The sequence below is a fragment of the Ipomoea nil genome, unplaced genomic scaffold (genome assembly GCF_001879475.1).
Source record: "Ipomoea nil cultivar Tokyo-kokei standard unplaced genomic scaffold, Asagao_1.1 scaffold3087, whole genome shotgun sequence".
Lineage (NCBI taxonomy): Eukaryota > Viridiplantae > Streptophyta > Magnoliopsida > Solanales > Convolvulaceae > Ipomoea > Ipomoea nil.
The window spans coordinates 1,248,985-1,391,413 of NW_017619515.1; the positions used below are offsets into that span (position 1 = coordinate 1,248,985).

The window sequence follows — 142,429 nt, forward strand, 5'->3', positions numbered from 1 at the left end:
CATGTAGAGTTTAACTCTTACTCAAAATAAAAAATTTTTAAAAAAAGTTTGATTTAAAATTCTTTAACATAAGTGTTGATATGGTTAATTCTATAGTGTACAGTCAGTGAAATATCCATCCAATCTAGTTGTTCTACGGCCGGTTCTTTGGGCTTGGGAAGATAAAGATTGGCCGGTAATAGATGTGGCTAGGTCGGGAGTGTCTAGAGTAGTTGAAAGTGCTAAAAGTCCCTACCCTTGAACAATAAATGTGCCTTATATGGGCGGGTTTAGAGACACATAACGGGGTTCTGACAGGTTTTACACATGCAAAGTGTGGGTTCGTCGGTCAAGGAAGCTATGCCAAGTGTCTTGAGAAGACTAAAAAGATTATGGGACGTGATTTTACTACTTTAATCCGGGGGTATGCCCAGGAGGTTTGTGGGGTGAAATCCTCATTACGCCGATCGTAAGTACTGCTTTCTCGTCACACTTGACCGGGAGACCGGGAAGCGGTTCAGATGGCTCGGCGTTGTTCGTTTCTGATTGGTTTGTCTCGCATATGTCACCTATAATCCCTATCATCAAGTGTGAACCCCAAACTTAAAGGTCTTTCATTACTCTTATCCTAGAGACAAGTGGATGAGTTAAATTATGGGGTGCATCCAGTTGTTATACAATGAACCATGGTCATCAAATGAAATTGTACTTGAATTAAAATGATACTTTAGTGTTATTACAATGAAACTAGTGTGTGTGGAAAATGAAACTAAAAAACAAAGTTCATTCAATAACGTATATTGTTAAATGAAACTGTAGTATAATTAAAATAATACTTTAATGTTGTTATAATGAATTATTGTGTGTGAAAAATGAAACTAAAATTCAGTGCTCATACAATAACATATATTGTCAAATGACCCTGAAGTGTAATTAAAATAATACTTTAGAATTATCCAATATCTTTTCCCATTTACTTAATGCATAATTCGTAGTTTTATTTTCAAATAATAATAATAAGGAATAAGGTTCAAATTGGCCACTGAACGTAACCTGAAAATGCAATTAGGCCACTGAACGAAAAAAAAGTGCAATTAGGCCATTGAATACTCCAAAAACGTGCAATTAGGCCACTGAACTCTCCAAACGTATGCAATTTTACCGAATAGCAGGTTACCATCAATTTTAGCAGGTTACCTGCTTACGTGGCAGCTTAGTTGGCATTTTTAATAATTTTTAAATAATTTTTAATAATTAATTTTAACAATAAATTTTATAAAAAATTGGAAAAAATTAAATAAAAAATAAAATAAAGTCGTTTTTATTTTTTAAAAAAATTTTTTAATTAAAATTTATTATTAAAATTTATTAAAAATTAATTAAAATTTATTAAAAATGCCAACTCAGCTGCCACGTAAGCAGATAACCTGCTAAAATTGAGGGTAACCTGCTATCAGGTGAAATTGCACATTTTTGGAGTGTTCAGTGGCCTAATTGCACTTTTTTTTCGTCCAGTGGCCTAATTGCATTTTCAGGTTACGTTCAGTGGCCAATTTGAACCTTATTCCTAATAATAATAATAATAATAATAATAATAATAATAATAATAATAATAATAATAATAATAATAATAATATAATTAAACTAGTGTGTGGAAAATGAAACTAAAAAATAGAGTTCGCTTATGCAATAATGTATATATCGCCAAATGAAACTTTAGTAAAATTCAAATGATATTTTGGTATTGCTATAATGAAACTAGTATGCTTGCAGTGTGTAAAAAATGAAACTAAAAAACAGAGCAATATTGTGAAATGAAACTTAAATGTAATTAGACTGATACTTACTTCATGGTCCATTGTAAAATTTGTCAGATGTATCTCAATGAGCTTATATGTTTCAAATGTTTATACGCTTAGTACCCACAACAAGAATCGATCATCTGAACTTACAGTTACATTAACAGTCTACTTACAAATATATAATAGAAGTAACATATATTACTAGTTACTCTAAACGGATTGCAAAAACTCAACAGTTTTTTGTTAGGTTTTTTTTTTTTTTTCTTTGATAACCTAGGTATCCCAACTTTATTTGACTAATTTTTGAACCCCATGAACCTGTCCATGAGTAGATAAATTCAACATGTTCAACTTCAAAATTCAATATTAAATTATACACTTCTGCACACAAAGAACCTAAATTCTAGATTGTATGTGATATGGACGTCTCGTTAGTTTAGATTTTTTTTTTGGGGGGGGGGGGGTATTAAAGAGGGGACAATCCAACCCCTGCAAAAAAAAAAAAAAAAAAAAAAAAAACTCCTAAACTGAGAGAGGCCCAACAAATCCCTATCTAAAATAAACTAAACAGTGACAAAACACTCCCTCATAAGTTAATTAATTAATACCAATAAAATCCATGTTAACATTACCTTTAATGGTAAGATATGGATATATATAAATGGAGGATAGACATGGTCAAACCAAACATTAAATTGTGCTAACCACAACATGCGTGGTCTGGATACTGTACGTACGTTATGAGGGTAGCCACGCACGTGGACACACAGACACAGGTATAATCTTTTTACCATCCCCATTGCTGTGGCTGCTCAGATCAGTCTATACATACACAGACACACAGGATTCCATGACAGAAAAACATGAAAAATAATTTTAATTTTTTACAAAAAAAAACATTAAAAAAATAAAATAAAGAGGAAAGTCCAAGAGCAATTGATTCCTCTATGTTAGTAAAGCTGTGTCTCTTCCCCAGTGAGTGAAAGAAAATCTCAAACAAAATCAAACACTGTCCTAAGTTGTCCTTCCCCACACTACCCTTCATTGCTTACCCACCATTTTCTTGTCATTACTATTTAAGAGTGTATATTGACTAAATTATATTTTTATATATAAATCGCACTGAAAAAATCTTTTATAACGAGCTCGACTGAGAATACGCTGACAAAAATTAAACTATGCTCCTAACTTCTCAGCATTAGAATCATACACCACACAATCATGCTTTCGAGGGCCCACAATTTTTTTTTTCAAACTTGCCGTCACTATTTGATGACATACATTGACTAAAATATAAATCTCGTTAGAAAAACCTGGAACGATAGTAAGAATCATGACTTTCAAATACGATAATCATGCTCCATACACTTGATTACTCTTAGGGCCCTATTATTTTTTCGAATCTTTAACTACTATTCGAAAATGTACATTGACAAAATCTCGATTCTGTGTATAAATTGCACCAAAAAATTGTATACGACAAGCTCGATCGAAAAAATATTAAAAAAAATTAAACTTATGAATTTCAAATATCAGAATCATACTCTATACGTTTGATCAAGCTTTTGAGGGCCCACCATTTTTTCCCTTTTCCCTAACGCTGCTGTGCACAGTTTACTTAACATCTTGCACCACCTCTGTATTATTGTTGTGTTGTACAAATTTTTTATTTCTTGCCATTGTGGAAATTCCAGTACTGCCCCCTAGCTTCTTGGCTTTTACCTCTCACAGTGTCTCAGTGGCTTCTGATAGGCTACAACTTTGGTACAAAAACTACTGTTGTGGTCAGAAATGATAACAGATGGGGTGGGATAGATAGATACAGATAGATACAGATAGATATATAGATATATAGGGTATAGGGTTAGTAGTAGCTACATACATAGGTCTTCCTTGGTTCTGTTCATTATCAATCTTTGCTAATATTTAGGCATGTTTGATAATTGCACCTTTATCCTTTGAGTTCTAATTCATTGCTACTTTGGTATATATAGAGGGCATCTTTGGAAATTTTATTTACATTCTATTTCTTCATCCACCTGGGGTCAAATATGTCATTTTTTTTAATGTAAACTTTGAATTTTAAGAACTTTGTAAATTATGTTTAAATATTTCATGGAATTCTTGTCTCATTTTATTAAATTGTCATGCATACTATTTATTAGTCAAATTTACGTTTTATTCTTTGTTTATTTTCTTATATTTTTTGTGTTTAATAGTATTTTTAATATAGTTTTTAATATATAAATTTTATATACTGATATAAAATTTAATATTATAAAAAATTAAATTGTAAATAACTTCAAGCAAATTTTGTTAACCGAACTAGGAACAAAATTTTGGATGGATGGAGTATTATATTTGATTTTACCATATCTTTTCTCCTACGTGAAAACCTATGATGCATAGAAACTCTTAAGGGGGTATTTTTTTTTTTTTAATTCAAATGTGTTTCCCTTTAGGAAATTCACGACAACTCTTCCAAAACATTTTAGGGTTGTTTATATAATTAAAAGCATGTGAAAATATTTAAAGAATATATATATATATGTGTGTGTGTGTGTGTGTGTATTTTCTCTAAATTTATAAAATTAGAGGGGTAACTTTTCTTATCAAAACAACTAGGGTACAAGTTTTACTTTCACAAACTCATGGGGTAAAAGGAGGAAAATCATCCCAAGCTATATGTCCTTCATGCATTACACAAACAACCACCCCTACCCCCCTCCCCAACACCAAGTTAAAACCCAGGCTAAGCTGCAATGAGTTGTTAACATCCAGCAAATCATGAAAAGTAGTGGAAAACCAACTTTTACTTTCTATTTGTGGCATTAAAAATGATGGAAAAATGTGATGTGTGGTTTGGCTATGGCTGGGTGGGTGTCTTTAAAGAAAAATGAATGGATGGGAAGCACACCACTTATTGTTTCTGTTGGTTTTACTGACTTGAAAAAAGATGGGCATGGCATGGATGGCTACAGTTTTTAACTTCATACTGTACTATCTATATGTGGCATTGTTTAGCTGTGGATCCAACCCCTTTCTTTGGATAGTTCTCAAGTTTGTGTACAATCCCAATGCCCAATGCCCTTTCCTCCTTTAATTCCCACCTACTTTTTCTTTGTTGGGAATGTTTCGTATGTTACTCAAAGATGATATGTGGAGAGCAGTGTAACGAACTGACTAAGCGAAACAGAATGGAATGGTAGCCCTTGTCTCCGTTGTTTAAACCTGACCCATGTTCGCTGAGTGGGACGGGGAGTGAAGTGAAATGGTAATAGTAACACCTGTCTCCATGGTTTGACTCGGGTTCGCCAAGTGGGGCGGGGTTGAAGTGAAATGGAAATGGCAATACCTGTCTGCGTGGTTTGAATCTAAATTGGGTTCATTGAATGGGTCAGGGGTGCAGAGGCAACGCCCTAAGATACAGTATATGGGTGTAATTGTGTAAATATACAGTTGAGATTGTCGATAAATATGATGTTTGTAACGTTGGATACTTTATCATCACGATCTCCTTTGTCCCGTGGACGTAGGCTCTTGGACTCTCAGTGGAACTAAGTAAACTATTTTTTATTTTTGTTTATTGTTCTTGATCTCTTGATCATATTTTTCTTAACATGTTTTAAAAAATAAAATAAAATAAAATTTGTTACACCTAAATCCTGCACAATTCTCAGAAGAAAATTTAGCTCCTTTTATTACATGTACTCTGATCTGTGATATTGTATGTATCTTTTGTTTTGCTTTACCAGTTTGTCACTTCACTGTTCAGTGTTGTTTCCTCCTTTTCTTCCCTGCATTATTATTTCTCTTTTCTGTGATGGTGGGTGTACTTGCAATACAATGCTTGCTTTTTAAACCATATGGTTTTTTAACTATATCTTCATATAAAAAAAAATAGAATATTGCACCTTTTGTCCTTGGATGGTATAGGATAATATATAAAGGTTATTGGCCCTTATCGGTAACACAATTAGCTTATCAGCCAAATTATGATTTATTTGACCAGTATTAGTTGTTTGACTTGGCTAAATAATCAATATTGCTCTAAAATGTTAAAATTCAAAAAGCTACTCAAAGTTGCTTTTTAAGATCAGTTCTTTGAAAAAGTCATTTTGCATGTAATCAGCTATTAGCTAACGGCTAATTTATCAAACATTTTTCTACAATCAGATAATGTCATCAACTAGTCAAACTCATTAACTCAATCAGTTAACAACTATATATTTACCAAACACTCACATTATATGCGTTATATTTTTTTATTTATTTATGTTATCAGCTATTAACAGATACTGTAATTCTTTAAAAATCTTAGTTGAATAGAAATTGATTTACTACTTTTTTTTTCCCCTTCAAATTGTGAAAAAAAAAAAAAAAAGAAAAAAAGAGAGAGATAAAAATACCATAGCCAACGAAATCCAAGTTGGAAGATTTCCTACTTATCTTTTTTTTTTTTTCCCTTCAAATTGTTCAAATTGTGAAAAGAGTTATCTAATTTTTTTTTAAATTTTTTATGGAAAGATAAAAATACCATAGCCAACGAAATCCAAGTTGGAAGATATTGGTATGCCATGTTAAAAAAAAAAAAAAAAAAAAAATTGAACAAGTTTTTTCCATTCAAATTCTATGGGCATAATATGAGTTGAATTCATATTGGTGTCATAGTGGCAAAAATATTAGATATGTCATATGTAAAAGAAATCAAACATATTATTATAATTATTTTTATTTGTTGTAACAAAAAGATGTGAACACTTTAAAGGGTCGTTTGGTTCACGGAATGTCAGATTACCTTAGGGAATGTTAGATTACTAAGAATATTAGATTACTGGGAATGATAGATTCCTGTGTTTGGTTAAAATTGGAGTATGTAATATAATCATTTTTGGTTTAGAGTTATCTTTTATACACACTATAATATCCTTAACATATTTTCATATATTTTAATAAATTTAAAAATTAAAATAAATAAATAAGATAATGGTATCATATATAATTACATAATTTTAAAATATTAACTAAAATCTTGAACTTGAGAAACAAAATTATTCTATATGCTAACATAACATAATAAAAATAAAAAATATATATATATATAATTACACAAATAATAATAATAATAATAATAATAATAATAATAATAAAACTAACATAACCAAGGTTATCTTACATTACCTAAGATTTTGAAGGGAATCATATTCCCTTCAAAATCCTATGTGGAGGGAATGTGACACTCCTTGAAAATGTTAGATTCCCTAAGATAATATGAACCAAACACCGAAATGTGAGTTTTGAAATGTCACATTCCCTTCGTTATGTTATATAACCTGAACCAAACGCCCCCTGAAGAGACTGAAACTCTATCTCGTTTCAAAGGGATAAGATTCAACCAAGATACTCCTTGGAGGCTCCTCACAAACGAGGATCTCCCACATCAGTATGAGGCAAATGAACATCTTTTCATATGTTCCTCGGATACAAGTCCAACTTATCAACTAATTCAAAATAAATTCATATTTTTACTTGGAAAGTACTACATGTGATGTACTCGATCCCATTTTCTACTCCCAAATTTTATTCCCACATATAAAACTTTGATGTAGACACTTGTATTTAAACTCACATGAAAAAGAGTAGCTTATCAGTGCCCAGTGCCCACCATACCAGATAATAAAATTTAGGGAGTATGATATGAGAGTTTATGTAGTAAAACTAAAAAATGGAAGTATAAATTTATCTTTGTTACATTTAGGATCCTGTAAACTTGAGACATATTTCGTTATTTACCTTCTCTGAACAAGCTAACTTAGGGGGGTGTATTCAATTACGACTTTCATAGAGTTTTAAAGACTTTTATGAACTTTAAAAGTTTGGAGGTATTCAATTCAAACTTTTAGAGAGTATTTAAAAGTCAGGCGGTATTCAATCATGATTTTTAAAGAGTCTTTAAAAGTCTTGTGGTATTCGATTAAGACTTTTAAAGAGTCTTTAAAAGTCATGTGGTATTAAAAAAGTTATGAACTTTTGTAGACTTTTTAATTTTAAGACTTTTGTAGACTTTTCCTTCTCAAATATAAATAGTTGAAATCCAACCATCAACCCCAAGATTTCAAATTTTCTTTCTAACAACTTTGAATGTTTTCTCGATCTATTTAAACTCTATTTTTTCTCCCTATTTAAACTCTATAGACCTATCTAAATTCAATAAAAATATTTTTTTCTTCATTATCCTATATTTTCCTCATACCTAAACTCTACCAATTTTACTCTCTCCTAAACTTTTCTATAAATTTTTTATCCCTAACTTCCTCTAATTCTCCCTAAATACATGAACAAAGCAAAATTTTCATCGTCAAAATTGAATATATATATTTCATAATATTTATATAAATACTTATATATTTTAATTTTTATTCTTTTTATGTTTATATTCATAATATATATTATTCTTTTTTTTTTTTAACAACAGGTTACTACGATTAACAAATTACTGTTCGCAACAACAATTTGGGGTTGCAAATAGTAGCACGTTATTGTTTTTTGCAGTCTCAAATTGCTATTACAAATAATATATATTATTAATATTAGATTTTTATTTTTATTTTATTTGATGCAACTTGTAATTATATTTTTAAATATTTCATTTGAGAAAGTCTTTTATTATAAATTTTATTGTTCATCAATATTGTTATGAATTTCTAATGAAATAGTTTCTTTTTTTGTTGATGTTTATTAATAATATATATGATTAATTAGCATATAAGTCTCAGCATACTATGGATAAAAATAATAATGTTGAGAATGATGATGTGGATGAAAAACTACGTAATAAGACGAATTTTATGATGTATTATAAACGTTTTGTAACAAAATTGTAAATGTTAAGAATCAAAATCATTGAAAGTTTGTAAGGATGTATTCAATTTAGAATTTCAATGACTTTTGTAGACTTTTTAAAATAAAAAGTTGATAAAAGTCTATGAATGTTTTTTATATAGACTTTCATGGAGTCTTATAATGTTTTAAAAAGTTTTGAACGACTCTATGAAAGTCAATCAAAGTTTATTAAAATTTATCATTTTAAAAGTCTTTAAAACTCTACAAAAATCATGATTGAATACACCCCCTTAGTAAGTAGCTGATAAGTTAGTAAAATTTGCGAGAAGGCCCGAAAATCAAGATATAATTTACTCCTGAACAAAAAAATTTGTAAAATTTACAACTTGGATACAAGTTTTATTTTCACAAACTCATGGGGTACAAGTTTTAGAACTGGTAAAAATGAAGATATAATAACAACCAAACTCCTGAATAAGTTGTTTTACAAAAAATATATAAATATATTATTCTGACATGATTGACCCAAACATTAGAATAACACTAATTGTCAGGGCAGGCAAATATTTTCAATTCAAATGACATGCCAACTCCATTAAAAGACCTAAGTGGAAATTGTTAGCATAGTATAAAAGTAGCAAAAGTCAAAATAATAGCCTGGCAAGCAGTGATGGATGGCAGATTCAAAGTTTAAAAAACTGTTGATGAAGAGTACAAATTTTTATGGCAAAAAAAAAAAAAAAAATGGGGAAGAAGACCATTATACCTATGGTAGATTAGGTAGCTTAGGGGTGATGATGAGGGAGGAGGAGGTGAGGGCGGTGGAGGTGGTGGTGGTGGAGATGGTGGTTTTCACAGCCAGAGAGAGGCATAGTCTTGTCATGGTTGAAGATGATTGATGAGACATGTCTTTAAGATAGCCAAAATCTATATGCCCTTTGCTATTTGCAACTGCTAAATTTCATGATTTCGTCACTTCACTACTATTTCTATGCAGCTCGAATTTTGGAATCACCAAACCAAAATAAGTAAATAAAATAATCAAAGTTTTAAAATATATGTTTAGATGAGATGTTACGTTGCTTAGGAAAAGGAATTTCTATGGTGGAAATAGGCACTAATATTAAGTACTTCACTCCAAAGAGTCAATACTGCACCAGCAGAATTCAATTCTGTGACCTTTTTTTGAAGGGAGTCACAGAAGTGTCATCTAAGTATAAAGTGTTTGGCTATTGGTAATAATTTGTAATAATATTTGGTATGATAAATGATTGGACCATATACTATATATTAGTACTCGTGTTAATATATAGTAGTTACCATAAAAGTTCTCGTGAATGAAATATCAAATGCTAGAATAGTTATACCTATTTAAAAATGTCCAGCCCTGAATTTGTTAAAATTTAATGATGTTCAGTCCTGATTAAATTAAATTTAATGTAATTATTGAAGATTAAATGTCAAGTATCTTGTGCTCAGATATCATGTAGTGACATCTCCAATGTGAGAGGTCATGAGATCGAACTTCAGTGGAGGCGTTGTTGACTCTGTGTGCTTTATTAGGGTATGAACTCATGTGTCTTGCCAACTGCCCAATTCATCACATATGATTTTCTTAGTGCATGCAATTTACCTCTCCTATATTGAAATCAATAATAAGAGACTAAAATCGAAATTAACTTTGAAAAACTCCCTCAACTTTGCAAGAAAGTAAAAAGTGTGGATTTGAAAACTCAAGATGACTTGAAGTGAGTATAGTCCTCATAATAATGTGAGGGTGTAGGCAAGGTGTAGTAGGCAATTGAGTGACCTCAAAATAAAAGAGGGCAAACATATAAATATATATAAGAGAAATGAATAATGGTAGGGCAGCAAGCTAAGGATTGTACCACTCCCTACTATTATACTTTATGATTTCTGCTTCTTCCTAACGGGTTTTGTCAGGTCACTGTTTGACTAGCAAACACTATTTACAGCTTATGTTTCTTCTATTGATGTTAGGGCTATTGCCATCATGATTATTTGAGACTACTTTTGGCTAGAGGTGTACAATTTGGTAATTACCCTCTCTCTCTCTCTCTCTTTTGGGGTAATAGAAGAAGTTAACCTGTTTAATTTAGTGGGTAATAAATTTAAACCATTTTAGGAAGTTTGGTTTGAATTGGTCATTAACTTGAAAGTGTATGTGGATCTACATGGTTGTTAGCTCAAGTGGATTTAGCATGCATGGTTTTTGTAATCTAGCCTAGCTAGTTCAAGTTTGGCTATATATATATATATATATATATATATATATATATATATATATATATATATATATATATATACTTTTTGCTGCCCTTTATCAGGAAGATAAAATAGAAATAATCAATATTCTTTGTTTTTTTTTTTTTTAATTAGTAGGACAAGAAATATTAGGCGGCTCCTTGGGAGGTCGAGTCCATGTCAGCATCGTGCATTCGTGCCTTAGAAATATAACGTTGACTGTTATGCAAGTATTAGGAAATTAAGTTACGTCTTTGTTAATAGTTAGTATAGTAGTGTCAAAGTGGACTGAAGCCCCCCACGGTGGGGTGGTTTAGGACTTTATGGTCATAGAAAAGTAGGCCCGCAAAAATGCGAACCTAACGGGCCTGGCCTGCAACTCGCGCGGGCAACTGGTCTGCCCGTGGGTTAGGAAATTAAAAAAATATATAATATATATACAATTATATAAATAATTAAATAGCATGGACTTATGGTCCCCAGCCCTAATCTCTTAACGTAATTTCGCACTTTGCATTTGCAGGATTCGCATCTGCCACAAAGTAGGTCCATGAAAATGCGAGCCTAACGGGCTTAGCCCGCATTGACCCGCAACTCACGCTGGCGACGGGTCATCCCACGGGTCAAGAAATTAAAAAATATATATAATATATATACAATTATATAAATAATTAAATACTATGGACTTACGGTCCCCAACCCTAATCCCTCAACGTAATTTCGCATTTTGCATTCGCAGGATTCACATCCGCCACAAAAATAGAATGTTAACTATCGCCCACGACAAGAAATTTTTTTTTTTTCCTTTTTAAAGGTCTAAAATATATATAGTTGAATTAATTTTCTTGGACATGGTTGGGGACAGGGCAATTGAAAGGATAGGGTTATAAATCCCAACCCACAACATGTTGTTGGTCCAGTGGCAAACAGACAAGGTTAACTGACTCTCCCACACTTGATCATCATCATCACACTTAGCACCAAACCAGACACTAAACCAAATGAAGAGAAGTGTAGCAGTAATCCATGTTTCCTAGTCTGAGGTTTCCCTCACTCCCCCTTTGCCCTGTGACCTTGCAATCCCATGTTAGTGGTTGGACTTCTTGTCTTTGCTCCTTGTTCTTAATTGAATACAATGAGAGCAGCCTCTATAATTTCATGTTTTTTGCCCACCTCCTGTCTATGTAGTTCCAAGGTAACTGTCCCACCACAATCTCTTCAACCAGTCCTACTATTATTTTGTGCCCCCACTCATATCAATTGCTTTTCATTCAACATTTATTTCGGGGTGACGGTCGACATCGAGAATAATGTATATTTTCACTCTGTGCGCGTTACGATAAACGCTATACGTCGGGTCTTGTATTTTGCTTTGATTTACATGAAAGTTCGTAGTTACTACTCGAAAGGTTGTTCTGAGTGAAGTTTACACTGTAACCCTAACAGACAAAGGACCACAAAGAAGTAAATCAGCCTAGGTAGTTGTAGTTGGCCGACTCAAACCAAGAAGTCTAATAGATTACTCACACGGAGAGTTGCACTTGAAACCTTGTGATTATCAAGTCAACTATCTGACCAACTTCGTTGCAGTTTTCAGCCACTAATGACTAATGAGTGTTTCTCTCATCTTTTGATAAAAAAAAATATGTATATCGAATAACCTATAATTTTTTTGAGTACTATTGACTTTGTTACAATGTAGTATTTGTTCAAGGTCCCTGACATCGAGTAACCTATAATTAATTTGAATAAAATTTAGAAAGCTTCAATTCTATTCTATAACTAACATGTTTTGATTGGTCCAAAAATCATTAAATTTGTTTATTTGTCACCTATATTTGGGACAAACTTTCCTTGGACAATTATGTTATTCAATTATATGTTAATTATCGCAATATGGCTTGTAATTAAATGCTTGTCAGAGTATTCAAAAGTTCAACTAAACCACTTTTAGGATTAGTTTAGCCCAATATAACAACAAAAAACATGTCACTTCAATTCCATGGCAATTCTTTGACCCACATAGTCACATGTACCATCTCAAATTATTTTAATGTATTTATGACCACATTAAAACTGTCTTATTAATTACTAAGTCATTATCTAGTATATATATATATATATATATATATATATATATATATATATATATTATTACCATTTACTTTGTCCAAAAACAAAAATAATTAATGAGTTGTACAAGTCTCTTTAATACGATTTACATCTCGCGTGTAGTTTACAGGTTATTTTACCGGAGTAGAGTTTGCATAGTATACACCATCAAATAATGGTGGTTGGTTTCTCTCGTCATCCAAAAATTACAATAATTATAATTAACCTAACAATTCTAAATACATTGTTTTTAGAATATATAGAACAAAATGTTGTAAGATATTAAACAGAAAAATTATATTTTTTGTTGCATGATTGGTTATTTTGGTATCTGGTTATTCACTTTCTATAAATATAAATACTCGATCAGTTGTGTTGTGATGTTACATTTTTACTCACCAACGTTACGTTATTAGTCATTCACCTAATTAACATTTCTCATATGTCCACTAATCATTACTTAAACAGTATAATAAGTTGATTACGATTTTAAAAAAATATTGACCCTAGCGACAGACATGCGATGTCAGGAAAATGTTGACGGAGGCAAATGAAGATGTTATTAGAGCTAAACCATAATAATAGTGTGATATGACTTAATATGATATTTTTAAAAGTATTGAACAAAACAATATATCACGAAGGAATTAAATGATTAGTTGTACACAATTTAATGATAAAAAAATATAATTATTCAATTTACTCACACTCACTTCCATGTATATGATGTGAGTTTGATTTGTGGCAAGTGGTTCAACTAATCATGACTTGAAAAAAAAAAAAAAGAGAGAGAATTAAATCACACCAATTATTACTTCTCAAAAAAAAAAAAAAAAAAATTCACACCAATTATAGCTAGTGCATTATTTAATTGACTATATTATATTGTTCCTTTTATGTTTTTTTTAGTATTATATTATATTGTTCCTTTTATGTTTTTAATTTTTATTTTTATAATTAAATGACATGTTTCATCTACCAAGGCATCTGCAGGACAAAACGTTATCTAACACATAGTAACAAAATTTTAGGTAAAATAACAAACTTTGGTTGTTTGTTACATTCATAACAAAGATGCCACCTTTGATCATGGACTTATTCCTTCTTAGGCTTCCTACATTTTTAACTAACCTTGTCATTTATTAGTTGTCTAATTAACTTATTGCATTAATCCCTTTTGGTGTTTGGATGCATGTGATAAGATAATTAAACATTCATCGCCTACGATTCTATATCATCCAAAAGAAATAAAATCGATGACACAATAAACTTAAAATAGTTAATTAGTAAGCAAACTAGTAACGCAATGATAATGTCAAAGATTCAACTTGAGAGTTAAATTCTACTGTAAAAGAACTAAAATTGATGATAACTCGGCCGCTTGGGACAATTTGTAAGGGCATTACTAATGCAATTGTAAGATTAAGGTTTCGACTCAAGAGTTAAACTCTATAGGTGCGATCCGGTTGAGTCAAATTTGAATTAATCTTAGATACAAACATAACTATTTAGTACTTCCTCTGTCCCATTTTATGTGTCTAGTTCGGTTAACAAGGCTTCACTGAAGTTATTTTTAATTCAAATTTTCATACACTAACTTTACTTTGGCCAATCAATGGTATCAAAAGTCAAAACCTCTTTATGTGCAAAAGTGTACAAGTGACAAAGAAACTGGAATTGATTTACCTCCTTCATAGCTGTGTGATGGGTTCATGAATCCAGGATATAGTCTAACGAAACAAGAACCTGAGTTATTAAAAAAAAAAAATATATATATATATATATATATCCAACTTTCTAGGCCCGACCCTATCATGTCAAATCCGGATTAGTCTTGAATATATGCTTTTTAAAAATATTTATCCAACTTTAATAGTTGTGAAAACATTTTGTATGTAGAAGTGTACAAGCGATAAGGGAACCAGTAATTAATTTGCCTCATTCATAGTTAGTGTATGTTCATAGGTTCAGGGTATAGTTTGGGGAAGTGGGAAACCATGTTATATAAATAAATAAATAAATAAATAAATAAAAAGTTTATCCAACTTGGCTTTAAGGTAAACTCTATCCAACAAACTTAAATCCGAATGCAGGGAGTTGGTACAAATGCAGATTGCAGTAGAAAAAATATAATAATAAAATAAAAGTGCATGCAGAAGTAGGGGTGAAAGAAGGAACAAGAAAGCACGGTTTGTGATTAAGAAGGGACGAGATCTGGGGTGATGAGAGCAAAGATTTAGAATACATATTGTATATATACATACAAATATATATTCTCTGGGCAGTGTCACAGCCTGGCTGTCTGTCTATGATGACTGCAAACTTTCTTTTCTTTTTAAACCTCACAATCAAGAAAGCAAGCAAGAGATTTAATACTTCTGTTTCGTCTAGTATCGGGTAAATATAGTCTTATAACTTTAGTCCACAAAAAATCATTAGAGCATCTCCATCAGTGATTTTTGGTTGGGTTTTTGAGAAAACATAGCTTTGGTGGATGAGAGAGGATGAAGAGCCAGAGAAAAAAAAAAAAAAAAACTTAATGCAACAATTTGATTTTTGGCAGACTTGTGGGACCCCACTAGATGCTCTGATTTTTGCGCCTTGGTCGCGTGAAGTGTAACCCAACGCCCATCCAAACACGTGTAGCTTGATTTTTTGCAGACTTGTGGGACTCACTAGATGCTCTTATTTTTTGCGCATTGGTCGTGTGAAGCGCAACCGAGTGTCCAGCCGGGCGCATGCACTACACGCGCCTATTCCACAGTTTTTTTTGTTTTTGTTTTTCTTTTTTCTCTTCCCTCCTATCTTCTCTTTCGTCATCATATATACCTGCAAAAACTCCTCAAAAATCGCAACTGTTGGAGATGGTCTTAGACCAGTTTAATATAGGTTACCCATAGTTGATTGGCTAAAATCAAGAAGACCAATAAATCACTCTTAACAATGAGTCAGAAATTATATTATAACATTGTGATTACCAAATCAACAATATGATCTACCTCATTGTCCAAGTTCCATTCTTTTATTAGGTAGGTATATAGTTTGTGGTTCTATGAACACTCACACACAAGTATTTAAGAAAACTTGTAAGTCGGTGAGACATATCTGGAGATTTACCTCTTCCGATCCGAGATTTCATGGTAAAAACAAGCTAACAGATGAAAACATTTTGTGATTTTTTTTTCTAATGAAAAGAAATGCAGGCACCCACACGTTTCAAGTAGTCCTTCCTGGTCTTAAAAGCTGGAGACCAGATAGATGATTGTCCTTTCTCTGAAAATCACAACCAAATAACAAACAATATACACACTCCCACACGTATGACCCCTCTCTTTTGTGTGTGTTCCTAGCTACCCTTTGTCTTCACTTATAACTAATCCATCTCATCATTATTTCTCTCTCTCTCTTGCTTTTTTATCTGTTCCAATCTTTTATTACTCTTTATTTTTTTCTCCTCCAAAGTTTGTGAAAATGTAGATTCATTTACCATCTAGTGATTAAAGAATTTATGAATGATTTTAAGTTGATTACACATAAGATGTTGTGTTCATGATGTAGACTTTTAACATGATTTTTCTTGTCCCGATGATGCGTATTAGGTGTTTCGATCTTATGTAATAGTCTATAAACTACATATATATGAGTGGTAAAATCTGTGCGACTGGGTGCTTTGATCTTATGTAGCAGTTCTTAAATTACATATGAGAGGTAAAATATGTGCAATGAGTTATGATTTAGTGACACGGGAATCATTCTTCACCCACCTAGCTACCCTTTGGGGCAATATTTATTTTGATCCTATTTGGTAACATAATTAGTTATCAGCCCTTTTGGCTTATTTGATCACTATTAGTTGTGTGACTTGGTTAAACAAATAATATAAGTGTTTGATTAATTAATTTTTTTGTAACATGTTATTGCTCTAAAATGTTAACATTCAAAAAGTTGCTCAAAGTAATTTTTTCGATCAGCTTTTTGAGAAAGTTATTTTGCATGTAATCAGCTATCAATTAACAATTAATTTATCAATAGTCGATTTTAAGTAAACATGTATTGTGAATTTTTGCTTTACTTATACTTACAAAAACATTATGTTCTCTTTTTGGTAGTAGCTAAGTTAAAGACTTTATAGTCGATTTTAAGTAAATGGTGATTAATTTATGTATGTTGTAAAAGTAAAAAAAGTGAAAAAGAAAAAGTAAAGTTTGATATTTTTAGTGTATGGGAAATAATTTAAACATTGTAAAGGATTTTTTTTTTTTTTTTTTTTTTGAATTTGAGTATGTGGAAGAAATAAATTCATGTATTTTAAAAGTTTATAAATATTGTGCACTTTCCTAATTTGGATAAAATAAATAAATCATAGGGTGTGTCACACAAATCGGTAAATTTTTCAAAATATTTATACAAAAATTAATTTAATATTTATCGTTAGTAAAAATCAAATCGGAGCACACAAGAAATAACATGGAGGAATTACAAGAGAAGGGAGTGGTAAAAAGTGAAAAGAAGTGGAGTTTGCAGGTTCCCAATGTGATCCTTTCATGATCATGATGACATCAAGGAGGGTGGGGGAGCAGCTTGAGTGTTGTAAAATGATGTATGTCAGTGATGGCATATATATATATATATATATATATGTGTGTGTGTGTGTGTGTGTGTATGTATGCATTCATACATGCATGCACCCACCATTGATGAATGATTGAAGAAAGAAAGAAAGAAAAGAAAAAGAAAAACACAAAATAGGAAGCATAGAGGGGGAAGGAGATGGTGACACAAGAAACATGTCTTCCCTCAATCATTATATCATAGACCATGGTCGGTCCATATTACAAGATGAATCAGTGATATACAAGTTCATTTTTAATATATTAAATATTTACTTATTGTATATTACGAAATACTAAATTTTCATTACATTAAAAATAAATATTTATTTATAACTAACTTTTCTATATAGACAATAATAATTTCCCCATCTTGCCTTGGTTGGGGACCCAAGTAATATTCTCAGATAGGCTATTAAAGTTGGAAATAACTGAAAATGGGTCAATCCTTATAGTGTGAAATTTTCCTTTTTTTTTTTTTTTTTTTTTATTCCCATTATTTTTCCCTTTCAAATAAGATTTTGTATTAATTTTTATTGGTCCGCCCCACCCCACCCACCCACCCACCCTATAAAGAAGAGAGCTAGCTAGGGTTTTCAAAGTTTTTGACCATGTCTCAGTTCACTGAAAATGTAGTACATTCCTGTTACACTGCTGCACCATTTAATGAAATGAAAACGTCTGCCATTGGGTTTGGTTAAAAGTACAATGGGTAAAAATTACATTAAGATAAAAATGTAGGAGTAACAAACATCATAAAGCCACTGTAATTTTTTTTGAGGCATAATATACATAATAAGTTGTCTTATAATAAATTGGTTATTTTGGTTGATGATCACAATTAAATACTCCGTATTAAACTAGCATATATCTGACTCATTGATGTAACTCTAATACCAATTGATGTAAGTGATGTTTGATAAATAACTGTTAGTTGATAGATGTTAGCTGATTGAGTTGGTGAGTTAACTAATAGTTGATTACATATAAAATGACTTTCTCAAAAAGTTATTTTGAAAAGTTTTTTGATGTTTAGCATTTTGGAGCAATAAGCTGTTACATTATTTAATCAAGTCAAATAGTTAATAGTGGTCGAATAAGTCAAAATTGACTGATAATCTAACTATGTTACCAAACAGGGCTATAAACTTAGGTCCTAACTACACCACAAAAGCTAGCTCATGAACGTAAGTTTGACCCAAACTCTTTACATTAGCCTAGATTCTGATCTCATCATCAGTAATCAACATGGGACGCATCATTTAGGTAAACAATAATTTCAAGATTGATAAGTAAGTCGTCTTGGTCAAATATTCTTGGGCGACAGTTAATAACAGACAAACCGCCCCGCTCGAAAACATACACGACACAGTGACAAAATGTGAGTTTGTGCTGGATAGCAGCGACCCAATGGGATCACGAACGAGGGTTAATTTCTGACTTGGTGTTGCACATCCCGGGTCACATTGTGACCTACACCAACACTAGGTCACCAACACTATCACCATCATCAGGTAAACAATAATTTCAAGATAAGCATATGTGTATATATAAATAAAAGGTGTGTTGGTGGTTGTAAAATGTGGTTGTTATAATGGTGTGATAGAGATGGGGGGAAGCTAGCAAGCTTTAGTTTGGAAATAAATGAGAGTAAGAGTTGTATTAACAGAGAAGTGCAGTGGGGGGTAGAGTAAGCTTCATTTTCATATTGTTTTGATGAGAAAGGTTTTGTCTTAGGGCCAGCCTGCACAAGCCTAAGATAGCAGACCATCACATTTGGGGTCTTTCTTGTCAATCCTGAGAGGGACAGCCTAAAAGCCTTCAAACCCTCCCACTCATACAACACACAAACATCTCATGAACTCACACGTGCGAACCCTTTTTTCCATTTTTTCTTTTCTTGAAAATTAAAAATCATTTCTTTTTGCTGTATATAAATGTGGGGTACCAGTGAGGTCACAGACTGAGAGAGTTGAGTCTTCCCTTCTTCACTCTTCTTAATAAGACTTGAAAAAAAACTTGCCCAGAGACTACTTTCAAGAATTCTTTCATTTTTTCTTCTTTATATCTCCCCAAGAATTGTTCTTTGTATTCAAGATTTCTTCTTTTTTTTGTTTATTGAATGTGGGCATGGCTAGTAGTAACAGGTGCATATATACACCACCACCAAATTACTCTCCTCCATCTTCTTCTTCTTCCTCATCTCCTTTTGGTGCTTCAATGGGGATGGTTTTTGCAGACATGGGTTCCCTCTCCATTGACCCCAAGAATGGTGGCACACAGATGATACAGGAAGCCTCTCTTCCCAGTGGGGGGGAGGGGAGGGGGTGTTGGGGTTTTCCATCTTTCTTGAAGGAAGGATTAATGGAAGATCATCATCATCATCATCATCATAATCATCAGAACCAGAACAACAACAGTGATGTGGAGGAAGGGGGGAAAGGCTCTGATTGCAGTGATGGGTTTGGGGAAAACAGTGAGCCCATCATTGATCTTAATGCTGCTGTTTTGAGTGGGGAAGATCATCATCATCATCATCATCAGGCTATCATGCATGTGGGGGGGAATGGTGGTAGTAGTAATGGGAAAGAAGCAGAGAGCACTGGGCAGTCAAAGCTGTGTGCTAGAGGCCATTGGAGGCCTGCAGAAGATGCCAAGCTCAAGGAGCTTGTAGCCATCTATGGCCCCCAAAACTGGAACCTCATTGCAGAGAAGCTTGAAGGAAGATCTGGTAAGAACAACAATCCTCTCATCTTTATCAATTTACTAAATCTTACGAGAAAAATCTGCGGTCACTATCTGAGAGTATCGGTGCACTGTTTAAACCCGACTTATAATTTTAGTGTATAAATGATCACAAGTACTGTCTTGTGACGTTTAGCTGATCGACTGAAACCAAAAAGACTAATAAGCTGTTTCAGCAGAATAGCTGATCAGACAAATTAAGAAGGCTTAGTTGAAAAAATTGACTAATTTGATGATTGTGGGGGTGAAGGGAAGAGTTGCAGGTTGAGGTGGTTTAACCAGTTGGATCCAAGGATAAACAGGAGGGCATTCAGTGAGGAAGAAGAAGAGAGGCTAATGGCAGCACACAGGCTGTATGGGAACAAGTGGGCAATGATTGCAAGGCTGTTCCCAGGGAGAACAGACAATGCAGTGAAGAACCATTGGCATGTAATAATGGCAAGGAAGTATAGGGAGCAGTCCAGTGCTTACAGGAGGAGGAAGATGGGGCAGCTGGTTTACAGGAGAATGAACGAAGAAGACGAAGACCAGCTTACCAGCACCAACACTGACGGCGCCGCCAGAGATCATGGTGGTAATAGTGGTGGCGGTGGTGGTGGCATGAGAACAACAGCCATTGGAGCAATCAGCAGTACTAGTCAATCTGGGTGCCCATTTGGAGGTGTGGGTAGTAATAATAATGGTGGTTGGATGGTTTATGGTGGAGCTAATGGTTCACCCCACATGGCTGCCTCTGGTGAAGCAATCCCAACTAACAATGGCCACCACCACCACCACCCTCCTCCACCTCCATTCTCTGCTCTCTGTGCTCCTCAACAACCACCCTTTGATCCTTTTCCAGGTTCAATTTCTCTCTCCCCATTTTTCACTTTTTTCTAATTTTAGTTAAACTAATCATAACTCAAGGGAATAACCGTTTGATCTAGTGGCCCGAAATGACTTAGCTGGTTTGTATGGATTCTTTGTGCTTTATGAACAGATACTGCATTGTAACAGAGTCAGTAGTACTAAAAAATATCATTAGTATCACAAAAGGATTGGAATTTGTGACTTTATAGTTACAACAAGTTTGTATATTTTAAGGATTTTAGTGGGGGTTATCGACTTTGTGGTTATAAATTTGAATCTTTAACCATCTTGACTGAGGTTACGGTGAATTGGTTTTGGTTTTGTGAAGGGCAATGCAACAACCAGATGGTGGGCATGTTGAATCAAGGAAGATGTTGGGGGAAGCCCCACCACCAATTTCTCGGCCGCCACCCTCCGCCGCCGCCGCCATTAATGATGACACCAATAATGCAGCAGCAACAGCAGTACTACAACTTGCCATACTCCATCTCCCCGGAGTTCTCATCACGGCCGCCGCCGCCGCCATCAGAGCCCCATCCTCCACCGCCGGCGGCCGCCGAGGACGACAGAAAAGGCGGCGGCGGCGGCAGCAACAACAACAGTACTACCCCGTGCGACGCAATCTCTCCCACATTCATAGACTTCCTCGGAGTCGGAGCCACCTAATTAATAAACCCCAGACAGACACACACAACTGTCGCCGCCGCCGCCGCCTCCATGAAAGCAGCCATTTTTCCCGGCCATGAAAACTCAGTTTACCCAACACTGAAAACAACAAAAAGATAACGCCTTTCCCCATCCCCACTCCCCAAAATCAGCAAAAACCCCACCCCACCCCCCAAGAACTGTTAAAACACAATAAAAGCTTCTGCAATTCTGTCACCACTTGTCTCTTTACTCAATAATTCCCCCCTTCCCTTCCCCTCTCTCTCTCTCTCTTATTTGGATTTTGTTTTGTGTATGAACAGTGATGTGTTAATGGGGGTTAGAGTGAGTGTGTGCTAAAAGAGAACAAAACCAGACACTGAAAATCGAAAAACATCCTTTGGTGATGGGCCTGCAGAAACCAGGCAGGAATTCTGGTCCCCAAACGAACGCCAAAAACAAGAATTCATTAAAAAAAAAAAAGGGTTGCGAGAGAGATAGAGAGAGAGAGAGCATTGAATTATGTAACTGTTTAAACATACATTCTGGGCAGAATGTGTCTGATGAAGTTGTGTTCATGCCTCCTACGTGGGAATAATGCTCGCAAGTCGCAACTGTCCCCAACAACAGTTGTGTTCCCAGTTTCGCGTATGCTTGCAGAATGTGAGTCCATATTATGGGAGGGAGGAATTATTATTATTCCCCATTCTTGTTTTCTTATTATTAAAATAAAGTTTAATTTGTGTGGGGATACCATCATAGATTTGTTGAGTACTTTTTTTTTTTTTGATAATTCTTTTTTGAGAAAATGGTCAAATAGACTCTCGAATTTTAATTGAAAAGTCGGTTAGCCTTCTAAACTTTTAAAGGGACAATTACATTCATCGACAATACATTTTGATGACCTGTTATTACAGGTAATTCGGGTTCCGACCATCCTCTGGTGAAATTTCAAACAACCAGTCACGGAGAAGGCGACCTTGGTCTCCTTCTACTTGAAGGGCGACTGTTCCCCGGTGGACGATAACTTTTTTGTCTGAAATTGTTAGAGGGTGGCCGGATCCCTAATCACCTGTGATAACAAGTCATTTATAAGTTTTTACCATTTTTTCTTCTTTTTAATGTTTTTCTTGAGTCAAGTTTGATAAATGATAGATTTGTTTTACGAGCTGTCACAAACAGGACGAGTTAAAAATATTTTATGATTTTGTGCGCCGTTTAATGACATGTGTTGACAGTTGGTGTTACCAATCACTAATATATATTGGTAATCATAATACGAATATATAATTTTTTTAGATCCTCATCAAAATAATAAAACATTTGATTAGAGACTCAATTTTTTAAACCCTAAACTTTTAATTATTTTTGTGGTAAAAATTCTAAAAAAGTTTTTTGATAGTGTATTATAGGTAAGATCATAAACCCTTTCAAATATAGTGTAAAAAGAAAAAGTCAGTTTAGAAGTTCAAAATTCACAATTCTCAACATTTTCATTTTGAGTTTGAGTTCACGAGGGGAAGGAACATGAACGACGCATCATTCAAGATGATCTCATATACTACAAGAAAAATAATTTTTTATTGACAAAAAAATTAATGAAGGATTTAGAAACCTTTAGCTTCCCATTCTCTACAAATTAAGAATGTCAATAGACTACTTTAATTGAAAGTCAAACTTAAAGTAATATGATTATCAAACTAATAATCCAACAAACTTGACTGAGATTGATACCACCAATAAAAAAAATTACAAAAACTTCTATGGTGTCAATTTGTAGGGTTATATTGAGGACTTTTAGCATTGGTTTCTACAATACTGGTTCAAATGAGGACATGACTTTCCATGTAGATTGCACCATAGGCATGTATAAGTGCACCACACAATGTTCGAAAATGCACCAAAATGAAATGCACAAATGCACCCCATAATGGTGCATTTATGCATACCTAATGATGTATGACTGCATTGAAAGCACTGTGCTGACCCTGGTTCCACAATACCTAATAATGTAACTAAATATACCATAGAGGCGATTGTACCGATACAAAAGACATCAGTACAAATCGTAAGTAGTTCTACCAAATACAAATGGAAAAGGGAAGATCATAGGTGATTGTACTCGGTACAAAAGACGTCATAAACACAAATCGTTAACTGATTGCACCAAATACAAAAGACACTAATACGGATTTACATCCTAAAAATTCTTAAAATTAATATATACAAAGCCTAAAAGCCCTAGATGGAGATTTGGGCCATAAGTTTAGCAAACTCACCAAGATCAATCACCCCATCACCATTCTCATCAAAAGCCCAAATCATCCTCTTGCAATCCTCCAACCCACACCCCTCCTCCTCTAAGCCCAAACAAACAAGAACTCTCTGCAACTCACATGCTTCTATGAACCCATCCCCATTCTCATCAAACACATCGAAACATCGTTTGACCTCCGCCATGCTAGCCTCCTCCTCACCTCCACCAACAACAACCCTTTCACTCTCTTCTTCTTCCTCCTCCTCGTCTTCTTCCCACTCCATGCCGAGTCTACCCATCACCACCTTCACATCCGCCATGCAAACACTGCATGCATCCTCCTCCACCTTGCCTCCGCCGCCGGGATTAATGGAGATTTGAGGGGGTTTGAGGAGGAAGGCCTCGCGGATAGCGGAGTAGAGGAATTTGAAGAACGTGACGAGAATAGACGATGATGCTGCAGTAGTAGTAGTGTTTCTTGCTGTCAACTCCATTGTTGCAGATACTACTAGTTCTTGCTATGAAGAAGAGAGAAAAGGTTTTTTTGGAGTTGTCGTCAACGAATCAAAGAATATACAATGGTGAATGCAAATGCTGTGAAGTTTCGCAGTAGTTTCGAGCCCAAACACTTATTTTTTTTTTTCTTTTTCTATTTATGAGTAAATCCCAACTGCTATTGAGATAGATGCAAAACTTGCCTTGTGACCATTGTAAGATTTCCCTAATAATATATATTGGGATAAGAGATGCAAGTTGACTAGGCTTATTAAGTAGTTTTAGTTTGGTTAGACTTGAATAACTAAAAGTTCAACCAGACTCTGTAGGTGCCTAATATATACCTGAATTTGATGGGATACAAGATATATTATCATATAGCATATTCAGATACGAGACTCATACACTATCTAGGATTCTGAGTGAAGTATGAGACAAATATGACTCGCGGTCTATTGTTCAGAGGCAATGAATAGGGTTATTGCTTCCGCTTCTATGATGTTAGATTATTATTCAATATCGTTAGATTATTTATATCTAACAACTATAACCTATAAAAGTATTTATATATTTTTTTTGGGTTTAGATTTGGAACTGTCGATTCGGGTTCTCAATTTTAATAAATTGGAACGGAAATCTTTTGAGTTAAAAAAAAGAAAAATTATAAACAACTTGAATTTGAAACTTTATAATTACTAATTAAATTGTATCATTTGAATTGCTTCTCAAGGAACCTAAACACCATTGACTATCTTGGGAGGGACTCTATTGAGTAGTAGATGGATGGAGCCGTACAAACGTGTAGAAGAAAATTTTAATTGATTAAATATAATATTTTTGTTATAGAGTAGATGTATGTAGGTATATATGTAGAGGTCAAGACTCAAGATTGAATAATTTTTTTTTGAATGCTACTAGCTCTATTACATTGTAGTATCTGTTCATATACAACTTTCTCAAACTACTGAAACACAAAGAGCTAATAACGCGCCTCAACTGAGGCTCAAACTTACAACCTTCCAAATGGAAGTCCAACCCGGGTACCATTGGACCACATAGTCCTGGTCAAGATTGAATAATTTAATGTAACTATAAGTAATTTATTGCAGGGTTTTTTTGGGTAATATATCGTTCAGTTAAATATTTAAATTATTAAAAACATAATATGTGCCAATATAAGTTATGTCCTTGATTTTTGTCCATTTTTTATATGCTAATAAATATATATACATTTTGCTTTAATTGTTGTACATTTTATTTGTATTAGACAAAATCACTCTTACACCGTTATAATACAGTTAGTATTTAATATATCCACCAATCTTACCATACACCTACATCTATCATATATTTTTCCTATTTTTAATTATCATTTTATTAAAATTATCATATAACAATTAATTTAATTATACATTATATTTTAATTAAATATTTATATGAATGTTAAACTTTATATATATATATATATATATATATATATATATAATGTTTTGATCACTATATTATTCAAATATATGATAATTCAAAACTAAATCAAAAGTATTATAACTTTAAAAAATTGCGAAACATAATTTTAATTAATTTTTAAAATTTTATTACTTAACAATATTTTAAGATTGGGCATAAATTTTCGCGCATTACGCGTACAAAATGTTACTATTAATAAAAAAGCTAACAGAGATATAGATTGAATGATTTCTGATTTCGGTGCTTCTCAGCTTAATTTGCAGGTCTTTGATAAACACAAACCTTTGAGAGAATCGGCTGTGCGGGTCACATACATATGGTGTCAAAATTGTTCAATTTGAATTCATGTAGTTTCGTTCTTGTTTTCTTTGTTCATTATATAGGACTTAGTTCTGGTGCGATAACTTTTTCAGGTGTGACCGTACAGAGATTTGTATCATTGAATGAACTTAGATGAATGTTTAAAATCAATAATAAGTGGAAAAATACGATGACATTTTTATAATTTTCAATAATGACTAGTGCCTTTAAATATATGCTTGATGGTGTATTTACAAATCAGTACTATGTGCACCACAAACCAATTAACATCGAAAATATATTTAGTGCAAAAAATTACTAAAATACATACCACTATATTTTTTTCTCTTTTCAATAATTTTCAACTGTTGATCTGAGTTCATCCAATAGCCAGATCTGTTTACATGGTCACACCTAAGGAGACTATATGTGTGTGTGTGTACTAGTAATTGTCACGTGCGATGCACGAACTATTATTAATTTAACAAATTTACCAATTAAATTTATGACATTCTCTGAATTAGCAAAGAAAGTAATGGTTGTGGAAATAGAAAAACGTACTTGAGTTCTTGAGCTCAGAATTAGTTTGATTAAAAATGTAAGCATAACTATACAATGTTAAATTTAATATTTTAAAAAGTTTAATTATGCTATTATTTTGTTGATTTTAAAGTTTATTGTTACTAGGGATTTTAAAGTTTATTCTTACCCGCATTCCCGATCCATTCCCCGCACCCGCACGGGTAATGCAATTCCTACCCTATACCCGCCCCCCGCACCCGCACGGGTAATGCAATTCCTACCCTATACCCGCCCCCCGCACCCGCACCCGCACGGGTAATGCAATTCCTACCCTATACCCGCCCCCGCGGGATTTTGCAGGTGCGGGTAATACCCAACCCGTAACAATTATTAATATTACACTTAAATCAAATAAAAATTTTATACTACAATTGTAATTATCACATAGATTTTTTTTTTTTTTTTTTATATTTTTGAATGTTACTGGCCCTATTACATTGTAGTATCTGTTCATATACTTTCTCAACCTACTGAAACACAAAGAACCAATAACGCCTCCACCGAGGCTTGAACTCATAACCTTCCAAATAGAAGTCCAACCCGGGTACCATTAAACCACATAGTCCTGGTAGATTTTTTTTTTATATAAGTTTGAACATAACTCTAAAATTTAATAAGAGCCAATGAAGTTAATCCTTAATTGGAACGAAAATTATGTTGGTAGTATCAGTGTTGCAAAAATCGCGCCTAGGCGCCCTAGGTCGTCCCCAGGCGCCTAGCGATTTTTTCAACCTTGGGTAGTATAAATTGTATTAAGTGTTTACTCATTATGTTATTTGTGTTGTTCATATTCAACTTTCATTAACAAAAAACTAAGAAATTTAATTCATTATGCATTTTTAATTAATAAAATGTACATAAACTTATATAATAAATGAATACAAATAACAATATATATAAGTGCGGGGCGGGGATACCTCCCCCCACACCCGCCCCCATACCCACGCGGGTTTACGAAATTCCCCCCATACCCGCCCATTACCCATATTGTGCTGGTATTTTAAAACCCGTAGGGGCGGGGATGCGGGGAACCCATTGTGTGCGAGTAGAATTGTCATCCCTAATCTTTACTTGTATTATTATTATTATTATTTGAATTTTTTTTTGAAAGAAATTTGAATTTGAAATAACTATTTTAATTATATAACTAACGTATTTAAATAAAACTTGTAAATAAAATAGCAGGCGATATTTGTCGAAAATCTCCACCAAAAACTTATCCATTTGAAAAAGATTATTTAGGTAAGAACTATATTTATTTTATATCTAATTTCTCCTCTTTATATATGTGGAGTCAAATTAATAATAAAATATAATTTATAAAATAAAATATGTAGAGCTATAATAATAAAATATAATTTATAAAATATAAATACACATAATAACTTCATAAAAATATATATAAATACATCTACCCACACAATTAATGCATTCATACTTGCTAATCTTGTTTCTATCAAAATGCATTCACACTTTAAAAGAAAATTTTTCTGGCTAGATTATGCTTTATTATATATATATATATATATGTGTGTGTGTGTGTGTGTGTGTGTGTGTGTGTGTGTGTGTGTGTGTGTGTGTGTGAATTGCCCGCCTAAGAGAGAACTGAGAACCATTCAGCGCGCGTTATGTGTCTAGATCTAAGTGCACCTGACATTATAACTAGGTGCACCTACAAATGAATGTTTGTGAGTGGTTTTCACGGGTACTAACTATCCGCTGAACTCCTCCGCAAGAACAAAAATAGATCAGATCAATGAATGTTAACAAGGCAAAATTAAATGCAATTGTAGGTGAAAGTATGTACACTTGCAAGTGATTTTACCTGCACTTTCTACTTGCAAATGTGCACCAACTACTTGCACATATAACACATTTACATGCACCAAAGGATAAGTGCCGCGCGCTGAATGGTTCTCAGTTCTCTCTTGGACGATCGTTCGCATGAGAGTGCGCCTAATATATATATATGGCTCTATGAGAACTATGCCTTAGGTGAGAATGTGAGAACTAATTTGAGCCATTAAAAATAAATGATGCACGACTGTGATTAATCCAACAAATCTACTTAGATTAAGGAAAATAATTATGAAAATAAAATAGTAAAGAATATTTTACCAATGACAAATTAGTCTTATAATCGTCAATCGCGTCAAAGAAGGAAAACATTCCTTTCACACTATGATTTCAAAACATGTTTCTTGTGTAATACGGAGTAATATTTATGGAAACAAATAATTATTTTTAATTACTAATATTAACACTCATGCCCAAAAGTCAAAAAACAAAACTCCACGACAAAAAAAAAAAAAAAAAAAAAAAAGAAAGAAACTAACAAGAGTATAATAAATCACAATTAACACAATAATGCACTACAACTACAGCAGTGATGCACTAGATCTGTAACACCAATGCACAACTCGCAGTCTTACGATGCACCATACCTAGCGCCCCAATGCACTGCATGATGCACCCCTCCTAAAATCACAGATTTATCAATGCAATATAATTACTATATATTTTGAGCGAATGAATTTTACAAACATGCATTACTAAAATCTAGTAATTTTGATGGGTTGCCTCGTGACACAGATAAACTAATTATTTAATTTAGATAAGTTGATAACTCAATTCTTTCAGGGGTCGTTTGGTTCACGGAATGTCAGATTACCTTAGGGAATGTTAGATTGCTGGGAATGTTAGATTACTGGGAATGTTAGATTCCTGTGTTTGGTTAAAATTGGGGTATGTAATATAATCATGTTTGGTTTAGGGTTATCTTTTATTCACACACTATAATATCCTTAACATATTTTCATATATTTTAATAAATTTAAAAATTAAAATAAATAAATAAGATAAAGGTATCATATATAATTACATGATTTTAAAATATTAACTAAATATTGAACTTGAGAAACAAAATTATTTTATATGCTAACCTAGCATAATAAAAATAAAAAATATATATATAATTACAAAAATAATTATATATGTGTGTGTGTGTGATAAACTAACATAACCAAGGTTATCTTACATAACCTTAGAAATTGAAGGGAATCACATTCCCTTCAAAATCCTATGTGGAGGGAATGTGACATTCCTGGGGAATGCTAGATTCCCTGAGATAATGTGAACCAAATATAGGAATGTGAGTTTTGGAATGTCACATTCCCTTGGTTATGTTATATAACCTGAACCAAACACCCCCTCAGATACTGCTAACTTAATTAGCGAGTTAAGCTTATACAAAGTAGTTGATAACTTAATTTTATTAACAGTTAGGAGGATGTATGGTTTGATGGTTTTTTTTCAAGGATCTGAAAAGCAAGGCATGAGCCCCTAGTCTTGGACAATGTCACCAAGCCCGAGGTCTATGGGAATAGTTACGTTGTGTTTATGGGAAAGGAAATTATTATGTATAGTCCCTAGTTTGATTTCTAAATTTTTGATGTATATATAAAAGTAAGAGTAGAATTTAGGATTTCATGTAGTAGAATTTTTTTATGAGAATTGGGTACTGCTAGCTCAACTTACGCTTGAAAGAGAAATTTTTGGTCTTCATATGAAGGCTTGAAGTTGATTGATTTATTAAACTTATCATCGTTATTTTTAAGATGCAGGATACACCAACCTTTACATCTAAAATTATAACTTGTAATGACGAAGGCTTAATTTTATTTTCGCATACTATCACGTTTTCAAGAGCCATGATACTAGACTTGATTCTCCACCAATCTCCGACCAACAATAATATTGACATCTACTTTAGTTATCTAACTTAAGGTGCAATCAAAATCATTGATATATATAAATAAATAAATAAATAAATAAATAAATAAATATATATATATATATAGGGTCAGGTTCCTGTGAGGTCAGGTCTTCCCGTGCGGTCAGTGCGGCATACACCATTAGGTATGCATAAATGCACCATATAGTGTTCGAAAATACACCAGAATGAAATGCCAAAAAATACACCACAGAAAAAAATACACCACACATAATGGTGTATTTGCGAACACTGTGTGGTGCATTTATGCATACCTAATGGTGTATGCCGCACGGGAAAGACCTGACCTCACAGGAACCTGACCCTATATATATATATATATATATATATATATATATATATATATATATATATATATATATATATCATTTTTTAATAATATTAATAATAACGATTTATTCAATTAACAAATCATTAAAAATATTTGGCATTATTCATCACACCAATAATTTTAGACACAATAAATTATTGCTTGGAATTGCAGTGAGGTTTCATTATGTTTGACAAGTAGCTTAGGCATGGGGCTAGCTAGAGGATGAGACTAGGAAAATTAGTGTTTATTAACAACTTAACTCTTCAAGTGTGTAATGGACATCAATAATAACACAAGTGTCAATTATTTATTATAATAAAATTATTGGTCATAGGTAACAACCTTTTAACCATTCCTTCAACTAATTTCATTAGTTAATTATAAGCTAAGGTTACTATCCCTTTATTATATTAAGTCAAAAAAATATATATAATGCATAACTTTTTAGAGATTGTGATAATTGATTACGACAACTAACTAAGAAGGACCGTTTCACCTCATTTGCAAGGTACCATTATTTCATAAATCATTTGGGTAAATTAAAGTATACTTCGTTTGGACCGATCAGTTATGAATAACCTAGACTAGTTTACCTCTTTCTGATCCTTTATCAGGTAGAGTAACAAGACCGCTTTCACCCCACCTTCGGATAATAGCTACAGATTTTTTCATAAATCAAATTAATTATCTCTATGGTCCCTCATTCAAACCATCTCACATCTCATTTACTCCATTTGTATTATTTACATCAGTGCATCTACTATATATATATAGACTATATCTTTTTCTAGATTCTTACATATGCATTAGTTTTCCTGGAGTTAGAAAGCACAAATGATAGCATTAAGTGGAGCTCAGGTGTCAACCACTAAAAATGAAATTAAAGCTAAGAGATACCTTTGCTTTTCTTCTGTCTTTTTATCTGAAAATAGTTAGCTTTGCTTTCATTGAGGAATATCTGAGGATAAAGAACAGATGCCTCATCAGTTTATTCCTCCCAATAGGAATTCATGCATTCAAAATAAGGTTAACAAAAGCCTTGAAAAGGGTGCCCCGAAAGAGATGGTCGAGTAATTTTTTTTGGGTGATGAGAAAAACTCGATTACAGTTACTATAAGTGGGTGTGTACTAGGTAAACTTTGTCTTGTGACGTTAGTCGACAAATGACAACAAAGAGTTAAACTAATTTAGGTTGTTCATAGTTGACCGGTTCAAATCAAGAAGGTCTAGTGCCCGAAAAGGGTGGTCAAGTGATTTTGTAGAGTAGGGTTCTCGTACCAAAAAGTTACAGGTTCTATTCTTGCCAGCATACTCTTGATCACACCTGTCGGACATTGTCTTTCTAGTGCAATTTACCGGCCTCCTTTTTGTGTGATTTGTCTGTGTTATTACATAGGATTGAGTTTACCAGTGCACACGCTCAAGTAGTGGTTATGGTTTCTCTCATCATAAAAAAACAGAAAGGTTAATAAAAATTATTTTTAAAAAACTTATTTTTAGACATTAGAATCTAGCTTTAATTTGGCTAAATTATTAAGAGAGAATGTATGTTATGATTCAAATGTGATCCACATGGGAAGTGGCCTCAGATCACACCAAACATTTATTGGAATCATGAAATCATATGTAATCATGATATTTCTCACCATCATTTGGAAACTTTGAGGAAAGGAATTGAACTGCTTTATTAGGTCATCCTTTGATCACTCTCCTTGTAGCCAGGATTAAGACATTTGCTTATATGTGTTCCATGATGAAAAGATTCTTTAATGTCACTATATGCATACACTTCCATAAATCAAGTTGAAAGCCTTGTTCCGACCACTTTTGATATCCGGAAAAATCTTTGTTGCTATTTCCGATCACTTTTTGCTTTCGACTTGATTTAAAATCACTTTCAGGTGGTGGGAAATTTCATAATTTCCAGTAGTGAATCTTGTTATTACAAAGCTAACAATTCGACCAATCCGGCTGGGATTGTCGGCATTGGTTGAACCTGATCTTGTTGTGATTGCAAATTTGCAACCCAAGAAATCCCAAGATTGATCTGATTCTAATTGACTTTCACGATTTCTTGTTTGCCATCTTTCCCTTTCTTTTTTCACCTTTTACTTTCTTGTCTTTACCCCAGAAAATATACTGTGTCCAAGAAAAGCCACAATAATCCTCCTTTTTCCTGGCTTCTTTAATTTCTGCTAACTTCAAATGTTTGTGTTGCCTAGGAGCAATCGGTAAGCGGGTTGCTAATGCCACTATAAGATCAGATAATCAATTCTTGTATATATATGTTACGTTAAAGGCTTTAGATTAGACCTTCCCGAGTAAGAGTTAAACAATACATATTACAGTAGTGAAAATACCGGGTGTTACACATAATCTATAACTAGATTCTTTGGGTCCATCATCCTAAGAGAGCAGAAAAGAATCTGCAGATAGATCTCAACAAAGGCAGATGAGATTACAACTATTAGCTAGCATAAAGGAAAGGCAAAAGAGGACTGATTTAATTTGGTTTTTTGCCTTTCAAATTTCAATGTGCAAAGGATATATCCATCAAAGGGTCATCATTATTGTGATTTTCAATCAAAGATTTATATTTTGTAATTTCACCTAAAAAAGTTGCAGTCATCATGCAACAAGGTGGGGCTGAGTGGTAGAGAAAGTGCAGAATGAAACCAAGCCATACACTTTTAACCCTTTTCTCTCCTTTTGAGACCAAGAGTGAATATGTTTTGCTTTCTCCTTTCAAGTCAAAGGATAAAGGCCAAATTGGTCAGGTTGTTAATTCGGTAATCACAAAGTTATAAATTCGACTCCCAGCAAAGAGTAACCTATCAGTCTTTTCGTTTGAACTGGTCAACTATGGACAACTTAGCTAGACTGGTTTATAACCTCCTGATGTGGTCCTTTACCGGTTAAGGTCACAAGACGGGATTTACCTAGTACACACCATAGTAATTGTGGGTTTCTTTCATCACAAAGAAAAAAAGGATAAAAGGAAAGAAAATTACTAATGCTCATGTTACAATAAGTTACATACTTCCCTCCTACTATAAGTAATAGTCCTATGCCACCAAATATGGACTAAAAACTACAAACACTGCCAAAAATACTGGCACTTCTCTTTGGTATCATAGCAAGAATGGCTCCTCAGAGTGTGCAAGGCAATGCGATGAGCTTGGTTTTATCCCGGGAGGCGAAGCCGAGGCTGAAATGGACTGCAGAGTTGCACGAGGCATTCGTCGATGCAGTGCAGCAGTTAGGAGGTGCAGACAGTGAGTTAATTCGGTATGCTTCCTATGTTATCGTAACGCTTTTTTTCATCAGAAACTCTAACAGTAATATACTGCAGAGGCCACACCTAAGTCACTGATGAAGGCGATGAACATTCGCGGTCTGTCTTTGTACCACCTCAAGAGCCATTTGCAGGTTCGGTTAATTCCTTTTATTGTCACACTGTAATGGTATATATATACAAACTTCTTTTGTTATTACACCTTTGTGACAGAAGTTTGCTGCTGCAGAAATACCGACACGGGAAAAGTCATCAATCGCGACACTCTTGTCACACGAGGCAACAAGGTAAGCCACGATCATTCTTACTATCAGCTTAAACTTTTAGTTGAGACAGAACACATTCTTTCTTCTGTTTGGTATCAGAGCATAGTAGCATAATAAGAACAATATGTAAGATATTCGGCCCGCACACATGACAGACAAAATACTCGCTTTTGTGCAGACTACAGCGAGCCCCGGGATCAGAGGAGTGTTGCTATGCAGACACAGAAGAATGAGTAATAACTGCTGCTAGCTAAATCGTATTACTGTTTTTTTTTTTTTTCGGGTGACGAGGAAAACCTGCAGCCATAACCCGAGGCTCTTATTACTGTGCTGTTTCAGGAAACTGCAGATAGATCAGGCTTTGCAGGTGCAAATGGAAGTGCAGAAGAAAATACATGAACAGATTGAGGTAACATCAAGATCCCGTATTCAAATCGATATATACGATGAATATGATGGATGTAAATGCTATGTTTCTGCAGGTTCAGAGGCATCTCCAGCTGAGAATTGAAGCTCAGGGAAAGTATCTTCAATCTGCTCTAAAGAAAGCACAGGAAATCCTTTCGAAAGCCGACCTGATCTCCCTGCTAATCTCCCCAACAATGGTGGATTTGGGGTGCCAAAGCTCTTCGGAAAACAGCGAACTGACAACAATGGAGAGCTGTGAAGAAAGGGAAGAAAGAAGATATGATAAGAGATTCAGAGGCAGAAGATATGATGAAACATTGAAAAGTTCATCAGGGTTCTTGGAGAATCTTGATTTGAATGTAAAGAGTACTGTGAATAAGTTTGATGATACAGACTGTAAAGTAATTGATTTGAACCGCGAATGGGTATGATTTTCTGCTGGAAATTGTATGAGCAGATGCTCTGTAAGGTTATATATATATATGTGTGTGGATATTCCAAAGTGCTTGAATTGGATCCTAGGATGAGGCCATCCATGATGTTCATAGAAACTTTAATTTGCAGGTTTTTTAATGTTTTGTTGATTGGTACATTGAATGTTTATCTAAATATTATTAATTTTAAATGTTAAGTTTTCTCGAGTATAATTAACAACCAAGAAAATGACATGTTACAAAAGGTGAAAATCAAATCCTAGAAGTTCCATGCAAATAACTTTTATTTATACTAAATTTTTTAAGAATTCTAAACTAGGTTGAGACTCGGATAACAATAGTAATTCTAGAGTTAGTGCAACAAATCCCGAGATCTTGGAAGGGATGCATTTTTAAGATAAAAGGTCGACGTGGGCCCTACTCGAGCAGCGACGTCCTGCCAAGCACGTACAACGCCCTTTCATTTAAGACGACACAAGCGCGCACGACCTTGGTCGCAAGATTCATTTGGTATTTAACATAAAAATCATTTTGTCATGTCAAGATAGCTCAAGTCGTCGATCAATCAACGTTTAGTCTTGCTTTCATGGACAGGAGATTGGAACGTTAAATTATTTAGACAGCTCAAATTTTACCTCCTTCACGAATTTTAGGACGGGTTCATGAGATTCATAATATGTATGGCAAAGCCGAAACTTGGGTTATATTAAAAAAAAAAAAAAAAAAAAAAAAAAAAAAAGCACTTTATTGTACTATGTAACCGTTCCCATGCAGGTAGTTACTAACAGTTTATAGAATCCAAAATTTGAATCTTTTATCCACAAACTATATAAACCCTACAGATTCTGCAACTACCAAATCTCCATTTTCTCCATTGATATCTTCTTCATCTCGTTCAATTCTTCACAATAATTTCTTGCAAAAATGGACCCAACAACAGAAGGATTCGGGGTGAAAATCTACGAAATATCCCCACGGCCAAACCTCACCAAGTACCCATCAGCGCCAGCGGCGGCGGCCTCCATCTCCGTCGTCTCCGACCTTCCACCGCCGCCGGGAGGCGGCCGGAGAAAACGGGCAATGGCGAACGGGGTCCAAAAAACGCTCTCAAAAACCTCTCTACTCGCCAACTTCCTCCCCACCGGAACCCTCCTCTCCTTCGAAATGGTCCTCCCGAGCGTCTACGGCAAAGGCGACTGCTCCGCCGTGAGCGCCGCCATGATCGTCGTCCTCCTCACCCTCTGCGCCCTCTCCTGCTTCTTCTTCCACTTCACCGACAGCTTCCGCGGCCCCGACGGGAAGGTGTTCTACGGCTTCGTCACCCCCGGCGGGCTGGCCGTGTTCAAGAGCGACGCCGGCGTGGAGATCCCCAAGGACGAGCGGTACAAGGTTGGGATCACCGACCTCGTCCACGCGGTCATGTCGGTGCTGGTTTTCGTCGCCATCGCGTTTTCCGACCACCGCGTCACTGACTGCCTGTTCCCCGGACACGCGAAGGAGTTGTACGAGGTAATGCAGAGTTTCCCGTTGATGGTCGGGATCATTTGCAGTGGATTGTTCCTCGTCTTCCCCAACACCCGTTATGGCGTTGGCTTCATGTCCCCCTGATACTATCAGTTTCCAAAATATTATTTAGTTCTGTATATTATACTAATTTGAGCAGTATTTATCCCATATATATGTATATATTTTGTGGTTTTATTATCATTGTTTATTAATTTTGTCCGTTGATTCTTACCAACACTTTTCTGGTCAAGTTCATTATATAGGATTTTTTTTATGTGATAGATCAATACAGTTAATTTATCTCCCTTATGTGATTTGTGGATTATTACACTAGAGTAGTGTTTACTATATACATCTTTCGATAATGATTGCCTATATTTTTCTCTTCGAAAGAGAAAGAAAAAGAAAAGATTGATTTGTCATTTACAATATAATTGAATAAAAGTTTTTTAAAAAGTTAAATGTCCGCCTAGTAATAATTCATTCTTGGAAATGTTATTCCAGCTAATATTATTCAATTTGGTGTATAGTATTATACTAAATAGTATGAGTTCAGTCGTCGCCAGTTCCAGTTGTTGATTTTCATAATGAATTTGATATCTGTCATTTAAAACAAGCTTAAGAAAATTGTGCATAATATAATTAAAAGTTATTTAAAACGTTAATGTCTGCCTAGCAATAACTCGTTACTGGGAATGTTATTTCAGAAAATATTATTTAATTTGGGTGTATAGTATTACTAAATAGTATGTGTTCAGTCACCAGTCCTCCTGCCCTTGTTGATTTTCATCAGGGACAGAACCAAAGGGGGCAAGGGGCAGCTGCCCCCTCACCTCATATATAATCTTTATATGTATATATGTATCTATAGTACATGTTTTGGTATTAGTATAAAAAAACTATTATATGTCAATAAGAGATAAGATAGATTAGTTGGCAAAGCATATGTTTGGCATTTGTAAACGTAAGGGTTTGAACCTTTTGGCATCTTATTTTATCAAATTAATTATGTTTCATATTTTGTTAGGAATATTTTTATAAAGTTTGGATGTGTTTTATTTTTCGCACATATCCAACTACATTTCTTAGGTAAATTTTTTTTTTTTTTTAAATTATCTCTTTTATTTTAATGTTTTGTCCTTTATTGAAAAAAAAAATTCTGAATCCGTCCCTACTTATTCGCCCCCTTCAACTGAATTTCTGGCTCCGTCCCTGATTTTCATAATGAATTTGATCCAAGAAGGAGATTATTAGACTAAGTATATGGCTCACAAATTCTTTGTTTTTTTTTTGTTTTTTTTTTTTTTTTTGTTTTTGTTTTTGTTTTTTTGATTGTTTCTGATTTACCATTGTCTGCTTGGTTTTACTAAGTTCAAATCCATATCCCAACAACATTAAAGCAGTCCAAGATCATTAAAACAAGTTTAAGAAAATTGTGCCCAATTAGGTAAAAGTTCTTGAAAACGACTTGGACTAAAATGTCAAGTAGATAAGTTGAATTTGAAAGCATCCATCAGCGGCAAGGGTCATTTAAAGCAGAGTTTGAGTGTATTATGGGCAATTTTTGTACTGAAATAATGGATTTAATTAGTTTTGATGAGTTGAAAACAGATTCTCTTGTTGCAACTCGAAAGATACAAAATCATAAGAGTGTCTAAATCCCTTTCAAAAGTAAATAGATGCAAAACTTAAGTTTTGATAAACTTCATAAAGACTTCGACTTTATACTAAAAGCAGAAGATACCGTGGAAGTAATTCTTGTTTTCTTTAATTTGTCTAATGTATATTTATAATTTAAAAAAAAAAAAAAAGTGTAAAATACCCGGAGTAACAGTTATCCTTTTTGAAACTGTCATCCTTGGATTAATGTAATGTTCTTTTCTGAAGTTCTTGCCGTGCAAGTTGTTATCAAACACTTCGGACAAAACAAAGTACCAAAAACAATTGATATCAAAATTGTTGTTTTGTGCCTTTGTGTGAAAAACCCAAGCTAAGTTAGTAGTATAGTTAGCTTAGTAATCATAAGATTGTTAATTTAATTTGTGCAAGTTATTGATTGACCTTCTTAATTTGAGTCGGTCAGTTATGTTGGTTTTATTGACCACCGGAGTAGTCAAGTAATAGGCCAACACAATCGGAAAATTAAGAGAGTGATTGCCAGAAGAAACAGCTCTCTATTGTTGTGTATGCATGTCAAAAGCTCTCCGCTTTTCAAGGTGTACAATGCCTATTTATACACGTATTAAAGGGACCTAAACTAGGCAAATCTATCTTGCCATAAATAAAGTCGATCTTCCTTTTTAAATACAATTGATCTTCTTTCCTTATAACCTCCGTGTTTTCCACCGCTTTCCGCGAGATCCGCCCCTCAAATCTCTTCTGGATTTGGCTGTATCTTCGCATCCGTCCGAGTCCTCCTCGGAGTCGGCAAATCTTCCCTTCAATCGGCAGACTGAGTAGTTCAGTCGTCCGAACATACCTCCGAGCATGACTCCCATGGTCACTCGGCTACCCCCCTTCAGGTGAACCTACGCTTACTCGGCACTCTGCCCGAGTGCTCGCCCCGGGCCCTATTACTCGGCCACTCCCCAGACTATTAGCACCTCCCATTCGATTCCTGGTTGAGTGTCCCACCTGCCTTGTCGATTGCCCATAAGATTCATCCGACCACTAGGCAGGCTAACCCCATCTCTCATCCTTCCACCTGACTGGCTAACTATGTTACTCATTCATTACCCCCCTCCCCCCGCTAACTCAACTCCGTTACCCATCCGTCTTCCAGACTGGTTATCTTGACCACTCTCCCCCGTCCGATTGCATCCAACATCCTGCAATTAGGTTGGGTGACTTCACCACTCTGTCCCGGTCGACCCCCTGCCTTCGTACTTCTGCTCACACCCTCACCCAGGCTCCTCTGACCGTCTTGCTAGTATTCCAATTGGTATTTCCCCTTCCGCACTCGGCCTATCGGTCGGCTCCACGTCTTCCCAGTTACCTAATTCGACTGGGGATATGCCTGTATCCAATCAAGTTATATGGTCTTTTGTCAGCTAAGGTCACAAGGTGAACACCCCTAGTGCACCTCTAAATAATTGCTACTAGTTTCTCGTAATCAAAGTATTATTATCTTCTTGTATATAATAATGCATGTCTTTTGAATTGTATTGAGTAGTATCAATTTTTATCATCATAATTCGATTTGGGCATAACCTGACATACTATGTTCAATTGTACCCGTGCAAATGACACTGGTTTCTATTCTTGAACTAAAAGGAAATAGGTATTATTAGTCTTTATATTTGTTTTCAATGCAAAGGAGTTTTAAACAAAAATACATTAGTAAAAGATCAAAGAAACATTCAAACATATATGTCCGGTGAGTGGATGAAGACGATGACTAAAACGCAGGGAATTCAACGCTGGAAGCACATTTCCCTTTGGGAAAAACCGGGCACTGGATCAACTCCGAGCCGGAAGAATCAACGCAGATGTAAATCTGGTAAAGCTGGCTGTTCCCATCTGCACCGGCGTTGCATTCCACTCCCGGCGTGTACCCAATCCCATTCTCGACGGCGTTCTTGATGCTGCTCAGGCTGTAGAACCTCCCGTCCGGCTGGATTCCGGCGCCCTCAAGAATCTCCAGGAGGTTGATCTTGCTCTTCAAGTTCAACGCCGCCTTGAAGTATCCGTGTTGGTCGAGAACGGACTCCGAACATGTCCCGTGTTTCTCCCATTCGTGTGCCCAGAACGACGACCCGGTCCCGCTTGGGCACGCCAGGGTCGGCCAGCTCTGTTGCATTCTGCTCATCAAGTCCGAGACCTGAAGATGAAGACAATGACAATATAGTTTAAGAAATCTCGGGCACCGTGGTTTACTAATTTAAGAAATTTTTTGGGCTCTGATCTCTTTTGGATGACGAGGGAATTGAAATCAGCTGTCATTGTGCAAGGGTGTGTACTGAGACAGGAGAAATAAGAAACTGGAGAATTGAAGTAAGCGACCCTGAATTCGGTTTTCGAGGAGAAGTTTAAGGTTAATGGGAGTTTGAATTGGTTACCTTGGATTGAACATAAGGGTTGGTGGAATCACAGTTTGAAGGGTAAGTGCCATCATTGTAATTAGGCCACAATCCATGAATCCCAAAATCTGAGGCTGGCTTTCCTGTTGTGGGGTAGCAACAGCTCTGCTTGGTGTCACAGTATGATCCTGGCCACTGATCAACAACAACATCATCATCATCATCATTCAATTTGATCAGGTTTTCGTTATTACTTTAAACTTTTAGCCAAAAGATCAGAGAACGTAATGGCCCTGTTTGGTAAATGGTGTATAACTAGTACAGTTGATAACATTAGCTGATTGTAGAAAAAGCGTCAAAAGATCAGAGAACGTAATATATATTTCAAAAACTATAATATCAGTCTCTTAGAGGGTTCACATATGCATACCTGTTGAACAAAGTAGAAGAAATCGAAGTCTTGAGAGGCACCGAGAACGAATAAGCATTGTGAGACAAGGAAGAAGTTGATGAAGAAAGAGGATTGAAGAAACCTTGTTGTTGTTGCCATTTATGGTATGTTTGTTTTTGGTTTGGAGTTGGGGATGTCCTTTGGAGTGGTGGGTATGGGTGTATATATAGGGTGAAAATGGAGATGTGAAAGGAAACTCTTTGTATGTGTGAAAGTATGGTTTGTATTATTGGGCTATTGGCGTCTCATCCTTTCTTATCCATGCACCAATATATCCACGCATATCACAAATCATATAATAAATTATAAATTATCATAATAAAATTTGCTTATTATAGTCCCCAAGAATAATTAGGCTTGATTTAGGATTAATTAAAAATTATAGATTTATAGTATGAGAAAAGAGGCGCAAATGATATGAATTCCTAACTCATAAAATCAATCTTCACATTACAAGAGTCTAAAATGATTTGTACAATTAATTTAATTGTGCTAAAAAGTGCTTGTAGTTACAAATTAATCTTCACAATACAATAGTCTAAAATGATCATTTTCGCAGTACAATTAGCTTAATCATGCTAAAAATTGGTCATAGTTATAAATCTAGACGGTTGACTTGATATATGATTAATCGTGCTAAAAAATACTCGTAATTATAAATCTAAATCGTCGACTCGATACATGATAGCTTAATCGTAATGAAAAGTGTCCATAGTTATAGGTCTAGAATGTAGATTCAAATAATACATGTAACATGCACTAATCCAAAGTTGTGGTAGGTTTTGGGCAATAGTTATTGCGTGGATCAAAAACGATGTCGTTTGGCTTTTTTTTTTTTTAACGTGACTTATTGCAATATACATTTGTATAGCTCATAATGTAAATTATTCTAACTTATAAAATACATTATCTTATTTCAGAAGTTTCATTGTTCTAACACATAAAGTACATTATATTATTCTAATTTTTAACACATAAAGTACATTATTCTAACTCATAAAATTCAACAACGTTATTTTGGACCGTGGTGCTCACAATTATGTGGACCATGGTCCACACCAGCAATTTATATCGTGCGCCAGGGCACACATTGCATTGTGCGCCTGGATGCAAAACGACGTTGTTTTGCATTTTTTCTTTTTGAAAATTTCGTTTTTCTGTATTTACTGTTAACTTGTTAAAAAAAATTCTTGTTTTGAAAATGTACATAATTGTATACTAAAATGTACATAATTGTATATGATAATGTACATAATTGTATAACAGAATACACATAGACTTTTAACTGTTAAAAAAATTACGTGTTCAAATGTACATAATTGTATAAAAAATGTACATAATTGTATAACAGAATGTACATAATTGTATAACATAGTGTACATAATTATATAACATAATACATACAATCTGTCACGTCGACTCCCACACAATTTAACAAAATAACGTTGTTTTAAGAGGTGCAAAGCGCACAGTACTATGTGCACCGTGGTGCAGGGTATAACGATTGGTCCACACCATAATTGGCCGGTTTTGGGGGATATTGGAGAGTTCATACTTCATAGCAATATTGTATTGGGCTTCTTAGCCGCTTTTGCTACGATATATGACAAACGTAGTATGGCTAAGGTACGTCCTAAAATCTAACTTGTCCACGAAATCAAGTCGGTAGGGCTTGTTTTTGTCTCATTTAATGTGAAAACTCATTTTTATTTCAAGACAAGCTAAGACACTTTACCTAAAAATGTTTGAAATTGTTGCTAAACAATTAAATGTGTTGTAACCAGTGGCGGAGTCAGGAAGTCGGAATTGGGGGCTAAATTTATAGAGAAAATTTATCATTTTAGTCGATATTAGTACCAAACACATAATATTATTATATATATACCATATATGATTATGCCAATTATTATTGATAATTATTTTTAATTATAGTGTGTGCAATAATATATGAAATATATAATTATATGAGTACAATCGTTAAGATTGTCAAACATTACTTTTGAATTTTTTACATAATACAAAAAATATACAATAGTAAAAAATAGGAAAAATTACACTTTTAATCACTAAATTATAGGGTAATTGAAGAATTCATAATTATTAGTCGTGCTTACTTTTCGTCCCTAAAATATACTCCGTAATTGATGTTGCAAATTTCGTCCCTTTACTAACAAAACATTAGGAACGAAGTATAGTTTGGAAAGGAAGAGTGACCACAACCTGTTATTAAAAGGATGAAATTTGCAACGTCAATTATAGCTTAGGGACGAAAATTGAACATGATCAACAATTATGGATGAATTCTACAATTATCCCATAACTTAGGAACGAAAAATGTAACTTTCGAGTTAATTTAATACTCTGTATATACATAATAGATTATTTAAAAAAAATAGAAGGAGGGCAAAAGTGTAATTTATTCATATTATAATAATATATACCTATATATTTACTAAAAATGGGGGGTGGGGTGGGGTGGGGTGGGGGGGCAGGCCCCCGTTGGGGTAGGGGTGGCTCCGCCCCTGGTTGTAACGCCCTATTAATTTTACTTTCACGGCACATAATTTTGTATCTATTCACCCTTCTCTGCTCTTGTATAATAGTCTGCAAATTATATAAAAGTAAAAAAAAATACCATATGCAATGGGTCATTCGCTCGGGGCAAATTATACTATGAACCAGAAATAAATGTCCATTTTTAATATACTGAAAGTTCATTATTTGGTATACTAGCTATCAAATAATGAACCTTCAGTATACAAATAATGAACATTCAATGTATTAAAAATGAACTTTTATTATCTTGAAAATGTACTTTATGCTAATGGTTTACATTACAATGTGGATCAAGGTCTATTGTATAATGATTGTCCACTCGGCCACCCCTTCCAGGGCCTATGTGTTTTATACTTTTATATTACATTACAAAAATGTTGACCGACCTTCTTAGGTTAGTGTACCTCCTTGCAGTCCTTTGGTGGTTAGGGTCACAAGGTAGGATTTACCATGTACACAGTTTAGGGTAATGACTGCAGGTTTCCTTTGTAACTCAAAAAAATGCGAACAAATTTAGCACATATTAAATAACTATAACTTTAAATAATAGCCGCTCGCATGGGAGAGTCAACCGAGCGCCTATCTAGGTCCTGCGGTCCCAATCGTTGCCGCATTGCTGGTCGGAGTCGCTCAAACGGGCTCGCTCGGTTATCTTCTGGTTCGGGCTCTTCTACCGCCCGGGCATGTGTCTCCTGCCGTGGTTCCTCCATGACCTCGGCCCCCTGCGACCCCAACCTCGAGCGAGCCGAGCGCCTAGTCCGGGGACCGGGCTGAAGCTCGGGCTTGGTCGGCATTGTCGGTTGGTCCGGGGGAGCGGAAGTTGGAGCCGTGTACGCAGGCATGTAAGGCGGATAATTTGCGGGTGGATAATACATCGGAGTCCTTGGCCAACAACCATACTGAGGAGGTGGTACTGGATATGGGTAGTGTCCCGGAAATGGGTACTGCTGGTCGGGTGCTGGATACGTCGGTTGGATATAATTGATCGGGTTGGGAGCCACCGATCGGGGAGGTGAGAGGTTGAGATTCAGGTCGACTGTCTGACCCGGATGCTGTGTATAGTTGTGGTCGGAAGAGCTAGCTTCTTCGTCCTCCGCTGCTTGATACATAAACGGATACATGATGATTGAGGTCAGATACGCGTCTACAATGACTTTTCGTACCGGTCCCCATGGACCGCGCCAAAATGATAGTAGTAATATCCACGTGTTAGCGGTCTAGGTACTGAATGAGAACAAGTAGTAGTAATAAAGGGTCGATTGCCGACTGACTGCGGTCGGGCAACTCTATAAATAGCCTATTGATCGTTCCAAAAGTCCTCCTCACTGTAGCCGCCGTGGATATTTATAGCCTTTGGCCGGAGACAAACCTCAGGCCCACCGGCATGTAATCCACGTAACCTCCACGCGTCTCCACCCGGTGAACCTTCTCTGTCAACGTTTAACATTGCCACGTGCCTCTCTCCAACATCCCTATCTCTTCGGGTGATAACACTGGTCGGGAAGTCTACCGGTCGGGTCCGACCGCCTTGTCACAACAATGCTCGACCCAAGGATCTTTTACAAACTACGAGAAGAGCCACCTTATGTCGGTCGGGATATAAACTACCATCTATAAGGTTCAATATTTTACGAACGAAAATCTGTTGATAAATTAATACCTATAAATTTCAGTAATTTATTGATATATTTTTTATTGATAAATTTAATTTTTCGTGTAGTGTTAGTAATATGACAATTTAGTCATACCACAATCTGTTGATCATGTATTTTTTTTTTTTTAAATACATGAGAAAGGAAAGAGAGATGAAAGAGAAACAAGTGGTTTAAACATACAAGTCTTGTTCAAGCAATGCCAAATTGCCAATGATATGGACAAAGAGCAACATTGTTAGGGAGTGCAGGGGGAGATTACATACACGTTTACAGAGAGCAAAATATGGTAGCTAACAATTTAGAAAAATTGGTGAGGCGTTGAAGAACGACTTGAGAAGTGATTAATACACCACCAACTGACATCACTTGCGGATATTGATAAGGTCACAAAATATCTTGTGAATGCCATGGTTGAACAGACGAATCGACACTTCATTTTAGCTCCATACCATGAAAAGTAAGAAAACTATATTTATATTTTTAATTATTTATTTAACTTAATTGCATTATTTGTGAATAACACTTAACATATTCATTTAAATGCCTTAGAAATCATTGGATGCTTCTAGTTATTTCTGTTCCATTAAGAAAAGTCTATGTATTAGACTCCATTGCATCAAGTGATCGCGAGTTTGAGATTAAGGCCACATTGAATGTGTAAGTACACACACACACACACACACACACACACACACACACACACACACACACACACACACACACACACACACACACACACACACACACACATATATATATATATATATATATATTTATATATATTATATTTTGAGAATTATTAACCATTATTGTTTATAAATTATTTATGATTGTATATTATAGAGCGTTTTGATCGGTTGAAACTTTAGGAGGGAGAAGACCTAAAAACAACGTTGATTGGGTTCACATTGAGGTATATATATCTTTCATATTTCATATTAATATTTTTATTGTTTAACATATTAATATATATACATATTTTCTAGTGTCCTCAACAACCGGGTGGTGTGGAGTGCGGGTATTATGTGATGAGATTCATGTATGAAATATGCACTCAATGTTGGGATTCTGATGATTTGGATATGGTATGTAAAATTTATTAAAAGTAAATAGTATTAAATTACACTTTAGTAATGTTAAAATTAATTATTTGATTTTTTAAATTTTTGTAGGAATTATTCTTTAATAGAAAGCCTTATTCAGAAGCGCAAATTGATGAGGTTCGTGAGATTTGGTCTAAATATTTTACTCAAGAATGTATATAAATTTTTGGAGTTCATACAATTATATAAGTTAGTTGTAATAATGATGTATTGTTGGTACTTATCTAGCTTATTACATATGTGTTGAAGTAGTGTACTTATCTAGCTTATTACATATGTGTTGAAGTAGTGTAGTTTAATTATTTAGTGTTAAAGTGTTGGCGTATTGATGATGTATTGAACTTAGTTGAAGTAGTGTACTTATCTAGCTTATTACACATGTGTTGAAGTAGTGTAGTTTAATTATTTAGTGTTAAAGTGTTGGCGTATTGATGATGTATTGAACTTTAGTTGAAAGCTTTGAAGTGGTAGTGGTTGTGACTGCATGTACAGGATGAAAAATATAATTTTTTGTACAGGAAAAAAACTGGATTTATTAATAAATTAAAATTAAAAAAAAAACAATAATTCACGTCCAAAGTTCTTCAACTTTGGACGCGAATTATCATCTTATTAAAACAAAATGATAAATCGCGTCCAAAGTCGAAGAACTTTGGACGCGATTTACTGACTTTGCGCGTCCAAAGTTGACCAACTTTGGACGCGCAAAGTCAGTAGTCAACAGTCAGATCGGATAAATCGCGTCCAAAGTTCTTCAACTTTGGACGCGATTTATCATTTTTCGCGTCCAAAGTAGCTTTGGACGCGATTTATCATTTTTCGCGTCCAAAGTAGCTTTGGACGCGAATTGTATATACAATTCACGTCCCCGACATCAGCGTCCCAGCTACTATGGACGCGAATGAGGCTTTACTTTGGACGCGAATGACTGTTTCTGTACTAGTGTCGTGTGCTAATGGAGGATAGGGATGGAGTCCTGAGACCTCGTTGGTTAGCTGAGGATCGAAGTTAATATGTGTCATAGGTTGAACTCTCCTACTGATCGAAAAATGATATCAATAAAATTAACAATTTCATGTATTTTACTTTAAAATTGCAAATTAATAAGGAAAAAAATTATGATTTAAATTATCATCCAGTCTATACATGAGTTTGCCTTATTATGAATATGCTTAATCAATAGAATATTGTTCATCTATATTATTTTTTGAACCAAACAATATCTTTACTTCATTTGTTTTTTGTACATTCCATTTTTAGTGGAGTTATTATTATTATTATTATTATTATTATTATTTGGTTGGATAATATTTACTACGAAGAACTTTAAAAGGACAATTAATCAAAAAATATGGTTATCTCAAAAGTAATTCAATAAGAGAGTTAATCAACTCCACATTTGAGTAGAGGAGGCCAATACATGTGAATAAAAATAAGTCATAACTAATTATAAAATAATATTGATTATATCCTTTTTTTTTTTTTTTTTGTGATGAGAAGAACTCGCAGACATTATTAATAATTGAAGGTATACACTAAGTAAATTCCGTTCAGGTGTAATAGTTCAAATATCGCACTAAACATGAAAGAAAGCCAATTATGCATTATTTATATGGTGAATTTGTTAGGATCGAAACGAGTACACAACACCAAATTTACAATAGCAACTTAAACCGGAAATATTAAGAATAAATTCTAGCGTATGATTTAAAATAAATCATACACAGCAAAGAAAAATTGAAGAAGAATTTTTTCTATATTGGCAAAAGGATAAAACAATAGGAATTACAAATATAACTCTCTATTTTCTCTCTACAGAATTTGCTATGCTACTGGAAATTTTCGGATGGGATAATACAAATGAATGAAGGATGCTGCCTATTTATAATACCAAAAAGGTCTAGAGAATTCTTAAGTATTTAATATAATATTAAATGCCTAGAACTTGCCATGCAAGAAAAACTTCTCCTGCAAATTTTCCCAAAGCAAATCTAGCCCCATGCTTTTCCCTTAGGCAACCTCCTCCCAAGTCCCTTAGGAAACCTCCACCCAAGTTCCTTAGGAAACCTCCTCCCAAGTCCCTTAGGCAAACCTCCTCCCAAGTCCCTTAGAAAACCTCTACCCAATTCCTTTGGGAAATCTCCTCCCAAAATCATCCCAGGCTTTTCCCTTAGGCAACCTCCTCCCAAGTCCCATAGGAAACCTCCACCCAATTCCTTTGAAATCTCCTCCCAAAATCATCCCAGGCTTTTCCCTTAGGCAACCTCCTCCCAAATTCCTTAGGAAACCTCCACCCAAGTTCTTTAGGAAACCTCCTCCCAAGTTCCTTAGGCAAACCTCCTCCCAAGTCCCTTAGGAAACCTCCACCCAATTCTTTTGGGAAATCTCCTTCCAAAATCATCCCAGGCAAAACTTCTGCCCATCCACATTTTGACTTTAATATTTACAGAATTGTTAGGACCCAACCAGAATGATGGCAAGTCACAAATTCACAATTTAATAAGGAAAGTTGAATTTAAAATTGGTAAATAATTAAAGAAAATACTACACAAACTTTGCCAAGTATCTTAGACTATCCTCATCCAACAATTGAACCCTTTTAAGATGATGTGGAAGGTAATGTAATTTATTATTATTATTATTATTATTATTATTATTATTATTATTTTGTTTTATTTTGTTAGCTTATGTGACTTGCAAGTCTGACTTTTATAGTTTTATATTCCAATTCACGGTAATCAATGAATATAAAAAATTTATTGCCATGTCAAATAGTGAAAGGTTTTGGTGAAAATTTTAATCCCTATAGCTTTATCTTTATACGAAATATATAGGCCAATATCTCATACGATCTTGTTGAGTTGCTAATTTTAAAATTTAGTGACAAAAATAGGTTACTTTTGATAAAATAGAGTACTAGAAGAGTACAAATCAAAGAATAAAAAGTAATTTGAATTTATCAAATGATAAATAATTTAAACGATATTCTTATTAGATTTATGTGACTCGCAAGCTTGTTATAATTTGTAAAAAATACTTTTAAAAAAAATAAAATTTGTCAGTATAACTTTAACATAGACGTCATAATTTATACCTTAAATAATATTATAATTATGTTGTTAATGTGTAAATATATGAAACTTTTATCTTCTTTTTTTTTCCGGTTATCATAATATTGATCATTTATCGTTAGCTAATAACTAACTTAGTTGGGGTTATACTAACAAGAATTTTTAAGACCCTATATATATACCCCAAATAATTGGAGGAATAGACTTTAAAAAGGAAAAAAAAAAATCAGCGAATTCGCTCACCGGAATCCGGACCCGCCTAGACTGGTCCGGAGAAATCGCACCGTGTTATAAACCTCCGAATCGCCGTCGGCGTGATTAAAAAACACCAAGACAGAAAGAGGACCGGAAAACAGGGACCGTTCTGACAGGGAGAGGGGGAATTTTTTCTGAAAAATAGCCCCCTCGATCTCCGATCACCGTTCCGGTGAACCTAGGAGACGGCAGAGAGGGAAGATCCTCGAATTGGCGCATATGTGTCAAGGATTCTCATTTTTTGATGCGCCGATCGAATGCCCGGACAGCGAGCAATAGCACCGACGAGGTGAGAAAGGACGACTATCGCGAAATGGATGCCGTCAAGCTCCAGTTCCGGCCTCCCCGATCCGCTTTCCGGAACCCTGCCCGGAACAGCCAGAAATCGAAACTCATATTCTATGTTTCGGTTGTGTTACTTCTAGCGTTTTTTTGTTACATTTTCGTTTTCTCTAAAAATATTAGAGCTAGATATGCGGTAAAGACGAATTACGGGATTGTGATCGATGGCGGAAGTACGGGAACGAGGATACACGTGTTTGAGTACGAGGTCAGGAATGGGAAGCCGTTGTTTGATTTTGGGGAAAAAGGTTTACATTCGATGAAGGTGAATCCGGGGCTTTCGGCGTATGCGGAGGAGCCGGAGATGGCGGCACCGGCGATTGCTGAATTGGTGGAGTTTGCGAAGAAGAAGGTGCCGAGGAAATTTTGGGGCAGAACAAAAATTCGGCTCATGGCTACTGCAGGGATGAGGTTATTGGAGTCTGAGGTGCAGGACAGGATTCTGAATGTATGCCGGAAGGTCTTGAGGGATTCTGGTTTTATATTCCGGGATGATTGGGCTTCTGTTATATCAGGTATATGAAAAATGGCTTGCAAAAGTTTGATCATTACATATTTACATCAATTGGCATGGCTTTTATCTGAGTAAACAAATTACCAGAATCTATGATGGCATATCAGCTCCATTGTAAATAACTGCCTAAGTATTTCTATATTTTTGCAAGCTATGCCTTGAAATTAGAAGTTTCCTGCATCAGTGTTTTCATTACAGGTTTAGTCTTTGATTTAAATTACTTAAGTTTAACAATGCATTTCTTGGTTTAGGCTCTGATGAAGGGGCATATGCTTGGGTTGTTGCTAATTATGCCCTTGGAACTCTTGGTGGCAATCCTCAGCAAACAACAGGAATTATTGAACTTGGTGGCGCGTCAGCTCAGGTTTAAATTTCAGCTTTTTAAGTTTTGTTCTTTCAAGTATGAATGTGTTTTTGTGTGATTACAAACATGTACAGAGTGTGCATCTAACCCCTTGTTAGGAGGTTTGGATAGGTTATATGTACAAGAGTTATAATTATGTTACTATGAGAGTGGAACCCAGGACCTCAAGTCACAATTTATCTCCCTCTTGACCATTTTCTGTCAAAGAGACAAATTGTATGATGAAATTCTAGTTAGTTGTGCTTCTCCCTTATTTTTCATATATCTTTATGTCCCTTGTTATCAACATATCAGGGGCAATATTTGCATTCATTTGCCAAATGCTAAAATAAAAGCACGAGGGTATCTAACTTGCACTAGTTATGTTACATGTCAACCAACTCAACTCAAGCATACCCTAATTCCAATCTGTGGTTGACTACATGGATTATATCTCATTCAACCCAAATAAGCACTAAATCCACCATGATCCATTGAGTTTTCTTATCTTTCTTCAAAACTTAAGTTCAAATAATGGTCTACCTCTTCACTCCTATCTGCCGTTACTACCATGCGATCACTCATTGTAATTGTTGCATCCAAAGGCTGTGTATTGAATATGTTCAGACTATCCCAATTGATTTTTTTTATCAAGTATCTTAAATTGCATTGCTTATATCTTCCTTCAAATGAAGTCATTTGTAATATGGGCCTTTCTTGTATTCATACATCCATTTTTTCAATCATAGTCTTTTTGTGTGTGTGTGTGTGGATATTTTACATCATTGCTCCCTAGATATCATCATAAGCATAGCAAGCCCAGTGGCCTTTCAATAAGATTTTCTTATAATTCATACATCCTAATGTTTACATTGAGCATGTTACACTTGAACCATGTATCACCATACTTTACCCCTTCTGTTTGTATGAGACTATGAGAGTGAGTATCATCAATTCTGATATAGTGGATACTAGCATTGGATTACGACTGTTAATTTATTATGATCTACTGTTATGAATTTTCAGGTTACCTTTGTTTCTAGCGAGCCTTTTCCCCCGGAATACTCAACTAAAATTAAGTTTGGGAATCATACTTACAGCCTTTACAGTCACAGCTTACTTCATTTTGGTCAGGTATTGCCCGTGCTGAAATGGTAGTGATTGCTTGTAGCTCATATATTCATTGTCTATTGTACCTGTATGATGTGTCTAGTGCTAGCTCATCTATATTCATTGCTTGGCCTTTCTCTCGGCAAGAACTGTGAAGATAGCTGTCACGTACCTCACTTAGTTGTTGAGGTTGCAGAATTGCCTATTGATTTAAAATATTATATTGTTATGCCTTTTTTTGTTCAATAATTGTTTTCTGGAGGAGGCTAAGCGATTTCGGATTGTCCAGAAAAACATAGAATAGTCAAACGTGAAAAGTATAGATGAGTTCTTTTGAAATTAGTATGTATTTCTTTTATGTTGTTTTCTATTCTGAGTTATTTTACTTCTGATAAATTGTTTAATGAGTGGAGGTGGAAATGTGGAACCTTATGAACACTTTGCATGAGACATATACTAATCTATGGCTTGGGAAGTATTGCAGAATGTTGCATTTGACTCATTGCGGGAGTCCCTAACTGCAAGAGGGAATGATCTAGGTAAGTGAAATGCTTTTTTGTTGGTAATTTTGTGTCTTTGTCAGGGGATAACTTTTGAATATTGCAAGTGACTGTAGGATTTTGTATTTTTATCAGTTGTTTTTCTGTAATAAAGGAAAATAAATAAATATAGAACCAGTTAAGTGTAGTTGTGAAGTGTGTATGCTCTTTCTTTTCCTCAAAAGTGCTAATTTATGCTTTGCTAGAATTTGGAGTTCTGGATACCATTTCTTGTCTGGAACTAAGGAAACAATTGTTTGCTCGCAATGGGCCTCCGTGAAAATCTAAATGATCAAAGGTTTTGGCTTGCTTGTACATGTACAAGCACACATAATAATGTTCAAAATTCATAGTTTTCTTTTAAAAGCTTTTCTATAAGATGATTTTCAATCCACACGGAGTTTCAGTTTCATAGCCTCAATGATGTCAGCTTTTGTATTTCAGGGATAACATTCTTTTCTTGATGCATGATAATTTAGCAGTTGAGGGTGGACTCTCTCTCTCTCTCTCTCACATACATATACACTCTCTCTCTCTTTTTGATGGATTGCAGTATTACACTTAGATGATATAGTCAAATTTCAGGGTTAGCTATTGAGAAAGGTTCCTAGATAACTTTTAATTCATGAATGCTATTTTCTAACCAATTGATTGTCGGCTTGTGGCTTAAGCTTGTAAAGACTCCATAAAAAAAATGATGCATATTCTTAAGGTTTTTACTTTATCTCACCACTAATGCAGCTATTGACTCCCTTCAAAGTGCTAAAGCAATGGATCCTTGCACCCCTAGAGGGTATGCACGTGAAACAGAACCATGGTTATTTTCCCCTAGTTATTCTGCTGAAAAGAGTAGATATCTATCAACACTGAATCCCATTGGTAACTTCACTGAGTGCCGATCTGCTTCGCTGTTGTTGTTGCAGAAAGGCAAAGGTATGCTTCTGTTTTCTTTTATGTAAAAAAGCATTCAATTTCAATTGTTTTATTTGCCTCTCAGAATTGACCATCATGTTGCTTTAATGCAAATGGATGATGCTTTTGTTATTGTGACATGCAGAAAAGTGCCCACATAAAAGTTGCGATGTTGGTTCAGCATTTATACCAAAGCTACAGGGAAGATTTTTGGCTACTGAAAATTTCTTCCATACTTCTAAGGTTGCAATTAATTCTTTCCTGTTTGACTATACTAGTGCACATTGATGAACAGAAGTATTTCATCATGTTTTTCGTGTTTTAAACCTTGCTCCATTCCCTAAGACCGATTTTAATGCCATTTTCTTCTCTATTCTGAACAGTTCTTTGGATTGTCCCCAAAGGCATTTCTTTCTGAAATGATGGTTGCTGGGAAAAGATTTTGTGAAGAAGATTGGTCAAAGTTGAGGACGGAATACCACTCACTAGCAGAGGAGGATATGCTTCATTATTGCTTCTCCTCAGCGTATATCGTGGCCTTACTTCACGACAGTCTTGGAATTGCTTTAGATGATGAAAGGTACTACTACTCGTATAGTCATATAAAAGCAAAAGATCCATTTCCAGTATAATACTCAAAAAGTAATCAAACTGTGATCTAGTTTCCACATATACCATCACATTCTAATTGAAACGCGACATTGAGCAGGATTGGATACGCTAATCAAGCGAACAACATCCCCCTTGACTGGGCACTAGGAGCATTCATCTTGCAGAGTAACTCCGATCTGGATGAAGAGTCCTCCAAGTGGTTTGCATTCATGTTCGGTGATGACTTGTCTATTTCAATACTCGTGCTTGGCATTTCCATTTTGTTGATTTTTGTGACATTGTATGTAAGGAAGTGGAGAAATCCTCAGTTGAAGACTGTGTATGATCTGGAGAAAGGAAAGTATATAGTTAAACGCGTTTCTAGGTACTCATAGCTTATCTCCTCCTTCAATAGGAGAGACTAAACGCGATCCCAAGGAGGACACGATCCAATTGGACTGGACATCACCCATTCACCCCCGCCCTTTTTTGCCTGCCCGATTCAGTCGAAGCCATCCGTGCAAAAGGGCTTATTTTATGGACACAAAACTAAGTTGTTGTAGATAGTATAGACAGCAGAATGTAGGGAGAAGCATGCTGTGACTGTTGAGGATAAATGGATAATTGGCCTGTGTATTCAAATAGTGTTACTGTATAATGTTTACTTCTGTGAATTCATTTCCATATTGAGTGTCATTATATACACTATCAATACGGAATGTTCTTTTTTGATGTGTTGATCGATAATTAGTTAAGGGGTTAACGTTTTTTATTTTTTATTTTGGATTTTCCAGGGGGCGTAAGGTAGAAAAGTATTTGGTGACGTGCTTTTTAGGATTGCTGTGTATACATTTTGTGTATAAGTTTTCGTGTATTAGCTTTCCATGAGAATGTGTGATTGAGAGGGTGAGGATTTCGTGTATAAGTTTTCTGGTGAGAATGAATGATTGAAAGTGATAGTCAAAATGAAATTTGTAATATCGCTAAGGAAAATGATAACTGTTATATTTTGAAGAATGAAATTTCTGGTGCAAAATCACATCTATTTTTAAATTAATCGGAACATGTGTAGCGGGAATTAATCAATTATTATAAAATAGAGTAAGAAGTCACCGTATTTATATAACGATTTTGAAAAACTTAATATAAAATTTGTGTACACGATGAGATAATATTTCAATGACAATTCTGCATCTCAAAGTTACGCAAATTATGCTGTGCAACCGAATGCACCTTGCAAGGTGCATACGGTTGCAAAACGGCGCCGTTTTGGTTAAAAAAACGCGCGTCCCACTTAAAGGAGAAATCAGGTTCGATTCCCGGCAATAGCATTTTTATATATCCAGAAATTCATAACTATATAATCACAATTTCATAACTATATATCCAGAATTTCATAACTATATATCCACAGTGAATGAATGAATTAAAAATCCACAATGAATGAATGAATGAAGTAAAAATCCACAATGAATGAATGAATGAAGTAAAAATCCACAATGAATGAACTAAATATCCACAATATATGATTGAACTAAATATCCACAATGAATGAACTAAATATCCATAAATTCATAACTATATAACCACAATTTCATAACTATATATCCAGAATTTCATAACTATATATCCACAGTAATGAATGAAGTAAAAATCCACAATGAATGAATGAATGAAGTAAAAATCCACAATGAATGAATGAATGAATTAAAAATCCACAATGAATGAACTAAATATCCACAATATATGATTGAACTAAATATCCACAATGAATGAACTAAATATCCATAAATTCATAACTATATAACCATAATTTCATAACTATATATCCACAATTTCATAACTATATATCCACAATAATGCTATTACTGAGAGTCGAACCTGATTTTTTTTTTTAAAGTGGGACGCGCGTTTTTAATCAAAACGACGTCGTTTTGAACCGTATGCACCATGCGCATGGTACATTCGGTTGCACAGCATAACTATTGTCAAAGTTATTGGTCGGCCTATATGAGGTTAGCCCAAGAGCAATTCTACTATCCTTATATCATGAAATCATAAATCAGGAGTTCACAGTGCATTGTGAATTTTGATGCATTTTTATACTCTATCGTATGCACTTTGGTATGCTTCGGACGAATACACACTATTTACCAGTGTGTGCACTTGTGTTGTGTACATATAGACTATTTGCACTTTTGTGCACTCACGTGGTTGTTTTTGTGCATTATATATTGGTTTTTCAATTTTTTGTCACTGAAAATGCACCGAAACTCCACCGAAACCACAAAACAATAGAATGCACACAACACATAACAACCCATACAAATGCACACTAACCATCAGCTCCGAGAACACACATCCCGTCCCACACCACACCAATTGCCCAACACTCCCCTGAACCACGAACGTACCAGTTCACAAAACGACAAAGCATACTTAGCTAAAACACACAAAACAAAACCCACTAGTGCACACAACGACCCTCTACACCCGCCACCCCAGAACACCATACTCAAACGACGTAAAAAAAACACACAAAAAACGTGCCTACACCTACTGACTCCATTGCTTGAAACTTCTGTCGAAAACCACCACAAATAATTGTATAGAAGCTAGAAGATAAAAATGCAATCTTACCATAATTAAAACACTATAACCAAAGAAGATATATGCATAAAATATTAAAAAGATTTTAAAAGCATTCATATTTACAATAAAACTCATGCTAATTAATGATATGAAAAAAAAAAAAAAAAAAAAAAAAGGAAAGTGGAAGAAAAGATCACAATCGTTAAAATGTCAAGAATGGACAATCCAGATGTATTCTTAGTTCTCATCTAAGGAAGAATTCTTATGCCAAAGACCTTATGGTCAAGTGGCATAATTGTGGCTCTCTCAAATAGGAGGTCTCGCGTTCAAATCCTAATAGATGCATGCACTGTAGTGCAATGTTTTAATACATTTTATCGAGTTGAAGCATGCAATCCGAACTAAGGACGGGTTTTTGGGGTTAGCTCGCTCTCCGACCCTTTGTCCCGACCATTGTAGCACGTACATGTGTCGCCCAAGGGGTATGATGACTTATCCTCACCTTCCTCTGGCTCTCCGACCCTTTGTCCCGGCCATTGTAGCACATGTGTTGCCCAAGGGACATGATGACTTATCCTCACCTTCCTCTGGCTCTCCGACCCTTTGTCTCGGTCGCTGTAGCACATGTGTCGCCCAAGCATGATGACTTACTGTAGCACATGTGTCGCCCGAGGGGCAAGATGACTTATCCTCACCTTCCTCTGGGTTATCATCGGCCGTCTGTTCAGGGTTCCAAACTTAATGATAGTAGGAAATGACATAACGGAGTGACTGATGACCAACACTTATTAGCAATTTCGGCTAGCACATGTGTCGCCCAAGGGGCAAGATGACTTATCCTCACCTTCCTCTGGGTTATCATCGGCCGTCTGTTCAGGGTTCCAAACTTAATGATAGTAGGAAATGACATAACGGAGTGACTGATGACCAACACTTATTAGCAATTTCGGCTAGCACATGTGTCGCCCAAGGGGCAAGATGACTTATCCTCACCTTCCTCTAGGTTATCATCGGCCGTCTATTCCGGGTTCCAAACTTAATGATAGTAGGAAATGACAGAACGGAGTGACTGATGACCAACACTTATTAGCAATTTCGGCTTCATGCAGACGAGTTGCAGCATGCAATCCGAACTAATAAGGACGAGTTTTTGAGGTTAGCTCACTCTCCGACCCTTTGTCCTGTCCATTGTAACATGTGTGTCGCCCAAGGGACATGATGACTTATCCTCACCTTCCTCAGGCTTATCACGGACAATTTGTTCAGGGTTCCAAACTTAATGATGGTGGAGAATGATGGGTATTGGACGGAACGGAGTGACGGGAGCGTAGTGAATTGAAGTTCACATAGCGAAGTTTAACGGTTATTCAGGTTACGTTTTACCTAGTTTGTTACGTAATGCAGAGTGGGTCAGGGTGGCCGACGCAGCACCCACGTCGTACGATTGATGGATACAATAATTTTGACATTTTGTAACGTACCATACTTAGGGTTGCATATAAATATGATGCTTGACTTGGATGCTCTACCATCATAATTAATAAAAGAACATTTTATGGACATTGCCGAATTACCTAAATCTTGTTCACTTTCGGCCATTTATTTTTTATTTTTGTTCTGATTTATCTCAACAATGATTATAAACTTTGTGAATAGACCAACAACAACGGGAGAGTTTCTCGTCGATAGGGAGATGGCAAATTAAAGGTATTGAAGGATTATATGGAACATTATATATATCTATGAGCTAGGAATTGAAGGATTATTCTGAGATGGAGACAATGGTGGGGCACTGCAAAGAGAATGTAGCCATAAACACAAGCTTAAAGCTTCTTGAACCATATAAAATTGCAGAAAAAGGTGAAAATTAAAGAAGATCCTGCAACTTAGACTGTCTGATCTAGTCTAACAAATGATCTCCAACAAGTATATATATGTTCATTACCTTTTCCATAGTTTATAATACATCATCAAGTTTTAAGAAATCATGATTACAAAACTAAGAGAAATAGAATGATTCTCTAGCTCGATCGAGAGAATAGTTGAAGAATCTTTCGTAGATAAATGTTAAGTCCAAGAAGCTTATTAGTCACAAAAATGATGAAATCTGAGAATATATCCAATTAACTGTTTAAATTCCAATCAAAGATGTAAAGGAGGTGCATGGCAGCTAACTTTAGTATTACAATGTGTATCTAATAAGTACACCAACATTAAACTTATCTGTACGGTCCAAAAGCAAACTACAAGGTCCCACAAAACTCCAATTAATCTCCTTCATAATCATTTTTGTTTTATATTTTGTTTCCATGTTTTCTGTTTATATGACAATTCTAGTATAAACTATATATTATAGTAGAAGATAAGAACATTGATAAAAACTTGTAAATAAAGTTTGAGAGTAATTGGATGAAGTATGGAATAAGCTTAGCTTGAATCACTTTGAGGGTTTGGGAGTTGTGAGTAGTGTATTAATGTAGTCTTGATGAATTGCAAAAGCCTTTCTAGATGGTCGAGCGGTATGACTGTGGCTTTCTTAAATAGGAGGTTACAAATTTGAATTTCAATAAGAAAATTGACTCGGCTTGAATGATGAAAATGATTCATTTTTCACAGACTAAAAATGACTGAGTTGAGCTACTTGAAGAATTTTAAATGTAGGTGGTAGGAGCTACAAAGGAATTAGCCTAAAAATAAAACCTTAAAAGATGAGGTATGTATACCTTGTACCAATGTAGGATACCCCACCAAATCTCATGAATTGCAATATATATATATATATATATATATATATAATTAAAACATCTATCATAACACTCCACCTTTAGAATGTTCCAATCAACTTGCATGTGGCATACCAATTTTAAAACCATAAACAAAAGGGAGGTGATGATGATAAAGAAAAAGGCATGCAGTCTATATAGTTCAAAACTAAAAAGAAAGAAACAATAAGAGCCAGTTTTCTGCCATGAAGATAAAGAGAGAAAACAAAAGCATAAAGAACACACACACACTTAACACTAGAAATCCAAGACTGCCATTTTTGTTGCATTGAGAACAGAGCTTAGAATTCTAAAGTGAGTTTTCATCAGAGCATGAAGCCAGTGTTTGGTGGGGGGAAGGGGGGGGGGGGGGGGCAGATATGTTCTATTCCCCTTTTGCTCCTTTTTCCCATCACATTTTGCTTTTATCACTACTACTTGCCCTATACTAGTTTTTGAAGCTTGGCTGCTAACCCTAGCTCTCTCACAATAATCCTTAATAACTAAGGAATAATGGTTTATGATAATTTATTAATGCGTAAATACTCGTGAGAAGTAAAAAAGTTCTTGGTTTAGCTAGTAAGTAGTAACATCGAGCAGCTTATAAATGTGAAACTAACATACCCTGTTTAAAATTGCTAGCCGGAGTAAATGTCAGTGTCAAACGCTTATCACTATGCAGTTTAACATTGATAAAGTGAATGACAGCCTCGGATGCTTATTAATTAATAGGCTAAAATTATAATTAGCAGTGAAGACATAACTTTAAAGAATCCACACCATACCAGCAACAAGAAGTTCATATCGTGCTAGGCTTCGAATCCACACAAGCAACATGATATTCTTCGAACTCGACCCTCAATATAAACAATTCTTACTATTTTAGCACCCAATGTACACATAAGCATGGTTTAAATTTAATTTGGTGATGTGGCAACATATGGGTGCCAGTCAAAATGACTGAAATCTGATTTGGTCCTTCCTTAAAAAGGAAATTAAAGGACATCAAATGATAGAGAGATGTAGGGAAACAACAGCCCAAAAAAAAAACAAAAGATGCTTAGCTTCTCAAGGATGTTGTTTCAAGAACCCTTTATTCAATCCCACTCAGATTCTTCTCCAGCAGCTTTAGTTTTCATCAAACATCAGATTTATGTTTGGGGGATCAATCTTAAAGACTTAAACCCCATCCAAGGATATGATTCTGGGCCATCCCTTAGCTTCTTACAACATATATATATAAACCTCAAATCTTGTATATATCTACAGGAAATTAAACAACATCATTTCCACTTCTTTTATGCCTCTTGAATCCCACAGATCAGAAACAAACAATAATGCAGGTTGTCAGTACAAACAAGGCCTTTCTGCTCCTCTTCATCTATATAGGATTGTTATTAGCAGTTCATCATGTTGAGGAAGCTTCTGCAATCAGAGTTGTGAGATCATCAGACTGCAGACAAGAAGATTGTTTGCAGATAATGATGATGTTCAAGAGTTGGCATCATAGGAGTCTGCTAAAGCAGGAAGTTAATCAGGCTCTAACAGGCTTGAAGAACACAGAAAAGCAGCAGAAAGAGCCTGCAGCAAACAGAACATTCGATCCAAACCGGGCAAGCGAATGGAGGGTTCGAAAAGGTTCAGACCCCATCCACAACAAATCCTGACAATCTGACATGAATTGAAGGGCTTCATTGCAGATGGAGAAGCAAAACAGCAGGAGCTATGGCAATATTCAGAGAAAGAAACTGCAGCCTGGCCTGCAAGAAGATAATGGCATGGCTTCTCTATTTTGTTTTTTGTTTTTTTTTTTTTGGGAGTTTTTGACATAGATGTGTGTATATAGTCTAAGCTAAAAGATTCAACAGCATTCAAGAGAGGCCATTGTTGGGGCAACCCAGAAAAGTTGATCAGCTTATTGGCTTGTTGACTTGATAACACGAATTTACCTACAAGTTTGACTCCCGCCTTCTTGATTTGAGCGAGTCAGCTATCGATAACCTAGGCTGATTTATCTTCTTGTAGTTCTTGGCTAGAGTCACAAGGTGAGATTTAATCCATGCACACTCTCGTATAATGGTTGCGGTTTCTCTTAGGCCATTGTTGTTGTCACAGCTTCAAGATGAGACAAAGTAGGATGACACATTTTCTATTTTCTTGAAACCAAAGAAATCCATCGCATTTCATTGAAGCTAAGGTTTGATGGATTAATTTGTTAGTTTAATTTCATCTTCAAGGTGTAATGACATTTGTGTTAATTTTTTTATTTTTTAATTCCTTTTGCTCTAAGACTATCCACAGGCTTAAAAGTGCACCTATTGCAAATCATAAGTGACATTTTTTTTATATGATGTTGTGTTGCAATTTTGACACAGCAAAATTGCAACACTTGCAATACAATTGCAATTCTTGTGTCGCAATTGCAAGCCACGCACTTTTAGAATTTGTTATTAGTATTTTTATTATTATATAATATCTATTACTACGTATTACTTTATTGATAAAAATAATTTTTAATAATATTATATGAAAGTGGGACTATTTTTTTGAAAGAGGAAAGAAATTACATGGATAAAAAATGAATAGTAATTCATTGCAAATTTAATGATATGTCACTTTGAAAGTGAAAAAATTTCATGGATATGGACAATCTAAAATAGTAAAGTGACAAATTCATAGCTGTGTTTTTTCAGTTTCTGAAGATATATGATCAGATAGATATATAAGTTTAGGAAAAGTCGGGTCAAATATGCCCTCCAAATTTATTCATAGCAATTAAACCTTTGAATTTTTGAAATTTACAATTAAGTTCATTGACATGCTATTTTTGTGCATTGAAACCTCAAAGCTAGTTAATGACTTGTAATAACAAGGCACTAGAGTTTTGATGAGACTTTGGCAACTCCGATGACACTCCGGCAATCCATGACGATCACCAATTGCCTTTGAAGAAGGTGACCCAGATTGTCGCCTTCTCTGTTGAGAAGGCTACCAGTCCGGTCGAGCGCGCAGTCAACTTTTTGAAACAGTCAACGGCAGGCGATGACGGTCAATAACGTCCTGCATACCAGTAACTTGTTGATTATCGGTAAATTAGACTTTTTGAAAGCCAACCAAGAATGGTAGATTAATGAATCAAAGCAGAAATAGAGTCAGGAGAGACAGAGTCCCAGTACAAAGAACCAGACTGAGCAAAAGCAGTGGATGAGAGAGTATGAGCGCCTAGATTAGCAGATCGGTAAATTAGACTTATTTGACTAATTTTAACAAGTTAGAATGTCTAATTGCACCTTTCAAAAGTTTAATAGTCTAATTGTCTTATTGTGTAAAACTAGAGAGTCTTTTGACTCTATAAATTTTCAAAAGCTATCATACCAGACCAAACAATGCCCAAATAACCAAAAATAAAACCTTTGCATCCCCACAACTTTACAACTTGTATGGACCATGGTCCACACAATGATGATTGGAATAACTTAAAAAGGAAAATTATGTTGTGCATCTGTATGCACCATGCATGGTGCATATGGATTCAAAAACAACGTCGTTTTGCATCAAAACGCGCGTCCTACTTAAAAAAATCAGTTTCGATTCTCAGCAACAACATTATGTTATTCATTTTTTAGTTCATTAATTCTGGATTTTTAGTTATGAAATTCTGGATGTATAGTTATGCAATTCTGGATGTGTAGTCATGAAGTAATGGATGTGCAGTTATGCAGTTCTGGATTTATAGTTATGAAGTTATGGATGTGTAGTTATGCGATTATGGATGTATAGTTATGAAGTTATGGATGTGTAGTTATGCAATTTTAAATTTATAGTTATAAAATTATGGATGTGTAGTTATGTAATTCTGGATGTATAGTTATGAAATTATGGATGTGTAGTTATGCAATTTTGAATATTTTTTTTTAAGTTAAACGTCAAAACGACGTCGTTTTTGCATCCGGTTGCACCATGCATGGTGCATACGGATGCACAGCATAACGATCCACTTAAAAAGTGTTGTTTCTTTTTCGGGCCCACATTTATGTGGACCCAATAGTTATGCTGTGGGCTCGTGCCCAGCGTGCATCATGGGCACGGTAACGGTGCCGTCAGACACCGTTATCTTCCCTCCTTTTTTTTTTTTAAAAAAAAAAAAAAAATTTAATTTCAGACCGCTTCGTTATAGGAGCATATATTCACAGCTTTGTGTTCATAATTTCATAACTGTACATTCATAATTCCATAACTGTATATTCATAATTCTATAACTGTACATTCATAATTCCGTAACTGTACATTCATAATTCAATAACTGTAAATTCATAATTTTCGAAGCTCTATGTTCATAATTGTAAGTTCATAATGTCAGAGTTCTATGTTCATAATTTCATAACTGTACATTCATAATTCCATAACTGTACATTCATAATTCCATAACTGTACATTCATAATTCCATAACTGTACATTCATAATTCCATACTGTATATTCATAATTCCATACCGAACATTCATAATTTTCGAAGCTCTATGTTCATAATTGTAAGTTCATAATTCCATAACTATACATTCATAATTCTATAACTGTACATTCATAATGTCATAACTGTATATTCATAATTTCATAACGAATATGCCGTTAACGGCGTTTCGAACAATTTTTTTTTTAATTAAAACAGCGTCGTTTTTACGGAAAACGACGCCGTTTTAACGTCGTGCGCATAGCATAATTTGCCAGTCATTATATTATAGACCGCGGTGCATGTGCACCGCGGTCAAAAACGACGCCGTTTCTTTAAGTAAAGAAACGGCCCGCCGTTAGAGTTAACGGAGTCCGTTTGTTTGGTGTATTAAACACCAATTGACACTACAGTATATCCAAACCGACACTGCAGTTATATCAAAATGATACTGTAGTTATAGTGAAATGAAACTGCAGTGTATATAAACTGAAACTGAATAACATTTCACATATTTGAGTGTATATTATACAATGAAGCTGTAATTATATCAAAATGATCATGTAGTTGTGTTTTAATGAAACTATAGTGTATATAAAATAAAATTAAATAACATTTTCACATATTTGAGTCTATAAATATCGAATGAAACTATAGTTATATCGAAATGAAACTGTAGTTGTGTTCAACTGAAACTGCAGTTCATACAAAATGACAGTGAATAACAGAGTTACTTTTTGTAAAAGGGTGCGAAACGGAGGAAATAAACACTGTTAATTTTCATTTAAAAAAAAAAGACGCGCGGTGCATAATCGATTATGCACCGCGGTGCATAATATAATTTGCCATAATTTGCCATGTGGACCTGTCTTCCCTTACTGCTTATTGGATCACATTTTCAATGGTTCGAAGGCCAATTAATTAAATCCAATAAGAAGCGCATTTCGGTTGGCCTTAAAAGCCCAGAAAGGTGCTGCTTTATACTGACCGTTCGATCTAGGGCTTCAGATATCCGATTTAGATCCTTATATCTTTAATCTCCAGTCTCCGCATCCTTCTTTGGGAGAAGAAACAAAGAAACAAACCTAACCCAGAGCTTCAGAGCATAAAAATGGTGCAGCGGCTCACCTATCGCAAGAGGCATAGCTATGCCACCAAATCCAACCAACACCGGGTCGTCAAAACCCCTGGTATTTCACCTCTCTCTTCAATTTTCTGCATTTTCATTGTTTTTTGGGGGGATTTGTGTGAGTGTTTACGTTATTCCATGATATAATCCTGGGATTTTTGTGATAAAAATGTGTTCTTGGTTTGTGGGTGTTGGAAATATGGTGTGAATAGGTGGGAAGCTGGTGTATCAGACCACGAAGAAGAGGGCTAGTGGCCCCAAGTGCCCTGTAACTGGGAAGAGAATCCAAGGGGTATGTGTTTTTCTGTCTATACATATTTGATCAATTTAATTACTTTTTGATTGCATAGTATTTTGGTTTGATTTAGGATTTGCTCTGTTGTTTTTGTGTTAATTTTGTCTTCTGATTGTGTTAAGTGGATACTCTTATTATTAGTTCCCTTGTGTTCTTGTTGAAATTAGTAGTTATCGTGCTCACATTTGCCTATTTTATTGTTACAATTTATTAATAGATTTCATGTATTATAATCCTTGTTTGGTGTAGGAGATTGTGTTCATGGTAGAGAGCTTTTTGTAGTTATTGGAATGTGATGTGAAATTTATGCAAGGAAAATTTTGGTATAAGGGCTAATGAATCAATGGTTTGAAGTGGTTAAGAACATTTCCACTTTGTCGGGCACGATTTTGAGTTTGTGTTATATATTTGTGGAACATTAGTTGATTGATGAATGTAGCATGTTTATGTTTCTGACAGATTGGTTTTGAGCAATTTATGTTTTGTATCGGCCCTGTTTGGTAAAATGGCTGTTGGCGGATAGCTGTTAGCGGATTGTGTTAAAAATAGTTGATAACATTAGCCGATTGTAGAAAAGTGTTTGGTAAATTAGCTGTTAGCTGATAGATGTTTGGTATAATTTCTTTTCTCAAAAAGCTAATTGAAAAAGTTGCTTGGGGTAGCTTTTTGAATTTTAGCCTTTTAGAGTTGCAAAAAGCTAATTAACCAAACATTTATATTGATATTTTAACTAAATCAAACAGTTAATAGTGGTCAAATAAGCCAAAATTGGCCTATAGGCCAATTTTTTACCAAACAGGGCCATCCTCTTCTCGGAGGAAGTGTAGAATTGATTGATTGAGTTTCTTAACCACATTAGTGTGAAATGATCTAAGTCGGCGGTCTATGCTCTTCACGTCTGCAGATTCCTCACTTGAGACCCGCTGAATACAAGAGGTCTAGGTTGCCTAGATGCAGGAGGACTGTGAACCGCCCCTATGGTGGAGTGTTGTCCGGCAGTGCTGTCAGGGAAAGGTAACACTACACTACTTCTTTCCCGACTTACCCCCCACCCTCAACATTACTCCATAGTCGTCCATGTTGATTTCTAAACAAAATTTTTGCCATTGTCTCGGTTTATGCAGGATCATCAGAGCCTTTTTGGTGGAAGAGCAAAAGATTGTGAAGAAAGTTTTGAAGATTCAGAAGGCCAAGGAAAAGCAAGCTTCTAAAGCCTAAGTTGTGTGTTTTGTGTTGTGCAAGACATGACTTGCTGGTTTTAGAGACAAACCTATTTTTGGATACATCTTAGCATTGAGGATTCTTGAATGTGTATTTTCATGTTTTTTGGGATACTCAGATTTGTATTTTTCTTTATGTTTTGTTGAATGTTTATCTCACTTATGCTAAGATTTTGTTTTGCATGTTATTATTTAGGACTTAAGTGCTTTACATCTAAGTTCTCAAGAACAACAAATAATGCTGGATCAAACAAAAACAAGAAATAAAGAGTACACTATCTATGCAAAAATTATTGAGGTTTGTGATAGCTTAGTTGGTAGTGAGTAGGTTTTATTATAGAAGGTGATCAAACCTCGTTAACTACACTATAATTTAGATCATTTTATCTTTTCCTACCATACTTTAAATATTTATTTATATTTTAATATTTATATTTTATCTTCTTATTAAAATTAAAATTGTGATTTGTGAGTTTTAAATTTTAATCATAATAAATCATAATTCTAATTGTGATTGTGATATTTATGTAATTCAATTATGATTTTTTTTTTTAAATTTTGCTTTTAAGAAACTATATAGTCCATGTAATATAATCTAAAAGTTTAAATTGCACCATCGTATTTAAATTAATTTAGAAATACTTAGGATTGATCTATTTAAAATAAAAATATATATATATTTATGAATATCATATTAATAGAGATAAGATGCAATTAATAAAACCATTTCATAGTTTATTATAAATATATTTTATAGTGTTTTAATTTTAATCTTATTTAATTTTTTGCCCCACTAAACAAAGTTTGTGGCTTTGTTCGTGGCTATTGATGATTAATCTTTGGTGGTTAGTGCTGACAATGATCAATGATGGCAGATCGCGACTATGGTTAGAAATTGTTTTTTCGATAAAAAAAAAAAATTGCAGAATATTAGAGCAACCTCATTAGCTCTAATTTTTTTTGGAGTTTTTAATGTGCCAATTAAGAAAGAAAGAGGAGGGCAAGAAAAAAAGGAGAGAAAAAGAAAAAGAAAAAAAAAAAAGGAAAGGGGGGGGGGAGAGAGAGCTAACAACAATTTTGTTTAAAAGAAAATAGAAAAGGTTTAAAAATACGCGCCCACGTGTGCTATGCACGTGTCTACTGGGCGTGATTTTTGCGTTCCACGCGCAACCATCAGTCTTTGTTTTCCCTTTTCTCTCTCTTGAAAGACCCCACAAAAAATCATTCATTTCAAGAGAAAAATCTAACAAAAAATCACACTCCACATTTGATAAAAATCATCCCTCTAATTTTTTACTGTTTCAAAAACCATATACACACACACACACACACACACACACACACACATATATATATATATATATATATATATATATATATATATATATATATATATATATAAACCTATTGGGATGCTCTTAGCAGTTAGCAATAGCATGCATGTCGGTCATATAAGGTTGTTTTTATCCCTTAATTCAAGGTGATGTGGAATTTAAAAAGAAAAAAAAAAAGAAATGTTTTTTGTCCTTTCTGAATTTTCTCTAATCTCTTAATGTGGCTTTCACTCATTGGGTGTCATGAATTAGTTAACTCACCATTAATTTTAAAAATAAAATTAGTAACTAATTAACTGATGATACATAGGAAGAATGAATTTGGGGAAGAAAAATAAGAGGGACATTTAACATTACCCTAAAAAAGTTAGTTTTTCTTTTCTTTATTGTCCATCGTGGGTTGCAAGCTTGCAACATGCTACTTTTGCTACGAAGGAAAATATATTAATTTATTATTGTGATGTGAAAGTGAAACCGCTTTTGAAAGTAAAAGAGTATTGCCAGGATCTAGAAAAAATAGTGAAGGAATTGTAAGTTTAATGATGTTGAGGTAGTACTCACTTTTGAAAGTGAAAAAATTGCAGGGATAAAGATAGCCTAAGGTTGGAGAAAAAACACTATTTAAAAATTTTCCATGTAATAATCCACGTAAACTAGTTTAATGGAGGCATCTAGAAAATTGGCGAATTTACGTGATAATAAGGGTGTGTTTGGAAAGTAGGAAAATGACTTTTGAAAAAATATTTTCTAAAAAATGAATCATTTTCTAGAAAACATTTTCCTTTCCAGTGTTTGGTTACCTTCCAAAAAATTATCTTGGTATGTTTGGTTCATTTTCTGGAAAATGAGCATAATTATTTTAAATTTTAAATATTTAAAATATATAATGGTGGTGGTGGGTGGTCGTGGCGGCAGCAGCGGGTGATTGGCTGCTCTTGCAAACGGAAAATGACTTCCCCCCCCCCCCCCTCCCACCCCACAAAAAAAAAAAAGTCATTTTTTGGAAAATCCCCTCTATTTTTCATTGACCACACTCATATTTTCCATTGACTTCCATTTTTCTCTTTAGCCAAGCACTGGGAACCCGGAAAATGATTTCCAGAAATCATTTTCCGGGTTTTCAAATGCACCGTAAAATGCTTAGTGGTTGAATCACATTTTTGAATTTAATTCGATGAATTATTTAATTCGATCTTTTCCATAACAATACTCAATCTACTAAAAAATATAACTTAACTGGTCAACCAATTCAAAATAAATTGATAGACTTTGCTTTGTTAGTAATCCTAGGTGTAAGTTTCAAATATTACCAAGGACTAAAAAAAGGGAGCTGGGGAGGTCAACCAACCCAAAATAAGTTGAGAGGTTTTGCTTTGCTAGTTAGCATCCCCCCGCAGGGTGTTGGGTTGGTATGGATTTGAACTTGTTATGAGCCTAAAATTTACATGACCAAAAAAGAGAGGTATAAATTTGGCCTTGTTGTGAGCCTGTTCTGCTTTGCTAGCAATCATGCATCAATCATTATTGCATGGACCATGATCCACACAATTGTGTGGACCATAAATAAAAAATACAGTTTTAATATACTAGTGGTACATTATTTATGTACATAAGGTACATTTTTTGAAATTACATTTTTAATATACTAAGGGTATGTTATTTTATATAATGTACTTTTAATATATTAAAAATGTACCTGATATTCATGGTCCACACAATTGCGTGGACCATGATCCACACAATAATTTGGGTGGTAAGGATTTAATATTGTTGTGGGCCCATAATTTGCATGGTGCATACGGATGCAAAAATGACGTCGTTTTATCAAAAACGCGCGTCTCACTTAAAAAAAAATCAGTTTCGATTCCCAGCAACAACATTATATTGTGCATAATTTGAACTAAAATTCCAGAATCTATGAACTAAAATTCCAGAATCTATGAACTAAAATTCCAGAATGAATGAACTAAAATTCCAGAATCGATGAACTAAAATTCCAGAATCGATGAACTAAAATTCCAGAATCGATGAACTAAAAATCCAGAATCAATGAACTAAAATTCAGAATCTATGAACTAAAATTCAGAATCTATGAACTAAAATTCCAGAATCTATGAACTAAAATTCCAGAATGAATGAACTAAAATTCCAGAATCGATGAACTAAAATTCCAGAATCGATGAACAAAAAATCCAGAATCAATGAATTAATTCAGAATCTATGAACTAAAATTCCAGAATCTATGAACTAAAATTTCAGAATGAATGAACAACATAATGTTGTTGAGGGGAATCGAAACTAATTTTTTTTTTTTAAGTGGGATGCGCGTTTTTAATAAAACGACGTCATTTTTGCATCCGTATGCACCATGCATGGTGCATACGGATGCACAGCATAACTATTGGTATATATGGGTTTGGTCTTGTTGTGGGCCCGCATTTCTTTGCTAACAGTCGCTGTGTAGTATGAATTTGGCCCTATTGTGAGCCGTGAGCCCGCGATTTATGATGTATGAATTTGGCCTTGTTATGGGCTCGTGTTGCTTTGCTAGCAACCACAAGGTGGTATGAATTTGTCATTATTTTGATCTCGCAATTCATAAGACACTCAAAAAAATGAAGTATGAATTTGGTCTTGTTATACACCCGCTCGCAATTTACCTACTCCACCCATCCCCGGAAGTAAGGGGCTCTCAAACTTATAACAATACTCAATCTAACATTCTATTGTAACTCATACAAATGTTACAACATTTTTCTCAAGATGGATTAAGTGCATGTCAGATCCAAAAAAAGAGATCAAACCTAAATAATTGACTAATTAATCTTGAAACTACATTACATTAAGAACAAGCTAAGTAACACCAAATTTAGTTAGTTTATGTCAAGTGTAACACTTGGTAGTAGAATAACTAGTACTAGATATCTCACTAGGGCATGGTGAAGACTCCCACACCAAACTAGACAACTTCCATGCATTCTCAGCCCCCATATTCAAAGGAAACCCATTGAACGAAAACCTAATGGATTCATCAATTATGTTTGATGATGATTCCTTATTCCCCACCACCACACCATCTTGCAGTCTGCCCTCCACCGCATTCTCCGGCGGCACCACCGCCGAAAACCCACCGCCGTTGATCAGCCCACCGTAGTCCACCGTGCTCTCATCGGAGCCCTTCCCAATAAACTCCCCAAACACCGAGTTTGACATGTCCAGCAGCAGGGAAGATGCATCATTAATGGTGGGTTGCAGATGATGAGGATGGGTGAATAGGGAAGGGGGAAATGTGTAGCTTGTGGAGGGGTCATTGTAGGGGAGGAGATCTAGTGGGTGGGTGGCGGCGCCCACCGCCGCCACCGCCATGATCTCCGGCGAGTTTTTGAAGTCATGGGTTGGCATGGACACTTGATTAAGGTTGTTGGTGTTTTGGGTTAGGAGTGTTTGTTGTGTGGGGGTTTGGGGTATGGTTGTTGGAGGTGATGAGACTACCCATGAATGGGAAAGTGCCCTTTGTGCATTGGAGTTTGCTTTCTTGAAAATCCTGCATATTGCCCATGCATCCTGAAAAAACCAATGCACATTTTGACCTAGTTAATGTCAAATATTTATACTACATTAAACAAAACAAAAATGGACCAATTTCAAACATATATATATTGCTTTCATATGCACTAATCAAGAAAGGATGAGGCATTTCAAGAATACACGTATAACACCCTTAATTATACCATGTACTTTTTATTCATAATCTATAATTTACGAAAATATTCGTAGTTATTATTTAAATGTGTATTCTGGGCGGCACACATCTTAGCTTGTGACTCTAGCTAACAAATGACTACAAAGAAAGTAAATTAAACGATCTAGGTTGCCCAAAAGCCAATAGGTAGATTTTACAAGTAGTCAAACTTAGAACTTTGTTGTTACCAAACGTTCTTTACGTTATTTTAGTGTGACTGTTTTATTTTGGGATACTTAATATCTATTTGTTCAATATGCACCGTCATATCCAACTTCACATTTCAAAATCTTAGTCTTGTCCGACAAACCTTTGTTGGTAGTCGATGTTCTTAATTTAATCATTTTCGGCGGGTAGAAACAAAATTTTTCTTAAATCATTAAAGGGTTGAAAAATTGATCAAGAAGATAAGGTCATTTCAGACCAAAAACTCTTATTTTTGACGTACTACTTCGAGTGGTTGAAAAATCCATCAGTAAAGTCATTTCTGTCCAGAAACCCTTATTTTCAACCACTTTGAGTGGCTGAAAAATTGATCAAGAAGGTCATTTCGAACCAGAAACCCGGATTTTCGACTACTTTGGGGGGTAAATAAGTAAATAACAGCAAGTTTTGTAGCAATAGGTGAGGGTTGTGTAGTTTATACTTACATTGGGAGGGATATTTTTGTCCAAACATCGTTTGGGGGTGGAGATATCAGAGAGCGACGGCAGCCGGAACTCATGCATCATCCAATCGGTTTTTATCCCTCTGGCGGCTCTACCTTTGTAGAACACAAGGGATTTCTTCAGTCCGATGCACTTGGACGTCTCCGACGAGTAGATCGGCCGGTCAGTTCCGGTGGCCTTCCAAAAACCCGCCCCCGTCACCCGGTTCGGCCGTGCACTGTTCCTGTACTTCCGATCCCTCGGACAGTAAAAATACCATTCTTTTTCCCCCACCGCCGCTATCTCTGCTTGTAACAATAACACCACAAAGAAAAAACAACATATTACAACATTATTTGATATGAATAATAATGTTTTCTTAGCTTAAAACATGTATCTATCAAACACATTTGGGTCACGAGAGAATAACTCGCAGTGACTACTCAAAAGTGTAGTCTGGATGGGTAACCCCGCCTTGTTACCCTAACCAGCAAAGGAAAAACATATTTTGGTGACAAGAACCATTATCTGAGAGTGTGATCTTAGCTGGTAAAGGATCACAAGAAGGTAAACCAGCTTTAGTTGTTCATCTATCGAATGTATTTATCATCACATGACTTGTGAATTGAACCCAAAAAAAAAAAAAAAAAAAAAAAGGAGGGTTTTGTATGGGTTTTGTCATCAAGATCTAGAGAAAGAGGAAGTGCATGCATCCATGAAACTCACACCCCAAACCATCAAAGATCTAGCATAAGTTTTAACCTAAATATTGTCGAAACATGGTAAAAGTGGAGAAGCTAAGGGTGTTGGTTCATATATATATGATGATGACTTACTTGGGAGATCCCATGGATCATATTTATAGATGTCAAGTTGTTTGATGAGCTCAATGGAGAGGGGTTTATGTTGGACCTTCCTCTTCAGATAAAACCCTACCAGTTCTTCATCTGTGGGATGAAACCTAAAACCAGGCAACATAACTTCATCCATTATTTTCTCTGTCTGATCACTACTTCTCCCATCCATAACCACCCAAAACTCTTTCTACCCACAAAACAGCCAAGAAAATGGGCTGGGCTCTCTTAACTTCCCCCCTCAAAGCAAGCAAGACAGACAGGCAGATCAGACCAAAACCTGGTTATATTATGTGCAGACAACCCAGAGAGGTTTAGGTAGCAGAAAATAAGGAAACCCTTTTTAGCTTTTCTCTTGAGGAGAAGTATAGTATATAGAGAGGTAAAAAAGCATGAAAATCCAAAGAGATAAAGATGGAGAAAGAGGTCGAAGATGAGAATGGAGGTGTGTAATATAATTAAGAAGAAGGCAATATATGCTTCCTCGCTAGGGGTCTGCCCCCGAAGGTTCAGCCGCCTTTTCTGCTGACTTTTAGTACAACATACGAAATCTCACCTCTCTCATGTATGCCAATTTTAGCACACGTTAATTTATCGGTCAAAATTTTGTTTTTTTAATACTGATATTATTTACCACTCCACTTTTAGTCCTTTTTATAACCTCATCTTTGGTCCTAATATTATTGTGACATCATCATTTTTTGACTTCTGTCAACAATGTTGTTAAATACAAGGGCATCTCGATCTTCAGTTGTGGATTTTTTCAAAAATATAAACATAAAAAATATAACTAGTCAACTACTTTGTATTAAAAAGATCGAAATGTCCTTGTATTTAACGGCATTTCAACGATTTTGTTGGCAGAAAATAAAAAATGGTCATGTCACAATAATACTAGGATCCAAAAAGAGATGTTCAGATTAAAAAAAAAAAAAAAAAAAAAAAAAAAAAAAAAAAACGTAGACTGTCACCTATAAATCTAGGACCAAAAATGGAATTAACTCAATTTTAAAATCATGATTTGGTGATAAGTTATGCACCTGACCTTAAACAATAAATCTAAGTTTGAATATTTTCACCTTCATTCCCATAAAACCTACCATAACAAAAATAGGGATCTGATTAATTAATCTTAAATATTAAATAGAAACTACTAATAAAAGGTATTGGTTTGAATAGAAAAGACATAAGTTTATTAGATACGGGTTCTAACTAAAAGTAATGAAAATTTAGTATACATATACTATATATTATTGTTTTTTTTCGAAGATCTGTTGTTGTTAATATTATTATTTCATGCTTGTGCCTTAACTTGAAACTATTTTAAACTTTTACCATTATTAAAATTTAGGTTACAAATTTATATATTTTAATCATCAACTAACAAGAAAGAAATGTAAAAGAATATTAAAAAAATGTAAAAGAAAATGAAAATACAGCTACCAAGAAACCCTAGCAAAGTCAAGAAGATTGTCTACACCCCCATAATAAATGACACTTATATCTCACATTAATGCCTTTCATTTACACAACTTAACTGTTTTTTTTTTCTTTTTTCTTTTTGTGACGAGAAAACTCACAACCAGTAGTTGTCAACCATTCATTTGAGAGAGTATACAGAGTAAACTCATTTGAGAGAGTATACAGAGTAAACTGGCCTTACAAATCACACGGGAAAGGAAGGTAAAAAAGAAGACATTGCAATGGGGTCGACTTATCGAGAGGATATTTTTTGTGACGAGAAAACTCACAACCAGTAGTTGTCAACCATTCATTTGAGAGAGTATACAGAGTAAACTCATTTGAGAGAGTATACAGAGTAAACTGGCCTTACAAATCACACGGGAAAGGAAGGTAAAAAAGAAGACATTGCAATGGGGTCGACTTATCGAGAGGATATTTTTAAGAATTCAACTTGTGGTTTTCTAGTACGAGAATCATAATCTACCAACTCGATCACCCCTGTCAAGCCAATAACTTAACTGCTATTTATTTAGTACAATTAATTGAGGAGTCTAAAGATTGGCAAATCAATTGCTATGGGGATTAGGACATTAGTGTTTGATTTTCAAAGTTTAAAACTTATTAAGGTTATAATATATGAAAGTTGGTAATCAATCAATAAATATATATGCATGCAACAAGACAAAGCAACCTAGATTATATTAATTTAGGTTTGAATTGTTATTAGGAAAAATGGGTTCAAGAAACCATGCAAGTCCCAAAGCAGAAGGGCACAAAATTATATATAAATATTAAGATTATGGCAGACCCCTATAGAGGGAGGGCTGTGAAGATATAGCCAGCCTGCAACCTCTGCAGAGTTTTTATTAAATTTTTTCTTTTTGGAGTTTAGAATAGGGTTTGCATAGTTTTCTCAGGATCCAAAAATCCCATTTCTATTCCATTCTTTGCAGCTTCTATTCCACTGACCTGTCAGGCTAAAAATATATATATACATATGTAAGTATTCTGTGGGCACCCATATATATATATATTTGACTGATCATTCATAGAAGATGAGAAGATGCCTTTTGCTAGCTGTAGTGTTGTGTGTATATATGTATGTAGAGGAGGTCAAAAAGTCAAAGGACATATCATGTGTGGGGACCACTTAGATCCTATGTGGCATGTTGTCACAGGCAAAATCTTGACTACTAGTCCTGGATAACAGGGATGGATGGCCTTTTGTAACAGTTGCATGTTGATGAAGTGAAAAAAAGTCAAGCTTTTTGGTGGATCTCATTGGTTTCTTTTTACTGATTTCTTGACATGATATGATGCATGCAATTTTGTGTGCCTTTGTAATGATTGGTGAGGAGTGATATATGCATCACGCCATCACTTATTGTACCTCTTCAGTATTAACAGCTTACCATTACGTCAGAAGTTATAGTTAATAGCAAATGCGTAACTTTATTTTTTTATATTTGTGTAAAAGTTAGTGCCCATGGTAGGATCGTAGATCGTTTCAATGGTAAGGTACTGGACTCGATCGACTCTCCAAGCTGCATGTTGCTCAATAGAAATAATGTATGGACTCCCTTCAGTTCCTTTTACGTATGTCGTCGCGATTTTATTGATAGAAGAAAAAGAGTAATAAAAATAATAGAATGCATTTTTCTTTCTAGATGAATTAGAACACGACACACAAATAAGGAGTAAAAAATGAGGTGTGCATTATTACTCTTTACAAATCTATTTAACATTATAATTGTAAGAGTTTTTGTAATTCTGTCTTGGGAAAACCTAACAGCTTTCAATGGAAAGTTAGAAAAATATTTTGACCTTTTGGTAATAAATGATGACATTTCAATCTTAATCGATTTGAAAAATCTTTCATGAGTTTCATTGTTATTACTGATCAGTCATTAAAAATGGCTGAAAATCTAATTATTTTTTCAATGGTTGAAAAATTTAATTAGTTAAACGTCAACAACCAGTCGACCATGGGGTGATGGTTGGAAACTAAAATTTATATTTTAAAAATATCCATAGTTACTAAAAATTTTTTTAGTAGCCATGGTTATTAGTTATGTTTCTTCTAGACGGCGGTAAACATAACTACGGTTCAGTTTTAGTTCAAAAAAAAAAATGTTAAACTAGAACCGAAACCTTTTAGGAACATTATAATTTTTTCGTTCTGATTTTCTCCTCTTTTTGTTCTTTTTTTTTTTTTTCTCTTCTCCTCTTTTTTCAATATATAGGAATTAGGAACATTATAATTTTTTTAAAATTTTCAAGTTTTGAATTGATCGCAAAAGTTTTATAGGAAAGTGGTTTTTTTCTAAGGTTTTGAAATTTTCTGAACACCGTACAGGGTGATTAAAAAAAAAAAACTAAAAATAAAAATAAAAAGTTAAACATTTTCTTAATTTCTGTCCACTTTTTAGTTGCTAAAATAAATGATTGGTAATAGCGAATTTTATAATCATGCATACAATAATTAAAACTATCAAATATATATAATACTTCTTTTAGCATAAACTCTTTGTAAGACTAAGATAAATTAATTGTGTACACAATTAAAACTCAATATATATATATATAATTGAGAATATAATTATAACCAATTGAAAATCAATTTTGAGTTTAGAGATTGAAAAGATTTTCTTTAAAAAAATATAGGTCAAATTCTTGGGTGAATAGTGTTTTTCGTGTCGCTGAGCGGTCACTCACTAGGTACGCATAAATACACCACAAAGTATTTGAAAATGCACTATTAGGTGTGGTCAGGGACGGAGCCAGAAATTTTGTTGAGGGGGGCGAAATAGGGACAAATTCACAATTTTTTTCAGTAAAGGCGAAACATTAAAATAAAAGAGATATTTAAAAATAAATAAATAAATTACCTAAGAAATATATGTGTAAATATTATTGGATACGGGCGAAAATAAAACAAATCGAAACTTTATAAAAATATTCATAACAAAATATGAAACATAATTAATTTGATAAAATAATTTGAATATATATATATATATATATATATATATATATATATATATATATATATATATATGTATGTATGTATGTATGTGTGTATCAAATATTAAAAAAACTATTAAAACGTGATTGTGTTAAAGTCATAGGGAAGGAGCCAAAAAACTATATGATTCGAACGCCTAACCTTTATTATAACCAAATGCATGCTCTACTAACTAATCTAACTCATTTCTTATGAACAATTAACAGTTTTTATATACTAATACTAAAAAATGTACTATATATACATACAAAAATTATATATGGGGTAGGGGTAGGGGTAGGGGTGGGGTGGGGTGAGGGGGGGCAGCTGATCCCCCTGCCCCCCCCCCCCCCCCCTTGGCTCCGTCTATGGGTGTGGTGCATTTTTTTGGTGCGTGGTGTATTAGTACATTTTTGCATACCTAATGGTAAGGTCAAATTCCTGTGCAGACTATTTTTCGTGTGACCGAGCGGTCACACACTATTAGGTATGCATAAATGTACCACAAAGTGTTCGAAGATACACCATTAGGTGTGGTGCATTTTTTTGTGTGTGGTGTATTAGTGCATTTTTACATACCTAATGATGAATCCGCACCGACCGCATGGGAAGTACTGTCAGCATTTGAACCAATATATATATATATATATATATATATATATATATATATATATATAGTAGGGTTCCGATAAGAACACTTGCTTAGGTGAAAACATGAGAACAAATCGTGTGCATCCATCTAATTGTCTAAATTAGATTAAGTGTGTGCGAACGTGAATTAAATGTGTGCGAACGTGAATTAAATGTGTGCAAACGCACTTAATCGCGTTTGCACACATTTAATCTAATCCAAACCATTAAAAAATATTAGATAGATGCACACGATTTAATTATTCCCACGTTCTCATATATATATATAGTAGGGTTCCGATAAGAACACTTGTTTAGGTGAAAACGTGAGAACAAATCGTGTGCATCCATCTAATTAGGGGTGTCAAAGTGGGCCAAAGCCCGCGGGTTAGCCCGCACCCGCCCCGCAATGGGGCGGGTTAGGGCCGCAAGAAGTTAGGCTCGCGAAAATGCGGGCCTAACGGGCATGGTCCGCGGAGGGCCAGAGCCCGCGCGGGTTGCGGGCCGGCCCGCGGGCCAGGCCATATTTAAAAAATAAATAAATAAATTATATATATAATATCTTTTTTTTAAAAAATCATATATATAATATCTTAATTCTTAGGCAATGTGTAGATCTAACTATCTAAGAGTACGCAGAAGGGGAGAAATCCAATAATTCAATAATCCTTCGCCAATTCTTAATTCAATAATTCCTAGAGTACGTAGTTCTTCGATTCTCCCGTCTCCATCCACCTCCAACTCTATCAAATAATTACTAAAACTAAATCATCAATTCATACATATTTATGAATTACTAAATAGCCTCCAAATCAAGCAAACATACATATTTATATATGTATTATACACAGACGGGAATTGTAGAGGGAAAATCTGAATATATGTATTATACACAGACGGGAAAATCTGAAGCCGAGAGAGAAATCGAGTGTGATAGCTTTGATCACGCTTCTACAGTTCTACTGAACGCGCCGTATCGATCGAGGAGATTTGGGTGAGGTTTATGGATTTTATGGAAGTTTCCGGTGCCATATTTCAAGCGGTTTTAACATGTTTATATACTAGCGCAAACCCGCATGGGGCGGGCTTGGGTTGTATAGTTCCAAGCCCGCAGGCTTCGCAGGCCGGCCCATATTGACACCCCTACATCTAATTGTCTAGATTAGATTAAGTGTATGCGAACGTGAATTAAATGTGTGCAAACGCATTTAATCGCGTTTGCACTTAATTGTTCCCATGTTCTCATATATATAGAAACGACTACATTATTTTTTTTTGTGTAAACCACACATTGTGGTCCAGGTCTTTCTCTATCCGTTTAACGGTCCAAGTCCACCCAGTTTGCTCCGAGAGACACAGAAGCTAGCCCAAAGGGGATTGTCACTTGTGGGAATTGAACCAAGTTATCTTGAAATTCTCCCCCACAAAGAGAGCTCATTTGCCACTTGAGCTACCTTATTGAGTTAGAAATAACTACATTATTGTAAACTGTGAAACGTCATTTTTTAAGGATAAATTAAATTTGAAAGTCCTAACCCAGCTTGAATTTTTTTATTGGTTGTCTAACACTAAATTAATAATCAGTTAACATAATAATCAAATATAAAAAGTTATTTTTCTAAAAAAAAAAAAAAAAAAAAAAAAGTCAATACAATAATGACACGTAATGGATCAGAATGAACATTAAGTAGTGATTTTTGTAATAAAAAAAAATATTTAACATTACTTTATGAAAATATTTTTCAACGATACATTCATCACCATTTAATTCTTGATTGTTTCTATGGTCCAACCCGCTTTGTCTTCAATAATCTTAAAAACAAATTTCTATCAATCAGTCAATTAGGATCCCACATTATCAAGATTATTCATGTATGTGTCGTGTATGTAAGACTTCTGGTTAAATTAGAAAAGACTCACGCACACGTCATCGCATCCTCATCACATGGGTAAAGAGTTGATCAAGTGTTTTTTTAGGTGACGAGGAAAACTCTCAACCACTGCATTACCTTAGAGTGTGCACTTAGCAAACCCTGCTCCAGTGTAATAACCACGTAAACCTTACATGACCACAGAAAGGTAGCTTGCACAAGAAAGACCCTATGCGACGAACTTGACCAATATATCGTATTTGCAAGATCCTAACTCTTGAATAGCAACTTAATTGTATGGAAAAACTGACCATGGATTTCCTCAAATCACCTTGCTTCTTGAAAAGCAATTATGTGAGTGTTCTACTCAAACAATGCAACACTCATAGAAGTTTGAATCCCTCGCAAAAACCCTAAAACCAAAGTTGAATTAAGGTTGTATTTAATTAATTTTTGTGGTACGTACTTATATATAGTTAATTATAAGGTTTGGTATTAAATGTGGAGAGGGTTCATTGAGTCAAATGCCCAACTTGGGGACTTCAAAACTTAGTGAAAATCCAGAAATCTAACCCTCGTTTCAAACCCATCTTGTCCCTTCTTTAATTTGACCTTGGGTTTCCTACCCAAACGTGTACACCAACCTTTTAAATATGACATTGTAATTAGGGAATTTTTATATTATTTAAAAAAAAAAGTCTTTACATTTCAAACTCATGATGTTTATAGCATTATATTCAAAGGCTTTCCTCTTTTCATGTGATGAACGTACTACTACTTGCCTCATCTCTATCAAACCGACCCTTCACCCATTTTCAAAGCAAGAGCGATGAGAAATCTTTAAATTTGGTATTCAAATTTATCAAATGGATCCTTGTTGTCCAAGGTCACTAAGTCTTATATATTAAGGATAACACTTTAATATAATAATTATGAGGGGTTCCAGTTACTCTTACTTTAAAATTATAACTTTAGTCGGGTGGAATAAATCAGAAGATATATTTTAAATGACAAAAACTTATGTGAAATCGTCTTACGGATCCTTACTTGGAAAAATGTAATATTTTTATATTTTGATTTAAAAATATTATATTTTTTCCATGAAAGTATACACTTTCCCTTATAGGTAACAAATATTTTATTCATTATTAGTATTACATTTTTCAGTATAAGCCTATCATTATCCCTGCAAATCTCTCTCACTTTCAAAAATGGGTTACACTTCAACCTCACCCAATTTGTAAATCATTTAATTTACTATTCACACTATATCCGTGTATATCCAATCAATTTTCAAAAATAGGCCCCAATATATTAAAATAACATTATTAATTTATACCAATTACATTTAAATATTTAAAAGTAAAGAATTTTTTTAAAACCAAAAAAAAAAGTACAAAAGATGTCGCAGCACTAGATTGCAGCAAATTTGCAATCCAAATAATCAAAACTACATATATATATATATATATATATATATATATATATATATATATATATATATATATATATATCACACATCATCTTGCCAATAGCAAATTGGTTGGGATAATCATATATATCTCAATCTAAGTATTACATTTTCATATTGACACGACCATCTATCCTCTAGGTGGGCATAAAGAAACCACAAACAAACCTGAGGTTGCTTTGATGACCAAGTAATTTTAGAACTTATTTAATTTGCACTTTTTTACCTATTTAGAGGGTCTAATGAACAAGTAACTTTAGAACTTATTTGTACTTTTTTTTTTTTTTTTACCTATTTAAGGGTCTCAATAGAACTTTTTTGAGTTAGGAGTTGAATTGTATTATTTAGTTCACTTAGGATGCTTATTTGATCCTACTATATTTTATTTGTATGTTTACAAAGTTCTAAAATTACATTTGTATATATCTTAATTCATTTAGGGGGCTTATTTTAGAAACTTATATTATGATTTTGGAAAGAACAACTTTAGTAATTAAAATTACAAATTTACAAATTATAACAAATCATTTAAGCTACTACATAAAGAATCTTATAATAATTCAGTAGTATAAGTATGACTCTATATACAAGATTTCTAGATTAAAATTATCTTTGTATTAAATTATCATTTTAATATATTGAAGATATATTATTTTTGTACTTTAAAATTTATTATTTGGTAGTATACCAAATAATGAACCTTCAGTACTCAAATAATGTACCTTCAAAAAATGAACATTTAGTATATTAAAAATGTATCTTATAAGTTATAACAATAATCTACCGAAATCTCTCGACAAAGCACCACCGTCAATCTAGCCAGATCTAACCACCAGCCCCTATTCCGACGGGAGCAATACCCTGTCAAGTCAACGTGGCATTGTCAAGTCGACGGGGCATTATTCCACAAGACAAAAACGACTGGCTTTGGCGCGGTAATCTTAGATGAGACAAGAACTTTGTGGCAGGCATAAGTGGACCAATCCCATATGTCAATAATCCTCACCATGTGGAAGTTACGTTGTGGCATGCAAGTAAGTTCCATCATGGCTGAAAGCTCTCGTCAAGACAATAACATATGCTTGGAGTCCCATTGTTACAACATCACAATGGTGATCCCAAAAAAGCTTAATAATCACTCTTACACGAGTCCAATTCTAGATCAATATCACACATTATTTACCTCTTTTAAAAACTCAATTTGTCATTTTATTCCACGATCAGCGAACAAACCCTAGTTAGGAGAACTGGCTCTCAATATGTTCGTTGTTCTTGGGAGACCTCTTCGACTCTCCCCCAAACTGCTTATTACATCTCTTTAATTAATACATTATTATTTTACTTTAAAACAAAAAAATTACCAGTAAACCATGGTCCATGATATAATGATTGGTTTAACTCATCATTAGGAAAGATGAGTGGTAAACATACAAGCCCATTTCAAAATAAGCAACTTTTTTGGGATTGGTTTAACTCATCATTAGGGAAGATGAGTGGTAAACATACAAGCCCATTTCAAAATAAGCAACTTTTTTGAGCAACACCCTCTCGATAGAGCTCGTCCCATAAGGTCTTTTTAGTATAATTTTTTTACTATTACATAAGAACAAAATTTACCTACCATCAAGTAGTGGTTGCAAATTTCCCTCAAAAAAAAATAAAATAAAAATAAAAAAGAAGCTAACTTGGTTTGATCCATCTTTTCTTGGCATATCATCCACCGAGCTAACCCATTTTGACATCTCTATTAATACATGGTCGTATCGTGTCAACCCAATTAAGTACTATAACAGACTAACGGTATAACACTATAACATATACATGAGTCAACATGTTTGAATACAGACTAAAAATTAACCAAAAAGAATAAAATAGCACACAAGTAATTACATGAAATACACAACACTGCTGCAATTTCGATTGAACAAATTAATGTGCCAAAAACATGTTTGAATACAAACTAAAATTCTGGCAAGAATACATTACAGCTCAAACTGCTACTACAAATCTACGAAATAAACAGTTATGACTTAAGATGAAGGCTGAATAAGAAAATGCCACAACTCTGCTCACTCCTCAATCTGAATCAAGATGCTTGTATTATTTCCTTGATGTCATATCCTTGAAGCTACACACAAAATAGAGTTCGATGTAACGATTATATCAGAACAGTGCAACGTTATAAACGTTACATTATTGATGACAGTTAATAGGTCATTATGTCATGATTAGTCGCGGTACTAAGAGTCCCACATTGAAAAAGTAAGAAAGAACAATATGAGTTTATAAGGCCATGAGTTAGACTAGCTAATTGATTGGATTCAATCTGCCAATGTGCATTATAGCCCTCCCTATCTAGACCGGCTTTTTACTTGTCTACGACAACAATGACCGTCTTTTATTGCTTCCGTATTTTAAGCTAAGAAATAGCGAGTTCAAGAAAGAGTACGGGGGGCGTGATCAATTTACCTGGAGGAAGGTCAGAAGCAAGATAACCCCCGAGTTCCAACACGCATGAATTGCGATTGGCGTGAGAAGATTTCGTGTTTGAGCATATGAAAGTCCCAAAGCAGTCCCTGAATATATTAGACATCGTGAGTTCGGGATGACTGATTGATAATGGTAGAAAAAGCCACCAAATCGTATTTGCAGATTAGCTTCTTGAGTATAATGTTCGTTTAAAGCTTCTTTAACAATATCAAAATCGTTAAATTGTTAGGAACAGCCAGATGCTAAAACAAATACCGAGCACAAAAAGCTGAGGAAATTCTCCGGGAGTTAGATGTGCACCAGCAAATACAGAGGCGCTGAGAAGGATTGACAGTGGCGTAGGCAGCCTGCAAAGAGGGGCAAACAAAAAGAGCGGTGTGGGTCCCACTTCAGACAAGTCTCGTTAACTGAACCAGACACATAAAATGGGACGGGAGGAGTAATTATTAGAATATAAAGACCGAAGAATACCACTTAGTCAGGGCGACCATAAAGAACCCTCGAAACACAGTCTCCTCAAGAATCGGAGCAAGGACGCCCGTAATGCCCAACAGACTTGCAGTGCTACATTAAAAACAACAATTGTCACTTCATAAAACCGTATTGTCTTACCAAAAACATAGCACATAAAACTCGGGATACCCTTTGAATACCTGATAGTTGAAGAGCCGATCAACGGAAGCAAGCGAACAAGAGCATCAGTCTGAAACAAGTGCCAACAATAAGTCACATATGCCCTTTCCCGGGGCAATAAGTTTCCCTAATTACTTTTTCATTCCATTTAATAGTATAGTGGACCGACTTATAACCTCTCTCTGTGGGGGCTCGCTATTGAGAAAAGACGTTGCAACCCCCGTCAACGCAATAGCAAACAACGCTCCAACGAGACCAATCGTTGCCCACAACAGCCACCCTCTTCGAAAATCGAAAGGCTCCCTCCAATCTGAAACACTAATAGCAAGTACTCAAACTAGTGAAATAATCTCGACCATTGGGAGTAAAACCCCCACACCATAACTATGATTTAGTTAAACGTTTGATAAAGCAATTACCATATCGATATATTTCATTAGGAAGTGGCTGAGACGACTTGGTGAGAGTATAGAGAACTCCAAGCACAACAATAGTTGTAATACTGCATAGATAAATAAGGATCGAGAATTCGAGATAGAACCAAAAACCTTAACTAAATTGACAACAAACGAAAAACATAGACTGAAACAACGGGTCATACGATTGGTCCAGAAACAAAATTTCTGATTTCTCATCCAAGCTTAAGTTGTCAACTTCAATTCCCAAATATGATATGGCTGCTGTTTCTATTAGCCCTGTCAGAACAAAACTGACTGAGAATCAATTAGTCTTTCCCAAAAGTGAATGGCACAACAAATCCCACTAATAAGAGTAAAGAACAACTAAAAGTGGACTTAAAAAGATAAACTTTTTGTTAATTAAGTTAGAATTAAAGATTCAATCAGGGGTTAAATATACACCTTAGTCCACAGGCAAGTGAAGAAAGTGAAATAGTTTGCCAATTCCATGGCACATCCCACCGTCTCAAGATTGGCCACTTAGGTCCACTTCCCTGCAAAGAAACCAATCTTGGGTAGCCAGAAAAATTCGAACTTTTCACAGAATAAAAAAGGTGGAAAAATTATTCTCACCTTGTTATCCGGTTGGTTGCCGGAAGTGTAAAGACAATAAGCTTTGGAGAAGCGGCGGTTCAAGGCTTGGGTGGACCGGCGAAGAGAGACCCAATGCGGCTTTTGAGACAGGCGTTTAGAAAGATAAAGCTTTGGGGAGAATGGGAGAAGGAGAGAGGAGGGCTTAGCAAGATACCCGGATATGAGTATTGCAGCCATTGTTGGAATTTTCCGGTGAACCGTTGAGGTTGAAGAAGATAAGGCAAAAGCCTATCTTGGGGTCAAAAGAGAAGATAAGCAGAAAAATATGGGGGATATGTTAATGTTAGCAATTAATTTGCAATGTCTCTTTTACCCTTCATCAGTCATACTAATTTTTTTCCACACAAATACCGAGTACACGGTGGCCTTGTTTGACAATTAGCAATTAGCGGTTAACAAAGTGTATTAGCGATTAGCAAATAACTGATTTGACTCACATATCGTATCAGTTATTTGTAAAAAGATATATTTGATAAAAGGGAAAATGACATTTTTTCCCCCTAAGTTATATACTTATAGCACTTTTCCCCCCTCAATTATTTTGGTAAGCACATTAGCCCCTTCAATTATTTTAAAAGTGGTGATTTTTTCCCCTAATATATTAAATTGACATTTATACTCTTAAAATAAACATTTTATTTATTTTACTTCTCCAACAAATTATTGCGTATACGTAGGGATGACCACGATTCGGTTCGAACTGAATCGGATACTATAGCAATTGAATTAAAAGTTTCCGGTTATGATTCAGATCTAGAACCCAATATTTGGATTTCAATTTATTAAAAATATGAATCAAAAAAATTGGATCCTGAACCGTGAACCAGCGGTTCCGGACTCGATTCGCGATTTTAAACCGTTTATATTTTAAAATATTATTTTTATTTTAAAATAGTCTAAATTCAACAATAAATGTATTTTATTTTTTCAGTTCGAAACATGAACCGTCCATTCCGCGATTTTAATAAACTCTAAATATCGAGTTTCGATTCTAAATTGTAATTGGAATATTTCGGTTTGGTTCCTATAGTGTTTATTAGGTTTGAACCAAATTATGGTCATAATTTGTTGGAGAAGAAAAATAAATAAAATATTTATTTTAAGGGTAAATATGTTCATTTAACATTTTAGGGGGAAAAACAGCCACTTGAATAATTGAGGGGGGAAGTGCTATAAGTATATAACTCTGGGAAAAAAGTGTCATTTTCCCTTGATAAAATTAATTGTTTAAGTTAACGGTCAATATTAATTGAAGTATCTGTTTCATCTCAACTAAAAGCCTAAACTGATAATTATATTACATATTAATGACTATATGCTCAACAATATTAAACTGATCTAAAGTTATATCATCTCAACTAAAAACCTAAGCTGATAATTATATTACACATTAATGGCTATATGCTCAACAATATTAAACCGATCTAAAGTTATAATAATAATAATAATAATAATAATAATAATAATAATAATAATAATAATGACGATAATAATGCTAAAAATTTTATTATCTAAATCTAATCTAAAATAAAAACATAATAAGTGTGGATGAATGTTATATCATTTATTTATGTCCGTTTTTTCCGTTAAGTTTTATGATACATTATGCTATAAATGTTGTACTATATAATATTTTGGACAAACATACCCCTACCGTTATAACTTCTGTTATCTTTTCCACTATTGCTACCATGCACATGCATCCACCATATATTTTCTTATTTTCAATAATAATAATAATAATAATAATAATAATAATAATAATAATAATAATAATAATGTAAAACATTTATATAAATTTAATATTTATATTTTAAGAAATAACAAACATATAACTCCAATATATAATGTGTATATTATTATTATTATTATTATCATTATTATTATTATTATTATTATTATTATTATTATTAACAATAATTTAAATATCTAAAATTTAAATAAATTTAAATTTTTAATATAAAATATTAATATTGGGCACATATTTTTTGCACATCGCGCATAAGAAATACTAGTAATAATAATAAGAGGAGTCGGGTGCAGCTCCCTTTGTTTTTCAACTTTTTTCACATTGGTGGAAAAAATGGAGATCAATGCTTTGAGGCTCTTATTCTCCATTAGTTTTAGCCTTTAAGGCTCTTCATTAAAGCAACCTTACAATTTCTTTATAAACATAAATAAGGGTGTTTTGGGGAAAGATCGCTCTTTTTTCAAAACGTCAATCCCAAATGTTGTTTAAGGGTTTTGAGATTCCAACAGTTTGGAGCAAATCGTTAGTTTACCAAATGGTTGCTTTGGTGTTTTGACTATGATCAAAAGGTCAAAGTTGATGGATATGTCAAAATTTTGGTGGGTATGTCATTAACCAAACGCGATCAACATCTGGTATCTCAACTCTATGAGACTATTATGGATTCGGTTGAGGAATTTTACATTTATAACTACATCGAGTTTAAATTTAGTTCATAATTAATTGAGTAAATACTCAAAATGGTCCCTCGACTATAGCTAAATTCACAAATTGGTTCTCGACTTTTAATTTCAACCAATTAAGTCCTTAACTTTGTAATTTTAACACAATTTGGTCATTTGTCTATTTGACCGTTTGTTGACTGCGCTTTTTTAGGATATATATATATATATATATATATATATATATATATATATATATAATTTCATGGTCCATCGTCGGTTTTTTAAGGTTCCGGTTGCATTTCTAGACAGCACTGTTACATTTGAATCCACGGCCGGCGCTGCACCCCATGCCGGAGAGATTATAGCTTTTGATAAATAGATCGTCGAAGTCCCTGGAATGACTCTTCGAGAAAGCCGTGACTCCAAGCGATGTAGGCAAGCTGAACCGGCTCGAGATCCCAAAGCAGCAAGCGGAGAAGCACTTCCCCCCTCCGAAACGGCGCTGTCACCTCCAAGAGTGTTCTCTAAGCTGAACTGGCTCGTGATCCCCAAGCAGCAAGCGGAGAAGCACTTCCCCTCCGAAACAACGATGTCACCTCCAAGAGCATTCTCTTGAGCTTTGCACGTGAAACTACATATATATCCTCAAAGATCGCGATCAACAAATGGTCAAATAGATGGAGGACCAAATCTTGTTAAATGCAAAGTTAAGACTTAATTGGTTGAAATTGAAAGTCGAGGATCAATTTGTGAATTTAGCTATAGTCGAGGGACCATTTTAAGTATTTACTCTAATTAATTGAATGTAAAAAATGTTGTGTTTTTTAGGTGATGAGCGAAATCTACCGTTATTATTTGAGGGTGTACGTTGGGTAAATATCATATTGTGATTCTATCCAATACCACAAAAAAATAAATCGACTTAAATTATTCACAATTAATCGATTCAAATCACGAACTTATTGTATTTATGGCATATTATGTACTTTTTGTTTTTTTTGTTTTTTTTTTTTTTTTGAAAGCAAATGTGTTATGTACTTGTGTCCACAAAGGTCAATTAATGTGTAAACCGATTAGGGAGTAGGGACACGTGAAGTTATGGACAACAAGCATTTTTATCGATATGTGTTAGGATGAAATTATAATTTCATTTCTACCAAACTTCATAAAATTATAATTTTATAATTTGGATAATTCCATACAATTATAATTTGTTTTTAATTATAAAATTACAATTCCGAAGGTCTTTCTAGAATTACAATTTTACATTTTGTCAAACTATAATTCAATTATATTATTATTTTTTTCTTCTAAATATCTAATTTTTTAATTTCTTTTTATCAAATAATGTAATTTAAATTCTCACTTTATTCTTTTTATACGATTACAATTCTTTTTTCCTCTTAATTTTCTCTTTCCAACCAACGCATGTTAATATTAGTTGCAAATTTCACAATAGTAACTACTTTTTGTGTAACTTGATTTTTCTTTTCTTTATTATTAAAAAATTCAGAATAATTCCCTTGTCCTAAAAACTTAAAAACTTATCCCATTTTGATACTCCGTACATGAGAGCATACTTCATAAATTATTATATCATTTTAGGTGTAATTTGTTGAAAAGTTTGATTCTTTAGCCGTATATGAATCTGTTAGAACAACCTGATAAGGAGTTCGATAGTGTTAACGTTGTGTAGATGTAAAGACAGTAAAAAAAATAAAAGCGAAAGAGGTAAAAAATCATTATGTCTTTACTCATTCTGTGGGAGCTATATAATAAGGAAAGACGAAAACCCAAAAGAGAAAAATGGATCAAAGATTTTACTTTTCTACGGTTCTTGAATCTTGATCTCTGAGACAGAGTTCTACCGACAGTTTACTACCAAGTCAAGAGTTCCCAGACTGGAAACCTCGTACATCGAACTTAAAGGATCCCAGGTTTCACTTTCTTCGCACGTTTTAGGAAGATAGTATTAGTATATGCTTGAGTCTTGAGACCAATTTTTTCTGCTACTCTCATAGATATAGTGAGATACTGAGATATCAGTGTTAGGGTTTTCAGGTTTTTGGGTTTTAGGGATTACTGTTTCAAGATTCTTCCCCATTTAGCAGAGCTTAAGGTGGTCGGAGTGGTGGTTTCTGATTCAGTGGATGCCATTGATATGAAGCTCTGTCCTCCTCAGCTGATCTGTGATTGAAAGTTTGAGCTTTTTGTTTCTGGGATTAGGAAGTTTATTGTCATTTGTGAAGATATTTGCAATAATCTCTGAATTTTGCTGTCTTTTTTGGGTATTATAAGGTAGGATTCTTGATTTCTTGTATAGTTGTATGATTTGTGTGTTGTTCTTGGTTTAGTAATCTAGGATTTAGGAATTGACTCCTTGTCTGGTTTAATATGGTATGTTGCAGCTTTTGTGTGTTTTATTATGTTAATTGCCAACTAATCTTGTTTGAAAGCTTATTTTATTGATAGGAATCATGAAAAGATGTCTCTTTTTTTTTTTTGGGGTATGTTTCTAAATAAATCCAAGAATTGAGATTGTGGCGGTTTCTTGCTTCCTCTTATCAGCATTTGTTGTTTGTCACTTCGATTGTATGAATGTAATTGTTGTCGAGTTATGCCCAAATTTTCCCGCTTTTTGCAGCGTATATATATATATATATATTGGTTTATGTGTGTAATAGTATTTTCATGTTTATGACTCTATTGTGGACCAAATTATTCTCGGTTTGGGAATTGTGTGGATAGATTATACATTACCGAGATAACGAGTGGACAAGTGGGAATCTTTTCAGGGATTCTATGGCGAACAAAGTAACCTCGGGGGATAGTAGGACTAGGAGCTCGGTGTCGATTTTTATAGTAGCGGGTCTCTGTTGTTTCTTCTATTTACTGGGAGCGTGGCAAAGGAGTGGGTTCGGGAAGGGAGACAGCATAGCATTGGAGGTGACAAAGACGAGTAAAGATTGCAACATCTTGCCGAGTCTAAATTTCGAGACACATCATAGCGGTCGAGCTGGGAGTATTGATGAGTCGGAGTCGAAAGTGAAAGAGATTAAGCCTTGCCATCCTCGCTACACCGACTACACTCCATGCCAAGATCAAAGGCGTGCTATGACCTTTTCGAGGCAAAATATGATCTACCGAGAAAGGCACTGCCCTCCTCGAGAAAAGAAGTTGCATTGCCTTATCCCGGCGCCAAAAGGATATGTAACCCCGTTCCCGTGGCCAAAGAGTCGGGATTATGTTCCTTACGCCAACGCACCTTACAAGAGCTTGACGGTCGAGAAGGCGATTCAGAACTGGGTTCAGTATGAAGGGAATGTTTTTAGGTTCCCGGGAGGGGGAACGCAGTTTCCTCAAGGAGCGGATAAATACATTGATCAGCTTGCTTCGGTGATCCCGATTAAAGACGGGACCGTTCGTACTGCGTTGGATACCGGTTGTGGGGTATGTTTCCTGCACAAAAATCCCTAAATTCGACTCATTTTTCTGGACATTTTTGACCATGCTTGTCATCGTTTATAGGTTGCGAGTTGGGGTGCGTATCTTTGGAAGAGGAATGTTATAGCCATGTCCTTCGCCCCGAGAGATTCACATGAAGCTCAGGTCCAGTTTGCCCTTGAAAGGGGCGTGCCCGCTGTTATTGGTGTACTCGGGACCATCAAATTGCCATATCCATCTCGAGCATTCGATATGGCTCACTGTTCTCGTTGTCTAATCCCGTGGGGTGCTGGAGGTAAAATTTCACGCCCAAATAGATCATGCACACTAAAGAAAAACCCGAACTTTATATGCATTTCATGTTACTTGATACCCTTTCAGATGGAATTCTTATGATGGAAGTCGATCGAGTTCTTAGACCGGGAGGCTACTGGGTGCTTTCCGGCCCGCCTATCCATTGGAAGACTAACTACAAAGCCTGGCAACGTCCAAAGGAAGAACTTCAAGAAGAACAAAGGAAAATCGAAGAGATCGCTAAACTTCTGTGTTGGGAGAAGAAGTCCGAGAAGGGCGAAATTGCGATTTGGCAGAAGAGGATGGATGTTGATTCGTGTCGAGCTTCACAAAAGAAGTCCAAAGCTACTTTTTGTCAATCTGGTGATCCAGACGACGTCTGGTATGGTATTTTTAATTATATCTATTGTGTATGTCTCATATGTACTGTAGGCACATTGCCGAACCACGTAAATCTTGTGTTCTTTACTTTCTGCCATTATTATTGATTCTTGTTCTCGTTAATCTCAACAATATATATCCATCCCACCTTTAATCAGGTATAAGAAAATGGACGTATGCATAACTCCATCTCCCAAAGCAAACATTGACGAGTCTCTCAAGAAATTCCCGGAAAGACTTACCGCTATTCCCCCAAGAATTGCTAACGGGTTGGTTTCGGGAGTCTCAGCTGAGGCATATCTCGACGACAACAAGAAGTGGAAGAAGCACGTTAGTGCTTACAAAAGAATCAATAAGATTATCGACACGGGAAGGTATCGCAACATTATGGATATGAATGCGGGATTGGGAGGTTTTGCTGCGCAGCTTACGTCTCCTAAACAGTGGGTTATGAATGTCGTTCCTACAATTGCTGATAAAAGTACTTTGGGTGTTATATATGAACGAGGAATGATCGGTATCTACCATGACTGGTATAGTTCTCTTTGTTGAGCGTATAATATATATATAAACATAAATGTGCAATCCAACTATTAGCTTAGGCTTTTAGCTGAGATGGAGCACATGCTTTAATTCTCTCTCTCGTGTTAATGGGCTTTATTTAGAAGTATAAACGGTATCTTCGCTCATAGTTTTCTTATGATATAGGTGTGAAGGCTTCTCCACGTACCCGAGGACTTATGATCTCATTCACGCTAATGGTGTCTTTAGCTTGTACAAGGACAAGTATGTAAACGCTACTCTTCGTTCTTTAAGCTATTGTTCGAGCCAGAAATTGGCGACATTCTTTAAGTTGTGTTTACTGTAATTGTATCGTGCAGGTGTGATTTCGAGGACATTCTTTTGGAAATGGACAGGATTTTACGCCCGGAAGGCGCGGTCGTTTTCAGAGACGAAGTCGACACGCTGATCAAGGTGAGGAGGATCATAGGAGGTATGAGATGGGACTACAAACTGATGGACCATGAAGACGGTCCCCTCGTGCCCGAGAAAATACTAGTCGCGGTGAAAAAGTATTGGACTTTGAACGACACGAACTCCACATCCGCGCAATGAGGAGTACCCGAGGGAGAGGCGAGGAATGACCGGTGCGATGGTGTAGATTACGAGCATGAATGGAAAGCTTTCACCACTTGAAGAAGCATTTTTGCCACAAGAAATTGTTGGAGCATTAGGGTTTGGTTTGCATTTGGGTGTCTGTACCATGAACATGTTGTTTATTGCTCCACAAACTATACATACATGGAGCCCTGTAACATTATGCTTTAGATCTGTGCACTACGTCTCGAAAACAGTGTTGTTTCACACTTTCGCTAGACGGGACACATTTTTCAATTTGGTACAAAAAGTCGCGTTTAGCCAACTTTAATATACGGGAAAGTTTGTAGTCACTATTCAAAAGCACACACTCTGAGTGGAGCTCACCTTGTAACCTTAACTGGTTAAAGATCACAAAGAAAAGAAGTTTAGGCTGTTCATAGTTGAGCAAATCAAATCAAGAAACTCTAATCGACAAAGATCACAAGGTAAATCGACTTAAATTGTCCATAACTGACCAGTTCAAATAAAAAAGACTCTTGGTGAAGCCTGCCTTGTGAATTTAGTCACTGAAGGGTCACAATGAGAACTGATCGGCTCAAACTAAGAAGATCAGTTAACAATTTGTATAGAAAGTCGAACTTAGAGCCTGATCAACTTGGCTGGGCTTGGGGTTATTATCAAAGATAAAGAAACATGAGAGGAGGTAAGTAAAGAATCAAACTAAATTCCTTTATTAACCTCAAAGGCTGACATGTATGCTAAAGCAACTAATTCTTACAACAACATATGCAGACATATAGATATGTACAATTACATATGTCATCAAACATTGAGGGAAAAAGGGCAAAATCTCCAACAAAACATCATAACCAACTCAATTGTCCTTGCACTCTTTATCAGGCTTAGCTTCAAACCCCCCATCTGCTCTGGGCTCTACTTTGTATGGCATGTAAGTCCCAAGTATCTTATCCCATGTCACGAAGAACGGTTGCGAAAAGTTGTACTTGGTTCCGTAAAGCTGGTGGTGAATGTCGTGGTACGCGGAGTTATTCTTGAACAAGATGTGGAAGAGGTTCCCGGGCAACCATAGTCCGCAATGATCATCGACGGTTTTGATGGTAGCAAACGAGAAGAAGAAGATGGAGGTCTGGGGAGACATGCCCGAGGCGAGAAAAGCCAAAGCCCCGCCTATGGTGTCGAGAATCAGACCCTCGACGGGGTGGTTGTACAGAGCTCCAAACGCGTATGGGACAACAAGGCGGTGATGCTGAGCGTGGATGTGCTTGTACAGAAACTTGTTTTGATGCATGTATCTGTGCATAAAATACTGCCAAGTGTCTAACACCGCCATCGCGATAGCAAATTGCTGTGCAAGAACGAGAAAGGATCCTTGCCCATCTTCAGCAACCACTCCATCGTTTCCAGTTACCTGCTCCACGAACAAATGTTTGTTATGACTCGATTTCGAATTGCCACTCCAAATAAGAACAAAATTATCAAAACTATTCTCAACTAGACAGAGAGACCATACAGTTAAGCAAATATAGCAGAACTATTTGTAATGACGAACATTATCCTACTTAAAGGATACAGAAAAATATATGCTCAATGCATTGTTAGATACAGAATGCACGACTAGAAACAAAAATCATAGCATCTTAATGAAATTTTATCTACAGTAGAGGTTCAAGTCGTTCGACCAAATTCGAATCACCACTCCTTAGATCGCGTGAATAGTGATGTTTGCACCAGTCTGAACCCAAAGCTGTATAATATATTGTAAAAAACATTCAAATACGGTCATGCAAGGGCCAAATTATGACTAAGAGCCCCAATGGGAGTTAGGTACAGATGATTCTCTCGGCTAAAAACTTATTGTCATGACAAACGGACCAGGCAACTTAGTAGGCATAAAAGTTGGAAGTGCAGTGCAAAGATGTTAGCGGAAGTCTTAGCAAAAAGCCAACAACCAAAATATTCCCGAGTGCACGAAATGAAAATGAAGAAAGGCGTATTCTTCAGAAATAACACTATCAGTGGAAATAAGCTCATCGTATATCACCTAATACAGACACATGATTGATTAACCCAACTTCTTTTTCAGATTTCTAAACAAAATCCTATCTTCCATGTTCTCCATATACAACCAAAGTGATTTAATCATAAAGTTTGTATCCATTCATTAGGCCACTCTCTTCATACTCGATAGTCTAGTCTCGATTCATGAAAATGTTGAACTGCATTTGGGTTCAGGCATGTTTAGTACAAGGCTGAACCCCAATTAAGTTGGCAAAGTTTACATCATCCAGAAGAACTGCAAACTAACAACATCGGGGGAAATTGGAGAGAAAGAAAATATCTATCACGCACCTATCCCTTATCTGCCTTTCCTTTCACGCTCTCATTTCAAGGGAAACATCAAACCAACTAGGAAAGGTTAAAGGCATCATCTCATTAGTCTAAAGATTATATCTCCAAGGGAAACTATGAATTCATGAACACAGCCTAATTTTTACTTGAATGAATACCAGAAAACTCAGAAAGCATTAATGACTAAAAAAAAAAATCATAAGTAGTAACTATCTTATTACTATAGATATCAATTGGGCTAGCCCATTCAGTTTCAAGCTATCCTTATCAGGCTGTCAGTATCAGTTAAGGCTTATTGGTTTTTTGGTCAGGTTTAATAGACTCGACTAAAATTTTTGCCATTTTCAAATCAACACTCAAAACTTTAAATTTTAACAAACTAGTGCATTTGCACTAATAAATATAAACTTATACATCATTCGAACCACAAATAATTAATATATTTACACTAATATTTTTAAAATTTTATTCAAAACTTTAATAATAAAAAAATTGGGAAAATGGTCAAATAAGCCCTCAAACTTTACCTAAGAAGTCAATTATGCCCCTAAACTTTTTAAAGTAGCAATTAAGCCCATCAACATTGCATTTTGGTGCAATGAAGTCCAAAAACCGGTTAGTGACCTGCTATCACAAGTGACTAGGGTTCCGGTCAACTCCGGCAATATTGCCAGCAATAAAGTGACCGGCGACCGTGGACCCGAATTGAAATTTAAGAAATATCCTAGTTTGTTTCAAACAAAAAAAAAAAAAAACAAGTTATTTCAGTTTCGTGGAACCCAATTGAAATTATCAGAATCTACAATTTCAACGGACACAACATATACAATCCAAGAAATTATCCTAAACGGATATGCAATTTCTCCATCAAAACTCAGAATTCACTACGATCTGGTGGCATAAATTCCTAAATTTTACTGCTCACAGACTCTGCTCGTCCGCTTTCAGTATCATCCAACAAAGGAATAATTTCATGGATGCCATGAATCATGACCGTATCACTGTAATACATATCCGGGAATGAGACCAGAGTGCCGTTCACAAAAATTAGGCAATTGGAGTTAGTTAAGGTCACGCTAAAACCGCTAGCATAATCCTTGAACATTGTTCTGGCGCCCTTCCCGAGCTCGTTCAGCTGATCAGCTCTGTCCATAGAAGTACACAAGGCAGTATGTGCCTCAGCAACAGCAACTGAGGTCATTTTATTGCCAGAAATATTGCCAAAGTTGGTTGGAATGTTGACCGGAACCTTAGTGACCTGTGATAACAGGTCACTAACCGGTTTTTGGACTATATTGCACCAAAATACGATGTTGATGGGTTTAATTGCTACTTTAAAAAGTTTAGGAGCCTAATTGACTTCTTAGATAAAGTTCGAGGGCTTATTTGACCCTTTTCCCTAAAAAAATACTACAGCCTGTTTATTTTGTTCCACATCACTTGTGAAACAAAGAATAGTCTTAAGTTGGCAGGCTAGAACCTTATCGATCTAAAATTTTTCAGCCCTAACCCTAAAAATTTCGGGTCTTTATCAGATAAAGATCTACATCCCTAGTTATTCAATTGTTATACAGTGGACCATGATCGTCGAATGAAACTGTAGTAAAAATGTAAAATTAAAATGATACTTTAGTGTTATTATAATGAAACTTGTGTGTGTGAAAAATGAAACTAAAAAACAGAGCATATTATTGTCAAATGAAACTGTAGTATAATAATTATCAAATGATACTTTAGTATTGATATAATGAAACTAGTGTGCGTAAAAAATGAAACTAAAATCCAAAGCCATACAATAACATATATTGTCAAATAACTTGAAGTGTTATTATAATGAAACTAGTGTGTGAAAAATGAAACTAAAAAACAGAGCATATTATTGTCAAATGAAACTGTAGTATAATTATTAAATGATACTTTAGTATTGATATAATGAAACTAGTGTGCGTGAAAGATGAAACTAAAATCCAAAGCCATAACATACATTGTCAAATAACTTGAAATGCAATTAAACAATACTTCAACATTACTATAATTAAACTAGAGTGTATAGAAAATGAAACAAAAGATAGAGCTCAAGCACTAATGTATATTATCACATGAAACTATAGTAGAATTATAATGAAACTAGTTTGGAGTGAAAATGAAACTAAAAAGCATAACAATATTGTCAAATGAAATTGAAGTGTAATTAAAATAATACATACTTCATGATCTACACTGCTATATAGACAATGTAAAATTTGCCCTAGTTATTGCTACCCCACCCAAAGTCCCATAGCTTGATTCTTACCCACAAAAGGCAAAATTCCCTCGTCAACAAGATATGGGTAAATCACGATGAAGCGTGGACGACGAGTGCCAAGTTCCAAAAATGGAATCTTGGGCTCTTCCTCTCCCCATACACCAAATCAACATACAGATTTTAACATAATGGTCCAATTGGGCAAGGATATGATTAAGGATTTCAATTACACAGATTATGAACAATAAACAATAAGCTCAAATAAGCTAAAAAGTCATAACAATGGTGATAGGGCACTACTGCAAAACTTACCGCAAAGAGGATGGTGGCAACGACAGCCTGCACGGCCTGCTGGAGAACTACACCTTTGACGACATCCGATCTGGAGACCAAATTCTTCTCATCTTCATCTTTCCTAGAATGCAGCCTGTAATTCTCCAACCCTCCCAGCATCGAATAGAGGCCGGAATAGAGCCAATACACAGCTATCGGCACAAACGTGCCCAGCAATTCATCGGACACGAACCCTCCCTTCATCTCCTTCGTCTCCTTCATCTCCACGGAGCAATTCATCGCACACGAACGCGGCCAGCAACACGAATCTACGCGGAAAAAGAAAATTGGGGGATTGGAAAGGGGAGCAACGGAAAGGCCCAGTGGCCCGGGAGAAATCGAATGTTTTGCGTTGATGGAGGCGGCGGGAATGGAGGGGCGGCGCGGTGGGAGTGGCGGGGTTACAGCGGGAGAACAGTGGCGATGGGTGAGGTGGGAGGTGGAATGGGATTGGGATTTCGGGGGTTGGGTAATCAACGAGGATTACGCGTCTTGGATTTGACCTCGTTCATGGCCGTCCGACGGTCCGAGTTCGACTTCAACTTTGCTTGCTAATCCAATGGCTATGGAGTCTGTCACACCCCAACCTGTTCCAACTTCTTTATATTATCATTCTTATTATTTTATTTTGTTATTGTTGCACCTATTTCTATTTTTATAATAGAAAAACCGCACTCATTATATGACGACATGTATTGAGTAAATCTTGTTCATATATAATAATTTACAAACTATATTTAAGAGATAAATCACATTAAAAAATTATGTTGAACAAATTTAATTGAAAATGTGATCCCCATAATTGACTTTTTGGTACAAACATTATGTTATTTTAAATATATACGGAGTACTTAGATTTGATTTTAATAATACAATGATTTAAGTCACATGTTTCTACAACAATGATTATTTTATTACAACTATTATTACAAATAATATATATATGGAGTGGTTCGAGTGTGTATATATATACACTAAATATTGTTAATGTACACATATTGGCGGGACGGGCTAAAAAATGGCCAAAACTATAGGTCATTTGGCGAGGTGAGACGAACTAAGTCCGTTTTGACGGTTCTAGACTGGTTTGACATGATATTGTTTAGTTTCAAAGCAAATCCCGGCAAATTATGCTGTGCATCCGTATGCATCAAGCATGGTGCATACGGATGCAAAAACGACGTCGTTTTTATAAAACGCGCGTCTCCCCTTAAAAAAAAAAAAAGGTTCGAAACTATAATTCCATAATCGATGAACTATAATTCCATAATTGATGAACTATAATTCCATAATCTAATCTATGAACTAAAATTTTCAGAATGAATGAACTAAAATTCCAGAATCTATGAACTAAAATTTCAGAATCGATGAACTATAATTCCAGAATCGATGAACTATAGTTCCATAATCGATAAAATAATGTTCTTACTAGGAATCGAACCTGATTTTTTTTTTTAAAGGGGAGACGCGCGTTTTTAATAAAACGACGTCGTTTTTGCATCTGTACAGCATAACTATTCGCAAATCCCTTAACTCTGGCAATTTATATCGTGCACCAAGGCTCGCATTTCAATGTGCGCCCTGGTGCAAAACGACGTCGTTTTTGCACTTTTTTTTTTAAATTCCGCTTTTTCATGTTTGTTGTTAATTTGTTAAAAAATTCATGTTTTGAAAATGTATATAATTGTATACTAAAATGTACATAATTGTATATGAGAATGTACATAAATTTTTAACTGTAAAAAAAAAATTGCGTGTTCAAAAATGTATATAATAATTGTATAAAAAATGTACATAATTGTATACCAGAATGTACATAATTGTATAACATAATGTACATAATTATATAACATAATATACATACACTGTGTCGCGTCGACTTCCCACACAACTTATCAAAACGACGTCGTTTTGGAAGGCGCAGACGCACAGTGCTATGTGCACCACGGTGCAGGGTATACTGATTGCTTAACTCTATACATGATTAAGGGTACTTTTCAATTTTCATTTAATGCTTAGTCAATTATGACATTTGGAATTAATGTGTGTGCGCACGCGCGCGCATATCTAATTCTTCTTGTTGGGAGTTGGAACACTTGCCGAGTTGTCGCATCACATCCAAGCAAGGCCTCCATCTCAGTCGGAGGCTGGTCCATTATTGTAGTACACCACGCACGCTTTTGTCCCCAGTTGTCAAGGAAGTCGGCGCACTAGTTTCCTTCTCTAAAAATGTAAGAGATCATAGTAGATCCATTTTGTCCAAAAAATTTCCTGCATTCTACCTTCTAGTTTCAAGCCTTACCCATATCCCTTATCCCATTGAATGTTTCTGCCACAGGAGTTCGATTCTATGACCACTAATTTAGAATGGTAATAGAAATATCATCACACTACATATTAGTTGACGGACAAATATTAAAAGTGTCTAAATTATTCATTGTGTTGGTATTCATAGTCCAAATTAAGTACAAGTTTTCAAATCATAAAAATGAATACACGTCCACATGCTAAACAACAAATTGAAAAGAAAGAAAAAAAAAAAAATCGTTAACATCGTACAAATCCACACCTATCTCAAATCGATTTTTGATGTCGAACCAATTCAGGACGGCTGGAGCTTAAACCCTGTCTTCAACATAGTTGTTTTCACCAGAAAAACGCAACAGTACTATGGAAGCTATTCCTCTTCTCAGAGCTCTCAAACCCTTCAAACTCAACCCCAAACTCACTGAATCTATTTGCGTTCGATGCTATTCTTCTTCCCCAGCTACCAACATTCACACCGGTGAGTGCTACATCACACATTTGTTTTTGCGGCCTTGGGGCCGGCAGTTTCCGGTTACTGACACAGTCACACCGCCGGCGACCCTATTTCCGGCTTAAAGCAACACTCTTTTTTGTGCCCTTTTCTTGATCGACCCTGATTACCCTCCCCAATTTGTTGGATTTTGGTCTTGATTAAGTTAAATTCTCTATGGAAAAGCATGGGTTTAGCTCAATTACAGTGTTTTTTATTTTTTATTTTTTCTTTGATTGATTAAAAAGAGTCTTTTTTGTTGTTTCTTTGTTGGCAGGAGGAAGAAAGATGGTGAAGAGAGCATATGATGGAGTGTTGTTGGATGCTGCTGGTACACTTTTGCAATTGGGGAATCCAGTTGAAGAGACTTATGCTGCTATTGGCAAAAAATATGGTTTGATTCCTCCTATAGTAATTGACTAATTGTGTTCTGAGTTCTAATTTTTGACTGTTTTTTATGCCATTTTGCAAGTAAAGGTCCCTGCAAACTGCAAAGATAGGATAGAACTTCTTTTTTGAGTGACGAGGGAAACCTGCAATCATTAGTCGAGGGTGTGCACTGGGTAAATCTTGCCTTGTGACCTTAGCGGGTAAATGACCATAAGGAGATAAATTAACCTAGGTTGGTCATAGCTGACCAGCTCAAACCAAGAAGGTCAATGGACCGCTCCCACTGGAAATTGAACTTGTAACCTTGTAAAGAGTCTGACTAACTTAGCTAGGGTTGCCTCGGGATAGAGCTAAAGTGCACTTTTATTTGATTCCTCATAAAAATTGTGTTCTGAGTTTTAATTTTTGATTGTTTTTATGCCATTTTGTAAGTAAAGGTCCTTGCAAAGATAGGATAGAACTTCTTTTTTGAGTGACGAGAGAAACCTGCAGCCACTGCTCGAGGCCTCGAGGGTGTGCATTGGGTATATCCTTCATTGTGACCCTAGTTGTCAAAGAGGTAAATCAGCCTAAGTTGTCCATAGCTGACTGGCTCAAACCAAGAAGGCCAATAGGCCCAAGTTTGACTCCCTCTAGGAGTTAAACTTGTAACCTTGTGATTAACAAGTCTTAACAAGGGTTGTCCCAAATAGAGCTAAAGTGCACTCTTATTTTGATCACACTGAGCTCCCGCAAAATGTTGAGGTTGTTCTTGAATATCTGCAAGTGCATTTAGAGTATGTAGACAAAGAGTTGTGTTTTAAAGGAGTCATTTTGTTGCAGATTTCCAGGACATGTCATTCATTAACGTACTTTTATAGATGGTTTATTTTCAAGAAACCGAGTGATGTGAACATAACTGGTGAGTAGGGGCTTCTTACCTTGGTTCCTAATTGTTTTATAAAAAACCATAACAGGTCTTACCACCACGCCAGCTGAGATAAAGCAAGGCTTCAAAAGAGCTTTTTCTGCCCCATGGCCTGAGGACCTACGGTATAAGGTTTGCTCGTGTCCATTAAGCTCATATATATGATGTTCCCTTCGTGTTTGTTCTGAATGATTTGCATTAATCAATCTTTTTCAAGGGTTGGGAACCGAGGTGCCCAGTTTCTCCGAGGTTCTCTTTTGCTGTTAGTTTTGCAACTTGTGAACTAAGACTTTCATTTTAAGCTGCGAAATTCTTGTAGGGAGATGGAAGGCCGTTTTGGAAGCTCATCGTTTCTGAAGCAACTGGTTGCGATGATGACAGTTACTTTGAAGAAGTTTATCAGGTGACTCTCGCATCCAGTCTTTTTACGTATATAATTCCTTACAATTTTTTTTACAGTCGTGGACTGGTATAGAATGCGTTATCTGAAGTTAATACTTATGGCGCAATTTCATCAGCACTATGCAAATGGTGATGCTTGGCGTCTCCCAGCCGGAGCCTCTGATACTTTATCGATTCTGAAAGACTCAGGAGGTTTCGATTCTCTTTATGTATTACTAGTGGCATGAAGTTTGATATATTTTCCTTGCCATCGCTTCTCGCCTTAACTTCGAAAATATGGTACAGTCAAGCTGGCAGTTGTGTCCAATTTTGACACCCGTTTACGGAAGCTATTGAAAGATCTCAATGTGGTAGATCTGTAAGCATCTCGTTTTAGAACTACACAACCCGCCCTCGCCCCGTTTCTGAGTTTGTAAGTATTTTTGTTATATTTCTGTAGGTTTGATGCTGTGATAGTATCTGCAGAGGTTGGATACGAGAAACCAGACGTGAAGATATTTGAAGCTGCTTTAGGTAGGTCCTTGAGTGCTCTTCATACCGAGCTCATTTAACCATAACGTGTTTGAAGTTTGTCCATTGACTCTTACGCTCGCTTAAATTTACGAGTGACATATTGATAGGAACCTATGCGGGATTGATAGTTTTGAAAGTCTTACGTTTTTGTAGATCAGATCTGCGTAGAGAAGGTGAAGGCAGTTCATGTTGGAGACGATCCAGAGGCTGATAAAGAAGGCGCTAATGCTGCTGGGATCGACTGCTGGTGAGTATCATCATGCTAATAGTAGGCGTATACTCAGTTCAACACTATTGCTACTGCTTTCTGCTGCTATATATACACGCCCGGTTCATCAGAATTAGTTTCTCGAATCAGTAAATAGCGATATGTAAACATAATTAGATTCTCGAAAATCAGTAAATAACGATACGTAAAGATAATTAGATTCACTGAAGCTGGTTTACCGGAATCCAAATGAACAGGCTATGGGGTACAGATGTCAAGTCTTTTGCTGATATACAGAGCCGCGTTCTCATCTAGCCATAACTGCTAAAACTCCTTGCCATTCAACCATAGCTGTTCATCTCCTTCCTATGTCATTTCTGGTAAGCAAAAATAAAACCCCTAAGAATGTGTATATGCTCGCTTCTTTTCCTTTTGGCCTGCTAAAGCGTGTATTCAATTTTCTGCAGTTTTTAAGATCCCGCTGTTGCTTGGATACCCAACATCTGGCTTTGATTCCAATCTACCCCGCATGAAGTGTGGAGGCATTGATTCCAATTTGCGCCACAGGAGCTCATTTTCAACCATATAGTACGATGATTGTGGGGGCTTTGGCTTAAACCTTTTGTCCTTGGAACACAAATTTTGTTCAAGTGAACTACATTCAAGACTAGATAAATAAATGGTAACTCAATCCAAGAGGTCTGCTATAAATTGCATATCTCCTTTGTCATAAGGCAGGCAAATTTTTTAGTTTGAACCATTTCGTAATGTAAATTCATACATATATACATCTGTGCATCTGTTCAGGAAACGACCTTGAATTCAGGAAAATTAAACATAAGTCTCCCGATGGGGTATGCGAAAGAACATATTTGCATAGCAAATGTTTAAAAGAAGAAAGCATTATTAAGAGTGTAAATTTGAAAGGCAGCAAGTTGAAAGCAACAGAAATTTGAAAACCAACTGAACCTGCATAGGCTGCATAAAGTTGAAAATCTGGAAATTCTTCAACTGTTGTACAAGTTCCAAAATGGTATGACTATGAGTCCATTGAAAAAGCTAATCTGAGATTGTACAACAGGATGTTACCTGAGGGATTCATTTCAAGCGAGGTAGTGATACAACTTTCTATCCCCGCCATCCCTCTCCAAGAAATCTCTCTCGATAAGAGACTCTATTCTTTTCTTAATCTCCACAGGGTTGGCTAGGAAACGAGATTGCAACTGCTTTGTGACCTCTGCAATGATATTGTTATGATCCAATACCTTCCGGGATTTCATGATCCTCACAATTGCAGCTTCAATCTGTGGTTTCCGGTCCTCCTCCACTCTCTGTCGTGTCTCCTGTTTTTCAGGCTCAGATTCCTTCTGGGCAACTACAGTCCCGATTTTCACCTTGTAGAATTTGCTTGTAAACTTGTCATTAACAAAGAATGCATCTTCCTCTCCTATATCCTTGCTCATGGGTTCTTTTCGGAGAACATTCTTACCCTTAACAAGAGCTAGGGACTGAAGGCATCTTTTCAAATCAGATGAAGGAATCTCAGTAGCCAGTTCAATCTCCTGGTATGAAAGCCGATCAGCATTGTTAAACAACATGAGGACACACATTTGGTAAGTGGACACATTAAGCTCGTGCTTCTGGCCCTTCCCAAAGGTCACTTTCAAATCAGCTGTTCCCATGTTTGTTTGCCATGAGAGTCTTCTACCCGTGTGTGTTCCAAGGTAATATGAACGGAACTTCTCACACAAAGCTGATAATTCAGTAGGAAGGTTGCAGGTCATGCTAGGTTGAGTTGGCCAAGAACCTGTTGTGAGAACCTGGACAACCAAAGAGGGGCCATCTCCTAATTCAGTACCATGTGTTGCATAGAATCCTTGCATTGTATCCTGAGATGTTTTCATGTCAGTGAACATGCCTTCTAATTTTGAAGTGAACTGATAACCACATTCTGTCTTTAGTTTAACAATCAAACTTCTCTCAGCATCATCAGAGATGGTTTTTCCAGAAAGAAGTCGTTTTGCCAAATGCTGCTTGTAGTACTTCTCAAACACATCTTTTTCCTGCAAGTACCTGAACAACATCATTACCTTGTCAAGCATAATGTCAACATCCTCCTCACTGACTCCCTTAAGACCTTTGCGAAGTTTATCATCAACAAACAAGGAGATAAACTCAGGAGAACGAGGGTTAAGGTTAATGAAGAATTCAAATGCGGAGTTCAAGGCATTCTGAAATGTCTTGTCATTGTTAAAGGACATGCTTATGATATTATCATACTTATCTTTTTCCTCCAACAGACAGCTGACAAACTCCACTGGGTCCTTCAACTTTTCAGGATCAGTAACAAGCTGTTTACCAGTCTCTCTTATGTGAGAAGCCATTAAATCTCTTATTGTTGACAGACCATTAGGAACTCGACGGAATAATCCATACATCCTTTTCAAATCTTCATACTTATCATCAAGAAGCATATTCACCAACCCTGAGTTCTCCATATGAACAAGTCTAAGCATATGATTTGCAATCATCTCCCTCTCCATAACACTAGTTATCTTGTCTTCACTCTTTGCATCCAAGTAATGTGAAACCCTCTCTATTTCTTCATTTAGACGTTTTTCAGCTCTCTTAAGGTACTCTGCACAATCACAACATTCAATAATCTTCTGAGACTCAGCCTTGTAAAAATCAGCTGACACCTCAAGAAAAGGTTTTTCAAAGTCTTCTTGATAGACTGATGGTCCTAGATCGGTAAGCATCTTAATTATATTTCTCATCAACCCCCAGTTAATGATTTCACCAGTACGCTCTCTGAAAATCAGTTCAAGAAGTGTATTTAGTAGCCTTGTCTGAATTTTACTCGAGTGTACGATGTTATCCCTCCAAAGATTCAGCCCTAGCTCATGAACAGGGGTTTTGTGAGTGCTTGGAACAAAAGTCCTGTCCATGTACATCAATATGTCACGGATCATTTGCAGTGCCTTATTATGATCAGTCCATTCCCTGTTTAGCTCTTCCAGGAAATGATCACCTTGTGCAGCCTCAATGCACTTTGATATCTCTTGGAGGTGGAAAGTCATTGTTGATACAAGTCCTGTATATAACTTCTCACCATATTTATGTAACACCATATTGTAAGCATTCCTGAATCCAGGGAAAAATAAACTAACATCAGAATTATAATATCTACAACTATTTTACAGGAGCAAAGAAAGTGAATAAGTAGAAAATGTAGAGAGGTCCCAATCATAGCTTGGCATGCACTATCAGTTGTTGGCTTGTTGCTGTGACTTTTTTAAATTTGAAATAAGCAAGCACTCAACTGAAAAAACTACAACTGTAAAAACAATCAAAGCAATTGAGGCAAAAAGAAAGAACAAACACAGTACTTGCTCCACATAATTTGCAGTGCAAATGTGACAGAAGTGAAAAACAAATGTACGACTCCTTTGCATAGAACAAAACCTAGACCACAAAATAACCGGTATTCCAAGCCAAGCATAATCAGAAAGACATTTTTGCTTTTAATTTCTTTCCTAGTCTGGTTTTTACTTGACCATTAAAGAGCAGGCATTTTGAAAGCAATATCAAGGCTTCAGAGCAAACAAGAAGTTAATTTTTTTACCTTTTGTGATCTGCTTAAGAGTTAAGTCCATACTAACAGAATACATCATTCTCACCAAAATTGGGAGCTCTATAATAAAAGTATTGCACCAACAACTTTCCATACCTTGAATTAGCAGATGCTGTCCTTTATTCAATTAGTCAAAGAAAACAGAAATCAAACATAAGTCCACAATGAGATGTTTATTAGACAAGATTGCAATATGACAGAGTGCTGTTTTAACCCTCATCTGTATGTGCATTCATGAGTAGGGGTGTAAACAAGTCAAGCTCAATTCAAGTACTTTAATACTTGGCTTGAGTAACTCATTAGCCTAATCGAGCTTTTCTATATTTCTAATATATAATATAAATATAAAATTACAATTTTAATATAATCAAACGATAAAATTCATCTCATCCCATTATTCCTCATCTTGGCATAAAATCAGTCCATGACTGTGTTAGGCAGTATGAAATCTCAAGTTTCCCTCATCCAGTAGCCAAGCACATTTATATACAAATTTGAGTAGTTTGAAGAATGTTAGAAGTCCAATGCACCCCCCCCCACGGCGGAGCCTGATGCCCGAATATCACATGACATTTTAGTTCACTGGCTGCTATAAGACACAACAATGACTTTTCTATCATGTAATTCACATTCACAATGCATTGAAGAATATAGTAAAAAGGTAAAACCGAGTTCAACTAATTAATACAGATTGCCCATATGCCAATAAACTGGAGAATATTCTAGTAAAATAATGCTCCATTTGAAGAAGACCAACTAAGAACATGAGATGCAATAAAAATGAATAGTAGTGGGCACCTTTCTGTATAATGAAATGTATCTGCTAGTCAGACAATAAAAAATCTACTAGCACCCATCTCATCTAACGTGTAAACCATGAAATATCTCAAGCACATTTCAGTAGCAAATATGCATAAGCAGAAACTTCTTTACAAGACTATGGTCTGAACAAACCTCAGCTGAGATTCAAGAATCCTTGTTAGTTGATTTCATGTTAGGATTCCCCATTTCAACTCTCTCTAATGTGAGTTCCACTTAGGGGTGTAAGCGAACAAAGCTTTAGGTAAATTACAAGTGTTCATGTTTGGTAAGCATTCGTTTATTAAGATAAACAAACATAAATGAACAAATTTTAGAGCTCAATTAATAAACGAACAAAGTATGAATATTTGTATGCTTGCTTGCGTTCGGCTCGTGAACAAGCTCGTTTATTGTTCATTTAATAATGTTCGTGAACATGCTCGTTTAGCGTTCGTTTAATGATGTTCACAACAAGTTCATTGTTTACTTTGATATTACTATATTAGATGTTACTTTTGGACTTATTTGTATTATTTTTATAGTTGTTATGTTGTTTGTTTGTTTATTGTTCATGAAAATAGAATATTTCTTGCTCACAAACAAATTATGATCATGAACATGTACAGGATCATGAACAAAGTTGCTTGGTTGTTCACGAACACAGTTAATTGACCAAACAAACAAACATGTTTGAGAACATTAACAAACACATTTGCAAATGTGTTCACGAGCGTTAACAAACACTAATGAACGATTAACAAACGAACACGAACACTCTAAAAATCTTAATAAACGAACACGAACAAGCTCTGTTCGTCCGTGTTTAGTTTGTTTACAGCCCTTGTTCCATTCTCTAATTCGGATGTACAGATACAGAGGCAGCCGTGTGCAACCCTCCATGCCACTTTAATACCTACACCGCTGAGTTTCTAATGTCATTGCCTGTATTACCACAACACAGCTTTATTGCTGTTAATTCTAAAATATCAGCACTCTATTTTACCAATATCCAGTTGATTTCATGTTCGGATTTCCCATTTCAAGTTCTGCGGCACTAAGTATGTGGCCTCTTGAGCACCCAACAATTTTCAAATACGAGCAATTAACCAAACTTAAATCAGCACTCAACCAAAATCCAGCAATCAATTTTCACACAATCAGACTGTAAAGCAGTTCCAGTGTTCTGCTAGCACACACACTCATACTAGGCCCTATTAATCATCACAGAAATGAAATTTCATAAAAGAATCCAGAGAAAATTAACCTGTAGAGCTCTTCAAAGCTGAGGCCACTGGCGTTGCGATTGTAAATCTCGTTAATCGCATGCTCCAGAATCTTCCAAGTCTTGTCGGCGTACTTTGGATCAACCACTACCCTGTGCTTGAACGCCTCTATCTGAAAATTCCTCCTCTTCTGATTATTGTTCATACTCTCTCTCTCTCTCTCTATCTCGCTCTCTCTCTGTCTCTTATTCTCTCTATACGTATATGTATATCAGTATATGTGGAGATGGAAATTTGCGTCGGGAAAGAAAAGCATTTGCAGAAGGGAAGAAGAGAAGAGAAGTATCTTTCAGATTTTATTTTCTGACTTTTCCTTTTATTTTTTATTTTATATTTATATTTATTTATGAATTATCAACTATATATATATATATATATATATAGGGTTCCCGTGCGGTTGGCTACCTGAGGTATAGTTGTGGGATGAGATGAGATTTATTAATTTTGTCAAGATCAACGTTCAGGATTAACAATAATTTAAAAAAAAAATGCCGTGTCAATTTGGTCTTTTGCATCTAAGTCAAATTTAAAGTGTGTAATTTTCCTCTTCAAGTTTAACAAGAATTAAAAAAAAAATGTGGTGTCAATTTGGTCTTTTGCATCTAGGTCAAATTTAAGGTGCGTAATTTTCCTTCTTAAGATGCGTGATTTTTGTGTTTAAGGTGCGTGGTTTTTGTGCTTAAGGTGCGTGATTTTTGTACTTAAGGTGCATGATTTTTGTGTTGTGTGCTTAAGATGTGTCAATTGTTAGAAACTTAAGTGCATCGATCTAAAGTTTTAGGTGCGTGATTTTCCTTCTTAAAGTGCATGGTTTGTGTGTTTAAGGTGCGTCAATTGTTAAAACTTAAGATGTGTCGGCCTAAAGCTTCAGGTGCGTGGTTTTCTTTCTTAAGGTACGTTGTTTTCCTTCTTAAGGTGCACCATTTTTAGCGTCAATTGTTAAAACTTAAGATGTGTCGGCCTAAAGCTTCAGGTGCGTGGTTTTCTTTCTTAAGGTACGTTGTTTTCCTTCTTAAGGTGCACCATTTTTATAGTTTCTTTAAGGGTTGATCATGTTTTTTTTTTTTTGGTGGAAACCACACATTGTGGTCCGGGTCTTTCTCTGTCTGTTTAACGGTCCAGGTCCACCCGGTTCACTCCGAGAGGCACAGAAGCTGGCCCAAAGGGAATCGTCACTTGTGGGAATCGAACCCGGGTTATCCCAGAATTCTCCCCCACAAAGAGAGCTCATTTGCCACTTGAGCTACCCTGTTGGGTTGAGGGTTGATCATGTTGATGAATCACCATCTGCTGTTAAGGGATGACTTTGGGCAAATGTGTTCAAGTTTACTCTATATCTTAACTTGTATTATATATGATGCATATTGTGCAATAATCTAAAAAAGATGGATGCAACGTGGGTTTTTTAAAATTCTCATTGATTTGAGCCGTTAATCTATATTTGATCAACGACTTAGATTTAACCCCAATTCAAATCAAAAGTAGTATTTATTTAGACTATCGTTTTTAGACTAAGTATTTAGACTATCGATTTTATAAAGTTGCAAACATTTATTTTAGTGACAATTATAATGAATCTCCTATATATTATCTTGCATTCATATACTTTGACTTACATATTTAAATAAACAAATTCGACATTCAATTATCTATGTATGAACTTCTCCTATATAATCTTGCATTGATATATTTTTAAATACTAATTTAAATATAAACATTGGACATTAACACATTCGCGCAATGCGCGTATAAAACTAGTATATATATATATATATATATATATATATATATATATATATATATATAATAGAGATGAAATGCGGTAATAGGTTTCATGTGCGTAGGTGAGGATTAATCTAAGCTCTTCATAATCAAAATTAAAAGCACATATTTAACACAGATTGGAAAAAAAACGCCGTCGCAATTTTGTTTTTTTGCATCTAGGTCAAATTTAAGGTGCGTGGTTTCTTAATTAAAGTGTGTGATTTTCCTTTTTATGGTGCGTGGTTTCTGTGCTGTATGTTTAAGGTGCGTCAGTTGTTGAAACTTAAGGTGCGTCGGTCTAAAACTTTAGGTGCGTGGTTTTCCTTCTTAAGGTGCATGGTCTGTGTGTTTAAGGTGTGTCAGTTGTTGAAACTTAAAATGCGTCGGCCTAAAGCTTTAAGTGCGTGGTTTTCCTTATTAAGGTGCATTGTTTTCCTTCTTATGGTGCGTTGTTTTCATTCCTAAGGTACGCTGGTATAAAGCTTTAGATACGTGATTTTTCTTTTTAAGGTGAGTCAGTTAATGGTTCCAAAGTAACACAAAAGAGACGAGATGAGCGCCAATAGCATATCCTGGGTTTATAACATTTAAAAAAAAATTCATTGATTTGAGCCGTTGATCTAGATTTGATCAACGGCTCAAATCTAACCCCATCATGAGTACCCATCATTAGGTAAGACGTGAGGACTAATCTTGTGCGTTCATTTTTTTTTTTTTATTTGGATGACCTAGATTTTATTTCCTAAGATGACATGGATTGATTATTTATTTATTTTTATTTTTGTTAAAGTGAGGGTAGTAGTGTCTTTTTCTATTTTGTTTAAGTGTGAACGCGTTGTACGAAGGAGAGACTACACCGGCGGTGGAGGAATGTCGACGATGGCGATGTGTTGTTGCTGTACAAACACGAGAGAGGGGGCTTGACGTGGATGATGATGATAAAGTAGAGAAAATACCTGAGCTATACTGTACGAAGAAGGAGAACATGGCGCTTGACGTCTTGGACCGGCGAAGATGGCGGCAGTCAAGAAGGCCGCGATCGAAGAGAGAAAACGACGAAGTGCTGTGATTTTTTTTTAATGAAGTGGAGAGAACGAAGGCATCTACACGATTCAATTTTTTTGCTGTGATTTTATGTTAAAAAACCCTAACTATCCGCGTTCAATATTAATAATACCGGACGCAAATTGTTTTTAATATAATAAAAATATATTGTGGACTATCTGCATCTATTGTGCTCTACAGACGCAGATAGTCCATTTAAAAAAAATTAAACAAAAATAAATATAAACTTTTAATTACAAAATTGCCATCACGTCACTTTATGCCTCTGGGTTTGAACTTCAGACGTAAATTGTCATATTTTTATGATAATTTTTGTATTAGTGTAATTGGGCTGATGTAGTGCCATGACATACACTTTTTTATTGGTTGATGTGGTTAGTGAATCATATACTGTGACAATGAACTTGACAATTGTTGATAGAGTTATGCTATACATCCCTCATAAAATTATCCTTTCAATCTTTCCATCATAATGTTGCATTATGTTACTCCGTATTAGATTTTTTCTGTATTTGATTATTAAGAAAATCCATTATGTAACTTGTTATAAGACAAACAATTCACATGCACCCAATGAGTAAAAAAAGTTTTACTGTCACGTCAAGATGTAAATTAAACATTAATTAGAAATGAATTTAAGAGGGAAAAAAGCAGTATTCTCATTGATGCATGGCCTACAGTGGGACTTTGTGGGTCTAAGACTCTAAGTTGACAAGTGACTTAAACTCTTGAATAGTAGGCATGGATCGAGCCTTCTAAATGGTTAATTTATACCTAAAATATTAAATATAGTATTTTAATTACTTGACTTATTGAACTACTCAATAACCACATCATGTATATAACTAAGAGGTCGTTTATTTGGTTCACGAAATGTCACATTATCTTAGAGAATATTATATTGATAAAAATGTTAGGTTCCTAGTGATGTTAAATTCAAGTGTTTGATTAAAATTTAAGTATGTAATATAAACTTGTTTGGTTTAAGAGTTATTGTTTATGTTATAATAATTAATTTATTTTAATACCCTCAATATATGTCATATGTTTTAATATACGAGAAGAAAATATAATATGATTGGACATTTGGACTATTATATCTTTAAATAACATAGGTGTTTCCATTAAGCACTTTTTGTAAGGTGTTTCTTTTAAGCACCTTAGAGCATCCTCATCAGTTGTCTCAGTTTTTTTATGGGTCACTTTACCATCCACCTCATCATCCACTATCTCAGTCAATCATAAAAATCATTCTTCCCATTAATTATAAGTTTTTCTCAATTTTTTGTGGGTCTACTCTTTTATTCTAATGTATTTTAATTATTTCTTTATTTATTATCACTTTAAAAATTATAATTACAATTATTATTTTTATTATATTTAAATGAATCATGTCAAAATTAGAACAAATATATAATTATAAAATTTCAATTCAAATAATATGGTATCAAAATTATATACTACATTTATATTGAATAAATTTCTAAAAATTTAACAATAAAATTAAGTTTAAAAATGTTTTAACAACTTTTTTAAACAAAAAGGGGGGGGGGGGGGGGGGGGGGAAGAAGAAGAAAAAAAAAACATAAAGACAACCATTTCAAAGTGGCTGCCATTTGGCGGCCACTTTGAAATGGTTACACACGCTCGCTATTTGGCTTGTGAGGCTGATGCGAGTTTTTTTTTTTTTTTTTTTTTTTTTTTTTTTTTTTTAAATCTCCTGCAAAAATCATGTTTTTGCATGAGGAAAATCCAACAAAAAACCACCCACCCAATTTGTTTAAAATAAGCCCATTGATTTTTTATTGTTTCAAAAATTTACTATTGGGGTTGCTCTTATGGAAAGATCAAATATTTATAATACTCTATTTGTCTCATTTTATTTGTCATGTTTATTAATTATTTATCAAATCAGCCTTTTCTTCATTGCTAATTTTCTTTAGTTATTTTTAATTATTTTTAGATTTTAAATTTGATTTGTTGTGTTTAATAGTACTTTTAATGTAGTTTATAAATATATAAATTTTATATACTAATACTAAACTTCTTTTTTTTTTTGAAAGGAATACTAAACTTAATATTATGAAAAATTAAATTAAAAATAATTTCAGTCAAACATCATTAACCGAACCAGGCAAACAAAATAGGACATATGAACTAATATTTAGCACATTATTTTAACAAAATATGTAATTATAATAATATAATTAATTATAATTATTATTGTTAGGGAGAATGTCGTGTGGAGAAGATAAAAATCAAATGGCAAAGTAAGTAAAAAAGTAAAAGAATCTCAAATACCTAAGGATGTTGGGGGAATCACATTCCCTCAAAACACATGAAAAAAATTTGACATAGAGGGTATATTTGATTCCATGGGAAAGTTACATAACTCCAACCACTACTACAGAAAAAGGATTTAACGTCGCTATTATAACGTCGGTTTTTCGAAAAATCGACGTTAAGTATTTAAATTTAATTTTTATTTTTTTAAAAATACATATGGCGTCGGCTTTTTGGTAAATCCAACGCCGTATCTGTAATAAAAAAAAAAATATATTATACGGCGTCGGCTATTTATAAAGCCGACGCCGTATATCCTATTAAAAAAAAATTAAAAATAAATATAGTATACGGCGTCGGCTAGTATAAAGCCAACGCCGTATACTCGAATTAAAAAAAAAATATATATATATATAGTATACGGCGTCGGCTACGTATATAGCCGACGCCGTATACTCGTATTAAAAAAAAAATATATATATATATATAGTATACGGCGTCGGCTACGTATATTGCCGACGCCGTATACTCGTATTAAAAAAAATAAAAAAAAAATATATAGTATACGGCGTCGGCTACGTATATTGCCGACGCCGTATATTCGTATTTAAAAAAATAAAAAAATATATATAGTATACGACGTCGGCTACGTATATTGCCGACGCCGTATAGTATAAAATAATTACAGATCAGATCTAATTGAAGCTCATTTCAACGTAAACCAAAACCCTCCACCATCTTCTCATCATCTCATCGCCGAAACGCCACCAAAACCTTCCACCACCGCCACCGTTCTGATCAGATCTGATCTCTCCTCGCCGTTCGCCGTTCGCCGCTCGCCGCTCGACGTTCGCCGCTCGCCGCCGCCTCGCCGCTGCCGATCGTTGCCTCGCCGCTTGCCGCTCGCCCGCGCTACCACGCCGCCGGACGCCGGACGTCGATGGAGCATATACGGCAGGTACGTATATATATATATATATATATTTAATTATTCTTTTGTATTTTTTGAATTTTGAATTTTGAATTTTATAAATTATTATTGTGTATATTTCGAAATTTTAGGAATAATTGTGTATATATTTTTGATTTTATAAGTTATTGGCTAAATTATGAATTGTTGTGTGTATATTTCGAAATTTTATGAATTATTGAGAATTTTATGTTTAACTATATACCATTTCAAGAAATATTATTGATACATACCGCAAGTGCACTAATTTTTTGTCGTTGGTGCACTAATGTACCATGTTTATTAGTAAGTGCACTCTCATATTTGTGTCGGTGCACTCTCTATTGCACTAATGTACCATGTTTATTAGAAGTGACATTAATAGTTGAGGTATTATGGAGGGACATAAATTATAATTTTCTCAATATATTTTTAGTCAAAACGAGTGTTTGATTTCTTCTTTGACTTGAATGCGTACTCTTGTTGATTTAATTATTCCTTTTAAATTCATGATATGGTTATTCAATTCATGAATAGTATCTAATGAATGTAAAGAAGTATTATTGTTATGTTTGGCAATAAATTTCTAAATGATACATACTGTAATATATTGTATTTGATACACTATAAAATATTGGGTATCACATACCATTGAATGGTTGCCATATAGAGGTTGCGATTACTTAGGCTAAAATTAGCCTATAATTTATATTGCTACTTCGAAAATATTTGATAGGTTTATTTTTTGTTAGGCGTCAATCCGGTTTGACTAAGTTCAGTCCTTGCTGCGCTCCTCCTCCACTGTTCTCCGCCAGTCTCGGGTACGCAATTTGTCTATTGTGTTTAGCAAGATTCAATTCACATTGTGTTTGACATATTCTTTGGTTAGTTAGGATGTATAAGAAAGCATCTAGAATTGACAAATGATTATTATTATTTTACCTAAATTGGCTTGTACGTGATGAATAAATGCTCCTTGTTTGCGTCCATTAAATGCTACTTGTTTGCATTATGTAAATGCTAAAATTATTGTAGTTGTTGTAGCAGTTATTATTATCGAAATTTGTTAAAATAGTGTTAACAAATGTTTAATTAGAGTTATTATTATCTAGATTGGCTTGTACGTGATGGATAAAAGTTGGATGATAGCTAATCGACTTAGTACGGAATACGAAGATGGAGTTAGAAAATTTTTAGACTTTGCAAAGAGTAACCTTCCGAATAGTAATAATAGGTGGTTGTGTCCTTGTAAGAAATGTTGTAATCAGAAAAAGTTAGGTGAAGAGGACATATATGATGATCTAATCGTTATTATTATTGAATAATTTTTATATATGTTAGGATGCTCTTGAGTTGCAAATTTCTCAAGGAGAATTTATTGAGGATGGAAGAAAGGATTCATTGACTGTTGCATTGGGTACCGATGAGCATTGTGGATGTGTTAGAGCCATGGGAAGAGGACATGGCATCAAAAGTGTTTTTGGCCATGCAAAACGTTGCCAAAATACTCCTGAAGATGTTCAACAACTGGTTGATGCTGCTGTTGGTGCTGCCGTTGGTGCTGCTGTTGCAGAAGCGTTAGAAAAACAAAAGCAGGAAAATATTTCTGAACGGGAGGAATTTGGTCAACGTATAACAGAGCAATTTGAGGCAAAAATAGCTAGTATGATGTTGCAATTTAGTGCTATGCAGACTCCTTTACAGCCAAAGCAGGTGACAACCGTATGTGTGGATGTTGTGCCACCACCTCCCAGTGACAAAGCTAGTTCCCCAGACCCTTTTAGTAATTTACCGGCTGTAAGTATTCGTTTATAGTTATCTTATTATTATTTATCAATAAAATTTTATATGATTTTTAATTAAAAATTATTGTAGTTAGGGGCACGATGTCAATTGTTTTTAGAAGATCCAATTAGACGTCCAGTGGCATATGGGACAGCTTACAGTGGTAGACAAGTTCATGGGGTTGTACTGGATGTAAACAATGTGAAAGTGAGTATAACCGATGTTGGTGATCCAACTGCACATGTACCATTCCCCACCGGTGAGGTTAAGCTTGTAAGTGATGCATGCCAACACTTTATCATTTGGCCAAAGAAGCTGGTAGAGTTATGTACTGAAGCAAATGCGGTATGTATACTGATAATATTTCTATTTTAAAATATTAAATAATTTACTTTTTAAAACTATAATTCTTACTTGTATTATAATTCACAGTTAAAAGACAATACCATGGACAATAGTATTGCTCTAGATTCTTTGACTGCTGAGTGCAAAAAGGCTTTTACAATAGCTCGCCGTTTCGAACAAAATCTTGTGATCCATGTGGCTCGTGGTATTATGGGCGAGATTGAGTATGACTTGCACCTTGAAAGTGTGGAGATATTGCGTTTCTTAAGTATGGACACCATCGATGTTTCTCTAGTTCAGTTCTCTATAAGGTAATAATAAGTTCTTTATGATTGTTTATGCATAATAGTTTTATATTTACATTCTTGATTATTTATGTATAATTGGTTCTATTTGTGAATAGGGGTATTTACATCAATTTTGAGTTGGCATCAAAAGACACTTATGGTTTCCTAGATCTATATTCGATTCAACCAAAAATGAATAATATAGAAGAAAGGAAATCATATATAAATGCCACCATGCAGTATGGGAAGAAAAATGTGTATTTAGCCCCATACGTTCTCAAGTAAGTTTTAATTACGTTTTAAATTAAAGTGCTTACATATAATATATTTTTATATTATATTATATTTACTTATTTACGTATAACTAATAAATTACTTATTTGTAGTGAGCATTGGATGCTGATGGCGATTTGTCCTAAATTAAATGAAATTTTTTGGTTTGATTCACTTGGTCATGGGCCGCGTGAAGACATTAAACATATAATGGAAACGTATGTAAATTTATATAATGAATTAATAGTTATTATTAAACAAGTGATGCCAAATATTTATATATATTTTATGTCTTATATGAATAGGTGTATGACTGCAACAAGCATGATGAGTGGAAAGAAACAATCTCGTTCATCGAAATGGACTACATGTTTGGTAAGTACTTCTTTCACTTTGTAAAACATGCAAACTTATTGTTTTTTATTTCTATTTTAAAATAATTTTATTGTAATTCAAATGTAGTGTGCTATACAAAAAGGAAGCACCGAATGTGGTTATTATGTGATGAAATTCATGTGGGAAATTGTTTCCAACAACCTAAGCAAATGAATGGATAAGGCAAGTAATCTAATAATACATATTTCTTTTTCAAATGTTGTTTAAAATATTTAGTTATTTATTATTATTATTTTTTTTTTTGAACTTTGTAGATTTTGGAAAGACAAGGACGATTGCCCTACAACAAACAAGAGATTGATGACGTTAGAAACAAATGGTCTAAGTTTCTTATTGATGAATGGGTTAATAAAACGTTGTTAATTTGATACTAGTTTATGTTTAAAACTACTTTGTGTTTATTGGTTTGATGTTAATTAGTAGTTTTGTTGTATTGTGTTATTTATATTAATTTTAGTTTTAGTATGTAGTTTTGTTGCATTGTGCTTAATTAGTTTCATGTTTAGTATATAGTTTGAATTAGTTGATGTTGATGCTGAATGTAACTAGCTGCACAGGTTCTGATTGCACATGCAGCGCAGGTTGGGCTAGAGCATAAAACCTTTTCTATATAAAAAAAAAAAAATAGATACGACGTCGGCTATTGGTCTTAGCCGACGTCGTATAATTAAAAAAAACAAATTAAATACATACGGCGTCGGCTAATTGGCAATTAGTCGACGTCGTATAATTTAAAAAAAGAAATTAAATACATACGACGTCGGCTATTACCAATAGCCGACGCCGTATATATATTAATAAATAAAAAATAATGATACGACGTCGGCTAATTGGCAATTAGCCGACGTCGTATCATTTTAAAAAAAATATTAAATACATACGGCATCGGCTATATGGAGGAGCCGACGCCGTATGTATATATATTATTTAATATAATTATACGACGTCGGCTAATAGCCAATTAGCCGACGTCGTATCATTTAAAAAAAAAATTAAAAAACATACGACGTCGGTTAAATAACTGACGTCGTTTATTTTCTTACAACGTCGATTTAGTCGACGTCGTAAGATAGCCGAGGTTAAATGGGGTCATTTAGCCGAGGTTAAAGCTATATTCTGTAGTAGTGAACCAAGTATAGGAATATAATGTTATATAACCTTTGTTATTTTAAATAACCTGAACCAAACGTCCCTAAGAGATTCTTTTACCATATTTACGGCTCTGTTTGACTTATTTTAATCTACTAATAAGCTAAAACTCGGATGACTACAGCTGGTAAAACGCTAATACTTGGAGGACCATTAGAGGTGTTAACTCTTTTTTTTTTAAAAAAAACACACAAAATGTTAAATTTTAATATGTAAACAAACTAATTTAAATTTTATGAAAATGTCATTTTCTGTCTTTTTACATTTATCAGTTTATCAAAAAGCTAATTTTACCAAACACTTTCAAACATAGCAACTAGCTTAACTGCTCTTCAGTTTTCAGCTCCTAATTTATAACTTTTCAACTTTCAACTAAATTTGTCAAACATAGCCTACGTATATCTTTCATAATTTACATGTTATTACATAAAAATAGATTTACCCTCTAAAGAATGCACAACAACTACCCTACTACCCATATATGCTCCTATAATTTTTTTTTTTTTCAGATATAAAAGTTACTCGCTGTCTTACTTAATATTTATGGATCAAACTACTTTTTAAAAAAAAAAAAATTCTTAAGTATTTTACTCACCTCACCCCATTTTGAGACAACCTTTTCACAATTTGTAGTCACTATATAGTCCACAGCTGTATTAATTGAATTCACACTGTTGTGGGCAATCCAAGTTCAACATTTCGGTGCCTCTTTATTCGTGAAACATCATATGACTCTGACGATGATTAATAATGTCTCCCCCGACACTCCCTCACAAATTTGCTTCCAATCTTCCCATCACTTTTACCCACTTTCCATGATTCACTGCTGCATTTTCTACTACCTTTTTGACTTCCTTAAGTTTCTTTCCCTTTAATTTCCTTCTTTCTAGAAAAATTAAAATTAAAGCAGCATCATATCTATCACCATTACAACGCAAAACTACCGCAGAAACAACTTAACAGAGGAAATCCATGGGGGGTTCATCTGACAACAATGTTCTTGCTGTGCTTGCCAAGAACATTGATGTTCTTGCACTGTACGTACTATACGATGCCCATCTCTCAGCTCCCACCATTTTTTTCCCCTTTCTTTTTCGTTTGATTCGAATGGGTTACCATGTACTAGAAGGCTACGTTGTTTGTAGTTTACTTGCACTTTGTCTGGGGTTTAATTTTTGCATGAAAGATGGAATAATAATGTGTGGTGTTTGTGGTGTGTTTTCAGGCCTCTGGTGTCTCTTGCTTATCCACTGTAAGTTAATTCTGGGAGTGATTCAATTCTTTGAGTGGTAAGATGTATGTTTAACGTTTGATGATACTGAGATTTTGGTTGGATGTATGTATGTGTGTGAGCAGGTATGCGTCTATTGGGGCGATAGAGACAAAGTCTCGAGCAGATGATCGGCAATGGCTGACATATTGGGTTCTGTATTCCTTGATTACACTCTTTGAGCTTACGTTTTGGAAGGCCCTTGAATGGTGATCATCATTTCACTTCTATTCTCTTACATACATGTATATATACTTACACTTTTCGACTAAATAATGTATGATATGATGATAGGGTAAATTAGTAGGGGTTCTTGGTATTTTTAGTTTAAGTCAGTCTGGACAATTTAGGTTTGTGTACTTTCTTCTAGTTATTTGTGGGTTATATTAGAAAGTAGACTTCACCCAAAACGCACATTTGAGCAATAAGCTAGCGGTGAGTTTTTCTGTGAATCAAAGAGATAAAAAGCAATCATTATTGTGTGGACCATGGTCCACACAAGTTGTGAGGACCATATTTTGTCTACAAAAATAATATACACTCAATACAAAAATAATGTACATTGTATTCAGGGGATGTACATTTTTTTTTTTTGTTTTGAGTGTACATTATTTGTATAATGTACATTCAGTACAAAAATAATGTACTTTTCGTTATGGTCCACATAACATTGTATGGACCATGACCCACACAATAATTTGCCGATAACAAGCATGTTGTGAAAAGCCCAACCAAGTTGCATGGACGGTTAGTTTGGACATAAATTGTCTATTTTGTGGGTGATGAGGGAAATTCGCAGCCATGCACTATTTAAGGTTGTGCACTGGGTAAATTTGGCATTGTTACATTGACTAATAAAAGACTACAAGGAGGTAAACTAGCTTAAGTGTTTATAGCTGACCGACTCAAATCAAGATGACCAATAAGTTGCTCCTACAAGAAATATAACTTAAAATCTTATCCGATCCATAGCTAACCGACTCAAATTAAGAAGATCGATAAGCCATTATCACACGAAGTCAAACTTAAAACCTTATTGTTATTGTTATTAAATTAATAGTCTGACCAACTTGATTGATGTTACTCCCAACATATAAATTGCCTTTTTCATGTCTTGCAAGTGGATTGATATTCATTTTATGAATGATATGATGTTTTTATTAATTGTTTAGGTTTCCTATCTGGTCCTATGCAAAGTTGGGTGCAATATGCTGGTTGGTTCTGCCTCAGTTCAACGGAGCAGCATATGTGTACGAGAATTTCATCAGACCTTTCTACAGAAACCCGCAGGTTAAAATCTGGTATGTTCCACTGAAGAAGAAGGATAATGTTTTTAGCAAGCCGGACGATGTGTTGACGGCGGCCGAGAAATATATTGAACAGAACGGACCTGAGGCGTTTGAAAGGCTCATAGCTAAGGCGGACAGAGAATCAAGAGCTAGGAGAAGTAACTACATGATATTTGATGATGATTATCGGTATTGATCGATCGAGTTTAAGATTGTTTATTTTTACTATGATATGATGTTGGAAAGTGTCGTACGTTATTATTGTGTCGATCGTGTTATATTAGGTGATTTTTAGGTTTAATATGTCTTGCATACCTTTGATTCCTAGGCATTGACGATGTATCATGAAAACGTTTGTCGTGGTGTATGTGTTTATGAAACCAATGGTTTATCTTATTTTTGCAAAGAATTGATAGCATAATTCGACTTAGAGCATCCACATCAGTGGATATTATAGAGATATTGTCAGATGAATTATTTTGGGTGGGAATAATAACAAATGTAGGGTGGGGTTATTTGTGAAAATATTTGCTCTGCAAATTCAAGGATAATGTCAGAAAAAAGAAAAAAGAAAAATAAAAAACAACACTGGCTGTGCGCACAACCAATGTCTACACGAGCATGTGCAATGCACGCGCCCGTGTAGCGCGCCTGACGCGGCAGGTTTTTATTATTATTTTTTTCAATTTTTGTTTTGTTATTTTTTTTTCTCTCCCCTCCCACATTCTCTTTCCTAATCACTCTTATATTATCTCCCAAATCTCCCCAACTAATGTAGATGCTCTTAGAATGCGTAAATAAACATTTGAAAGCTTTTTAATAAAATAGAAAGTGATGATGACATGCATGGGATTGAGAGTCTTGGTCCAAAAAATAATGAAAATCTGTTAGGCTAAAGGAAAAATGAAGCATGGAACAAAATTGCTGAAAGGGGATATCAAACTCACATTTCACTTAATAAGAAAAGCACCAACCATCCAAATTATTCAGACTCTTATATATTAGAGGGTGGGAAGCTCTATTTACGCATAGAGAATGCGCCAGAAGTCGAAGGAAAACACGTACGTGTATGATCAAGATTGAAGACTACGCGATGTCGTACATTTGTCAACTATCCGGAAGGCCTTCAACAATATATAAGGTACCATTCTCTTCCCTTAGAAATGATCCATTTGTTCACTCAATCTCCCTGGCTTGAGGTACTAACCTTTTGCTCATATATCTTGGGCAGTCATTTTGAGTCGGTATCTCGGGTATATATATATACTCTTTTGGGCCTAGTGCCCCGAACAATAATATTACTATTTTCATATCATCCATTCTGTACTTTCATACTCGATTTATGATGGACCCAGTCTTGACAAAACTATTATTGGCGCCGTTTGTGGGGAATGCTATGAAAAGCAATCGTTCCTAGTTTCTAATCGTTTTACCCATGTTCCCTTTACACAAACAAATTCGATATGCACCTAACTACTTGAGTCACAAAACAAACATTCCTAAGACCTACAGGAACGCATTAGCAGGCAAGGCGAGGGTCCGTTCGGTTCGCAAGGGTTGGTTCCCCACCTGGGGAACGAGAGAGGTCTGACTGATACTATAGACATCGGAGGAGAGGCTACTGTTGGCGGGACAAACCAAGGTGCCTCGTGGGTCGGATTTAACTTCCAACCCTTATCCCAAGAAGGTTAAAAAAAAACATTTTTACATTGAAAAAAATATTAACATATTTCTAGTTGGGTTTACGAGCTAAACAAGCTGTTAAAAAAAAAAAAAAAAAAAAAAGGACACGGAGCCATGAATGACCCGTTGCACTTTCCCGACCCCATGGCGTAAAAGACAACCCAAGGTCATATCACATGGACTTTATGTCCAATCACCCACCCCGTCATGATGTCAGAATAGTCCACAAACTTAGGGCATCCCCATTAAGGGGGTTGTGCACAGGTTTTGAGGGAAAAAGGTGTGAAGTGGAGGAGAGAGGAGAGAGAGGGGAGAGCTGGTTGCAGGAGGTTGGGGATTTTGTCCCCTTGTGTGGGTCCCACAAAGAAAAGAAGCAAGAAGAGAAGGGGAGAGTGGGCTGCACATTCGCGCCCAGTCGGGTGCTTTTCAGGTTCTTTTTATTATTTTTTTCTTTTTTCTTTTACTGATATTGTGCCTTTTGTTTTTTTTTTTTTGTTTTTTTTTTTTGGTTTTTTAAAACATCCTTCTCTCATTTTTTCTTTCCTAATCACACCTACAAAAACTCTTAAAATATCACACCAAAATTCCCACTATTGAGAATGCCCTTAACACTGCCGACCTGAGTGACCAATTCAAAGGGAACATGTGTAAGCTATGTCGAGATACCGACAATTGTCTTATTAGCGCTTATAAATACCTCATGCATCACTCTTGCATGGGGAAGGAGAAAACTTGAATGCATCACTTCTGCATTTAAGAATATACGCTTTAGAACTTAGAACTTGATAGTGTATATTCTTTTCTATGGAGAATAAAAGAATATACACTATCAAGTTCTAAGTTCAAATTGTTGAAAAAATAGCATTAAAAAAGCATTTTAAGTGGCTATTTTGTGGTACAATTATCAGTGGAGTTCACTTTCAATTTGGACGGGTCAAGTGGATTCGGGTTCTTCGTAGTGAGACGAAGAGATTGATATATTGTACGCTCAAAATGGATAATGGGTGAATGAGATATTGAAGTAGACCCATTGAGTTGGAAAAATGAAGGGAAAAAGTGAGCTTTTGTCCCACATTGGTTTGGGAAGAGGAATTGCCCCACTATTTATACAAGAGTCTTTTAAAGGCTTATTGAATGGGGCTTGATTTAAGCCTAAGCTCGTGTTCAACTTTCGGTATCTGTTAACTCGTGGTCGCAAATAAGGTTTTAAGGAAAAAGGTACTGGGTCCGTTATATATATATATCTAATACTATTTTATATATTTTCGTGTGTATATATAAATATTATTTTGGGATATTAAATCGACCTTTGGTTCATTATTTCCAACACAAATTTCTATGTGAGTTTGTTTATTGGTCTTGTTTTTATTTTATTTTATTATTTTTTTAAAAGCAACCATCAACGACATATATTAAAGATAACCAACAATAGCGTCAGGTAGAATAAAATCCCAATACAATGCAGTAGACTGAGCAAATGCTAAAGAAGCAAGTGTATGAGCTATTAAATTAGCTGATCTAGGAACAAACTTAATTGAGCAATGTGCAAAAGATGTAACAACGGATCTGCACTCATCAATTGCGAAGCCAGTGTAGGAATGGATGGATCGGAGCCTGTGGGTGCAGATAAATAATGCTGAAGAGTGGAAAAATTTGTGCGGAGCTCCAACACGTGTTCTCCACAACCCCTTAGCCAGGATAACCGCCTCCTTGCATGCTAGAGCCTCGGCCATCAAAGGGGAGAAGCAATGTGGCAACCGGCTGTTGAAGGTCGCAACGAAAGTACCATCGCTGTCGAGGAGTACACCACCTGTTGTGGCACAGTTCGTGGTCAGGTGATAGCCAGCGCCAAACGAACAGCATCGCATGGTAGCAGCCGGCTGGTCCGCGGAAGGCAGAGAGGTTGTGTTCGACTGGGCACTGGACCAAGACTGCACAGCAGCGGCGGATGCCATAATCAATTTCCTCGGCCTCGGTAGACAGAACTCCCACACGGCCCCATTGCGGGCTCTCCAAATGTTGTACAAAATAGCAGCTGCGAAAATCATTTGGTTAGAGAGTAGAGTATTCAAGATTACTCTAAACCAAGTGTGGAAAACATTTGTTATGATATTGGCGATTGGAAGATTGGATTCTTTCCAAACGAAGCTAGCAAAACCGCACGACACCAAGGCATGCAAGGTGTCCTCATGATCGATCCCACACATGGCACACACATGATCAACCTCCACTCTCATTAAAAGCAAGTTCTTAGTGGTGGGGAGGATATCACTCAAAGTTCTCCATAGAAAGGTCTTCCATTTTGGGGGAATTTTTAGGCTTCACAACGAAGACCATCTATCAAAAGAACCCATGCTATCAACAAAATTTCCAACAATGGTTTTGTAGCCACTTTTGACCGAATAGCAACCTTTGGGATCACCATGCCAGTACCAAGAATCCTCATATTCCGGTGAAATAGGAATTTTCAAAATTCGAGCAACATTTTCAGGCACAAAAATGTCAGTCATGATAGAATAATCCCATGAACTCGTATCCTGATCGATCAAACCAACCACAGAAGAGCCATCTAGTTGTGGAGGCATCCCTGTCTGTACCAAAGGGTCGTTGTCATCCTGGAGCCAAGGATGCCCCCAAATAAGTGTCGAATTTTCATTCTCAATTCTGCACCTAACTCCGCTATAGATTAGCCCATGAGTAGCCATAATGCTACGCCAACAAAAACTGGGTTATTTCCTAAACATGCTTCAAAGAATGATCATTTAGGAAAATATCTAGCTTTATATACACGTGCCACCAACGAGTCAGGTTTGGTAAGGAAATGCCAAGCTTATTTCCCTAGCATAGCCAGATTAAACGCACGAAGCTCCTTAAAACCCAGCCCCCTAAACTTCTTAGGCACACATAGCCTATCCCAAGCCTTCCAATGTATACCACAATCATTTCCTGTGCCCCACCAATAACGATTCATAGTACGCTCAATAGATGTGCAAACAGACACAACAAGAAAACACTCATTGAAAATCTAGACATAGTACGCTTTTCAACAGGATTTTCTTACTTGCCTGCAATAGGAGCTTCTTGTTCCACGAACCAATCCTCTATCTAATTTTATCCTCAATATAGGCAAAAACAGCCCTCTTATTTCTTCCCAAAAAGGAAGGGAGAACCAAATACCTTCCAAAGTTAGGAGCCATAGCCACCCCCAAAACCTGCGCCACATCCTCCCTATCCACCTCTCGAGTGTTCTTGCTGAAACAAATACTGGATTTGTGATAATTCACCCCCTATCCAGACAAGCTCTCATACACAGATAAACATCGATTGACCTCCAAAGCTTCTTGAACATTAGCCTTAAAGAAAAGCAGATTCAGCGAAAAATAAGTGAGAAATAGGGGGCGCCTCTAGCCACTCTACAACCATGAATGAGACCATTGCTCTGGGCTTGCTGCAATAGTAACGATAGCCCCTCTGCACAGAGGATAAATAGGTAAGGGGATAAAGGATTTCCCTGCCGTAACCCCCGAGTAGGAATCACAAATCTGGTACGTGAGCCATAACCAGGAAACTATAAGAAACAGTAGTCACACAATGCATCATTAATTCCACCCACCTATCATCCAAACCCAGAGATACAAGCATCCTACGTAGAAATGACCACTCCGTACGATCATAAGCCTTAGCCATGTCCAGGTTTATTGGTCTTGTTCGTTTGAATTAGTTAGTTATGGACAACCTGACTGGTTTACTTTCTTGTAGTCCTATAGAATCACAAGGCGTGTTTACTCAGAGTTCACATTTAGTAACATTACGGGCTTATTGTAAAGAAATGTTCATTTTTAGTATGTTGAATATTTATTTTAATGCATTATATATTCATTATTAGGTAGTACACTAAAAATAAATTTGTAATACACTAAAAATAAACATCCAACATACTAAAAATGAACATATATGATAGTGGTATATCTTACAATATGAACTATGGTCTATAGTGTAATGATTGCGGGAAATTGGGCTCGACCTTTCATGCTCTAAAAGGACAGCTCAAAGTTCGGCCCAATAAATACAAAACACTAGGCCTAAATCAAGCCTGTTAAATTTGGGCTTAAAAAAGCAAGTATTTAAAGGACGCTGAAACTCCGTTCTTCAGCTGAAACCCTAGCCTTCCCAGCAGCAATTGTTCTCTGCATTTCTGCAGATCGCGGCAGGTGAACATGGTGCACGTCTCCTTTTACCGCAACTGTGAGTTTCTTCGCTCTGCGAACTCTCTTTCTTTCTATATGCACACTTAAATCTCTATCTATATCGTTGTACTTGGCTCAGTAGTTTTAAATGATTTTATGTTCCGCTGCAAATATTGGATTTTCAGATCACATTCCTTAAGTTTTTGATGTTTTGAACCACTCGCATGCTAAAATTGGGCGTCTGTAAGTGTTTATAGCATGAATTTATGTGCATTTGACTATTATCTAAGCCAGCATAAGTTCATTCTGCAAGTTTACTTTTCGTGTTCATGAAAGTCTAAAGTAACCAGAAGAAATGTATTGCTTGTGTGAATGCTTTTGAAAGGTGTTGATGATCTGTTTTAAGCTCAGTACCTGCCAAATGCTGAACATTAATTGCAACATTGTACTGCAATCCATTTGTTTTCAGGTAGTTAATAGGTGAAATCCTGGAAAATTTACTAGTTTAATCAAACAATATATCGTGTGTGGATTTAGTGTCAATGCAACAATCACTGCTAGCAAAGTCATTACCTAGATGAGCTAATTCTATGGTTTTTAACAAGTAATAAAATTTTGAGTTTTATGAATGTAAATTAAGCAATATCATGAAACAATTCAGGATTATAATTACAGAAATTGACAACCAATGAACAAATTGATTAGTCGTGCACTACTAAGACTGAAAATGCAATTTTCCGTTGCTAGTTAGTTCTTTCCTACAAAAAAAAACTAAAAAAGGGAGTAAAATCACTTGAAAATAAACCTAAACAGTACTCACACGTCCAAACTTAAGATCAAAGGGCTTCTAGATGTAGATAAATATTTGCCCTATCAATATTATGGATGTGTTTTCATATGATAATCAGTTAGTAGAAATTTAACAATGTTGATGTAGTTTGATTGTAAACTATATTAATATTATTATTTGTATGATATGGATTATAGATGGGAAAACATTCAAAAAGCCTCGACGTCCATATGAGAAGGAGCGTTTGGATGCTGAGCTGAAGCTTGTTGGTGAATATGGGCTTAGGTGCAAGAGGGAGCTTTGGAGAGTTCAGTATGCTTTGAGCCGTATCAGGAATAATGCAAGAATGCTTCTGACTCTTGATGAGAAGGATCCACGCCGTATTTTTGAGGGTGATGCCCTCCTTAGGAGAATGAACAGGTATGGGTTGCTGGACGAGAGCCAGAACAAGCTCGATTATGTCCTTGCTCTCACTGTGGAAAATTTCCTTGAGCGCCGTCTCCAAACTCTAGTATTCAAGGCTGGTATGGCAAAGTCTATCCATCATGCAAGAGTTCTCATTAGGCAAAGGCACATCAGGTATAAATGACTTTCTATTTGATCTTGTTTTCTGCATGGGCAATTTTATTTGTATTTTAATGAAACGGAAAAATTCACATTTGATGATACTCCAAGAACAAAGGAAAAATTCACTATCATTAAAACCATTTGTTCTTGTTATACAGATTCGAAGAGTTGCGTTATGAATCTTATATGATTTAACTTCATTATTTTACCTACAAAGGCTATTTCACAATTTGATCATTTTAAATATTGAATTTCTTACACATGGGATAAGACCAGGTCTACTTATGATTGTAAGACACTGGGAGGATTTATTATGTCCAGCCAATCTTATCTAGGATTGGTATTTGTTAAATTGCATCTTTGTTCTTTGTTTTGGATATTATTCATCTCAGTGATTGCGTTCTTGGCGGCAATGTTATAAGATACCTGCTGAACATTTTATATATGTTTTTGGCCCTTCAGGGTTGGAAGACAGGTGGTGAATGTTCCATCCTTCATGGTCAGACTGGACTCCCAGAAGCACATCGATTTCTCGCTCACCAGTCCATTTGGCGGTGGTCGCCCTGGCAGAGTGAAGCGAAAGAACCAGAAGGCTGCAGCTAAGAAGGCAGCGGGTGGTGATGGAGACGAAGAAGATGAAGAGTGAGCGCAATTTCTGTCTAGGCTTCTATGCCTGTACTGGAAAAACTTTGACTGTAATTTTGCAGTTTCTCTTGAGGGATATAGTTAAGGTTCATTTTGCAAGATATTTTCAAGATGCATTTTTCTTTTTTTCTTTCTAAATCTTGTGTTGTAGCAATATCTTTGAATGACTTCTGACTGCTTGTTTGAATAGAGTAATCTCTTTTGGTTTTGTGTGGATTGTTAACTCTGTCAACCAAAATAGTTAACCGATAAAATACGGACCAAAATTGTCATTTTCTCTAATTGAAATTTGTAATTTATCAATGATTTATTTATTTATTTATTAGGAGTTTGGCAGTTTGTGGTCATGACATATACCATAAGTCTATAATTGTATGCTATAACCTACAAAAATATTTGATTTCTAGATCTTATCCTGAATATAGAATATCTAGTAAGAAGGTGAAAAATACGAAATATAGTGGGGGCATTAGATGCTCCGTGTGAATTTCTTGTATTCTTTTTCCCCATCGAATTTTGCATATTTCTTAAAAAAAACAAAAATCTTTTATACAACCTAAAAATATTATTCTGTTCCGAAAAGTGTGACTGAGTGAGTAGAATATAATTCTCATACTAGAACGTCGAGTTTGATTTTTGTCAATACCTTTATAATCGAACCTATTGCACATGATCTTTGGGTTTATCCATGTACGGACATCTTTGAGTAGTGAAAAAAAAAAATTATTATTCTGCAAATAAATTAAAGATTGGGCAAATGTCGTTCAAAAAAAAAAAATTAAAGATTGGGCAAATGAAATTCAAAAAAGTTAGGTATCAAATTGACAATTTTATTACGGAATATTCTTTTCCAAGGTGGATGAAATGGTGTCTCAAGACGAGACAAAAATGCCCATTACTATCTTTTTATATACCACTCTTTCTTTCTTCCTTTCTTGATTTTCTCTTTCTTCCATGGATGTAACATTCTAGCTACTTTCATGGTTGTATTCTCTCTTTTGAATTGTATTTTGTGACAATGTTGTGACTTGTGACAAGAGAATCTAAATGTGACAGTTATATATATATATATATATATATATATATATATATATATATATGTATGTATGTATGTATGTATGTATGTATGTAAGAAAATTGTATTGTCATATACATTTGTTATTTAGCTAACTCAAATGGTGTTGATTCATTTCGTTAGGTGGAGAGGCCAATTTGACAACTAGAGAAAAATTGGCAAATCACATTTGAGAATGAGAAATAATTCAGTGATAAAATGTGCACTTTTTTTTTTCTAGAAGATAAAATTGACATATACCATTAAACGAATATAACATGTGACTCTGTGAGTCTATGAGAGTATGTATGAATGAGATGACATAGGTCTCTTATTACCTAATTTTTCTTGAGGTTTTATATTGCACGAACACGATTATTCTTAGTATATATATATGGTTGAGTTTTAATTGTCTAGATGAAAAAACCTTTCATCGGACCAAAGAAAAACATTAAATAAATATATTAATTCTTTATTCATGCTAAACGAGTAATTCAAACATCCTTATTATTTAATAAGTAATATTACACGTACTCCTAGTTTCTACTTTATTTTTTACTCATACTTACGTAGCATGTTCTGATTCAATCATAAAAGCGCATCTTTCTCTTCTACAATAAAATCACGATATATGACATAAATTTTATTCCATGAGAGTCATATATAATTTGTCATTATTTAATTTTGATTTATGGGAAAACTAAACCCACAACCATAACCTGCAAATAACCACAAGAAAAAAAAAGTCAGTTTAGATTGCTTATAACTAACCAACTCAAATCAAGAACGTCAATAGACAACTTCACAAAGAGTTGGATTTAAAATCTTATAATTAATAAATTAACTGTCTAAAAAAAAAACTAATTTGGCATAAATTGTCTCCTTCATTATTTAATTTCAACATATAATATGGTCTCGTATATCATTATAAAACCTGGAATACATATAGCCTTGAAACCCTAGAAAAGCAAAATCCGTACAGTTGCGGGTGGGGCACGTCCCCTTTGGGTTCCAAGGTTCGTCACACTTCTCAATCGTCGCATTTTTGGTTGGTTCAAAATTTGTATATATCTTTGTGGGTGGCTATAAAGTTCCTAAATGTCAATATCAAATTGCCTAATTGAAAAAGAATTTACTTAATTTTGGGATTTTAGTATTGATTTTCTGACTCATACCTTATGCTATTCTTTCTTGACTTTTCCCCCTATAAGTTTTAACTAAAAATAGCAATGACAAAACCCCAATACAAACCCTTGGCCTAACTCTATTATCCTTGAGTAAAATCAACACCATTAAGGTAGCCAAGTGGGATTGGTTGAGTTGGTAAGAATCAAGAGTGTGTGTTATTTTTTTTTTTTTTTTTTAAATTTTGTTAAGTGATCAGCGAATCGCGTGTTCATATTTTTATTAGGGTAGTTGTTTTTTGTTAGATTTTAAGGAGTGGTATGTCACTTCTGTTTCTTTTGTTTTGAATGATTTGTATTGCTATATTTATAGTTTAATTGATTAGAGTTTTATTATTTTTATTTTAAAAAATAATTAACGCTATATATCAAATTAAACTATGTAGTACATACACACAAGAAACATGAACCAACAACTTAATTAGAGACAAGTTTTCTTTTAGGAAATGATTTCTTTTCCCTCAATTAGACTCTTGAAATTAAGCATTTTTCAATTAGATCCCTAATATATATATATATATATATATATATATATCCTTCTAAAGATATGAGTTTAATTATATACATAAATCATTTTGAAACGTTGTAAAGAGTTTTTTTTTTGAAAATTTTTGGAGCATAATAACTCCCCGCTCGTCTTTGAGAGTTTCAATTCAATGCAATATTTTACGCACTTAGTGTCACTTTTTTTTAGTGTTAAATTGCATATATATATATATATATATATATATATATATATTGTGCATGATAAGATTACACATCACAAAATGCAATATTCGTGTGGTTTGTCTCAACAAAGTTGTCCTTTTGGTCATGACTTGGAATTGCCATATGGCTTGTTATGAAACGTCTCTTATCTTGTACACAACATTATTGAGGCATATTTATTGCAGCTTAGAACAATAATGTTGTCCATTCATATTATCCCATCCTCTATTCAATTCCCTTGAAAAAGAAAGCCAAACTCTTGCTCCACCACACCTTTCACTTTCATGCAATCATAAAATTTGAAAGGAGAAATCACTACTTTTAATCGATGATTTGTGACCGTAATATAAATTTAAGAAAAGTTTTAAAGTGTTGGCCAGTATGAGTGTTGTCTTATTCTTAGTATAAACATTGTTCCCAAATTATACTTAGTACAAACATGCAAGTGTAACGGGTTGTATTGGTGTCAATATTACATTGCCAAGTTCCTTGCCAAGGAAGTTTAATTTTAACGCACGACGGCATAAGAGAGACCTGAAGTGGTCGATCGAGCAATCTCAGACTCTCAGAGAAAGCTTCAAATTATCTTTAATGATGACAATATATATGGGAATGCCTCAAACCTAGTAGGGTTTTAAGGGGCGGCTATTCGTAAGCTAATGAGTGTTTTCGGGGTCTCTCCTTCCCTTCGATAAAAAAAAATATTATAATACCGTACTCAAGTGCTACACCTATGTGGTTGTATCAAGTACAACATGAAACCATACCATACCCACACCAATGTCGTGTTATATTTGGTACAAATATACAAGTGTAACGGATTGTATCGAATTGGGATTATCAACTCAGGTGTCCAGTACACCCACTATGCATGCGCCTGCATGGTTGTACTAGGTACAACAATCCTTGTGTGGTTATACTAGGTACAACAAAGAATCGAGACCGTTCAACACCATAAAAGTTTCCATAAATTTAATCTCTCAATTATTTGCACTATAAATTTAGTTTTTAGATTCTTATTAGCAAAGCAGATAGTTGATTAGATCACTACCTATAATTTTCTTAATCTTAGCACCATATACTAAATGGATACTAAATATGTCGCTTCACTAAGAATCTAGAAACTAAATTTATTCAGTTGTATACAAACTTGTCTTGTCTATTTAAGCTAGTATAGTGTTACTATATATACATCTCCTAGTTGTTGAAGCATCAACTTTTGTGTGTGTGAATATATTTGAATGGAAATATTCTTTTTTTTTTTTTTGCACACTTTATTGGTTGGCACTATCAACTTTAACTCAAATTAGTTCACAGAGTTCAAAGTCACATCATCTTATCATGTTTCTAATATAAATAAATAAATAAATTAGATAATGCAAATAAATAGATAATGCTCTCTTTTTTTTTTCTTTTTTTTCTTTTTTGTGCGCGCGCGTGTAAAATAATACAAGTAATTTTAAAATTTTTTAATTAAAACTGTTCATCTAAACTTTTTCATAACTAATTTTAGAATATACAAATTCTAAAGGAAAATTAAATTTATTTGCTAAAAATTTGTTAATAATCACTATCTAAAATTTATAACTATATATTTAAGTTACCAATGGATTTTTGTGAGTAAATCATTAAATTCTATAAATATTTAATTCATAGTTAAATTTGTAGATATTTTACTAATTTTATGTAGTGATTATTATTTTTAAGTTTAGCCAAAAAATATAATAATTTAATTAACAACTCATGATAGACAAGGACTGGGAGTGTAAGAGGTGGCACAACGTCGACGGGGCAATAGAATGCGGCGGACAACACTTTCCTACGTCGCCGGGGACCACGCGCCACCGTGAAGTGACCCATAATGATACCTTTTCCAAATTGTATCCATCCTCTGTAATTCTATTCGCCCGACAAACTTTAATTTCTATACGAAAATGATTTTGTGGACCCGGATTCAAATATTCACTATTCCAAGCCCTAAGCACCCCCCACACCCCGGCTCAACAAAGCATTTGGGAGGATGTAAATCATGGTGACTCAATCGAACATGAACCATAGAGGCTAGACCGGTGCTCACTGCGCACAAGGAGTCCCCGGTGAGACTCGATCCCTGGTCATTATTTCAAAGTTTCACCTCTATGACCAGTTTGAGCTACCCATGCGGGCCAGATTCAAATATTCACAATTTACTTAGTGCATTTACAAATAATTAATAGTGTGCATACACCAATACACTATTATAAATCTTGAATGCACGATCAGATATAAGTGAATGCATTATCAAATATTTTCAAATGTACTGTCATAATTACATAAATGCCACAACAATTTTTCTTAATTTTCAGTTCTTGATTATCTTAAATGGACGGATGAAATTAATTTGAACATTTCACGGGACTACTAATTCTCATATGATCCTTTCTCTCTCTCTCTCTCTACACATATGACATATATATATATATATATATATATATATATATATATATATATATATATATAGAGAGAGAGAGAGAGAGAGAGAGAGAGAGAGAGAGATCAGGTGCAAATATAGTTTTTCGTGCGGTTGTGCGGTTAACACAAAAAGACGCACCTTAAGCATTAAAATGACGCACTTTAAATACACAAATCACGCACCTTAAGCACACAAACAAAGCACCTTAAGAACACAAACCACGTACCTAAAGTTTTAAAATGGCGCACTTTAAATACACAAACCACACACACCTTAAGCACACAAACAAAGCACTTTAAGAAGACAAACCACACATCTAAAGTTTTAAAATGGCGCACGTTAAGCATACAAATCGCGCACCTTAAGGAAAACCACGCACCTAAAGCTTTAGGCAGACACATCTTAAGTTTCCACAACTGACACACCTTAAGTACACAAACCACGCACCTAAAGCTTTAGATCGACGCACTTAAGTTTTCCACACCTGACGCACCATAAGCCACACAGTACAAAAACCACTCACCTTAAGCACAAAAATCACGCACCTTAAATTTGACCTAGATGAAAAAAGATCAAATTGTCACCGCGCGTTTTTTTAATCACTGTTAATTAAGTCACACAGTACAAAAACCACTCACCTTAAGCACAAAAATCACGCACCTTAAATTTGACTAGCAAAAAGACCAAATTGTCACTGTGCGTTTTTTTAATCACTGTTAATTCTAAACGTGCATAAATTTTATTTTTTATTTTTTATTTCAAAGGAACGGCAATATCCAAATATACAATCTAAGTCTAAACTAAGGCTCAAACCCTAAACTTCGTACATAAAGGAGCAACTAAATACCAATAGACCACAAAGTCCTTGGTGACTACTCACGCATAATTTACTTGAGTATTATAAAACTTCATGGTTTTAGAGCCATTACACCAAATTACATGTACATATACAAAAGAAAAATAGTGGAGTTGCGTGTCTTAACTCTTAACTTAGTGGAATATGGTCTATAATTTTCACTAATTATGTTTCCATGTAAGAGTTGTCACTGTCATTTATTTACATTCTTGCCTTACTATTACATTTACTCGGTTCATGTTGAGTTTGAAGCAAAAAATCATCACAAATATATAATATCAAGTATAATCTTATACAACTTATTTCAAATATATTAACTATACTTTGAAAGAAATATTATCAAATATATTGATTTTGAAATCTCTTATGAAAATTTTTAACCCTATATATAACACTGATCGAAATACAATGTCCTTGGCAATATAATATTTAAACAATTCTATTATACTTTTAGTTAATTCAATATATGATGTTATGCCTATTACAAATAATGTTGAGCATATAACTATTAATGTGCATGCAATCCAACTATAAGCTTAGCTTTTTAGTTGAGATGGAGCACATGCTTCAATTTGGTAAATCATTAATGTGCAATCCAACTATCAACTTAGGCGTTTAGTTGAGGTGAAACACATGCTTCAATTAATAAAACCAAATTAAAAAGTAAAAAAAAAAATTCATTTTCCAAATTAAAACAAAGACAAGATTAAACAATACGGAGTAATTATTTACAAATAATAGTTTCTTTAATTTTGTACTTATATATATAGGATCAAATGAGAATCATTTCAAACGAGTTTGGTTGACATGAGTGGTCGTGCACTCTCATTCCTTGAAAGGGGTTCAGAATTTGAACCCCCTCTCGTATGGAAAACCCAATAGAACTAGCACTTTCTCCCTTAATTGGGCCGGCCCGGTCCGAATGAATATTAGTTTGAGTATGGTACAAGCTTAAAGGTGTCTCCTACAGTTACGGTTTGATACAGGCCATTCGTTTTTAGGTATTGAAGCCCTTGTATTTGAGCGTGCATTCTGGGTGGTACGATTGTGCATTCAGTTGTGTTAGTTGTGCAATCCGTTGTTGTGGGTTGTGCAACGCATTTCGATTTCATTTGTTTGCCCGTGTCTATATGATTTTCTGGCGATACTGTATTTGATCAGAACTTTGATCGAGTGTGAGTGTTTGTAGTGGTTTATTGTAGGTTTGAGTTTCTATGATGGCAAGTTGCATGGGGTTTCCTTGTGTGGGTTGGTTATTGGACGCATCATTTACTAATTTGCCCATATTAGAGTATTTAGTTGTGCACGTCCGGTGCTCCTCAATTAACGTGAAACAATTGTATTTTTCTTTTCAAATTTGACCATTAATCATTTAAAATCTATGGTCTTGATTAGTTCACAATTCTCACATGGAGTTTGATTCTCACAGGAGACATCCCCTCTATATATATATATATATATATATATATATATATATATATATATATATATATGAAAAATAATTTGATCCGTCCATCTACAATAATCAATTGTTAGAAAATATGAAAAAAAAAAATACATGTCAATGTTATAAATATTATATACTTTAAAAGTTCATAATATTTATGAAGTGTGTGTGTGTGTGAAGTATACGGAGTATATGTTTATGTTCAGATGAAAACTTACCGTGTGAACTTGTGCATACCCTTGCTGTTGAATTATCCAACGTCCTAGAACATGATGTATGAAAAAAGTCAACCCAGGACGAGGTGCACAACGTGCATGCATCGTGTTATAGATAACATGCACCGTCCACTAATATAAATAAATGGCTCGGATTGATTCTTAAGTTCACATGTTAATATAGGTTCTCATATGAACATATATATATAGTCCCAACATGTTCATCTCTTAAAGAGTATTGATGAAAAGTGTCTTTTGGCAATATATAATAGATAATGTGGTTAAATTAGAACATCTAAAATCATCTTCCAATTTTTCCTTTTCATCCCTCCATCTTTCTCTTTTTATACTTTCCTCCACAAACATTTTTTTTTTCCACCCTACACCTAACCCATATAAAAAACTACATGAAAAGTTGAGAGTGTAGCAAAGAATAGTAGTTAGCGGATTCATCTTCAAGCTCCCACAACCCATCACTCAAAGAGAACGCCGGCAAATCCGCGCCGCCGCCGCCGTCGGTCGTTCCATTCCCCCCGCCGCCGTCCATCCCACTGCCGGCGGGAATGCCAAGCTCGTCATCAGACGCCTCAAGAAGGTGTCTTATGACGCTAAATCTGTCGCCATTTTCATCCTCCTTGGAGCTCGCAGTAGTCAGGCCAGCAGGCGGCGGCTCAGCTTCTCCGGCCGTCGCCGGAGAGCAGAGTTCCTGCTGGAGGGCGGTGAGAATGGCGGACAAATCTTGAACTGGCTTATTGTCGTCATCTTCTTCTTCCTCCTCCTCGAGAATGGACATGAGATGATTATACGAGTATTTATGGCGCTTAGAAGCTTCCTCTTCTTCTTCAATGGCTTCCCCTCGTTGGCGCTTAGGTTGTGTTTGGGTATTGTCCGCCATGGTTGTAAAGAAAGAGAGCTTTTCACGGGAGGAGTAGAGAGAAAGAGGAGAAATATAATGGGATGAAGAAAGAGAGGAGGGTAAGAATGGGTATATATAGAAGGAGTAGAAGAAGTGGGGGCCCGGTCAAAATAAAGAAAGACAAAAAAGTAAGAATTTTAAATTCATTTTTTTTCAAGATGATAAGAGAAACCCACAGTCACGGAATATAATTGTAGTTGCATTAGCTGTTAAAACTACCTAGTGTCACAAAATTTCGGCCTAGGCACCAATTAATGGGAGCTTATGCACCGTACTAAGCGTTGGCCGGTCGCCTAGCGTGTCACCATAATCGGTGGTCTAAGCAGCTAGCCGATTAGGCGACCTCCTAAGTGCCGACTAGGCCTCCTATGCACCGACTAGGTCGCTCAATCGGCTGATTAGCTATTGTTTCCCTTCTTTTTTAAATGGGTTATTTCACTCAAAACGATTTCGTTTTGAACAAAATAACCTAAATTGTTCAAACTTGAGATGTTTTTTAGATTAATATTTAATATTTTAGTATTAACTATTAAAGTATTAAATAGTTTATATTATCAAGTCTTAAAAAATTTAAACAAATTTTTTAAAAATACATAGGTGCTTAGGAGCTGTACCCTAACAGGGCGTTTGGTTGGAGGGAATTTAAATTATATTCCCACCTAATTCCAAACGCCACTAAATTCCTTAATTAGTTTGGTGGGAAGGAATTGCAATTCCCTCATTTTCATTGAATTAAAATCCCATGCTCCCATTGAGATTTTAATTCCACAGATTTTAGGAAGAAAAAAAATAAAGATAATGATGAGACAAAATTACCCCTCCCTTTTTAACTTGACACTGACAATGACAATGGGCATTTTGAATTTTATACTACTTATTTCCTTTCAATTCTCATGTATACCAAACATTGAAATTGAAACTCAAAGTAATTTTATTCATGTAAACCAAACACTGAAATTTAAATTTCCATTTTATTCCCAGTAAATTCATCTCCCGTAAAATTGCAATTCCTTTCTCACGTAATTCCCTCCCTCTAACTAAACGCCCTGTAAATTGTTAGGTTAATAAGTTTATCGTTTCATTTAATAAATAATTAATCGTATCTATAGTATTGCCACAACCAACCTTCTAGTGGGGGCTAGCAAGCGGATCAGTTTTAAGGAAAATGTGCTCACATATCTAAACAAATCAATTTTAAAGAAAGTGTGTTTCACATATTTTGGATTAACCATATTACCATTTTAATACATTTTTAATTTTGAATTTGTGAAAATTAAATTTCTACGGTAAACAATAATGAAATAAACTTGTAACGAATATTAATTTTTCTTAAATCTATTACGTGTATAATTATATAAAGTTTTGTACTCCATGGTCCATACAATAATATTTGATTTTTTTTTGTTGTTGAATACCTTAGAAGATGTACGTAACAAAACTCTAGCCAAACAACGTGATAAACCATCTATAAGGTTGGTATGCGGACAACAAAATTTTAACTAACTAATACGCCAATAAGTTTTAATATACTCATAATAAAAATTCATAACTTGTAGCTAATTGGATTATTAATAATGGCATTGTGATCTAGTGACATGAAGTGATGACTTTCTCAAATGAGTTGGGAGGTCATGGATTCGATCCCCATTGAGATGGTATTATTGACTTTTTGTGTTTCAGTAGATTGAGAAAGTAATTATAAACATATATTTACATTATAACAAAATCAGTAGTACTAAAAAAAAAAGGAATTACACATCAATAACATATAGTATTAGGGATTACAACCAATGATGAAACATTGTCTCTGTTTTTTTTAATACATTTTAACAAGGAATAAAACATTTCCTATAGAATAACATGAGGTAATATAATGAAGTCAAATGTTTTTTTTTTTTATATATTAAAAAACAAAAAGTGTTGCCCTGCACATCACTATTACGTGATTGATTTACAGTAACCGTGATCGTTTCTTTTCACTAAAAGAAACGGTGCCGTTTGGACCATTCTAGTCATTGAAAAATATATTAGAGAGAAGCAAAATATGAATTTATAATGCTAATTAACGCAGATGCATTATGACCAAATTTGTTCATAGAGATTGGTCTTACCAGTATTTTCATGTTGGTTTTAATTTTAAACTTACTTTAGGTCAGTCCAAATGAATGACAAGCTTAACATACGACATTTAAAAAGTAATATATGAACTATCCATATTTAAAACCATATTGTACTTGAATAAAGTTGAAACATGGTCAAAAAAAAAAAAAGAATAAAGTTGAAACATCGTACATCTTCAAATTAATAATAATATTTATTTAAAAAAAATAATAATACAAGACAGTAAAACATCGTACTAAATCAGGTGATTCATGACAGTACAATTTAGTAACATGTTGGTTAAACATTAAAATTGTATTATGGGATTTTGCCAATATTCTCGGTTGAATTTATCGTACATAATTTCTTTTAGTGTGATTTATTGATTTTTTATGTAATTTATAAAGTATTAAAGTATGATTTGTCTAGTATACACTCTTAAATAGTGATTGTGAGCTTTTCGTGTCATTAAAAAAAAAAAAAAATGTATTAGGGGGAACAATGAATTGCATGCCGACAGCTGAACTACCATTTAGGTCATGATTTAGGACTTTGAGGTGAGAACAACATTTTTTTTCTGAAAACAACATATATTAATGTGAGTCCATGTTGGCATTGGACTATGTATTGTCATTAATTGATTAAAAAATTTATAACCAGACAATAAACGTTGTGTTCTAAAAATAGAAAATAATATATATTCGATCTTATAAAATACAAATAATATATCTCTGTTATGCCCCATTTCCCCAAAATAAGTAATCTTGTGGATAATTATATTATCACATCAAAAAATTATGATGAGTTTGATTTTATTAACATTATCTCAGTCGAATTGGTTGATTGCGTGAATATCCCTTCCAACCATATTTGTTCTCCTGCGAGATATCATGAGTAGACCTTAACAATAGAAAGCTTTTAAACTTTAAACCTTCAGCGTAACAACACAAGTACCAACCACCAAAGTTACTCAAGATATCATGTACAAAAAGGTAGGATGCTTTATTTATCCATGTGAAGATCGCTAGGATCCAAGTAGTGGGAGACACATGTATGACCAGGGACGGAGCTAAAGGGGGCAGCTGTCCCCCCTCCCCCACCCCTTATATAACTTTTGTATGTATATATGTATATATATAGTACCAGTTTTAGTATTAGTATAAAAAAAACTGTTGAATGTTACCAA

The 142,429-nt window shown here is 34.9% G+C and overlaps 16 protein-coding genes and 1 long non-coding RNA gene across 34 annotated transcripts; 10 read left to right on the forward strand and 7 right to left on the reverse strand.

Annotated features, from left to right (window-relative positions):
* Positions 1–19,921: 19,921 nt before the first annotated feature.
* Positions 19,922–22,513, forward strand: LOC109166180. Of its 2 annotated transcripts, none has more exons than XM_019315081.1 (4): positions 19,922–20,342; positions 20,607–21,197; positions 21,534–21,878; positions 21,929–22,513. In XM_019315081.1, exons 1-3 carry the CDS (start codon positions 19,976–19,978, stop codon positions 21,869–21,871), a joined length of 1,296 nt encoding a protein of 431 aa, XP_019170626.1. In that variant the 5' UTR covers positions 19,922–19,975; the 3' UTR covers positions 21,872–21,878; positions 21,929–22,513. The 2 variants fall into 2 exon arrangements, with proteins under 2 accessions (XP_019170626.1, XP_019170627.1); XM_019315082.1 differs by having other exon boundaries at positions 21,534–21,875; positions 21,926–22,513.
* A 1,578-nt stretch (positions 22,514–24,091) lies between these two features.
* Positions 24,092–24,651, reverse strand: LOC109166107 (probable calcium-binding protein CML30). The gene has a single exon (XM_019314997.1). The coding sequence runs from the start codon at positions 24,599–24,601 to the stop codon at positions 24,092–24,094; it is 510 nt and encodes a 169-aa protein (XP_019170542.1). The 5' UTR covers positions 24,602–24,651.
* A 9,470-nt stretch (positions 24,652–34,121) lies between these two features.
* LOC109166175 (myb family transcription factor PHL8-like) lies at positions 34,122–35,608 on the forward strand. Of its 4 annotated transcripts, none has more exons than XM_019315073.1 (6): positions 34,122–34,332; positions 34,410–34,486; positions 34,582–34,645; positions 34,791–34,851; positions 34,958–35,027; positions 35,101–35,608. In XM_019315073.1, the coding sequence occupies exons 1-6, from the start codon at positions 34,200–34,202 to the stop codon at positions 35,455–35,457; spliced, it is 762 nt and encodes a 253-aa protein (XP_019170618.1). In that variant the 5' UTR covers positions 34,122–34,199; the 3' UTR covers positions 35,458–35,608. The 4 variants fall into 4 exon arrangements, with proteins under 4 accessions (XP_019170618.1, XP_019170619.1, XP_019170620.1 ...); XM_019315074.1 differs by having other exon boundaries at positions 34,122–34,323; XM_019315075.1 differs by having other exon boundaries at positions 34,582–34,639; positions 34,797–34,851; positions 35,101–35,607.
* Positions 35,609–36,384: 776 nt separating this feature from the next.
* LOC109166108 lies at positions 36,385–37,068 on the forward strand. The gene has a single exon (XM_019314998.1). It carries the CDS (start codon positions 36,385–36,387, stop codon positions 37,066–37,068), a length of 684 nt encoding a protein of 227 aa, XP_019170543.1.
* Positions 37,069–40,290: 3,222 nt separating this feature from the next.
* LOC109166081 (extracellular ribonuclease LE-like) lies at positions 40,291–41,582 on the reverse strand. Its single transcript, XM_019314968.1, has 3 exons — positions 41,416–41,582; positions 41,025–41,180; positions 40,291–40,786 (listed from the first exon to the last, which is right to left on the reverse strand). The coding sequence occupies exons 1-3, from the start codon at positions 41,533–41,535 to the stop codon at positions 40,364–40,366; spliced, it is 699 nt and encodes a 232-aa protein (XP_019170513.1). The 5' UTR covers positions 41,536–41,582; the 3' UTR covers positions 40,291–40,363.
* An 8,445-nt stretch (positions 41,583–50,027) lies between these two features.
* LOC109166353 (probable apyrase 6) lies at positions 50,028–55,330 on the forward strand. Of its 6 annotated transcripts, none has more exons than XM_019315319.1 (9): positions 50,028–50,933; positions 51,184–51,296; positions 52,302–52,409; positions 52,870–52,924; positions 53,666–53,857; positions 53,982–54,079; positions 54,220–54,416; positions 54,546–54,647; positions 55,222–55,330. In XM_019315319.1, exons 1-9 carry the CDS (start codon positions 50,321–50,323, stop codon positions 55,313–55,315), a joined length of 1,572 nt encoding a protein of 523 aa, XP_019170864.1. In that variant the 5' UTR covers positions 50,028–50,320; the 3' UTR covers positions 55,316–55,330. The 6 variants fall into 6 exon arrangements, with proteins under 6 accessions (XP_019170864.1, XP_019170867.1, XP_019170866.1 ...); XM_019315322.1 differs by having other exon boundaries at positions 54,546–54,664; positions 55,222–55,250; XM_019315321.1 differs by lacking the exon at positions 55,222–55,330 and adding an exon at positions 54,738–55,159 and having other exon boundaries at positions 54,546–54,664.
* A 9,942-nt stretch (positions 55,331–65,272) lies between these two features.
* Positions 65,273–67,062, forward strand: LOC109166079 (60S ribosomal protein L34-like). The gene is made up of 4 exons (XM_019314966.1): positions 65,273–65,420; positions 65,572–65,651; positions 66,559–66,668; positions 66,779–67,062. Exons 1-4 carry the CDS (start codon positions 65,342–65,344, stop codon positions 66,870–66,872), a joined length of 363 nt encoding a protein of 120 aa, XP_019170511.1. The 5' UTR covers positions 65,273–65,341; the 3' UTR covers positions 66,873–67,062.
* A 3,852-nt stretch (positions 67,063–70,914) lies between these two features.
* LOC109166176 (putative NAC domain-containing protein 94) lies at positions 70,915–73,879 on the reverse strand. The gene is made up of 3 exons (XM_019315077.1): positions 73,434–73,879; positions 72,601–72,902; positions 70,915–71,772 (listed from the first exon to the last, which is right to left on the reverse strand). The coding sequence occupies exons 1-3, from the start codon at positions 73,621–73,623 to the stop codon at positions 71,092–71,094; spliced, it is 1,173 nt and encodes a 390-aa protein (XP_019170622.1). The 5' UTR covers positions 73,624–73,879; the 3' UTR covers positions 70,915–71,091.
* A 9,901-nt stretch (positions 73,880–83,780) lies between these two features.
* On the reverse strand, positions 83,781–86,341 carry LOC109166084. Of its 2 annotated transcripts, XM_019314972.1 has the most exons (10): positions 86,046–86,339; positions 85,875–85,966; positions 85,616–85,723; positions 85,434–85,516; positions 85,191–85,324; positions 85,035–85,084; positions 84,853–84,945; positions 84,637–84,728; positions 84,361–84,467; positions 83,781–84,019 (listed from the first exon to the last, which is right to left on the reverse strand). In XM_019314972.1, exons 1-10 carry the CDS (start codon positions 86,241–86,243, stop codon positions 83,978–83,980), a joined length of 999 nt encoding a protein of 332 aa, XP_019170517.1. In that variant the 5' UTR covers positions 86,244–86,339; the 3' UTR covers positions 83,781–83,977. The 2 variants fall into 2 exon arrangements, with proteins under 2 accessions (XP_019170517.1, XP_019170518.1); XM_019314973.1 differs by lacking the exons at positions 85,434–85,516; positions 85,616–85,723 and having other exon boundaries at positions 85,191–85,332; positions 86,046–86,341.
* Positions 86,342–90,277: 3,936 nt separating this feature from the next.
* Positions 90,278–94,054, forward strand: LOC109166226 (probable methyltransferase PMT2). Of its 5 annotated transcripts, none has more exons than XR_002051621.1 (8): positions 90,278–90,640; positions 91,277–91,931; positions 92,010–92,220; positions 92,307–92,601; positions 92,759–93,133; positions 93,309–93,386; positions 93,482–93,769; positions 93,800–94,054. XR_002051621.1 is itself a non-coding variant. In XM_019315135.1 (8 exons), the coding sequence occupies exons 2-7, from the start codon at positions 91,284–91,286 to the stop codon at positions 93,714–93,716; spliced, it is 1,842 nt and encodes a 613-aa protein (XP_019170680.1). In that variant the 5' UTR covers positions 90,278–90,640; positions 91,277–91,283; the 3' UTR covers positions 93,717–93,739; positions 93,774–94,054. The 5 variants fall into 5 exon arrangements, 4 of the variants coding, with proteins under 4 accessions (XP_019170680.1, XP_019170679.1, XP_019170678.1 ...); XM_019315135.1 differs by having other exon boundaries at positions 93,482–93,739; positions 93,774–94,054; XM_019315134.1 differs by having other exon boundaries at positions 90,278–90,418; positions 90,503–90,640; positions 93,482–94,054.
* Positions 94,055–94,408: 354 nt separating this feature from the next.
* On the reverse strand, positions 94,409–99,238 carry LOC109166227 (sphinganine C4-monooxygenase 1-like). Its single transcript, XM_019315137.1, has 2 exons — positions 98,629–99,238; positions 94,409–95,130 (listed from the first exon to the last, which is right to left on the reverse strand). The coding sequence occupies exons 1-2, from the start codon at positions 98,887–98,889 to the stop codon at positions 94,576–94,578; spliced, it is 816 nt and encodes a 271-aa protein (XP_019170682.1). The 5' UTR covers positions 98,890–99,238; the 3' UTR covers positions 94,409–94,575.
* Positions 99,239–101,163: 1,925 nt separating this feature from the next.
* On the forward strand, positions 101,164–104,590 carry LOC109166228 (haloacid dehalogenase-like hydrolase domain-containing protein 3). Of its 2 annotated transcripts, none has more exons than XM_019315139.1 (10): positions 101,164–101,434; positions 101,724–101,840; positions 102,793–102,875; positions 103,063–103,146; positions 103,262–103,337; positions 103,431–103,503; positions 103,585–103,658; positions 103,817–103,905; positions 104,124–104,246; positions 104,334–104,590. In XM_019315139.1, exons 1-8 carry the CDS (start codon positions 101,320–101,322, stop codon positions 103,867–103,869), a joined length of 675 nt encoding a protein of 224 aa, XP_019170684.1. In that variant the 5' UTR covers positions 101,164–101,319; the 3' UTR covers positions 103,870–103,905; positions 104,124–104,246; positions 104,334–104,590. The 2 variants fall into 2 exon arrangements, with proteins under 2 accessions (XP_019170684.1, XP_019170683.1); XM_019315138.1 differs by having other exon boundaries at positions 101,171–101,434; positions 103,812–103,905.
* Positions 104,591–104,666: 76 nt separating this feature from the next.
* On the reverse strand, positions 104,667–109,896 carry LOC109166225 (cullin-3A-like). 2 transcript variants are annotated; one of them, XM_019315132.1, is made up of 3 exons: positions 109,566–109,896; positions 104,956–107,010; positions 104,667–104,844 (listed from the first exon to the last, which is right to left on the reverse strand). In XM_019315132.1, the coding sequence occupies exons 1-2, from the start codon at positions 109,727–109,729 to the stop codon at positions 104,970–104,972; spliced, it is 2,205 nt and encodes a 734-aa protein (XP_019170677.1). In that variant the 5' UTR covers positions 109,730–109,896; the 3' UTR covers positions 104,667–104,844; positions 104,956–104,969. The 2 variants fall into 2 exon arrangements, with proteins under 2 accessions (XP_019170677.1, XP_019170675.1); XM_019315130.1 differs by having other exon boundaries at positions 104,669–107,010.
* Positions 109,897–118,517: 8,621 nt separating this feature from the next.
* On the forward strand, positions 118,518–118,836 carry LOC109166368. Its single transcript, XR_002051643.1, has 3 exons — positions 118,518–118,553; positions 118,641–118,710; positions 118,798–118,836. It is a non-coding gene; the product is annotated as an uncharacterized LOC109166368 (long non-coding RNA).
* A 1,965-nt stretch (positions 118,837–120,801) lies between these two features.
* LOC109166367 (HVA22-like protein c) lies at positions 120,802–138,190 on the forward strand. 2 transcript variants are annotated; one of them, XM_019315342.1, is made up of 5 exons: positions 120,802–120,917; positions 121,106–121,132; positions 121,237–121,359; positions 122,323–122,676; positions 138,176–138,190. In XM_019315342.1, the coding sequence occupies exons 1-4, from the start codon at positions 120,853–120,855 to the stop codon at positions 122,633–122,635; spliced, it is 528 nt and encodes a 175-aa protein (XP_019170887.1). In that variant the 5' UTR covers positions 120,802–120,852; the 3' UTR covers positions 122,636–122,676; positions 138,176–138,190. The 2 variants fall into 2 exon arrangements, with proteins under 2 accessions (XP_019170887.1, XP_019170886.1); XM_019315341.1 differs by lacking the exon at positions 138,176–138,190 and having other exon boundaries at positions 122,323–122,835.
* LOC109166366 (40S ribosomal protein S9-2) lies at positions 128,242–130,519 on the forward strand. The gene is made up of 3 exons (XM_019315340.1): positions 128,242–128,367; positions 129,297–129,678; positions 130,129–130,519. Exons 1-3 carry the CDS (start codon positions 128,340–128,342, stop codon positions 130,310–130,312), a joined length of 594 nt encoding a protein of 197 aa, XP_019170885.1. The 5' UTR covers positions 128,242–128,339; the 3' UTR covers positions 130,313–130,519.
* Positions 138,191–138,630: 440 nt separating the features above from the next.
* Positions 138,631–139,122, reverse strand: LOC109166109. The gene has a single exon (XM_019314999.1). It carries the CDS (start codon positions 139,120–139,122, stop codon positions 138,631–138,633), a length of 492 nt encoding a protein of 163 aa, XP_019170544.1.
* Positions 139,123–142,429: the final 3,307 nt, after the last annotated feature.

Coding starts and splice junctions, on each gene's coding strand:
- LOC109166175 (XM_019315073.1), top strand. CDS start 34,200: ATGGCTCCTCAGAGTGTGCAAGGCAATGCGATGAGCTTGGTTTTATCC. Junction 34,333..34,409: donor GCAGTTAGGAGGTGCAGACA/GTGAGTTAATTC, acceptor AATATACTGCAG/AGGCCACACCTAAGTCACTG. Junction 35,028..35,100: donor AAATACATGAACAGATTGAG/GTAACATCAAGA, acceptor ATGTTTCTGCAG/GTTCAGAGGCATCTCCAGCT.
- LOC109166081 (XM_019314968.1), bottom strand. CDS start 41,535: ATGGCAACAACAACAAGGTTTCTTCAATCCTCTTTCTTCATCAACTTC. Junction 41,181..41,415: donor TCTTCTACTTTGTTCAACAG/GTATGCATATGT, acceptor GTTGTTGATCAG/TGGCCAGGATCATACTGTGA. Junction 40,787..41,024: donor ACCCTTATGTTCAATCCAAG/GTAACCAATTCA, acceptor CTTCATCTTCAG/GTCTCGGACTTGATGAGCAG.
- LOC109166107 (XM_019314997.1), bottom strand. CDS start 24,601: ATGGAGTTGACAGCAAGAAACACTACTACTACTGCAGCATCATCGTCT.
- LOC109166227 (XM_019315137.1), bottom strand. CDS start 98,889: ATGAATTGCTCCGTGGAGATGAAGGAGACGAAGGAGATGAAGGGAGGG. Junction 95,131..98,628: donor TTGCCACCATCCTCTTTGCG/GTAAGTTTTGCA, acceptor TTCGTGGAGCAG/GTAACTGGAAACGATGGAGT.
- LOC109166079 (XM_019314966.1), top strand. CDS start 65,342: ATGGTGCAGCGGCTCACCTATCGCAAGAGGCATAGCTATGCCACCAAA. Junction 65,421..65,571: donor CCGGGTCGTCAAAACCCCTG/GTATTTCACCTC, acceptor TGGTGTGAATAG/GTGGGAAGCTGGTGTATCAG. Junction 65,652..66,558: donor CTGGGAAGAGAATCCAAGGG/GTATGTGTTTTT, acceptor TCACGTCTGCAG/ATTCCTCACTTGAGACCCGC.
- LOC109166108 (XM_019314998.1), top strand. CDS start 36,385: ATGGACCCAACAACAGAAGGATTCGGGGTGAAAATCTACGAAATATCC.
- LOC109166366 (XM_019315340.1), top strand. CDS start 128,340: ATGGTGCACGTCTCCTTTTACCGCAACT. Junction 128,368..129,296: donor CGTCTCCTTTTACCGCAACT/GTGAGTTTCTTC, acceptor TATGGATTATAG/ATGGGAAAACATTCAAAAAG. Junction 129,679..130,128: donor ATTAGGCAAAGGCACATCAG/GTATAAATGACT, acceptor TTGGCCCTTCAG/GGTTGGAAGACAGGTGGTGA.
- LOC109166180 (XM_019315081.1), top strand. CDS start 19,976: ATGGAAGATCATCATCATCATCATCATCATAATCATCAGAACCAGAAC. Junction 20,343..20,606: donor GAAGCTTGAAGGAAGATCTG/GTAAGAACAACA, acceptor GTGGGGGTGAAG/GGAAGAGTTGCAGGTTGAGG. Junction 21,198..21,533: donor ACCCTTTGATCCTTTTCCAG/GTTCAATTTCTC, acceptor GGTTTTGTGAAG/GGCAATGCAACAACCAGATG.
- LOC109166228 (XM_019315138.1), top strand. CDS start 101,320: ATGGAAGCTATTCCTCTTCTCAGAGCTCTCAAACCCTTCAAACTCAAC. Junction 101,435..101,723: donor AGCTACCAACATTCACACCG/GTGAGTGCTACA, acceptor CTTTGTTGGCAG/GAGGAAGAAAGATGGTGAAG. Junction 101,841..102,792: donor TGCTATTGGCAAAAAATATG/GTTTGATTCCTC, acceptor AAACCATAACAG/GTCTTACCACCACGCCAGCT.
- LOC109166367 (XM_019315342.1), top strand. CDS start 120,853: ATGGGGGGTTCATCTGACAACAATGTTCTTGCTGTGCTTGCCAAGAAC. Junction 120,918..121,105: donor AACATTGATGTTCTTGCACT/GTACGTACTATA, acceptor GTGTGTTTTCAG/GCCTCTGGTGTCTCTTGCTT. Junction 121,133..121,236: donor GTGTCTCTTGCTTATCCACT/GTAAGTTAATTC, acceptor GTGTGTGAGCAG/GTATGCGTCTATTGGGGCGA.
- LOC109166084 (XM_019314972.1), bottom strand. CDS start 86,243: ATGGCTGCAATACTCATATCCGGGTATCTTGCTAAGCCCTCCTCTCTC. Junction 85,967..86,045: donor GCAACCAACCGGATAACAAG/GTGAGAATAATT, acceptor GTTTCTTTGCAG/GGAAGTGGACCTAAGTGGCC. Junction 84,946..85,034: donor ATCGGCTCTTCAACTATCAG/GTATTCAAAGGG, acceptor TTTTTAATGTAG/CACTGCAAGTCTGTTGGGCA.
- LOC109166226 (XM_019315133.1), top strand. CDS start 91,284: ATGGCGAACAAAGTAACCTCGGGGGATAGTAGGACTAGGAGCTCGGTG. Junction 92,221..92,306: donor AATCCCGTGGGGTGCTGGAG/GTAAAATTTCAC, acceptor ATACCCTTTCAG/ATGGAATTCTTATGATGGAA. Junction 93,387..93,481: donor TTTAGCTTGTACAAGGACAA/GTATGTAAACGC, acceptor TGTATCGTGCAG/GTGTGATTTCGAGGACATTC.
- LOC109166176 (XM_019315077.1), bottom strand. CDS start 73,623: ATGGATGGGAGAAGTAGTGATCAGACAGAGAAAATAATGGATGAAGTT. Junction 72,903..73,433: donor TGATCCATGGGATCTCCCAA/GTAAGTCATCAT, acceptor TGTTACAAGCAG/AGATAGCGGCGGTGGGGGAA. Junction 71,773..72,600: donor ACAAAAATATCCCTCCCAAT/GTAAGTATAAAC, acceptor TGGTTTTTTCAG/GATGCATGGGCAATATGCAG.
- LOC109166225 (XM_019315132.1), bottom strand. CDS start 109,729: ATGAACAATAATCAGAAGAGGAGGAATTTTCAGATAGAGGCGTTCAAG. Junction 107,011..109,565: donor AGCTTTGAAGAGCTCTACAG/GTTAATTTTCTC, acceptor CCCTGGATTCAG/GAATGCTTACAATATGGTGT.
- LOC109166109 (XM_019314999.1), bottom strand. CDS start 139,122: ATGGCGGACAATACCCAAACACAACCTAAGCGCCAACGAGGGGAAGCC.
- LOC109166353 (XM_019315317.1), top strand. CDS start 50,321: ATGCGCCGATCGAATGCCCGGACAGCGAGCAATAGCACCGACGAGGTG. Junction 50,934..51,183: donor TTGGGCTTCTGTTATATCAG/GTATATGAAAAA, acceptor TTCTTGGTTTAG/GCTCTGATGAAGGGGCATAT. Junction 54,417..54,545: donor ATTGCTTTAGATGATGAAAG/GTACTACTACTC, acceptor GACATTGAGCAG/GATTGGATACGCTAATCAAG.